The following is a 144,179-nucleotide window of genomic DNA, read 5'->3' on the forward strand; positions in this document are numbered from 1 at the left end:
GCTCCATCTTATCTATCAGGGATGAATTATAGTTAGTGGAGGCCCCATCTTATCTATCCAGGATGAATTATAGTTAGTGGAGGCTCCATCTTATCTATCAGGACTGAATTATAATTAGTGGAGACTCCATCTTATCTATCAGGACTGAATTATAGTTAGTAGAGGCTCCATCTTATCTATCAGGGATGAATTATGGTTAGTGGAGACTCCATCTTATCTATCAGGACTGAATTATAGTTAGTGGAGGCTCCATCTTATCTATCAGGGATGAATTATAGTTAGTGGAGGCTCCATCTTATCTATCAGGACTGGATTATAGTTAGTGGAGGCTCCATCTTATCTATCAGGACTGAATTATAGTTAGTGGAGGCTCCATCTTATCTATCAGGGATGAATTATAATTAGTGAAGACTCCATCTTATCTATCAGGACTGAATTATAGTTAGTGGAGGCTCCATCTTATCTATCAGGACTGAATTATAGTTAGTGGAGGTTCCATCTTATCTATCAGGGAGGAATTATAGTTAGTGGAGGCTCCATCTTATCTATCAGGGAGGAATTATAGTTACTGGAGGCTCCATCTTATCTATCAGGACATGAATTATAGTTAGTGGAGGTTCCATCTTATCTATCAGGACATGAATTATAGTTAGTGGAGGCTCCATCTTATTTATCAGGGATGAATTATAGTTAGTGGATGCTCCATCTTATCTATCAGGGATGAATTATAGTTAGTGGAGGCTCCATCTTATCTATCAGGGATGAATTATAGTTAGTGGAGGCCCCATCTTATCTATCCAGGATGAATTATAGTTAGTGGAGGCTCCATCTTATCTATCAGGACTGAATTATAATTAGTGGAGACTCCATCTTATCTATCAGGACTGAATTATAATTAGTAGAGGCTCCATCTTATCTATCAGGGATGAATTATGGTTAGTGGAGACTCCATCTTATCTATCAGGACTGAATTATAGTTAGTGGAGGCTCCATCTTATCTATCAGGGATGAATTATAGTTAGTGGAGGCTCCATCTTATCTATCAGGACTGGATTATAGTTAGTGGAGGCTCCATCTTATCTATCAGGACTGAATTATGGTTAGTGGAGGCTCCATCTTATCTATCAGGACTGGATTATAGTTAGTTGAGGCTCCATCTTATCTATCAGGACTGGATTATAGTTAGTGGAGGCTCCATCTTATCTATCAGGACTGGATTATAGTTAGTGGAGGCTCCATCTTATCTATCAGGACTGGATTATAGTTAGTGTAGGCTCCATTTTATCTATCAGGACTGAATTATAGTTACTGGAGGCCCTATCTTATCTATCAGGGATGAATTATAGTTAGTGGAGGCTCCATTTTATCTATCAGGACTGAATTATAGTTAGTGGAGGCTCCATCTTATCTATCAGGACTGAATTATAGTTAGTGGAGGCTCCATCTTATCTATCTGGGATGAATTATAGTTAGTGGAGGCCCCATCTTATCTATCTGGGAAGAATTATAGTTAGTGGAGGCTCCATCTTATCTATCAGGGATGAATTATAGTTAGTGGAGGCTCCATCTTATCTATCAGGACTGGATTATAGTTAGTGGAGGCTCCATCTTATCTATCATGGATGAATTATAGTTAGTGGAGGCGCCATCTTATCTATCAGGACTGAATTATGGTTAGTGGAGGCTCCATTTTATCTATCTGGGATGAATTATAGTTAGTGGAGGCTCCATCTTATCTATCTGGGATGAATTATAGTTAGTGGAGGCTCCATCTTATCTATCAGGACTGAATTATAGTTAGTGGAGGCTCCATCTTATCTATCAGGGATGAATTATAGTTAGTGGATGCTCCATCTTATCTATCAGGGAGGAATTATAGTTAGTGAATGCTCCATCTTATCTATCAGGACTGGATTATAGTTAGTGGAGGCTCCATCTTATCTATCAGGGATGAATTATGGTTAGTGGAGGCGCCATCTTATCTATCAGGACTGGATTATGGTTAGTTGAGGCTCCATTTTATCTATCTGGGATGAATTATAATTAGTGGATGCTCCATCTTATCTATCAGGGATGAATTATAGTTAGTGGAGGCTCCATCTTATCTATCAGGGATGAATCATGGTTAGTGGAGGCTCCATCTTATCTATCAGGACTGAATTATAGTTAGTGGAGGCTCCATCTTATCTATCAGGACTGGATTATAGTTAGTGGAGGCTCCATCTTATCTATCAGGACTGAATTATGGTTAGTGGAGGGGCCATCTTATCTATCAGGACTGAATTATAGTTAGTGGAGGCTCCATCTTATCTATCAGGGATGAATTATAGTTAGTGGAGGCTCCATCTTATCTATCAGGACTGGATTATAGTTAGTGGAGGCTCCATCTTATCTATCAGGACTGAATTATGGTTAGTGGAGGCTCCATCTTATCTATCAGGACTGAATTATAGTTAGTAGAGGCTCCATCTTATCTATCAGGACTGAATTATAGTTAGTGGAGGCGCCATCTTATCTATCAGGGATGAATTATAGTTAGTGGAGGCTCCATCTTATCTATCAGGGATGAATTATAGTTAGTGGAGGCTCCATCTTATCTATCAGGGATGAATTATAGTTAGTGGAGGCTCCATCTTATCTATCAGGACTGAATTATAGTTAGTGGAGGCTCCATCTTATCTATCAGGACTGAATTATAGTTAGTGGAGGCTCCATCTTATCTATCAGGACTGAATTATAGTTAGTGGAGGCTCCATCTTATCTATCAGGGATGAATTATAGTTAGTGGAGGCTCCATCTTATCTATCAGGACTGAATTACAGTTAGTGGAGGCTCCATCTTATCTATCAGGACTGAATTATAGTTAGTGGAGGCTCCATCTTATCTATCAGGACTGAATTATAGTTAGTGGAGGTTCCATCTTATCTATCAGGACATGAATTATAGTTAGTGGAGGCTCCATCTTATCTATCAGGGATGAATTATAGTTAGTGGAGGCTCCATCTTATCTATGAGGACTGGATTATAGTTAGTGGAGGCTCCATCTTATCTATCAGGGATGAATTATAGTTAGTGGAGGCTCCATCTTATCTATCAGGGATGAATTATAGTTAGTGGAGGCTCCATCTTATCTATCAGGGATGAATTATAGTTAGTGGAGGCTCCATCTTATCTATCAGGGATGAATTATAGTTAGTGGAGGCTCCATCTTATCTATCAGGACTGAATTACAGTTAGTGGAGGCTCCATCTTATCTATCAGGACTGAATTATAGTTAGTGGAGGCTCCATCTTATCTATCAGGACTGAATTATAGTTAGTGGAGGTTCCATCTTATCTATCAGGACATGAATTATAGTTAGTGGAGGCTCCATCTTATCTATCAGGGATGAATTATAGTTAGTGGAGGCTCCATCTTATCTATCAGGACTGAATTATAGTTAGTGGAGGCTCCATCTTATCTATCAGGGATGAATTATAGTTAGTAGAGGCTACATCTTAGCTATCAGGGATGAATTATAGTTAGTAGAGGCTCCATCTTAGCTATCAGGACTGAATTATAGTTAGTGGAGGCGCCATCTTATCTATCAGGACTGAATTATAGTTAGTGGAGGCTCCATCTTATCTATCAGGGATGAATTATAGTTAGTGGAGGCGCCATCTTATCTATCAGGGATGAATTATAGTTAGTGGAGGCTCCATCTTATCTATCAGGGATGAATTATAGTTAGTGGAGGCGCCATCTTATCTATCAGGGATTAATTATAGTTAGTGGAGGCGCCATCTTATCTATCAGGGATGAATTATAATTAGTGGAGACTCCATCTTTTCTATCAGGACTGAATTATAGTTAGTGGAGGCTCCATCTTATCTATCAGGACTGAATTATAGTTAGTGGAGGCTCCATCTTATCTATCAGGACTGAATTATAGTTACTGGAGGCTCCATCTTATCTATCAGGACTGAATTATAGTTAGTGGAGGCTCCATCTTATCTATCAGGACTGAATTATAGTTAGTGGAGGCTCCATCTTATCTATCAGGGATTAATTATAGTTAGTGGAGGCGCCATCTTATCTATCAGGGATGAATTATAATTAGTGGAGACTCCATCTTTTCTATCAGGACTGAATTATAGTTAGTGGAGGCTCCATCTTATCTATCAGGACTGAATTATAGTTAGTGGAGGCTCCATCTTATCTATCAGGACTGAATTATAGTTACTGGAGGCTCCATCTTATCTATCAGGACTGAATTATAGTTAGTGGAGGCTCCATCTTATCTATCAGGACTGAATTATAGTTAGTGGAGGCTCCATCTTATCAATCAGGACTGAATTATAGTTAGTGGAGGCTCCATCTTATCTATCAGGACTGAATTATAGTTAGTGGAGGCTCCATCTTATCTATCAGGACTGAATTATAGTTAGTGGAGGCGCCATCTTATCTATCAGGGATGAATTATAGTTAGTGGAGGCTCCATCTTATCTATCAGGACTGAATTATAGTTAGTGGAGGCTCCATCTTATCTATCAGGACTGAATTATAGTTAGTGGAGGCTCCATCTTATCTATCAGGACTGAATTATAGTTAGTGGAGGCGCCATCTTATCTATCAGGGATGAATTACAGTTAGTGGAGGCTCCATCTTATCTATCAGGACTGAATTATAGTTAGTGGAGGCTCCATCTTATCTATCAGGACTGAATTATAGTTAGTGGAGGTTCCATCTTATCTATCAGGACATGAATTATAGTTAGTGGAGGTTCCATCTTATCTATCAGGGATGAATTATAATTAGTGGAGACTCCATCTTTTCTATCAGGACTGAATTACAGTTAGTGGAGGCGCCATCTTATCTATCAGGACTGAATTATAGTTAGTGGAGGCTCCATCTTTTCTATCAGGACTGAATTATAGTTAGTGGAGGCTCCATCTTATCTATCAGGACTGAATTATAGTTACTGGAGGCTCCATCTTATCTATCAGGACTGAATTATAGTTAGTGGAGGCTCCATCTTATCTATCAGGGATGAATTATAGTTAGTGGAGGCTCCATCTTATCTATCAGGGATGAATTATAGTTAGTGGAGGCTCCATCTTATCTATCAGGAATGAATTATAGTTAGTGGAGGCTCCATCTTATCTATCAGGACTGGATTATAGTTAGTGTAGGCTCCATCTTATCTATCAGGACTGGATTATAGTTAGTGGAGGCTCCATTTTATCTATGAGGGATGAATTATAGTTACTGGAGGCCCCATCTTATCTATCAGGACTGAATTATAGTTACTGGAGGCTCCATCTTATCTATCAGGGATGAATTATAGTTAGTGGAGGCTCCATCTTATCTATCAGGACTGAATTATAGTTAGTGGACGCTCCATCTTATCTATCAGGACTGAATTATAGTTAGTGGAGGTTCCATCTTATCTATCAGGACATGAATTATAGTTAGTGGAGGCTCCATCTTATCTATCAGGGATGAATTATAATTAGTGGAGGCGCCATCTTATCTATCAGGACATGAATTATAGTTAGTGGAGGCTCCATCTTATCTATCAGGACTGAATTATAGTTAGTGGAGGCTCCATCTTATCTATCAGGACTGAATTACAGTTAGTGGAGGCTCCATCTTATCTATCAGGACTGAATTATAGTTAGTGGAGGCTCCATCTTATCTATCAGGGATGAATTATAGTTAGTGGAGGCTCCATCTTATCTATCAGGACTGAATTACAGTTAGTGGAGGCTCCATCTTATCTATCAGGACTGAATTATAGTTAGTGGAGGCTCCATCTTATCTATCAGGACTGAATTATAGTTAGTGGAGGTTCCATCTTATCTATCAGGACATGAATTATAGTTAGTGGAGGCTCCATCTTATCTATCAGGGATGAATTATAGTTAGTGGAGGCTCCATCTTAGCTATCAGGACTGAATTATAGTTAGTGGAGGCTCCATCTTAGCTATCAGGGATGAATTATAGTTAGTGGAGGCTCCATCTTATCTATCAGGACTGGATTATAGTTAGTGGAGGCTCGATCTTAGCTATCAGGACTGAATTATAGTTAGGGGAGGCGCCATCTTATCTATCAGGACTGAATTATAGTTAGTGGAGGCTCCATCTTATCTATCAGGGATGAATTATAATTAGTGGAGACTCCATCTTTTCTATCAGGACTGAATTATAGTTAGTGGAGGCTCCATCTTATCTATCAGGGATGAATTATAGTTAGTGGAGGCGCCATCTTATCTATCAGGACTGAATTATAGTTACTGGAGGCTCCATCTTATCTATCAGGACTGAATTATAGTTAGTGGAGGCTCCATCTTATCTATCAGGGATGAATTATAGTTAGTGGAGGCTCCATCTTATCTATCAGGGATGATTTATAGTTAGTGGAGGCTCCATCTTATCTATCAGGAATGAATTATAGTTAGTGGAGGCTCCATCTTATCTATCAGGACTGGATTATAGTTAGTGTAGGCTCCATCTTATCTATCAGGACTGGATTATAGTTAGTGGAGGCTCCATTTTATCTATCAGGGATGAATTATAGTTACTGGAGGCCCCATCTTATCTATCAGGACTGAATTATAGTTAGTGTAGGCTCCATCTTATCTATCAGGACTGGATTATAGTTAGTGGAGGCTCCATTTTATCTATCAGGGATGAATTATAGTTACTGGAGGCTCCATCTTATCTATCAGGGATGAATTATAGTTAGTGGAGGCTCCATCTTATCTATCAGGACTGAATTATAGTTAGTGGAGGCTCCATCTTATCTATCAGGACTGAATTACAGTTAGTGGAGGCTCCATCTTATCTATCAGGGATGAATTATAGTTAGTGGAGGCTCCATCTTATCTATCAGGACTGAATTATAGTTAGTGGAGGCTCCATCTTATCTATCAGGACTGAATTATAGTTAGTGGAGGCTCCATCTTATCTATCAGGACTGAATTATAGTTAGTGGAGGCTCCATCTTATCTATCAGGACATGAATTATAGTTAGTGGAGGCTCCATCTTATCTATCAGGACTGAATTATAGTTAGTAGAGGCTCGATCTTAGCTATCAGGACTGAATTATAGTTAGTGGAGGCTTCATCTTATCTATCAGGACTGAATTATAGTTAGTGGAGGCTCCATCTTATCTATCAGGGATGAATTATAATTAGTGAAGACTCCATCTTATCTATCAGGACTGAATTATAGTTAGTGGAGGCTCCATCTTATCTATCAGGACTGAATTATAGTTAGTGGAGGCTCCATCTTATTTATCAGGGATGAATTATAGTTAGTGGAGGCTCCATCTTATCTATCAGGACATGAATTATAGTTAGTGGATGCTCCATCTTATTTATCAGGGATGAATTATAGTTAGTGGAGGCGCCATCTTATCTATCAGGGATGAATTATAGTTAGTGGAGGCTCCATCTTATCTATCAGGGCTGAATTATAGTTAGTGGATGCTCCATCTTATTTATCAGGGATGAATTATAGTTAGTGGATGCTCCATCTTATCTATCAGGGATGAATTATAGTTAGTGGAGGCTCCATCTTATCTATCAGGGATGAATTATAGTTAGTGGAGGCCCCATCTTATCTATCCAGGATGAATTATAGTTAGTGGAGGCTCCATCTTATCTATCAGGACTGAATTATAATTAGTGGAGACTCCATCTTATCTATCAGGACTGAATTATAGTTAGTAGAGGCTCCATCTTATCTATCAGGGATGAATTATGGTTAGTGGAGACTCCATCTTATCTATCAGGACTGAATTATAGTTAGTGGAGGCTCCATCTTATCTATCAGGGATGAATTATAGTTAGTGGAGGCTCCATCTTATCTATCAGGACTGGATTATAGTTAGTGGAGGCTCCATCTTATCTATCAGGACTGAATTATAGTTAGTGGAGGCTCCATCTTATCTATCAGGGATGAATTATAATTAGTGAAGACTCCATCTTATCTATCAGGACTGAATTATAGTTAGTGGAGGCTCCATCTTATCTATCAGGACTGAATTATAGTTAGTGGAGGTTCCATCTTATCTATCAGGGAGGAATTATAGTTAGTGGAGGCTCCATCTTATCTATCAGGGAGGAATTATAGTTACTGGAGGCTCCATCTTATCTATCAGGACATGAATTATAGTTAGTGGAGGTTCCATCTTATCTATCAGGACATGAATTATAGTTAGTGGAGGCTCCATCTTATTTATCAGGGATGAATTATAGTTAGTGGATGCTCCATCTTATCTATCAGGGATGAATTATAGTTAGTGGAGGCTCCATCTTATCTATCAGGGATGAATTATAGTTAGTGGAGGCCCCATCTTATCTATCCAGGATGAATTATAGTTAGTGGAGGCTCCATCTTATCTATCAGGACTGAATTATAATTAGTGGAGACTCCATCTTATCTATCAGGACTGAATTATAATTAGTAGAGGCTCCATCTTATCTATCAGGGATGAATTATGGTTAGTGGAGACTCCATCTTATCTATCAGGACTGAATTATAGTTAGTGGAGGCTCCATCTTATCTATCAGGGATGAATTATAGTTAGTGGAGGCTCCATCTTATCTATCAGGACTGGATTATAGTTAGTGGAGGCTCCATCTTATCTATCAGGACTGAATTATGGTTAGTGGAGGCTCCATCTTATCTATCAGGACTGGATTATAGTTAGTTGAGGCTCCATCTTATCTATCAGGACTGGATTATAGTTAGTGGAGGCTCCATCTTATCTATCAGGACTGGATTATAGTTAGTGGAGGCTCCATCTTATCTATCAGGACTGGATTATAGTTAGTGTAGGCTCCATTTTATCTATCAGGACTGAATTATAGTTACTGGAGGCCCTATCTTATCTATCAGGGATGAATTATAGTTAGTGGAGGCTCCATTTTATCTATCAGGACTGAATTATAGTTAGTGGAGGCTCCATCTTATCTATCAGGACTGAATTATAGTTAGTGGAGGCTCCATCTTATCTATCTGGGATGAATTATAGTTAGTGGAGGCCCCATCTTATCTATCTGGGAAGAATTATAGTTAGTGGAGGCTCCATCTTATCTATCAGGGATGAATTATAGTTAGTGGAGGCTCCATCTTATCTATCAGGACTGGATTATAGTTAGTGGAGGCTCCATCTTATCTATCATGGATGAATTATAGTTAGTGGAGGCGCCATCTTATCTATCAGGACTGAATTATGGTTAGTGGAGGCTCCATTTTATCTATCTGGGATGAATTATAGTTAGTGGAGGCTCCATCTTATCTATCTGGGATGAATTATAGTTAGTGGAGGCTCCATCTTATCTATCAGGACTGAATTATAGTTAGTGGAGGCTCCATCTTATCTATCAGGGATGAATTATAGTTAGTGGATGCTCCATCTTATCTATCAGGGAGGAATTATAGTTAGTGAATGCTCCATCTTATCTATCAGGACTGGATTATAGTTAGTGGAGGCTCCATCTTATCTATCAGGGATGAATTATGGTTAGTGGAGGCGCCATCTTATCTATCAGGACTGGATTATGGTTAGTTGAGGCTCCATTTTATCTATCTGGGATGAATTATAATTAGTGGATGCTCCATCTTATCTATCAGGGATGAATTATAGTTAGTGGAGGCTCCATCTTATCTATCAGGGATGAATCATGGTTAGTGGAGGCTCCATCTTATCTATCAGGACTGAATTATAGTTAGTGGAGGCTCCATCTTATCTATCAGGACTGGATTATAGTTAGTGGAGGCTCCATCTTATCTATCAGGACTGAATTATGGTTAGTGGAGGGGCCATCTTATCTATCAGGACTGAATTATAGTTAGTGGAGGCTCCATCTTATCTATCAGGGATGAATTATAGTTAGTGGAGGCTCCATCTTATCTATCAGGACTGGATTATAGTTAGTGGAGGCTCCATCTTATCTATCAGGACTGAATTATGGTTAGTGGAGGCTCCATCTTATCTATCAGGACTGAATTATAGTTAGTAGAGGCTCCATCTTATCTATCAGGACTGAATTATAGTTAGTGGAGGCGCCATCTTATCTATCAGGGATGAATTATAGTTAGTGGAGGCTCCATCTTATCTATCAGGGATGAATTATAGTTAGTGGAGGCTCCATCTTATCTATCAGGGATGAATTATAGTTAGTGGAGGCTCCATCTTATCTATCAGGGAGGAATTATAGTTGGTGGAGGCTCCATCTTATCTATCAGGACTGGATTATAGTTAGTGGAGGCTCCATTTTATCTATCAGGGATGAATTATAGTTAGTGGAGGCGCCATCTTATCTAACAGGTCTGGATTATAGTTTGTGGAGGCTCCATCTTATCTATCAGGACTGAATTATAGTTACTGGAGGCTCCATCTTATCTATCAGGACTGAATTATAGTTAGTGGAGGCTCCCTCTTATCTATCAGGGATGAATTATAGTTAGTGGAGGCTCCATCTTATCTATCAGGGATGAACTATAGTTAGTGGAGGCGCCATCTTATCTATCAGGACTGAATTATATTTAGTGGAGGCTCCATCTTATCTATCAGGACTGGATTATAGTTAGTGGAGGCTCCATCTTATCTATCAGGGATGAATTATAGTTAGTGGAGGCTCCATCTTATCTATCAGGGATGAATTATAGTTAGTGGAGGCTCCATCTTATCTATCAGGACTGAATTATAGTTAGTGGAGGCGCCATCTTATCTATCAGGAATGAATTATAGTTAGTGGAGGCTCCATCTTATCTATCAGGACTGAATTATAGTTAGTGGAGGCTCCATCTTATCTATCAGGACTGAATTATAGTTAGTGGAGGCTCCATCTTATCTATCAGGACTGGATTATAGTTAGTGGAGGCTCCATCTTATCAGGACTGAATTATAGTTAGTGGAGGCTCCATCTTATCTATCAGGGATTAATTATAGTTAGTGGAGGCGCCATCTTATATATCAGGACTGAATTATAGTTAGTGGAGGCGCCATCTTATCTATCAGGGATGAATTATAGTTAGTGGAGGCTCCATCTTATCTATCAGGACTGAATTATAGTTAGTGGAGGTTCCATCTTATCTATCAGGACTGAATTATAGTTAGTGGAGGCTCCATCTTATCTATCAGGACTGAATTATAGTTAGTGGAGGCTCCATCTTATCTATCAGGACTGACTTATAGTTAGTGGAGGCGCCATCTTATCTATCAGGGATGAATTATAGTTAGTGGAGGCTCCATTTTATCTATCAGGGATGAACTATAGTTTGTGGAGGCGCCATCTTATTTATCAGGACTGAATTATATTTAGTGGAGGCTCCATCTTATCTATCAGGGATGAATTATAGTTAGTGGAGGCTCCATCTTATCTATCAGGACCGAATTATAGTTAGTGGAGGTTCCATCTTATCTATCAGGACTGAATTATAGTTAGTGGAGGCTCCATCTTAGCTAGCAGGACTGAATTATAGTTAGTGGAGGCTCCATCTTATCTATCAGGACTGACTTATAGTTTGTGGAGGCTCCATCTTATCTATCAGAGATGAATTATAGTTAGTGGAGGCTCCATTTTATCTATCAGGGATGAACTATAGTTTGTGGAGGCGCCATCTTATCTATCAGGGATGAATTATAGTTAGTGGAGGCTCCATCTTATCTATCAGGACTGAATTATAGTTAGTGGAGGCTCCATCTTATCTATCAGGAATGAATTATAGTTAGTGGAGGCTCCATCTTATCTATCAGGGATGAATTATAGTTAGTGGTGGCTCCATCTTATCCATCAGGACTGAATTATGGTTAGTGGAGGCTCCATCTTATCTATCAGGACTGAATTATGGTTAGAGGAGGCTCCATCCACCTCTGGAAGCAGTGAATTCCATCACTACTACATTACTGTGCACACACATATGGCCCTTTCCACTGAAGTCTCCACTAAAGTCTATTTGAGTTATGAAGAAAGCCAATGACCTTCTTACACCTGTTTAACCACCCAAAATTATCCAAAATGGTCCAATAACCATTTGGTCATCGGTTTTGTCTGGGGTGTTCGTAGCAGAGTCCTGCAGGGCTATAAGCATTGGGGCACCATCATCACAGTCAACGAAAACCCCACTACAAACACTCCAGAAATCCTTTTTTCCAGTAGATTGGCGCATATTCCTGTAAATATGACCCATAATCTCATGGCGACAGCAAAGAATATTGAATTATAAGACATTAGATCTTACCTTGGGTTGTTATTCCCGTTATTGGTCAGTGAGTCTCCAATGAGTATTTCGGCCCCGTTGATGTAATCGGCGCAGCAGTCCCCTCGGTTGGTGATGGTTATATGTGATATTTGATACGTTTCCAATAAATCTACTCTCCACCAGGGGGAAGTCTCAAAATCTTTGGTAGAAAAACATGACCCGTGGGCGAAGATGGGATCCGTATTTCCATCTATGGCATTGATGGCAGCGCTGAGCCCCTCATAATTTGTAGATTGCGTTGCACGTCCACGAAGTGCAACATTTTGTACTGTAAAGTAAAATACAACAAATAATAAACAAATAAATACAAGAATTCTATTATTAGGATATTGTGTCTGGGTGCCCACTAGTGAGTATTAAACTTTTTTCATACCAAACAGTTTCTTATCCTAGAACAGGTTTAGTGGACGGGCCTGGAGTGAGGAGGGAAGGCTGGATCCCCACCCCACATAGTCATCATGACTAAACCAATAGTGATGACATTAAAGGGGTACTCCGGTGGGAAAAAAAATTGTTTATTTTTTTCAAATCAACTGGTGGCAGAAAGTTAAACAGATTTGTAAACTACCTTTATAAAAATAAAAAAAAATCTTAATCCTTCCAGTACTTATCAGCTACTGTATGCTCCAGGGGAGATTCTTTTCTTTTTACATTTCTTTTCTGCCTGACCACAGTGCTCTCTGCTGATATCTGTCCAGAGCAGGATAGGTTTGCTCTGGACAGTTCCTGACATGGACAGAGGTGTCAGCAGAGAGCACTGTGGTCAGACTGGAAAGAACTAGACAACTTCCTGTGGAGGATACAGCAACTGATAAGTACTGGAAGGATTAAGATTTTTTTAATAGAAGTAATTTACAAATCTGTTTAACTTTCTGGCACCAGTTGATTTGAATTTTTTTTTTTAAAGGAGTTCCCCTTTAAACATACTGTATCAGAGTGATCTTCTGTCAGGAGCAGAGGGGGATTGTATATATCAGTGTGAATATGAATTAGAATAACTGTAAGGAAAATACTGTAGGATCCTGCTATAAGACATATTTTATGGAAACCCCATTGAATGTCCTGGTTGTTCTAATGTGAGAAATAAAGGGGTGAACTATCTTGTTCTGGGCTGTGAGGTGATATACAGATGGTGGCGCTGTACAAAAACAACTCTACATTCACACCTCTTCTATTATAATTGTTTAACCTATTATTTACTCACTCTGATTTGTGCTGCTTGACACGGAGATGCACAAGACGATGAAGATGAATAAGAACATTATTCAGTCAGACGGGAAAACAAGCAAATTAATCCTAAAAGATCAATAAAACAAGAAAAATGCGTATAAGTACTTCCATTCACATGTGGATTTAACCCCACGATCAGTCATCCTATATGAGAATTACGGAGCCTTCCCACCCCCTGCAGTCTGTGCTTTAGGTCGATCTTGGTCTTTGACCTCATGAGATCTTTTATTATTAATGTATATATTTTACAACCAGAAAAGGAACGTTAAAAAAAAAATAAAATAGAAAAGCCAAATAAAAGACCTTTGTGTACGGTAATTTGTGACATATTGTTATAAACCATCCAGAAAAAAAAGACAAAAGAAAGCACACAGAGGAGGAGTGATATACTATATTCATACTAACAGTGCGAGGGGCACTCCGCCAGAAAACATCTTATCTCCTATCTGAAGGATAGGGGATAAGATGTCTGATCACAAGATGTCTGATCTCCGGGCCGGCAGCGGTATTTGAGCGATATTTGGCTATGCTCACCAGGCAGAAATTCTGCTATTCCACTCAAATTCTGTTTCACAAAGCTCGCTGCAGAATTCGAGAGGAATTTCGGCAGAATTTGTTTGATGTCCCAGTATGGGATATGCATCTCACAGTCCTATCAGCTTAAGTCCCTGCAGGTCCCCAGGGCTCACCTGCACTGTACCCCTATAATCTGTATAATTGTATATTGAATGTAAAGGACCTTTGATATGGTCACATGGTTGTTAGTCACATGTTAAGGTCATATGTTTTGTTACCCAGAGAGCACCAGATGACCTGAGCTAGCCTATGGGCTCCTTGCTCAGCCCCCCTTTATAAGACAGGGAGGTACTACAATCTCGCTCTTTTGTCTTTCTGCTGAGGTCAAGTCCAGTCCAGACGTCTCAGAGCCGGTGTCCAGCACATCCGGAGGTCTCAAGCCTAATCTACAGCCAGTAAGTCAAGTCATCTCTGTCTGCTGTCACTATCTTCAGTGAAGGCAAGTCTATTCTAGTCAGCGTGGCTGTCCCAAAGTCTGTCAAGTCACTACAAGTCCCAGCAAGCTGCAAGGTCTCTTGTGTTACTGGTCATCTCTCTGGGATCCTGGCCTAGCTGTAAAGACTATTTCCATCTGTCTACTTCAGTAAACCTACCGTTAACCCTGACCTGGCCTTGGAATCTTATTAGCCCTGCCTAACTAGGACTAGCTGTGCTACTGTTCAGGTGGTTCTCGGTTAAAACCACGCCCTGGCATCACGAACATTTAGGGGTTAACACCATCTGCCCCTGGGCAACAACATCTGCCCCATACACCTCTCATCGCACCCCCCGTGGCACACCACAAACTTTGGCATCACGAACAGGATACGGATGTGTGGCGATGCGAAAAAGTTTGCGCCAGAAAAGTGTACGGGACTGTTTTAATTGCAAAGTGTTACAGGCAGGCGCTGGTAAAGTAGTGGGGGAGGTGAATGAAAAACTGTTAATTGCCGTTGCAAAGTGTGTAAAGTTAGTACCCGAAAGGGTTAAACATAGTCTAGATTTTCCTACGTGGGCGAGTGGTGGCAGCTCCGCCCCGTTAGTCCCCTGCGGTGACGCCTCTTCAGTCTGTGCAGAAGAACTAAAGATCCGCCCCGTGTTGCACAGGAGAAGACTTTACCAGCCGGACCAAACAGGCCGTCCCCTGGGTGCAGCCATATTGAAGGCTCCGGCGGCTGCGCCAGGCTCTGCAATCTACAGTTTAGCACCCACTGCAGCGCAAACTCTGCATAAACCAACGTTCTCCTGCAGTAAGTCTCCGGCACCGGTGGTGACTCTCATTAACCCCTTAGCACCCAACAGTGTCTCCGGGTACTTGCAGTATAGTGGGGGAACGCCACTAAGAGGGTTCCAGGTAATTAAGATTAAGTCGCTGTAGCATATTGCCAAGGATCTTAAAGGGCCAGCGCACCCAAATCATCTTAAAGAGACAGCGCACTCAAAGTATCTTAAAGCGACAGCACACTCAAATCATCTTAAAGTGATGGGGTACTCAAAAGGTCTACAAGATGTCAGCACCGGTATTCTTGGGGAATCCTGTCCTCCCTACCTACAATGGAGACCACTTCACCCTGAGGGATTTCAAAGAGAAGAACCAGAGTTTGTTTGTCTTTTACTCTCTCCCTCCTTATCAACAGATGCAGCTGCTCACAGGACATCTACAAGGACCAGCACTTGAGGAACTCCGCTCCTTCCCGGCTCTTAGAAGGCGACTATAGAGCAGATCTTTGAGGGGTGAACCAGGTATTTGAGTCGCATTCTCCATCAGAGGTACATTTCTGATTGTATGAGAGGCGACAGAAACCAGGTGAGACTCTAAGAGCTTATGCTGTCACCCTACAGAATGCTCTAGAGACTGTTCAAAAAATAGATGTTATCATGCCCGAGCAGGGCAATAAGGTGTTAATGGACAGGTTTATCGATGGGGCTCGCAATAAGTGGCATAAAGCCCAGTTGAGAATGTTAGCAGTTCAGAACCCCAGTCTGTCCTTCCCCTTATGGACCACGGGTTTTTCCATTTTTGCACTTTCGTTTTTTCCTCCTCACCTTTTAAAAATCATAACCCTTTCAATTTTGCACCTAAAAATCCATATTTGGCTTATTTTTTGCACCACCAATTCTACTTTGCAGTGACATCAGTCATTTTACCCAAAAATCTACAGCGAAACGGAAAAAAAAATCATTGTGCATCGAAATTGAAGAAAAAAACGCCATTTTGTAAATTTTGGGGGCTTCCATTTCTACGCAGTCCATTTTTCGGTAAAACTGACACCTTCTCTTTATTCTGTATATCCATACGATTAAAATGATACCCTACTTATATAGATTCTGTAAAAAATCCTAACTACATGCAGGAAAATTTATACGTTTAAAATTGTCATCTTCTGACCCCTATAACTTTTTTTATTTTAATGCTTATGGGGCAGCATGAGGGCTCATTTTTTGCGCCATCATCTGAAGTTTTTAGCGGTACTATTTTTGTATTGATCTGACTTTTTGATCGCTTTTAATTTATTTTTTCATCATATAAAAAGTTACCAAAAATACGTGGAATTTTTTTGCGCATACGCCATTGACCGTGCGGTTTAATTAATTATATATTTTTATATTTCGGACATTTACGCACGCGGCGATACCACATATGTTTATATTTATTTTTATTTACATGGGTTTTTTTTATGGGAAAAGGGGGGTGATTCAAACTTTTATTAGGGAAGGGGTTAAATAACATTTATTTACTTTTTTTTTTACCCTTTTTTTTTTTGCAGTGTTATAGCTCCCATAGGGACCTATAACACTGCATACACTGATCTCATATACTGATCATTGTTATCCCATAGGGACCTATAACACTGCACACACTGATCATATACCCTGTTCACTGCAAAGCCATAGTTTGCATTGATCAGGGTTATTGGTGGACGATTTCTCAAGCCTGAATCCAAGGCTTGGAGCAATCAATCGTCGAGGGGACATGCCGGAGGCAGGTAAGAGGACCTCCGCTCGTGTCCCAGCTGATCGGGACACTGCATTTTCACTACGGTGGTCCCGATCAGCCCCACTGAGCAGCCGGGCAGCTTTCACTTTCGGTTTAGACGCGGCGTTCAACTTTGAACGGCGCGTCTAAAGGGTTAATAGCGCGCGGCACCGCGATCGCTGCCGCGCGCTATTAGCCCTGGGTCCCAGCTTCAGATACATGCCGGAATCGACCCGATATGACGCGGGAGCCGGCCAAGGACGTAAATATACGTCATTGGTCGTTAAGGGGTTAAAAGACTGGCTATTCAAGTAATTGAGTCTGGGACTGAGTCTAAAGATGTTTGTACTCGCCCTGCACCTGCTCAGGAGTCCTCAGGGGTGACGGTCAAGTCTACACTGCCCCGGTCAACTGTCCGTCCGCAGTTCCAAGCAACCATATCAGTCACTATGAATACAGACTTACAAAGTATTAAAAAAAGACCTTTCACAATTGACTAAGGCTATGTAGGAGCTCATCCCCTGCCTGCTCCACTCTCCCGTGAGCAATCCTTGCCTAGAGAAACCCCCTCTACTCCTGCCCCATATAATCCCAGTCACTGTGCTCCTTCACCCGCTAGGTATTCTGGGAGTAATAGACCCTTCTGCACTCACTCTAACAAGTCTGGACAATGCACCGCTGGGGTTTAAACAGAATTCCCTCAGGGGTCAAGGACCAGTCCCCAGGAAAACAGCCAGCAGTCACAACTCCAGAACGCCCTAAATCAGGACTATCCCTTTATGTCGCCTCCTGCCCCTATGTAAAAATTGTTGTAGAAGGTGTGCAGTTGGAGGCGTTAATAGATACAGGATCACAAGTGTCCACTACAGTGGTCCCTCAACATACGATGGTAATTCGTTCTAAACGACCCATCGTTTGTCGAATCCATCGTATGTTGAGGGATCCGTGCAATGTAAAGTATAGGAAGCTGTACTCACCTGTCCCCGCCACTCCGGACCAGGTCCTCACCGCTTCCGATGCTGTCCCAGGGGCTCCCGATGCTGTCCCGCTGCTCCGGCGTCTTCTTCGGGATCCTCCGGCTTCTTCCGCATCTTCTCCAGGGTCCGGGCCTCGCTTTCTGGTGACGTTATTACGCTGCTGCGCCGGCACGGCGTGCGCAGCGACGTAATAACGACGACGGAAAGCGAGGCCCGGACCCTGGAGAAGATACAGAAGACGCCGGAGGATCGCGAAGTGGACCCGGAGCAGCAGGAATAGGTAAGTGAACCTGCCCGGGATGCTTAAACTGCTATCCGACAGCAGCTTAAGCATTTTGCGCTGTCGGATAGCAGTTAATGCGATGGCCCCGACATATAAAAGCATCGTATGTCGATTTGATCATATGTCGGGGTCATCGCATGTCGGGGGATTACTGTATATCTAAAGATGTTTTTTACAAGTACTGGAATGCTAATTTGTTGTATGAACCTGATTATGTAGATTTTAGGGTAGTGGCAGGTAAAGGGAAACCAATACCCAGACATGGATATTGGGAGCCCACCATCCAGTTGGGGGAGCATGTACTTAGAGAGCAGGGAGTGATTGTAACTATTGTGTCTGATAAGGGGTCTGCAGAGTTTATATTGGGGATGAATATTAGGAAACACTGTTTTGCTGAAATCGTAGATTCTTTGCATGCCTCTCTCCCCCACATGTCCCCTTCAGGCCAGCGGGCCGCACAGCAGCACTTAAAGGTTCTACAGGTGGGGCAGAAGTTTGCCAAGACATCAGGTCGGAGACCTTACAACCCAACACAGAAACAATCATCGGTGCCGTGCATGTCCTGGAGTAAGAAACAAGGACTATCAAGCCCTACTACAGCCTATGCAATTGGAAGATCATCCCTTAGTCCGAGCCACAAGAAGCCTAGTCACAGTTACCAATGGGAGAGTTCCAGTCCGGCTAGTCAATCTGTCCAGTGTGGCTACAGTCTGACCTAAACACACTCCAGTCGCCCAGCAATCTTCTAGAATCGTGGGACTTAAAGCGCAACTGTCACAAATTTGTACCCCCATAAACCTATCACAGGGTAACATAGAATTACTCTCCAGGTAAACCTTTTACTGCTTTCTAGCAGATTTTATCAGGCTAAAAAAGGCTTTAGAAGACAGTCAGCAACAGTCGGATAGGTGTGGCTATGGCCCGCAGCCGCCACGTCTATCTCCTGTATGTCAGCGCTAGGACCGCTGTGTGATTGGTCCCAGCACATTGGCCCCTTTATTATCCTTATCTGTGGCAGCAAACATATAATCCGAGAGCATTACACTGTGCACTGGGGCCGGAAGCGAGCGCTTGCTATGAAAACTAGCTGCCCGCAGCGCCAGTGATATGTTCACAGCATACTGGGGCCATCAGGAGAGAGCGCTTGCGGCCCCGCAGCACCCGGAAACAGTTTTCTTCACATCACCAGTGCTGGGGGCGGCAAGTTTTCATAGGAAGCGCTCGCTCCCGGCCCTAGTGCATAGCGTAATGCTCTGCCACTTGCTATGCAAACTAACCTGCTGTGTCGGCACTGTAACCTAGTAGGAGAACGGGCATTGTAAACTGATAGAAGAACGGGCATTGTAAACTGATAGAAGAACGGGCATTGTAAACTGATAGAAGAACGGGCATTGTAAACTGATAGAAGAACGGGCATTGTAAACTGATAGAAGAACGGGCATTGTAAACTGATAGAAGAACGGGCATTGTAAACTGATAGAAGAACGGGCATTGTAAACTGATAGAAGAACGGGCATTGTAAACTGATAGAAGAACGGGCATTGTAAACTGATAGAAGAACGGGCATTGTAAACTGATAGAAGAACGGGCATTGTAAACTGATAGAAGAACGGGCATTGTAAACTGATAGAAGAACGGGCATTGTAAACTGATAGAAGAACGGGCATTGTAAACTGATAGAAGAACGGACATTGTAAACTGATAGAAGAACGGGCATTGTAAACTGATAGAAGAACGGACATTGTAAACTGATAGAACGGGCACTTGTTTTACTTATACATTTGTATGCTCGTGCCACAGATAAGGATAATAAAGGGGCCTATGTGCTCGGACCAATCACACAGCGGTCCTAGCGCTGACATACAGGAGATAGACGTGGCAGCTGCGGGCCATAGCCACGCCTATCCGACTGTTGCTGACTGTCCTATAAAGCATTTTTTAGCCTGATAAAAGCTGCTAGAAAGAAGTAAAAGGTTTACCTGAAGAGTAAGGCTGGGTTCACACTACGTTTTTGCCATACTGTTTTCAATCCGTTTTTCTAAAGAAAACCGTATGGCAAAAAAACGGATGGAACAGTAGGGAAAAAAGTAAACCATATGCGTTTTTAAACAGTATACTGTTGTTAAAAGTGCATACAGTTCCGTCAGTTTTTATAGAAAAAAACCCCATAAATTTTTGAAAATTTTGTCCTGCAACCGCACACGTTTCTTTTTAACATGGACGTCAATGGGAAACGCACATGTATACGGTTCCATACGGGAAAAAAGTATATGTTTTTACTTTGCACATGCGCATTTGAATCCTAAAGTCCCCACCCAAGACCCCTCCCATTAAAAATGGACAAAATTTTCAAAAACGTATGGGTTTCTTTCTATAAAAACTGACGGAACTGTATGCACTTTTAAAAACAGTATACTGTTTAAAAATGCATACGGTTTACTTTTTCCCATACTGTTCCATCCGTTTTTTTCCCATACGGTTTTCTTTAGAAAAATGGATTGAAAACAGTATATGGCAAAAATGTAGTGTGAACCAGGGTTAATTCTAAAGAACTTTGTTACCCTGTGATTAGTTTATGGGGGTACAAATTTGTGACAGTTGCTCTTTAAGTATATAATATATTTTTATATGTTCATATGTAGTATATCTCATCTTAGATTTGGCCATTTAGCTGCAGATCTTATTCTCCTCATAAGAATGTTCTATTTCTTTCTATGTCTTTCTATTTGCTGTAGTTGTTCTCTATTCCAGGTACGTCAATCAGTAAGTTATTGCCTTTATTTTCCTCACCTACTCATCACGGCCCGGATCTTCATCCTTTCAAACATACAGAGGAACTTTCCGCCTGCTAGCGATGCGTCCTTAATAACAGATACGCCGCCCCGCTCTGTTTATATCAGAGCCGCGGCATGCCGCCCTTTGTTTATGTGCCGTGGAGCGCACGGCTAAGGCCGGGTTCACACCACGTTTTTGCAGTACAGTTCCTGTATCAGGTTTTTGATGAAAAACGGATTCCTCAAAACTGGACTAAACTGTATCAAAATGTGTGTAAAATCTTTAACCTATCTACAGTTAAAAAGTGTATACAGTGATCCCTCAACTTACAATGGCCTCAACATACAATAGTTTCATCATACAATGTTTTTTTCTGGACCATTGTAACTTGAAACCAGACTCAACATACAATGTACAGACAGTCCAGATCTGTGAGACGTGTCACAACTGGAGGAACTGACCAATCAGAATGGGCATTTTACTGGTAAATCACCTCTATTACTGAAGTGCATGCACTGACTGGTGTCTGGTAGCGCCCCCTACAGTACAGGGAGGTATTACATGTTCTGTACTCTTTACCTGTATTACTGAAGTGTATGCACTGACTGTTGTCTAGTAGCGCCCCCTACAGTACAGGGAGGTATTACATGTTCTGTACTCTTTACCTGTATTACTGAAGTGCATGCACTGACTGGTGTCTGGTAGCGCCCCCTACAGTACAGGGAGGTATTACATGTTCTGTACTCTTTACCTCTATTCCTGAAGTGTATGCACTGACTGGTGTCTGGTAGCGCCCCCTACAGTACAGGGAGGTATTACATGTTCTGTACTCTTTACCTGTATTATTGAAGTGTATGCACTGACTGGTGTCTGGTAGTGCCCCCCTACAGTACAGGGAGGTATTACATGTTCTGTACTCTTTACCTGTATTACTGAAGTGTATGCACTGACTGGTGTCTGGTAGCGCCCTCTACAGTACAGGGAGGTATTACATGTTCTGTACTCTTTACCTGTATTATTGAAGTGTATGCACTGACTGGTGTCTGGTAGTGCCCCCCTACAGTACAGGGATGTATTACATGTTCTGTACTCTTTACCTGTATTACTGAAGTGTATGCACTGACTGGTGTCTGGTAGCGCCCCCTACAGTACAGGGAGGTATTACATGTTCTGTACTCTATACCTGTATTACTGATGTACATGCACTGAATGGCTGTCTGGTAGCGCCCCCTACAGTACAGAGAGGAACTACAAGTTCTGTACTACTCCTTACCTGTGCTAGGGTTAGCTGCTCCTTTGGACACCAAGTAAGGGCGGCTCCATTTGGGACACTGTGTGTTCTGTACAGGACCCTGAAGAAGCTCCTGTCCTCTACATAAACCATTGTTTCCCAAGCAGGGTGCCTCCAGCTGCTGCAAAACTACAACTTCCAGCCGTTGGCTGTCCGGGCATGCTGGAAGTTGTAGTTTTGCAACAGCTGGAGGCACCCTGCTTGGGAAACACTGACATATACAGTAATTTACAGCTCCCAGAAGATCTTTCTTACTTTTATATGTAAGGATTTGCTTTATCTATATTAGATATCTACTTATTTATCTTTAATCCTCCCTTTTCCCTATTTTTGGTGACATTTTGGGGCTTCAGAACCAATTACCAGGTTTCCATAGAGTTCTGGTCTCAACATACAATGGTTTCAACATACAATGGTCGTCCTAGAACCAATTAATATTGTAACTTGAGGGACCACTGTACAGTTTGAAAAATGTTGTCCGGTTGCATAGATTTTTTACGAAAAAACATATCAATTTTTTTAACTTTTCACTCTATTATGAATATAGTTTCACTTCTTTGATTGAAAACCTTATGGTGAAAATCAAATGGAACCGTACGCACATACAGTTCTGTACGGTTCCCATTGACTTCCATGTAAAAAAAATAAAAAATGTATACGTTTTTTCACCCGGACCAAAAACCGTGGTAGGCTAAGGTTTTGGGTACAGGAAAAAAACGGACAAAACCGTACAAGATGCAAAACGGATGCAACCAAATGCATCTTCAATGGAGAGTCAATGCATGCGGTTGTCAATACGGTTCCGTGCGGTTTTCACATTGAAAATGTATATGGGAATTGTACCGCAAAAAACATGGTGGGAATGCAGCCTTACACCGACAGCTTGCGGACAAAGCCTCCTCTCTAACCTGAACCGGGCAGAGAATATATTGTCCTTTTTATGCAATTTATTTATGGTTCCCCTATTGATGTTTTTAAGATAATTTTATGGAATTCTACCTATGTTTGAGCCAGACTAACGTATACGAATCTGAAATGTCTGTTATTCTGATAATTCTTGTCATTCACTGGCGACTGTTCCTCTGACCTTTGATCCTGCCACCATTTTGTTTTTCATTAGGGTGCATATATAAAGCCAACATGTTTCCTAGACTTGCGCACAACCAAAAATGTTGTTTCATTTTGTATTTTTTTTCGGAAGAAATTTTTTTCGGTTCTGTTAACCCCTTAAGGACTCAGGGTTCAATTTTACACCTAAAAATCTGTATTATGGCTTATTTCTTGCGTCGCCAATTCTACTTTGCAGTGACATTAGTCATTTTACCCAAAAATGCACGGCGAAACGGAAAAAAATCATTGTGCGACAAAATCGAAGAAAAAACGCCATTTTGTAACTTTTGGGGGCTTCCGTTTCTACGCAGTGCATATTTCGGTAGAAATGACACCTTATCTTTATTCTGTAGGTCCATAAGATTAAAATGATCCCCTACTTATATAGGTGATTTTGTCGTACTTCTGGAAAAAATCATAACTACATGCAGAAAAATTTATATGTTTAAAAATGTCATCTTCTGACCCCTATAACTTTTTTTATTTTTCCACGTACAGGGCAGTATGAGGACATATTTTTTGCGCCGTGATCTGAAGTTTTTATTGGTATGATTTTTGTTTTGATCGGACTTTTTGATCACTTTTTATTCATTTTTTAATGGAATAAAAAGTGACCAAAAATGCGCTTTTTTTGACTTTGGAATTTTTTTGCGCGTACGTCATTGACCGTACGGTTTCATTAATGATATATTTTTATAGTTCGGACATTTACACACGCGGCGATACCACATATGTTTTTTTTTTTTTTACACTGTTTTATTTTTATTTATTGAAAAAGGGGGGTGATTCAAACTTTTATTAGGGAAGGGGTTAAATGACCTTTATTAACACTTTTTTTTTAACTTTTTTTTTGCAGTGTTATAGGTCCCATAAGGACCTATAACACTGCACACACTGATCTCTTATACTGATCATTGTTATCCTATAGGAGACTATAACACTGCACACACTGATCTCTTATACTGATCATTGTTATCCCATAGGGACCTATAACACTGCACACACTGATCTCTTATACTGATCATTGTTATCCCATAGGGACCTATAACACTGCACACACTGATCTCTTATACTGATCATTGTTATCCCATAGGGACCTATAACACTGCACACACTGATCTCTTATACTGATCATTGTTATCCCATAGGGACCTATAACACTGCACACACTGATCTCTTATACTGATCATTGTTATCCCATAGGGACCTACAACACTGCAAACACTGATCTCTCCCATAGGGACCTATAACACTGCACACACTGATCTCTCCCATAGGGACCTATAACACTGCACACACTGATCTCTTATACTGATCATTATTATCCCATAAGGACCTATAACACTGCACACACTGATCTCTTATACTGATCATTATTATCCCATAGGGACCTATAACACTGCACACACTGATCTCTTATACTGATCATTGTTATCCCATAGGGACCTATAACACTGCACACACTGATCTCTTATACTGATCATTATTATCCTATAGGGACCTATAACACTGCACACACTGATCTCTCCCATAGGGACCTATAACACTGCACACACTGATCTCTCATGGTGATCACTGTTATCCCATAGGAGACTATAACACTGCACACACTGATCTCATATACTGATCACTGTTATCCCATAGGAGACTATAACACCTCACACACTGATCTCTTATACTGATCATTGTTATCCCATAGGGACCTATAACACTGCACACACTGATCTCTTGTACTGATCATTGTTATCCCATAGGGACCTATAACACTGCACACACTGATCTCTCATGCTGATCACTGGTGTGTATTAACACGCTTGTGATCAGTGTTATCGGCGCTTGACTGCTCCTGCCTGGATCTCAGGCACGGAGCAGTCATTCGCCGATCGGACACCGAGGAGGCAGGTAAGTGCCCTCCCGGTGTCCTGTAAGCTGTTTGGAACGCCGCGGTCCCGAACAGCCCGACTGAGCAGCCGGGTCACTTTCACTTTCACTTTAGAAGCAGCGGTCAAAGGGTTAATACCTAATACAAAGGGTTAATACCGCTTCTAAAGGGTTAATACCGCACATCGCCGCGATCGGCGATGTGCGGTTTTAGCCGCAGGTCCCGGCCGTTGATGAGCGCCGGGACCGACGCGATATGATGCGGGATCGCGGCGCGATCCCGCTTCATATCGCGGGAGCCGGCGCAGGACGTAAATATACGTCCTGCGTCGTTAAGGGGGTTAAACCTTCGGGATAGAGTAATTCGTTTTATTCTGTTTTCAGGCGCATTCATATATCATTTTTTTTTGTTCTATTTGGAAACTGTTCGGCTTTTCGGATGCATTCGTTATTTCGGATCTATTCGTTATACTTGTTATTAGTTTTACTTTTGTTTTCGGATGATTTTTTTATTCATTTTTATGGTTATTGGAGATGGAGATACCTTTTTTAATAAAATTTCGCAGGGTACCATTAAAAAACTAAAATAAAAAAGATACAGTAGTGAAGGAAAAAATTGTATCTAACGAAATGTATCTTTTTTATAACAACATTTTTATTAATGTTTAAAACAGGGATCAATTTATGTGGGCGGGCGGGGAACTAAAAATGTAGCCGACAATAATAAAAATGTAGTGTGTTTTTCACTTTTTTTCTTTCTTTTTTGCATTTTTTTTAGGTAGTACTATTACACCCAGTACCTGTACTTATTGACAGATCGCCCGGGGTTCGTTGTGATCCTCCTGTATAATCTATAGAGGTGGCCGGCCGCTCTTCTATGTTCCCCTGCACTGCCGTATATATACACATATTCATATTTCCTGCAGAGAGCTGTGATTGGCCAGATAGTTCCAGCCAATCACAGCTCTCTGCGGGAAATATGAATAGGTATGTATATATATATACGGCAGTGCAGGGGAACATAGAAGAGCGGCCGCATTTATACATTATACAGGGGGATCACAGTGGGTGTCAGGAGTGACATTCACTGTGATCTTTCCTTAACTGCAGGTACTACTACTCCCAACATGGAGAACACTCTGCTCAATGCTAGGAGCTGTAGTACCTGCATTAATAGACAGATCGCAACAGGTGTGAAGTTAGTAACATAGTTCATAAGGTTGAAAAAAGACCAGAGTCCATCAAGTTCAACCTATAACCCTAATGAGTCCCTACTGAGTTGACCCAGAGGAGGCAAAAAACCCTCATACTAGAGGTAAAAATTCCTTCCCGACTCCAAATATCAGAATAAATCCCTGGATCAATGTTCTGTCCCTATAAATCTAGTATACATACCCAGCGATGTTATTACTCTCCAAAAATGCATCCAGACCCCTTTTGAATTCTTTTACAGAGTTCACCATGACCACCTCCTCTGGCAGAGAATTCCACAGTCTCACTGCTCTTACAGTAAAGAACCCCTGTCTGTGCTGGTGTAGAAACCTTCTTTCCTCTAGATGTAGAGGATGTCCCCTTGTTAAATATACAGTCCTGGGTATAAATGGATCATGGAGAGATCTCTGTACAGTCCCCTGATATATTTATACATAGTTATTAGGTCTCCCCTAAGCCTTCTTTTTTCTAAACTAAATAACCCTAATTCTAATAATTTTTCTGGGTACTGTATTCCTACCATTCCCCGTATTACCCTGGTTGCCCATCTTTGAACCCTCTCCAGCTCCACTATATCTTTCTTGTACACTGGTGCCCAGTACTGTACACAGTATTCTATGTGTAGTCTGACCAGTACTGTACACAGTATTCTATGTGGGGTCTGACCAGTACTGTACACAGTATTCTATGTGTGGTCTGACCAGTACTGTACACAGTATTCTATGTGTGATCTGACTAGTACTGTACACAGTATTCTATGTGTGGTCTGACCAGTACTGTACATAGTATTCCATGTGTGGTCTGACCAGTACTGTACACAGTATTCTATGTGTGGTCTGACCAGTACTGTACACAGTATTCCATGTGTGGTCTGAACAGTACTGTACACAGTATTCTATGTGGGGTCTGACCAGTACTGTACACAGTATTCTATGTGTGGTCTGACCAGTACTGTACACAGTATTCTATGTGTGATCTGACTAGTACTGTACACAGTATTCTATGTGTGGTCTGACCAGTACTGTACACAGTATTCTATGTGTGGTCTGACCAGTACTGTACACAGTATTCTATGTGTGGTCTGACCAGTACTGTACACAGTATTCTATGTGTGGTCTGACCAGTACTGTACACAGTATTCTATGTGTGGTCTGACTAGTACTGTGCACAGTATTCCGTGTGTGGTCTGACCAGTACTGTACACGGTATTCTCTGTGTGGTCTGACCAGTGCTGTACACAGTATTCTATGTGTGGTCTGACCAGTACTGTACACAGTATTCTATGTGTGATCTGACCAGTACTGTACACAGTATTCTATGTGTGATCTGACTAGTACTGTACACAGTATTCCGTGTGTGGTCTGACCAGTACTGTACACAGTATTCCATGTGTGATCTGACCAGTACTGTACACAGTATTCCATGAATGGTCTGACCAGTACTGTACACAGTATTCAATGTGTGGTCTGACCAGTACTGTACACAGTATTCTATGTGTGGTCTGACCAGTACTGTACACAGTATTCTATGTGTGGTCTGACTAGTGATTTGTACAGCGGTAGAAGTATTTCCTTGTCGTGGGCATCTATGCCCCTATTGATGCCCCCCATGATTTTATTTGCCTTGGCAGCAGCTGCCCGACACTGGTCACTACAGCTAAATTTACTATTAACTAAGACTCCCAAGTCCTTTTCCACATCAGTCATCCCAGGTGTTCTCCCATTTAATACATAATCCCAGCCCGGATTTTTCTTCCCCATGTGCATTACCTTACATTTATCAGTGTTACCTCATCTGCCACTTCTCAGCCCAAACCTCCAACCTATCCAGATCCATTTGTAAAAGTGCACTGTCATCTAAAGTGTTATCCACTACACACAGTGCACTGCCCTCTATAGTGTTATCTACTATACACAGTGCACTGTCCTCTATAGTGTTTACTGCTTTACAGAGTTTAGAATCATCTGCAAAGATTGCTACTTTACTATACAACCCCTCTACAAGGTCATTCATAAATATATTAAGTAGATCAGGACACAACTAGTAACAGTCACCCAATCAGAATAACTACCATTAATAACCACCCCGTTTCCTATCATTGAGCCAGTTACTTACCCACTTACACACATTCTCCCCCAGCCCAATCCTTCTAATTTTATCCACCAACCTTTTATGTGGCACCGTATCAAATGCTTTGGAAAAATCCAGATATAAGACATCCAGCAATTGCCCCTGGTCCAGCCTGGAGCTCACCTCCTCATAAAAGCTGACCAGGTTAGTTTTACAGGACCGATCCCTCATAAAGCCATCTTGATATGGAGTCATACATTTATTTTTATTAAGATACTCCAGAATAGCATCTCTTAGAAAACCCTCAAACAATTTACATACAACGGAGGTTAAACTAACAGGTCTATAATTCCCGGGGTCACCTTTTGATCCCTTTTTATATATCGGTACCACATTTGCCATGCGCCAGTCCGGGGAACAGTCCCTGTTAATATAGAGTCCCTTAACATTAAAATTAGGGGTCTGTCTATCACATTACTTACTTCCTTTAGAACACGGGGGTGAATGCCATCTGGACCTGGTGATTTGTCTATTTAGATTTTTTTTGTAGGCGGCACTGTACTTCTTCCTGGGTTAGACAGGTGACCTGTACTTCTTCCTGGGTTAGACAGGTGACCTGTACTTCTTCCTGGGTTAGACAGGTGACCTGTACTTCTTCCTGGGTTAGACAGGTGACCAGTACTGGGGAGTTTATCTTATCTCGCTGGCATTATCTGGCAAATCATTTTCCTTGTTGAACACAGTGGAGAAGAATTTTTTCATATATTTGCTTTTTCCTGATCCCCATTTATAATTTCTTCCTCATCATTTTTTAAAGGTCCCACACTTTCATTTTTGACCTTTTTGCTATTTATATAGTTATAGAACATTTTGTGGTTAGTTTTACTCTCTTTGGCAATGAGTCTTTCTGTCTCTATTTTTGCGGCCTTTATCTGTTTTTTACATATTTAACATTTTTCTCTATAGCTTTTTAATGCTTCTTCACTGTCGTCCTGTTTTAGCAGCTTAAATGCTTTATTTTTGTCCTTTATTGCCCCCTTAACATTTTTATTCATCAATATTGGTTTTCTTTTATTTCTGACCCTTTTATTCCCATAGGGTATATACATCTTACAGTGAGAATTTAAGATATTGTTAAAAGTCTCCCATTTAGTGGTAGTATTGTTCTTTTTGAGGACATTATCCCATTTTATATTGTTATTATCTCTGAGGTGATAGAACTTTGCCTTCCTAAAGTTCATTGTTTTTGTGGCCCCCGAGAGATTCCCTTATTGAAGAACAAGTTATAATGTATTATATTATGATCACTATTTTCTAGGTGTCCTTCTACTTGCACATTAATTACTCTGTCAGGTCTGTTGGTTAATATTAGTAGGGCGCCCTCTCTGGTCGGGCCCTGCACCATTTGGGGCAGATAATTGTCTTTAGTTGTAGTCACAAACCTGTTTCCTTTATGAGATTCACAGGACTCAGTCTCCCGGTTTATATCAGGATAAAGTCCCCCATTATTATCACCTCATTCTGATTTGCTGTTTATTTGCCTCAGTAATTGATCTTCTGCCTCTTCCATTATGTTTGGTGGCTTATAGCAAACCCCTATCAGAATTTTTTTTATTTTTAGCCCCATATATTTCTACCCATAGTGACTCCACATTATCATTTCACTCCCGTTTAAGTTACACGCGCTGCGATCTGTCTATTAATGCAGGTACTACAGCTTCCAGTATGGAGCAGAGTGTGCTCCATGTTGGGAGTAGTAGTACCTGTAGTTAATAACAGATCACAGTGGGTGCCACTCCTGACACTCGATGCGATCATCCTATCTATAGCAGAGATGCAGAGTGGCTCTATACAGCCCTCGCATCTCTGCACTATTCTCCGGCTAGTGATGTGAATAGAACATCACTCATTCATATTTTCCGCCCAGAGTGGGCGGATGGTTGCAGCCAATCACCGCTCTGAGGGAAATATGAATCAGCGATGTTCTATTCACATCACTAGCCGGAGTACAGAGCAAAGATGCGGGGGCTGTATAGAGCCGCTACCGCATCTCTGCTATAGATAGGACGATCGCATTGAGTGTCAGGAGTGACACCCACTGTGATCTGTTCTTAACTGCAGGTACTACTACTCCCAACATGGAGCACACTCTGCTCCATGCTGGGGGCTGTAGTACCTGCATTAATAGACAGATTGCAGCGAGTGTAATTTCTGTCACCTGTTGCGATCTGTCTATTAATGAAGGTACTACAGCTCCCAGCATGAAGCAGAGTGCTCTCCATGTTGGGAGCAGTAGTACCTGCAGTTAATAATAGATCACAGTGGATGTCACTACTGACACCTGCTGTGATCGTCCTATCTAATCTATAGCAGAGATGTGGAACGGCTGTTTACAGCTCTCGCATCTCTGCTCTGTACTATGGCCAGTGATGTGAATAGAACATCGCTCATTCATATTTCCCTCAGATCGGTGATTGGCTACAACCATCCGACCAATCACTCCGTAAAATATGAATGAGTGATGTTCTATTCACATCACTGGCCGGAGTATAGTGCAGAGATGCAAGCGCTGTATAGAGCCGCTCCACATCTCTGCTATATTATGGACGATCACAGCGAGTGTCAGTAGTGACAACCGGGGCGATATGTCTATTAGTACAGGTACTACTACTCCCATCATGGAACAATCTGTTCCATGCTGGGAGTAGTAGTACTACCTAAAAAAAAATAAAAAATAGAGAAAAAAAGTGAAACACGCACTTTATTAAATGGTCCCTTGCTTCTAAATGAAAATGAATTTTGTTTTAACAAAAATAAAATTCATTTTTCACAATTTCTTAGGCATGTACAATTCAGTTTGTTACGAATTCGGATTCATTCGGATGTAAATATTTCGTACATTCGGATTAATCCGAATGTACGAAATATGAACAATTCGGACAAAAACGAATTCCCTCGGAAACGAATTGCATATGTCTAATGTTTTCCTTACTGTATGAATATGCTAATCTGAAGAAGGAGTTTGTATACCCCGAAATGTGTCTTTCCTGCTGTATTTCAATAAACTTGAAGCTTTAAAGGGGTACTCCACTGCTCAGCGTTTGGGACAAACTGTTCCAAATGCTGGACTCGGTGATGTCATAACCCCGCCCCCTCAATGGGAGCCATCACGCCCCCTTCCATAGACTTGCATTTAGGGGGTGGGACGTGACATCATGAGGGGGTGGGGCTATGACATCACAAGCTTCGGGCACCAACTCTAGCCTTCGGAACAGTTTGTTCCAAACAATGAGCAGCGGAGAACCCCTTTAATTCCCCTCTATGATTTGGTCGTGACTTCCCTCTGGATACCTGGACGCATATATGAAGGTCACTTTTTCTCTTGCCATACCCATTTGACTACAGGATCTCCATTTTGGTTCTATCCTGAGACCTGCGGGCTTTCACAGGTTCCTCTTTTCTAGTACATCTCTGGTTGAGGTTATATGCACATTATACATATCCTCCAGGTGAGTGGCAAATCTATAGATTCTACATCTACCTCCACTGTTGGTGGGAAATCTACTGTTTTTTAGGGTAACGCACATGGCGCCTCTCCTGGGCCTTTCTCTTTTCTACTTCTACACAAGTAAAGTGACAGAGGTCAGATTTGCAAAAAATGCTCTGGTCCTTAACCACTTAAGGACGCAGGGCGTACGGGTACACCCCCGTTCCCAAGTCTAGAGTACCTATACGCCCTGAGTATTTCCGGTCCCACCTCTTGCCGGGCGGGGACCGAACCAGGGATGCCTGCTGAAATCATTCTGCAGGCATCCCATAAAACGTCTGGGGGGTCCTGAGACCCCCCCCCATGTCGGCGATCGCCGCAAATCGATGATCAATTCAGATCAGCAATTTGCTGCGATTCTGGGCTGATTAGATCTCTGATGACCCAATAGCCTGGAAAATAGGGATGATCGGAGCTGTCAGAGACAGCTCCGACCATCCTGAAGGATAGGAGTGAGGTGGCAGGGGTGCCACCTCCTCCTATCCCATGCCATTGGTCGGATACTACTGATCGACCAATGGCAGTTGGGGGCGGGGGGTGGTTAAAGTTGAAATCCCCACTCTGCTCATCCCTAAATGTCCAGGCAGAGCAGGCAGGAAGATGGCAGCGGGGATCAGAGTACGGAAGGACCGGCGGCACAAAGCAGGCGGCGGTGGAGGTAGCAGTGAAGATCAGTGGTAAGTGATCTTCATGGCTGCCTTCTAATAGTTGCCAAACTACAACTGTAGCCCTCCAGATGTTGCATAACTACAACTCCCAGAATGCCTGGGCAGTCTGGGCATGCTTGGATTTGTAGTTTTGCAACATCTGGAGGGCTACAGTTTGGACACCACTACACAGTAGTCTCCAAACTGTTCTCCTCCAGTTTTTCCATAACTACAACTCCCAACATGCCCTTCGGCTGTCAGTTCATGCTGAGAGCTGTAGTTTTGCAACAACTGGAGGCACACTGGTTGGGAAACATTGTCTGTTTCCTAACTCAGTGTTTCCCAACCCGTGTGCCTCCAGCTGTTGCAAAACTATAACTCCCAGCATGCATTGACAGACCATGTATGCTGGGAGTTGGAGTTTTGCAACAGCTTGCACACAGGTTGGGAAACACTGAATTAAGTAACAAACTCTCAGTGTTTTGCAACCAGTGTGCCTCCAGCTGTTGCATAACTACAAGTCCCAGCATGCCCTTCAGCTGTCACTGCATGCTGAGAGTTGTAGTTTTTGCAACAGCTGAAGGCACACTAGTTGCGAAACACAAAGCTTGTTACCTAACTCAGTGTTTTGCAACCAGTGTGCCTCCAGCTGTTACAAACTAAAACTCCCAGCATGCCCTTTGGCTGTCCGTACATGCTGGGAGTTATGCTTTTGCAACAAGCTGGTTGCAAAACTTTGAGTTAAGTAAAAAACTCTGTGTTTTACAACCAGTGTGCATCCAGCTGTTGTATAACTACAAACTCCAGCATGCACGGACAGCCAAAGGGCATGCTGGGAGCTGTAGTTTTGCAACTGCTGGTTTGCCCCCACATGTGAATGTACAGGGTACATTCACATGGTCAGGTTTACAGTGAGTTTCACGATGCAAGTTTGAGATACAGCAAATTTTTCGCTGCAGCTCAAACTCCCAGTGGTAAACTCGAAGTATACCCGACCGTGTGAATGTATCCTAAAAACACTACACAAAAAGCAATAAAAATGAGATACTGGTACGGCACGGTTTCTAAAACGGAGCCTCCAGCTGTTGCAAAACAACAACTCCCAGTGTTGCGGGACATCCATTTACTGTCCAGGCATGTTGGGAGTTTTGCAACAGCTGGAGGCACCCTATTTGGGAAACACTGCTATAGGGTAATTTTGTAGGGTAATGCTGTGAGCAATTACGCCCCACAGGTGTCTGACAGATTTTTTAAACAGTGGTCCATGAAAATTAAAAATTAAATTTTTCATTTGCACAGCCCACTGTTCCAAAGATCTGTCAAACACCAGTGGGGTATACATGCTCACTGCACCCCTTATTACATTCTGTGAGTGGTGTAGTTCCCGAAAAAAGGTCACGACTTCCATTCAAAACAAATTCTCTCTCCAAAAGCCCAATGGTGCTCCTTCTCTTCTGAGCATTGTTGTGCGCCCGCAGAGCACTTTACATCCACATATGGAGTATTTCCTTACTCAGAAGAAACGGGGTTAAACATTTTTGGAGGCTTTTTCTTCTATTACCTCTTGTGAAAATAAAAAAAATTGGGGTAACACCAGCATTTTAGTGAAAAAAAATCAAAATTTTCATTTTCATGTCTAACTTTAGTGGACATTTGTCAAACACCTGTGGGGTGTAAAGGCTCACTATACCCCTTGTTACGTTCCTTGAGGGGTGTTGTTTCCCAAATAGTATGCCATGTGGGGCTTTTTTGCTGTTCTGGCACCATAGGGACTTCCTAATTGCGACATGCCCCCCAAAAACCATTTCAGCAAAATTTGCTTTCTAAATGCCAAATGTGACTCCTTCTCTTCTGAGCATTGTAGTGCGCCCGCAGTGCACTTGACGTCCACACACGGGGTATTTACATACTCAGAAAAGATGGGGTTACAAATTTGGCCGCCATTTTCTCCTATTACCCCTTGTAAAAAAAATAATTTGGGGAAAAAAATGCATTTTAGTGAAAAAAAATTAAAAATCATTTACACCTCCAACTTTAACGAAATGTCGTCAAACATCTGTGAGGTGTTAAGGCTCACTGGACTACTTGTTACGTTTCTTGAGGGGTTTAGTTTCCAAAATGTTTTTTTGCTGTTCTGGCACCATAGGGGCTTCCTATATGTGACATGCCCCTCAAAAACCATTTCAGGAAAACTCACTCTTCAAAATCCCATTGTCGCTCCTTCCCTTCTGAGCCCTCTAGTGCACCCGCCGAACACTTGACATACACATATGAGGTATTTCCTTACTCAAGAGAAATTGGGTTACAAATTTTTGTGTGATTTCTCTCCTTTTACCCCTTGTAAAAATTCAAAAACTAGGTTTACAAGAACATGCGAGTGTAAAAAATGAAAAATAAAAAATTTCTCTTTCACTTTGCTGCTATTCCTGTGAAACAGCTAAAGGGTTAACACACTTACTGAATGTCATTCTGAACACTTTGAGGGGTGCAGTTTTTATAATGGGGTCATTTATGGGGTATTTCTAATATGAAGGTCCTTCAAATCCACTTCAAAACGGAACTGGTCCCTGAAAAATTCCGATTTTGAAAAATTTTGTAAAAAATTTGAAAATTGCTGCTATACTTTGAAGCCTCTGATGTCTTCCAAACGTAAAAACATCTCAACTTTATGATGCCAACATAACGTAGACATATTGTTTATGTGAATCAATATATAATTTATTTGGAATATCCATTTTCCTTACAAGCAGAGAGCTTCAAAGTTAGAAAAATTCTAAATTTTTTAATTTTTCATGAAATTTATGAATTTCAGGTTGAGATATGAGGACTTGAGATATGAGGAATTGAAAGAAGGATGGGATAGGAGGTCGGGATAGGAGGACAGGATAGGAGGACGGGATAGGAGGTCGAGATAGAAGGACAGGAAAGGAGGACGGGATAGGAGGACGGGATAGGAGGTCGGGATAGGAGGACGGGATAGGAGGACAGGATAGGAGGTCGGGATAGGAGGACAGGATAGGAGGACGGGATAGGAGGACGGGATAGGAGGACGGGATAGGAGGTCGAGATAGAAGGATGGGATAGGAGGACAGGATAGGAGGACAGGATAGGAGGTCGGGATAGGAGGACAGGATAGAAGGACGGGATAGGAGGACGGGATAGGAGGTTGAGATAGGAGGTCGAGATAGAAGGACAGGATAGGAGGACGGGATAGGAGGTAGAGATAGGAGGACGGGATAGGTGGACGGGATAGGAGGTCGAGATAGGAGGTCGAGATAGGAGGTTGAGATATGAGGACTTAAAAGGAGGACGGGATAGGAGGACGGATAGGAGGACGGGATAGGGAGTCGGGATAGGAGGACGGGATAGGAGATCAGGATAGGAGTTCGGGTTAGGAGGTCGGGACAGAAGGTCAGGATAGGAGGTCGGGATATGACAACAATATATAAAGGCGGGATATGAAGTCAAAAGTTTCCTCCTTTGTTGATTTTCCTCGACAACAAGGACTAGGAAGGAAAAACCGGGCAACGCCGGATACTCAGCTAATACATTATAAAGTGCGCAGTGCCCTCACCTGTGTATCCTGATCTCCTCGTCTGATTGGAATAAACTCCAGAAGAGAAGTCTCCCGCCTTTATATGTGGAGGTGCCGGATGATTTTTGTCACTGAAAATTCTTGATAATTAAGTTAAGGATTAATTATTATTTGTCTGTTGGCGTCATCTTCTGTGTACATAGGAGTCACCATTAACCCACCTATTATATCCACAAACTGACAAATTGTTCCTTATAATAGTGCACCAGATCTTTCTACACAAGTCAAGAGATGGAGAAAGAGAGAGTAATTGGTAGAGGTAAAAGGACAAAAGGGAAAAAATTATTGGACACAAAAAGAAAGGGAGGTGCATAAAGGCTTGGAAAACCAAGACAACAGCTGAAATCTATCAGCATTCTGATCTCTTATCAGAGCAAATTGATATCAGACGGTTCAGTCCCAACCGATGGCTCCAAAAAGGTCTCATTGCCGCGAGTCACACAAATCACATCTCATGGTGGGGAAAAGCAAAGAGCCGTGTCCAGACCTTCACCACCTAATTGTTGTAAAACATAACAATGGCGTTGGGTACAGGCGCATTTCTAAGACGATTATTTCACCATAAATTTACCTCCTCCCAAGATTTCTAACAGAGGAGAGAGAAGAATAATCAGAAGAGACGTCCAAGAGCCGAGGACAATAGTGGAGATCACAAAAAGACCTGAATCAGCAGATGTCTCTGAGAAAACAGTAAGTGCTGCCATGGCCTGTATGCACGCTCACCACACACCGCCATGACCTGTATGCACGCTCACCACACACCACCATAACCTGTATGCACGCTCACCACACACTGCCATGACCTGTATGCACACTCACCACACACCACCATAACCTGTATGCACGCTCACCACACACTGCCATGACCTGTATGCACACTCACCACACACCACCATAACCTGTATGCACGCTCACCACACACTGCCATGACCTGTATGCACGCTCACCACACACCACCATGACTGTATGCACGCTCACCACACACTGCCATGACCTGTATGCACTCTCACCACACACCACCATGACCTGTATGCACACTCACCACACACCACCATGACCTGTATGCACGCTCACCACACACCGCCATGACCTGTATGCACGCTCACCACACACCACCATAACCTGTATGCACGCTAACCACACACTGCCATGACCTGTATGCACACTCACCACACACCACCATAACCTGTATGCACGCTCACCACACACCACCATGACCTGTATGCACACTCACCACACACCACCATGACCTGTATGCACGCTCACCACACTCCGCCATGACCTGTATGCACGCTCACCACACACCACCATGGTCTGTATGCATGCTCACCACACACCACCATGACCTGTATGCACGCTCACCACACACCACCATGACCTGTATGCACGCTCACCACACACTGCCATGACCTGTATGCACGCTCACCACACACTGCCATGACCTGTATGCACACTCACCACACACCACCATAACCTGTATGCACGCTCACCACACACTGCCATGACCTGTATGCACGCTCACCACACACCACCATGACTGTATGCACGCTCACCACACACTGCCATGACCTGTATGCACGCTCACCACACACCACCATGACTGTATGCATGCTCACCACACACTGCCATGACCTGTATGCACGCTCACCACACACCACCATGGTCTGTATGCATGCTCACCACACACCACGATGACCTGTATGCACACTCACCACACACTCCCATGGCCTGTATGCACACTCCCCACACACCGCCATGACCTGTATGCACGCTCACCACACACCACCATAGCCTGTATGCACGCTCACCACACACCACCATGGCCTGTATGCACGCTCACCACACACCACCATGACCTGTATGCAAGCTCACCACACACCGCCATGACCTGTATGCACGCTCACCACACACTGCCATTGCCTGTATGCACGTTCTCCACACACCCCCATGTTCTGTATGCACGCTCACCACACAATGCCATGTTCTGTATGCATGCTCACCACACACCCCCATGGCCTGTATGCCGGCTCAACACACACCGCCATGGCCTGTATGCACGCTCATCACACACCGCCATGACCTGTATGCACGCTCACCACACACTGCCATGACCTGTATGCACGCTCACCACACACTGCCATGACCTGTCTCTGAGAAAACAGTAAGTGCTGCCATGGCCTGTATGCACGCTCACCACACACCACCATGGCCTGTATGCACGCTCACCACACACCACCATGACCTGTATGCACGCTCACCACACACCGCCATGGCCTGTATGCACGCTCACCACACACTGCCATGACCTGTATGCACACTCACCACACACTGCCATGACCTGTATGCATGCTCACTACACACCGCCATGGCCTGTATTCACACTCACCACACACTGCCATGGCCTGTATACACGCTCACCCCACACTGCCATGGCCTGTATGCACGCTCACCCCACACTGCCATGGCCTCTATGCACGCTTATCACACACCACCATGGCTTGTATGCACACTCACCACACACCACCATGGCCTGTATGCACGCTCGGCACACACTGCCATGACCTGTATGCACGCTCACCACACACCGCCATGGCCTGTATGCACGCTCATCACACACCGCCATGACCTGTATGCACGCTCACCACACACTGCCATGACCTGTATGCACGCTCACCACACACTGCCATGACCTGTCTCTGAGAAAACAGTAAGTGCTGCCATGGCCTGTATGCACGCTCACCACACACCACCATGGCCTGTATGCACGCTCACCACACACCACCATGACCTGTATGCACGCTCACCACACACCGCCATGGCCTGTATGCACGCTCACCACACACTGCCATGACCTGTATGCACACTCACCACACACTGCCATGACCTGTATGCATGCTCACTACACACCGCCATGGCCTGTATTCACACTCACCACACACTGCCATGGCCTGTATACACGCTCACCCCACACTGCCATGGCCTGTATGCACGCTCACCCCACACTGCCATGGCCTCTATGCACGCTTATCACACACCACCATGGCTTGTATGCACACTCACCACACACCACCATGGCCTGTATGCACGCTCGGCACACACTGCCATGACCTGTATGCACGCTCACCACACACCGCCATGGCCTGTATGCACGCTCATCACACACCGCCATGACCTGTATGCACGCTCACCACACACTGCCATGACCTGTATGCACGCTCACCACACACTGCCATGACCTGTCTCTGAGAAAACAGTAAGTGCTGCCATGGCCTGTATGCACGCTCACCACACACCACCATGGCCTGTATGCACGCTCACCACACACCACCATGACCTGTATGCACGCTCACCACACACCGCCATGGCCTGTATGCACGCTCACCACACACTGCCATGACCTGTATGCACACTCACCACACACTGCCATGACCTGTATGCATGCTCACTACACACCGCCATGGCCTGTATTCACACTCACCACACACTGCCATGGCCTGTATACACGCTCACCCCACACTGCCATGGCCTGTATGCACGCTCACCCCACACTGCCATGGCCTCTATGCACGCTTATCACACACCACCATGGCTTGTATGCACACTCACCACACACCACCATGGCCTGTATGCACGCTCGGCACACACTGCCATGACCTGTATGCACGCTCACCACACACCGCCATGGCTTGTATGCACGCTCACCACACACCGCCATGGCTTGTATGCACACTCACCACACACCGCCATGGCTATTTTCACCAAATGGTTCTGGCAAACTTCACATAATTGGAGTAAGGATGAATGGGCAAATTTACTGAGACATTAATCTGCTGCGATCTACCAGGATGATGAAGATTTTATAATGGGGTCATTTATGGGGTATTTCTAATATGAAGGCCCCTCAAATCCACTTCAAAACGGAACTGGTCCCTGAAAAATTCCAATTTTTAACCCCTTGGGGACGGAGCCCGTTATAACTCTAAGGACGGGAGCATTTTTTGCACATCTGACCTCTAATAATTTTTTCGTGACATATTCTACTTTATGTTAGTGGTAAATTTACATCGATACTTGCATCATTTCTTGGAGAAAAATTCAAAAATTTCATGAAAATTTTTAACATTTAGCATTTTTGAACCACTCTGCTTATAAAGAGAAGGGACATGTCAAATAAATTACATATTGATCCACATATACAATAGGTCTACTTTATGTTTGCATCATAAAGTTGACACTTTTTGAAGACATTAGAGGGCTTTAAAATATAGCAGCAATTTTCCAATTTCCCCCCGAAAATTTCAAAATCAGAATTTTTATGTTGGAAATCGCTTATAATGGACCCCATTATGAAGGCTGCACCCCTCAAAGTAATAAAAATGACATTAAAAAAGTTTGTTAACCCTTTAGGTGTTTCATAGGAATAGCAGCAAAATGGAGAAGAAAAATCTAAATCTCAATTTTTTACACTAAAATGTTATTGTAGCCCCATTTATGTTTTATTTTTAAAAGGGGTAAAATGTAAAAAAAAAAAAAAAAGGCTCCCCAAAACTTGTAATTCATTTTCTCTCGAGTAAGGAAATACCTCATATGTGGATGTAAAGTGCTTTGTGGGTGCACTAGAGGGCTCAGAAGAGAAGGAGCGAGAAAAAAACACATGGCATACAATTTTGGAAACTACAACCCTCAAGGAACGTAACAAGGGGGACAGTGAGCGTTAACACCCCACAGGTGATTGATGAACTTTCGTAAAATTGGGATGTAAAAATAAAAAAATAAAAAAAATTCAATAAAATGCTGGTGTTACTCCAAATTTTTCATTTTCACAAGGGGTAATAGGAGAAAAAGCCCCTAAACATTTTTAACCCCATTGCTTCTGAGTATGGAAATACCCCATGTGTGGATGTAACGTGCTCTGCGGGCGCACTACAATGCTCAGAAGAGAAGGAGCGCCATTGAGCTTTTGGAGAGAGAATTTGTTTGGAATGGTAGTCAGGGACCATGTGCATTTACAAAGCCCCCTGTGGTGTCAGAACAATGCCCCCCCCCCCCCACATGTGACCACCATTTTTGAAACTACACCCCTCACAGAATGTAATAAGGGGTGCAGTGAATATTCACACCCCACTGACGTTTGACAGATCTTTGGAACAGTGGGCTGAGCAAATGAAAAATAAAATTATTTTTAAAAAATCTGTCAGACCCCTGTGGGGTGTAAATGCTCACTGTACCCATTTTTACATTCCGTGAGGGTTGTAGTTTCCAAAATGGGGTCACATGTGGTGGGGGAGGGTCCACTGTTCTGGCACTATGGGGGCTTTGTAAACACACATGGCCTTCAATTCCAGCCTAATATTTTCTTATTCAGGAAAAATGGGGTTACAAATTTTGGGGGGCTTTTTTCCTATTACTCCTTGTGAAAATGAAAAATTTGGGGTAACACCAGCATTTCAGGAAAGAAAAAACAAATTTTAAATTATACCCCCTGTTACATTCCGTGAGGGGTGTAGTTTGCAAAATAGGGTCACATGTGGGTTTGTTAGTTTTTTTGCGTTCATGTCAGAACCGCTGTTACTACCATTCACCCCTGTGCAAATCACCAATTTGGGCCTCAAATGTATATGGCGCTCTCTCACTCCTGAGCCTTGTGCGACCACAGAGCATTTTACACCCACATATGGGGTATTTCCATACTCAGAAGAAATTGTGTTAGAAAATTTAGGGGTCTTTTTCTCCTTTTACCTCTTGTGAAAAAAACAAGTATGGGGCAACACCAGCATGTTAGTGTAAAAATTTTTTTTTTTACACTAACATGCTGGTGTAGCCCCCAACTTCTCCTTTTCATAAGGGGTAAAAGGAGAAAAATTGCCCCAAAATTTGTAACACAATTTCTCCTGAGTACGGAAATACCCCATATGTGGCCCTAAACTGTTGCCTTGAAATACGACAGGGCTCCGAAGTGAGAGAGCGCCGTGCACATTTGAGGACTAAATTAGGATTTTGCAATAGGGGCGGACCCGGATACAAGGATGGGGCTTGTCTCCACCAAAACACTACAGCAGTGTTTCCCCAACAGGGGGCCTCCAGCTGCTGGAAGACTCCCAGCCTGCCAGGACAGTCAATTGCTGTCCGGCGATACTGGGAGTTGTTGTTTTGCAACAGCTGGAGGCTCCGTTTAGGAAACACTGCTGTATGAGACGTTTTTCATTTTTTTTTGGGGGGGGGGCGGGCGACGTGTAAGGGGGTGTATATGTAGTGCTTTACTTTATTTTGTGTAGTGTAGTATACTGTAGTGTTTTTAGGGTACATTCACACAGTTGGGTTCACAGTGAGTTTTCCGCTGGGAGTTTGAGTTGCGGCGGAAAATTTGCTGCAGCTCAAACTTGTAGAAAAAACTCACTGTAATCCCGCCCATGTGCATGTACCTTGTAAATTCACATGGGGGGGCTCGCCTCAAAACTTCAGCTGTTGCAAAACTACAACTCCCAGAATGCACTGACAGACCGTACATGCTGGGAGTTGTAGTTTTGCAACAGCTGTGGGCACACTGGTGGGGAACCACTGAGTTATGGAACAGACTCTAGCTCAGTGATTCCAACCAATGTGGTAGTTCTGCAACATTTGAAGGGACAGATATTGCAGAACTACCCGCTCAGCATCCCTGACTGTCTGGGCTTGCTGGGAATTGTAGTTTTGCAGCATCTGGAGGGCTACAGTTTGGAGACCACTACTTAGCGGTCTCCACACTGTTCTTCTGCGCCACTTCAGATGTTGCAAAACTACAACTCCCAGCAAGCCCAGGCAGTCAGTGCATGCTGAAAGATGTAGTTTTGAAACATCTGGAGGACCACAGTTTAGAGACCACTACACAGTGGTCTCCAAACTGTGGCCCTTTAAATGTAGCAAAACTACAACTCCCAGCATGCCCAGACAGCTTTTTTAGAAGGCCACAGTGAAGATCACATACCGGTCTTCACTGCAGACTTCTCCAAGCCGCACTTTCTGGCCGCACTCCTCATGGTGCCGCCGATGCCACCTCTGCTCCACAATGCCGTCGCCGGTCCGGGTAAGCTGGCCATGATCCCCCCCCCTCGCCGCCCGTGTTCCCCCCCCCCCCCCCCCCTCCCCGCTCTGCCCGGACTTCGATCGGTGGGCAGAGCGGTGGAAATGAACTCTAACCCCCCGCCCCCAACTGCCATTGGTGGTCATACTGACCGACCAATGGCAGGGGATAGGAGGAGGTGGCAACACTGCCACCTCGCTCCTATCCTTTAGGACGGTCGGAGCTGCGGCGAGCGGCGGTGATCGGAAATGCGGAGGGCGTACAGGTCCATAAGTACCGGGACGCGAGGGCGTATCCATACGCCCTCCGTCCCCAACAGCTTAAAATTTTTAGAAAAATTTGAAAATTGCTGCTGAACTTTGAAGCCTCTGATGTCTCCAAAGGTAAAAACATTTCAACTTTATGATGGAAACATAAAATAGACATATTGTATATGTGAATCAATATATAATTTATTTGGAATATTCATTTTCCTTACAAGCAGAGAGCTTCAAATTAAAAAAAATGCTACATTTTCAAATTTGATGATGCAAGTATCAACCAAAATTTACCACTAACATAAAGTAGAATATGTCATAAAAAAAACAATCTCGGAATCAAATTCCTAAGTAAAAGCATCCCAGAGTTATTAATGCTTAAAGGCGTACTCCGCCCCTAGACATCTTATCCCCTATCCAAAGGATAGGGGATAAGATGTCAGATCGCCGCGGTCCCGCTGCTGGGGACCCCCGGGATCGCAGCTGCGGCACCGCGCTATCATTACTGTACAGAGCGAGTTCATCACAGCGTGACATCATGGCTCCGCCCCTCGTGACATCACGGCCTGTCCCCTTAATGCAAGTCCGCCACGCCCCCTCCCATAGACTGTATTGCCCATCATTACGCACAGACCGAACTCGCCCTGTGCAGTAATGATAGCGCGGTGCCGCACCGGCAATCCCGGGGGTCCCCAGCAGCGGGACCGCAGCAATCTGAGATCTTATCCCCTATCCTTTAGATAAGGGATAAGATGTCTTAGCGCCGGAGTACCCCTTTAAAATGAAAATGGGCTGCGTCCAGTGCCAGATAACAGTATCATGTAGTATCTAAATAATCCATCTGTGGCATGAAGTTACTTTCAGATGGGTGCGGAGCCCACAGTGGACTGTCCTTGGTGAGGACCGGATGGTGGGGGTAAGATATTGCCTGTTTTCTATGCTATACTGATCATCTTATTTATATAGCGGCAATGTATATTGCATGTGCAGCACTTTACCTTTCCTATATACAGACAATAATTAGACATTACAGAATTACAGAGGAATCATGGGGGCTCTGCCCAGAAGAGCTTACAGTCTATGAGGACGTTATGTATAGGAGCAGGACGCCATTACATAATACATTATAAAGTGCGCAGTGTCGCCCCCTTGACCTGTGTATCCTGATCTCCTTGTCTGATTGGAATAAACTCCACAAGAGAAGTCTCCGCCATTATTTGTGGAGGAGCCGGATGTTTTTTATCACTGGAAATTCTGGAGAATTTCTTTAGAGTTAAAGATTAATTATTATTTGTCTGTTGGCGTCATCTTCTGTGTACATAGGTGTCACCATTAACCCCACGGATTATATCTAGAGATGAGCAAACTTTTCAAAAAAAGTTTGTTCCGATCTGAATTTTTTCGCAACAGATCTATATTAAAAAAGGCTATTTCTAGCCTACATACAGCCTATATAGGGGTATAGAACACTTTGCTGTGTCCTAAAATGCATATGGAGTGTGCTGGGGTAGTGAAATAATACTGTTATTCAGAATAACATGCAGATTACCAGCATCGCTCTTAGAATCACTGCCGCACAGCAGCACAATGACAGAGCCTGGTGGTGGCATCAGTGTCAGGAGACCATATAGTGACTGAATGACATAACGTGAAGGTGTTGGTAGCATGAGGAGACCATATAGTGGCTGAATGACACAGCGTGGAGGTGTTGGCAGCACGAGGAGACCATATAGTGGCTGAATGGCACGGCGTGGAGGTGTTGGCAGCACGAGGAGACCATATAGTGGCTGAATGACACAGCGTGGAGGTGTTGGCAGCACGAGGAGACCATATAGTGGCTGAATGGCACAGCGTGGAGGTGTTGGCAGCACGAGGAGACCATATAGTGGCTGAATGGCACAGCGTGGATGTGTTGGTAGCATGATGAGACCATATAGTGGCTGAATGACACAGCGTGGAGGTGTTGGTAGCATGAGGAGACCATATAGTGGCTGAATGACACAGTGTGGAGGTGTTGGCAGCATGAGGAGACCATATAGTGGCTGAATGACACAGCGTGGAGGTGTTGGCAGCATAAGGACACCATATAGTGGCTGAATGACACAGCGTGGAGGTGTTGGTAGCATGAGGAGACCATATAGTGGCTGAATGACACAGCGTGGAGATGTTGGCAGCATGAGGAGACCATATAGTGGCTGAATGACACAGCGTGGAGGTGTTGGCAGCATGTGGACACCATATAGTGGCTGAATGACACAGTGTGGAGGTGTTGGCAGCACGAGGAGACCATATAGTGGCTGAATGACACAGCGTGGAGGTGTTGGCAGCATAAGGACACCATATAGTGGCTGAATGACACAGCGTGGAGGTGTTGGTAGCATGAGGAGACCATATAGTGGCTGAATGACACAGCGTGGAGGTGTTGGTAGCATGAGGAGACCATATAGTGGATGAATGGCACAGCGTGGAGGTGTTGGCAGCATGATGAGACCATATAGTGGATGAATGGCACAGGGTGGAGTTGCCAGCAGCATGAGTAGGCACTAGGCCTTCACAATCCCTAAGATTAAAAGATGAATTTAGAAATTTAAACCGAAGATTTTGGATAGCGAGTGCTACCTATGAGAAAAATTTTAATTCCCAGACCCAGGCCCAGCAGCGGCATCAGTAAACCATATATTGCCTGAATGACACAGTCTGGAGTTGGCTGATGCACGAGTACACACCAGGGCTTCACAATCCCTAAGAAAAAACACAAAAATTTTTGAAGAAAATTTTGGATAGCGGGTGCTACCTATGATAACATTTTAATTCCCAGACCCAGGCCCAGCAGTGGCATCAGTAAACCATATATTGCCTGAATGACACAGCCTGGAGTTGGGTGAAGCATGATGAGACCATTGAAATGTCTGATTTTTTTTATTTGAAATTTAAATCAAAGTTTGAGTGTCCCGGACCCCGTCGTGTGGGTACAAAGGACCAAATCGAACAAGCCCCCACAGGGCTCATGTGGCCGTGAGATGTAGGCGCAATGTCTCCATTGCCCTGACCGGCCATTGTTTCCAAGACTTTTTTCCAAGGCAAATCATGTGAAGAACAGCGTGACACCGCCGTGCCCTGCACACATGGTATGCTGAAGGGCCACTGAGACTTGTCCGGGCAGTGGAGGCTTAGGACACAGTAGAGGATGTGGAGGCGGAGTCACACACTGTCACAGGACCAACGGGCTGACAGAGTGGAGCAGAAAGCTGCATGAGTACACAAGAGGGGTTCACAACCCCTAAAATTAAAAGGTGAACTTTGAAATCTCTATTGAAGATGCATGTTAGGTAGTGCTACCATCCAAAAATTTAAGGCCCAAGCCCAGAAGCATCAGTAAGCCAAGTAATTCCTGAAAGACACAGGCGCAGGCATCAGCAGTACACCCGAGGGTTTCATAACCCCTTTACATTTAAAGATCAATGTTGACATTTGCATTAAGCATGTATTTAGCTACTGCTAAACTTCCAAAAATTAAAGGCACAAGGCCAGAAGCATCAGTGAGGCAAGTAGTTCCTGAAAGACACAGGATCAGTCAGGAGCAGGCATTCTCAGTTGCCAAGAGGGTTTCATAACCCTAATTGATAACCCAAGAGAGTTTCATAACCAACCATAATTGGGAAGTGTTGGTGTAGCAGCATGGTCAATCTACTCTGAGGCATCTGTCATTTGTGGCTGGAAATCCTGGCTGATCCATCCCTGATTCATCTTGACAAACATCAGTCTCTCCACATTTTTAGTGGACAGACGAGTTCGCCTTGGGGTGATTATGGCCCCAGCCGCACTAAACGCCTGCTCTGATGGCACACTACCGGCTGGGCAGGACAGCTTTTCCAGGACAAACTCTGCTAGTTGTGGCCATAAATCAAGTTTGGCTGCCCAGAAGTCCAGCGGATCTTCAATGTTTGTTGGCATGGCCATGTCAAGGTATGCCACCACCTGCTGGTTCAGGTCCTGCTCCATGTCTACCTGCTGCTGATGAGTTGCTTCACTATGCAGGTGAAGAAAGCTACTCATCAGAGACTGTAGACTCAGGCTGCTGCTGATGGAGCTGGTACTGCTCCTGCCATCACTCCCCTCCCCAGCAGCCATGGCAGTGGAAGGTGAGAGCAGAGGGCCCCCCCCCCCCCCCGAGTCAGACCTGCGAGTTGATGGACCATGTGGCCGATAAGCATTGGCCAACTGACTACGTAGGATGGCTCTGTAGTAGGTCAGTTTGTCCTCCCTTTCAGTGGGTGTAAAAAAGGCCCTCATTCTGGGACGGTATTGAGGGTCCAATAAAGTGGAGAGCCAGAAGTCATCCCGCTGACGAATTTTGACAATTCGGGGGTCACAATGCAAGCAACTGAGCATTCATCGTGCCATTTGCGCCCAGTGACTCGGAGGGACTACCTGCCTCCATCTCCACTGCATACTGCCACGGTGTGTCTGGGTCCTCTGTCTCGCCTTCCTCATAACCCGCTAGCTCCTCTGGCTGCTCCTGCTCCTCCTCTCCTGTCCGATGACTAGAAACACCGGCCATCTCATCCAACCTAAACTGTGCTCCGCTCTGCCCCTCATCATCCTCCTCCTCCAGTTCAGCAGCCACAGGGCTCATGTAGCCTTGAGATGTAGGTGCAACGTCTCCATTGCCATGACCAGCCATGGTTTCAATCATTTGTTGGAGGAAATGTAGGAGTGGAATTACGTTGTTCATGGCGTAATCCAGGCGACTCACAAATAATGTGGCTTCCTTAAAGGGCCTCAGCAAACGGCAGGTGTAACGTATGAGCTGCCACTTGTTCACATTGAAGTTACACAGGGGAGTACTCCTATCTGCTTAGATCATCAAGAAATCGGTGATGGCTTTTCTTTGTTCGTTTAGTCTGTCCAACATATGGAGGGTGGAATTCCAACGTGTGGCAATGTCACAAGTATAAAGCCTGATGGGCTGTGTTTGTGCGAGGGGCGGAAGTAATTATCGCTCCCTGCACTTCCAGGTGGGGCTCATTGGGAACAGGTGGGGGCGTGTGTATATAACTTCCCCCTCTCCTACAGGGGCGGAGCACATGTCGTTTGTGGAATCTCTGCTTCCTGTGGCAGGCTGGTGTTTGAATCTCCCACAAAAATCTTCAGAGCTGCTGCTCACGGTGCGGAGGCCTCGCTGATCATGGGTCTGGGGTGGTGCAGGTGCGGCATCCTGGCAGCTCCGCTGGCTGTCTTATCTGGGGATGCTGTCTCACTCTGATTATAAGGTAATATTGGGCAGGTATGGTTCTGGCTGGCTCTGCCCGCAGCGGTAGTGGGGGCCAGGAGCGGCAAGCAGGTGAGTTAAATCGGTGCTGGGGGTGGTGCGGCCTCAGCATTTCGCGCAGCCCGCTAGCTGCCTCATGGCGACATGTGGACCGCCCGCCACCCACACAGCTACAATTGTCTATGCCCTTGGGACAGGTTGTGGCAGCTGCCCAGTCCTCGTTAGGCGGTCCTGTCAGCTTGTCTGCTATCGTTAATCTAAAGTATAGTGTAATGCTCTGCGGAGGGTTGTTTCAATATAAAGTTTGCTGTATACAGTGTGGTGCAATGCTCTGCAAAGAGTCGTTTCAATATAACTTTTGCTGTGTGGTGCGGTGCTCTGCGGGGTATACGGTGCCCTTGCAGTATACGGTACAGTGTAATGCTCTGCAAAGGGTCTCGTTACAATATAACATGTACTGTATAACGGTATAGTGCAGTGCTCTGCAGATGGTCTCGTTACAATATAGTATACATGATATACAGTTATGGTGCAATAATCTGCAGATGGTCTCGTTACAATATAGTATACATGATATACAGTTAAGGTGCAATGCTCTGCAGATGGTCTCATTACAATATAGTATACATGATATATAGTTAAGGTGCAATGCTCTGCAGATGGTCTCATTACAATATAGTATTCATGATATACAGCTATGGTGCTATGCTCTGCAGATGGTCTTGTTACAATATAATATATACTATATACAGTATAGTGCTATACTCTGCAGATGGTCTCATTATAAACAAACTTTATACAGTTAGTGCAATGCTCTGCAGATGGGATGGTTTCAATACCACATATTATATAGGGCATAGTGCAATGCTCTGCAGAGGGTCGTTACAGTTAGCATGTCCAGTGTGGTGCAGTGCTCTGCGAAGGGTCTCGTTGCAACACAGGGTGGCATTTACTGTTTGGTGTGGTGCAATACTCTGCAGAGGATCACGTTGCAGAGTAACATATGCTGTGTGTGGTGATAAAGTGCTCTGTAGACTGTCTTGTTTCAATATAGTATATAGTAGGGTGCAATGCTCTGTAGAGATATAACATAGGCTACATCCAAATAAATCATAGTATACACAGTGTTATTTGCACGATCATGGTATCCATACGGTTCATACGCTTGGTTTATTATGGGCATACACGCATTACTGGTACAAGGTGCACACGAGTAGAGCATCTTCACGGTTTGATAACTCCATGAGTTTCTTATTTTCCGTACTCTCATGGTTAATTCATACGCTTATGGCACACTGCTCGTACGCGCTTAGTATGTATACAGTTTCATGTGCTAATATCATTATATACGGTACATATACTCACTGACGATACATTCACAGCATTTATACTGGGCAAACTCGTTTATGCTGTTCACCTCATGGTTATTCTCTCACTCACTGGTGTTTTACACGGTCCACAAACTTGGCATTAATGCTGTTCACATTCTTGGCATGTTCACGGTCTTACGTTCTTTCTACCATGTTACGTTCATGGATATCAAACACCTCGTAATTATCACTGGTTCATACGCTCAAAGTATCATTCGGTTCATGTTAATGGTATTTCATACTGGTTACGGCAGTATACTGCCTATAGCAATTATACGGTTCATACACTCATGGCAGTTATAGTGGTCACACTCTCACGGTTCTTAAGTTGTTCACATGTTCACCGCAGGGTTCATACGGTTCATACGGTCATGGCGGTTGTATTGGTTGCACGGTCATGGTTTTGTTGTTCACGCGTTCACCGCATTCATACACGCAGGGTTCATACCCTCATGGCAGTTATATGGGTTACACGGTCATGGTTTTGTTGTTCACGCGTTCACCGCATTCATACACGCAGGTTTTATACGCTCATGGCAGTTACATTGGTCACACGGTTATGGTTTTGTTGTTCACACGTTCATCGCATTCATACACGCAGGGTTCATACCCTCATGGCAGTTATATGGGTTACACGGTCATGGTTTTGTTGTTCACGCGTTCACCGCATTCATACACGCAGGTTTCATACGCTCATGGCAGTTACATCGGTCACACGGTTATGGTTTAGTTGTTCACACGTTCATCGCATTCATACACGCAGGGATCATACGCTCATGGCAGTTATATTGGTTACACGGTCATGGTTTTGTTGTTCACGCGTTCACCGCATTCATACACGCAGGGTTCATACACTCATGGCAGTTATATTGGTTACACGGTCATGGTTTTGTTGTTCACATGTTCACCGCATTCATACACGCAGGTTTCCTATGGTTCTCACACATAGTGACATGCTGTTTCGTGCAGTTGTGGCCACGCGCTCATAGCATGTTCACAGCATTATACTGCTCATAGTACTCATACCTCATAGCGTCATACCACATATTAATTCGTAGCACATATGCTCGACGCTTATACTGCACATGTACTTGTAGCATTTATACTGCACATACACATGGCCTACATCAGGCACATACACTCTTAGCATTGATACCGCAAGTATACTCATAGCATTATACTGCTCATAGTATCATATCACTATACGCTCATAGCATTTATACCACATACACGCTCGTTGTATTCATACCACAGACATGTTCACGTCATGTATATTGCACATAGAATTGTAGCAATACACTACACGGACATTCGTAGCATTCATTCTGTACATACGATGGTAGTAATTATTATGCTGATACGTTGTAGTACTTATTCTGCGTACATGTAGCATTCATTCTGTTATGTTATCTGCACTAACATCCATAGCGTTTACTGTACATGGGTAATGGTATTTATTCTGCATGTTCATCCATAGCGTCTACACTACACACATGCTCCTGTAGCTTTTACTGTACGTATGTTTATAGCATTCATTCTGTGTATTCGTTCATAGTCTTTTATACGGAAAGTTCACTCAGGTTTGTCAGGATGTAGCCCTATTGCCTGACTCCTCTTCAGGTTAAGGGGTCAATGTCGGTTGCTACTGACTTGTTCAGAGCAATCGCATTGTTGTTTATTGTCATGACCTGACAAGTTCTCAGGTCAGATACAACCTCCTCTGTTGTATTTCACGACTAAGTTATCAGTTAGTTATAGAACACATATTCAACTATCCGGCACAGGTACTCGTTCAAGGGTGGTCATCATTTTAGTGGCACTAATCGGCTGTTCAATACCCGGTCACCTGACTCGTTCCTTCAGGGGTTGAATCGCGGTTGTTACTGACTCACATTCAGAGCAACCAATTTCAGGAATAGTCACAATGTTAACCTGTTGCCTGACTCCTCTTCAGGTTAAGGGGTAATGTCGGTTGCTACTGACTCGTATTCAGAGCAATTTTGTCGTTTGTGTATTTGTTATGACCTGACACGTTTTCAGGTCAGATACAACCTCGTCTGTTGTATTTCTCGATTATGTTATTTCGTTATAGTACACAGATTCAACTATCTGGCATAGTTGCCCGTTACGCTCATAGTCTGGTTACGTTCATAGCTTTATTTTGTTGTACTGCACATGGGTAATAGTTTTTCTGCATTTCCATCCTTAGAGTCTACACTACACATATGCTCCCGTAGCTTTACTGTACTCATGCTCATAGCTTTCATACTGCATATTCGTGCATAATGTTTATACGGAAAGGTTATACAGCTTTGTTAGGATGTTGCCCTATTTGCCTGACTCCTTCAGCTTAAGGAGTTAATGTCGGTTGCTACCGACAAATTTTCAGAGCAATTACATTGTGGTTCATTGTCACGACCTGAGACGTTCTCAGGACAGATACAGCCTCCTCCGTGGTATTTCATGACCACGTTATCAGTTACTTATAGTAGACATATTCAACTATCCGGCATAGTTGCACGTTGTCTATCTTTTTAGATATATGTTTACACTTTATTTTCTAGGCATGTATGAGGTACTCATAATGATGTTAGAGCATAAATTCATAACGTTCCTTACGTTTTCACGGTACTTACGCTCCCAGCTTGTGTATGATACATGCACCAGTACACAGCATTTGTTGCATACTACCATAGTTGTATGCGGGTAGGTTATGTGCATTCGTTCCTAGTGTTGAATAGAAGTTGCACCTCTGGCTGTACATATATTTACAAGACACGATTACAGTATTCATATGGTGCTTACATTCATTGCAGATATATCGAGCACATATTCTTAAACCTCCTACGTCTGCAGGGGGGGATGCACCACATAGGTTATTGTTAGACATGTCTCAGAGCAATAACATATTGAGTAGCGACTTGTAGTTGGGTATACTGTTAGCAGGTTATGCCGCACATACGGTTAACATGTTTCATGTGGTGCACACAGGGGAGGTAGATCCTTTGCTTAGGGTATTGGACACAATTGGTCATTTTTGTTACTGACACGCCTTCAGAACAACACACCAGCTTCATACAGGTATCTTGTCATGAATACTCATGATGTTACCCTGTTGCCTGACTCCTCTTCAGGTTAAAAGGGGTAATGCCAGTTGCTACTGACTCGTTTTCAGAGCAATTTTGTCGTGTTATATTTGTTATGACCTGACACGTTTTCAGGTCAGATACAACCTCGTCTGTTGTATTTCTCGATGACGTTATAATTTCGTTATAGTACACAGATTCAACTATCTGGCATAATTGCACGTTCTCTTTTAAGGAGGGCCAGCATTTAGTTGCAGATATATTCTGCATTTAATACAGTTTCATGACTCATTTCTTTAGGATCGGGGATTGAATCATGGTTGCTGCTGTCTCATTTCAGAGCAATTGATTTGACATGGTTATGTAGGTAATCTGACACGTTTCAGATAGTATACAATTTCAATATGGCATTTCACACTTACGTATTTGAGAAAAAAAAAAAAGTGGTTTACAAAGACCTGTGACGTTTACAGGCACAATGATTTCACAAAGACCTGTCATGTCTACAGGCTCGATGGTTCCGCGGGGACCTGTGACGGGTTCAGGCACGACGGTGTCACAAAGACCTGTCAGGTCTACAGACATGATGGTTCATCTAAACACTGGTCACGTCTACAGATACGTTGCTCTCGCAGGGAGCTGTCATCTGCAATGGGTCATCACTTCCAAGTCCAGTTGGGTCAGTACAGTGGCTAGTTAGGTATGTCTGTTACAGTCTCAATCAGGTAAGGTGCCTTCGTGAACCTTGTCATGCGACATGACCCACACGATCTATCAGGTAGATAGGTATTTCTTGTCATTTACCTGTCAGTTTAGTTTTTGCCTCTTAAATAGCAGGGGATTGGTGCTTGTCAGACCTGCCATGAAGTTAGCCTTTCCGTGTCCATTTGAAGTAATGTCACAAGTAGGGATGGTGATAGGTATAGTTCAGTTAGTATTTGGCAGGGAAGGTTATTCTCAGGTTGATTCTTTACAGATGGATGTTACTACCACGGTTTCAAAGGTATGGTTACCACCTCTAGTAGTCACTAGTTGGTCAGGGCTACTCTTTCAGCACATTAGGTATAGTCTACTTCGGGTATGTGAAGATTGATGCTGAATGTAGGATGTTTTATTTCAGGAATTGTATTCATCCTAGCATGGTTGCTTTTTGCCCTCTATAGGCGTGCCCTCATTGCGCGGTTATGGCACAACTCAGACCGCTATGCTAGGGTAAGATCTTGTATAGGTATGTAGGCAATCTTTCCTGTCACTAGTACACGTATGGAGCCCCGATCACAAGTATAAAGCCTGATGGGCTGTGTTTGTGCGAGGGGCGGAAGTAATTATCGCTCCCTGCACTTCCAGGTGGGGCTCATTGGGAACAGGTGGGGGCGTGTGTATATAACTTCCCCCTCTCCTACAGGGGCGGAGCACGTGTCGTTTGTGGAACCCTCCCAACCCTCCCTTATCTTATTCCTTCACTATAGTGCATGCCCTCTATAGGCGTGCCCTCATTGCGCGGTTATGGCACAACTCAGACCGCTATGCTAGGGTAAGATCTTGTATAGGTATGTAGGCAATCTTTCCTGTCACTAGTACACGTATGGAGCCCCGATCACAAATAAGACTATGTTGTGGGATACCGTTCTGACGCTGCAGCTCAAGGAGGGTGGGCTTGGCGGTGTACAAGTGGCTGAAGTGCATGCACAGTTTACTTGCCATTGTCAGGATGTTTTGCAAATGGGGTGAAGACTTCAGGAAGTGCTTGAAAACCAGATTCAACATGTGTGCCATGCAGGGCGCATGTTTCACGGTCGGTCAACATGGTTCCCATTTCCAGATTCCGTGGAGTAAGCCATACTCGGATTTCTTTATGAATGAACTTTAGCAGTTCCTCCCCTGTGTGACTCCGTTCGCCAAGGCAAACCATGTAAAGAACAGCTTGACACCGCCATGCCCTGCGCACATGGTATGATGAAGGGCCACCAAGATTTGTACATGCAGTGGAGGCCGAAGACATGGTGGAGGATGAGGAGGCGGCGTTGCATACTGTCACAGGATCAACTGCCTGAGAGCGTGGAGGAGGAAGCGGTGTGACCTGTCCAAGTTGCTGTTGTGGCTGTGCAGGAACCACATTTACCCAGCGGGCCGTAAAAGACAAGTATTGTCCCTGCCCGTAGTTACAGCTCCACACGTCCGCGCTGCCGTGCACTTTTGAACACACCAACAGGCTCAAGGACTGGCCCACCTTCTCTTGTACAAATGTATGCAGGGCTGGTACTGCCTTCTTCGCAAAGAAATGACGGCTTGGGACTCTCCACCTCGGCTCGGCACAAGCCATCAATTCTCTGAAAGGTGCAGAGTCCACCACTTGAAAAGAGAGGGACTGCAAAACCAGCAACTTGGACAGGAGCACATTCAACTTCTGCGCCGTTGGATGAGTGGGCGCATACTGTTGTCTCTTGGACATGGCTTCACCGATGGATTGTTGGCGGAACGGCTGATTAAAAGTGAGAGAAGCAGGAGCATCTGGAGCGACAGGAGGGTTTGACACACAGCTCCCTTTGGCTGAGGTGGTGGAGCCTTGGCTGGATGACGGAGGGAGCGGATGGCCACTGGGTGATGCAGCAGGCTGGACCACTACATCGGAGCCATGGTTCTCCCAGGCCGCTTTATGGTGGCGAAGCAAGTGTTGACGCAGGGCTGTGGTGCAGACATTGGGACCCTGGCCACGCTTTACCTTCTGCCGACACATCTTGCATGTGGCTACGTGAACCTCCTGATTTTCCCACCTACAGTCTGCACTAATTGACTGCTACTGGCGCCATCTCCAGGAACCCCTGTTCCACTACCTCCCGGAAAGGTAGGCTGCCGCGAAGCAGGTGGTCTCCCCAGGGCACGTTTGGCTCAGGATTTTCCACTTCTGCCAACTGTGCTACCGCCTTGCTGGCTCAGCTGCTGCCTCAAGGGCAACCTGCAACTCTCTTCTCCTGATGATGATGAAGCCCCATCTGCACCCGGCTCCCAATTGCGATCGGCTTCATCATCATCAACAGGTGTGTGCATGTCACTGATGTCCTCCTCAGGTTCCCCAACGGTGTCTGCTTCAGGACCCTGAACACCGCCTCCCACGTCACTCTCCACATCACTACTTGGCCGCCTAGCGGAGCAAGCAACGCATGTCTCCTCACCTTCTTGGCTGTCCAGTAGCTGCTGACTGTCCTCTATTGGATCGTCCTCAGTAAATAGTGGAGCTGAACCCACAGCATAAGATACTTCTCTAGGAGAGGGAACAGAATAGGACAAAGGCAATGGGAGGACACGGACTGCTCCCGGGCCATGCCAACTGAGGGTTGTGTCTGAGGAACCCACCGACTGTTGACTGGGGGTGTCAGATGTCATTTGTGATGATGTGGATGAGCGTGTTAACCAATCGACGACGGCAGATGGGTTGCTGGTCGAGACACAACCGCTGGCTGATGGAGCTCACGCCTCTCACTGCGACTCCTGCTGCCACTCGCCCCTAGGCTGCTGCCAACTCTGCCTGAAGTATTTAGGCCTCTGCCACTCCTCTGTGCACGTCCTGACACTTCTCTGCCTGACATAGTTAGTACGTATATGAGGGTATTACAATACACTACTCTTTAAACAGTATTTGTCTAGAACAGCAGCAGGTGATTACTTTTGGCTGTCCTTTCACAGTATGTAGGCCCTTGACAGATTAACATGTACAAAATGGTACACTACTTACATGTACGTATGCGGTATGTACGATGAGGGCAGAAAAATGCGCAACAATACCCAGAAAAACTCTGTATTTTTGTAAAACACCAGCCGGTGAGTACTATTAGAGATGAGCGAATCGAAGTTAACGAACATGAATTCGTTACGAATTTCCTGAAAAATTCGATTTGCAACGAATACGAATATCGCCGCATTCAATCGCGCAAATCGCTTCATTAAACTCCATTTTACAGTGTTCCAGGCTATTGGAGACCTAAGATGGCGGATCCACTGTGAGTACATGGGGCAGGGGATTATGGGAGGTCAGGAAACAGCGGCGGGAATGAAGATAGGCGGGCTGACCCTGAATCACATGTGAGATGCAGCCTATCAGTGTTCACTGACCCCTGTGATATCACAGCCCCTATATAATCGGCGGCCATCTTGCCTCTCTTCATTTCATCTATGCAGTCAGATGGAGAGGACGGGACTGTGTGTGTGTGAATAGCTCATACCACAGCGTTACACTGCAACTGCTAGTCACATCAGCATTAGGGAAAGGCAGGAGTGCAGAGTGCTGTGCTGTTACTCTGAGAAGGATCATTGATTGCTAAACCTCCTATTCACGTTATTGAGCATTGCAGCAGAGAGGGGCAGATAGCTGTCAGCTGCCTCATACACATCTCCAAGCTGCCTGAACTTTATCTACCATCTTATCTCCTCATTTTTCAGCCCAATTAATTTTTTTCTTTTTTTTGCTCCACAAATCTTCTGCTGCTCAGAATTGTGTGACAGAGGGCAATTTAGGGTTTAATCCCTGGAATTTTGTTTTTGTGGTGCTGCACTGTTGGGTCCTGCTGCTGTTCAGAAATACGTGATTGTTCAGTGGACTGTAGTGCATTTGTACCTTAATCTGTCAAGGGGCTACAGACTGTGCAAGTATAAAAAAAATACTATTCACTGGTTATTTTTTTTTTTTTAATGGAGTTTTTTCTGCGTATAATTACGCATATTATTGCCCTCATCAGTGCATACTGCATACGCACATCCAAGTATTGTACCATTATTGTACCATTTTAGAGGGTGTGAAGAAGCGTGATACGCACACGCAACAGCTGTCACCCAGTTTTCCACTGATGAGCTAGTCCTACCTGCATGCGTCCGTGCTCCATGTCTCTGCACCGTTGAAATAAAGAATATTGCACTATATCCTGGTGAGTGACGTCCCTCTTTTTCTTCTTTGCACATGTTTGTGAATGCTGTAGTTCCAAGGGACTCGGAACCACTCAGAGTACAGTGCCTGCCAGCACTCTACGGAACTGTTTCAGATATTCCAGGAACTTGATTGTGCGTACCTTGCTGCCTAACACTGAAGGGAGAAGCTGTGTCTGGGGTTGAGGTGCCGACTATCCACTCTTGTTTGATTTATTGTACCATTTAGTACACCGGCTGGTGTTTTACAAAAATACTGAGTTTTTTCTGCATATAGTTAGGCATATTACTGCCCTCATCAGTGCATACCGCATAGGTACATCCAAGTATTGTACCATTTAGTACCTGTTAATCTGTAAAGGGCCTACATACTGTGAAAGGACAGCCGTAAATAATCACCTGCTGCTGTTCTAGACAAATACTGTTTAAAGTGTAATGTAGCGTATTGTAATACCCTCATAAACGCACTAAGTATGTCAGGCAGAGAAGTGCCAGGACATGCACAGAGGAGTGGCAGAGGCCTAAATACTTCAGGCAGAGTTGGCAGCAGACTAGGGGCGAGTGGCAGAAGGAGTCGCAGTGAGAGGCCTGAGCTCCCATCTGCCGTCGTCGATTGGTTAACACGCTCATCCACATCATCACAAGTGACATCTGATACCCCCAGTCAACAGTCGGTGGGTTCCTCAGACACAACCCTCAGTTGGCATGGCCCGGGAGCAGTCCCTGTCCTCCCATTGCCTTTGTCCTATGCTGTTCCCTCTCCTAGAGAAGTATCTTATGCTCTGGGTTCAGCTCCACTATTTACTGAGGACGATCTAATAGAGGACAGTCAGCAGCTACTGGACAGCCAAGAAGGGGAGGAGACATGTCCCGCTTGCTCCGCTAGGCGGCCAAAGTAGTGATGCGGAGAGTGACGTGGGAGGCAGTGTTGCAAGTGTTCAGGGTCCTGAAGCAGACACTGTTGGGGAACCTGAAGAGGACATCAGTGACGTGCACACACCTGTTGATGATGATGAAGCCGATCGCAATTGGGATGCCGGGTGCAGAAGGGGCTTCATCATCATCAGGAGAAGAGAGTTGCAGGTTGCCCTTGAGGCAGCAAGGCGGTAGCACGGTTGGCAGTCAGCGTGGTGGCAGGAGTGGAAATTCAGGAGCCAAACGTGCCCGGGGGAGACCACCTGCATCGCGGCAGCCTACCTTTCCGGGAGGTAGAGGAACAGGGGTTCCTGGAGATGGTGCCAGTAGTAGTCAATTAGTGCGGACTGCGGGTGGTAAAATCAGCTACTCGGCGGTGTGGAAGTTTTTCATAAGGCATCCGGAGGAGGTTCACGTAGCCACATGCAAGATCTGTCGGCAGAAGGTGAAGCGTGGCCAGGGTCCCAATGTCGTCACCACAGCCCTGCGTCAACACATTCTTCGCCACCATAAAGCGGCCTGGGAGAACCGTGGCTCCGATGTAGTGGTCCAGCCTGCTGCATTACCCAGTGGCCATCCGCTCCCTCCTTCATCCAGACAAGGCTCCACCACCTCAGCCGAAGGGAGCTGTGTGTCAAACCCTCCTTCTGTCGCTCCAGATACTACCGCTTTTAATCAGCCATTCCGCCAACAATCCATCGGCGAAGCCATGTCCAAGAGACAACAGTATGCGCCCACTCATCCAACGGCTCAGAAGTTGAATGTGCTCCTGTCCAAGTTGCTGGTGTTGCAGTCCCTCCCTTTCCAACTGGTGGACTCTGCAGCTTTCAGGGAATTGATGGCTTGTTCCGAGCCGAGGTGGAGAGTCCCAAGCCGTAATTTCTTTGCGAAGAAGGCAGTACCAGCCCTGCATACATTTGTACAAGAGAAGGTGGGCCAGTCCTTGAGCCTGTCGGTGTATTCAAAAGTGCACGGCAGCGCCGACGTGTGGAGCTGTAACTACGGGCAGGGACAATACTTGTCTTTTACTGCCCACTGGGTAAATGTGGTTCCTGCACAGCCACAACAGCAACTTGGACAGGTCACACCGCTTCCTCCTCCACGCTCTCGCTCCCAGGCAGTTGGTCCTGTTACAGTGTGCGACGCCGCCTCCCCATCCTCCACCGTGTCCTCGGCCTCCACTGCACGTCCAAATCTCGGTGGCCCTTCATCGTACCAGGTGTGTAGGGCACGGCGGTGTCAAGCTGTTCTTACATAGTTACATAGTAAGTATAGTTGAAAAAAGACATACGTCCATTAAGTTCAACCAGGGAATTGAAGGGTAGGGGTGTAAGGGGATAAGGGAAAGGGATGTAGTTTTATATTTCTTCATAAGCATTAATGTTATTTTGTTCCAGGAATGTATCTAACCCTGTTTTAAAGCTAGTAATTGTTCCTGCTGTGACCAGTTCCTGAGGTAGACTGTTCCATAAATTCACAGTCCTCACGGTAAAGAAGGCGTGTCGCCCCTTTAGACTAAACCTTTTCTTCTCCAGATGGAGGGAGTGCCCCCTCGTCCTTTGGGGGGGTTTAACCTGGAACAGTTTTTCTCCATATTTTTTGTATGGGCCAGTTATATACTTATATACATTTATCATATCCCCCCCTTAAACGTCTCTTCTCAAGACTAAACAATTGTAACTCCTTTAATCGTTCCTCATAAAATGTTCCATGCCCCATATTAGTTTAGTCGCGCGTCTCTGCACCCTTTCCAACTCCGCAGTGTCCCTTTTATGAACAGGCGACCAAAACTGAACAGCATATTCCAGGTGAGGCCGTACCAATGCTTTATAAAGGGGGAGTATTATGTCCCTGTCCCTGGAGTCCAGGCCTCTTTTGATACATGACAATATCCTGCCGGCTTTGGAAGCAGCAGCCTGACATTGTCCTATTCTGTAGTCTGTGATCTACAAGTCACCCAGATCCTTCTCTACCAGTGACTCTGCCAGTCTAATCCCCCCTAAGACATACGATGCATGCAGGTTATTAGTACCCAGATGCATAACTTTACATTTATCCACATTGAACCTCATTTGCCAAGTGGATGCCCAGACACTTAGTCTATCCAAGTCATCTTGTAACTTATACACATCCTCTATAGACTGTACCCCCCTCTATATACACAGCCCCCCCTCTATATACACAGCCCCCTCTATATACACATCCTCTATAGACTGTACCGTGCTACAAAGCTTGGTGTCATCTGCAAAGATAGAAACAGAGCTGTTAATGCCATCCTCTATATCATTGATAAATAAATTAAACAACAGCGGGCCCAGTACTGAACCTTGGGGTACACCACTAATAACCGGGGACCAATCAGAGTACGAATCATTGATCACCACTCTCTGGGTACGATCCATGAGCCAGTGTTCAATCCAGTTACAAACTAAAATTTCCAAACCCAAAGACCTTAACTTACCTGTCAGACGTCTATGAGGGACAGTATCAAACGCTTTAGCAAAATCCAGAAACACTATATCCACAGCCATTCCTCTATATACAGAGCCCCCCTCTATATCCACAGCCCCCCCTCTATATACACAGCCCCCTCTATATACACAGCCCCCCTCTATATACACAGCCATTCCTCTATATACAGAGCCCCCCTCTATATACAGAGCCCCCCTCTATATCCACAGCCATTCCTCTGTCAAGGCTTCTACTCACCTCTTCATAAAAGCAAATTAGATTGGTTTGACAACTTCTATCCTTAGTAAACCCATGCTGGCTATCACTTATAATACAATTATCCCCTATGTATTCCTGTATGTAATCCCTTATAAGTCCTTCAAACAATTTACCCACAATGCACGTTAAACTTTCCGGTCTATAGTTTCCTGGGGAAGACCTAGAGCCCTTCTTGAAGATTGGCACCACATTCGCCTTGCGCCAGTCTCTTGGCACAATACCAGACACCAGAGAATCTCTAAATATCATGAACAAGGGTACAGATATTACTGAACTTACCTCTCTAAGAACTCTTGGGTGTAGTCCATCTGGTCCTGGAGATTTGCTTACATTTAAATTACTTAACTTATCTTGTACCATCTCTACATTAAGCCAGTTCAGTACATGATGTGTTACCAGCACTGACCTGTACATGATGTGTTACCAGCACTGACCTGTACATGATGTGTTACCAGCACTGACCTGTCCAATGTCAGCTCCTTTTTCCATAGTGCATATAGAACTAAAGAACCCATTCAGTAGCTCCGCCTTCTCTTGATCGCCCGTGACAACCTCCCCATTATCATTATTAAGGGGTCCTACATGCTATGTCCTTGTTTTTTTTGCATGTATATATCTAAAAAAAATATTTAGGATTAGTTTTGCTTTCTTTGGCCACCTGTCTCTCATTTTGAATTTTTGCTGTTTTTATTATATTTTTACAGATTTTATTAAGCTCCTTGTACTGTTTAAATGTTATAGCTGACCCATCAGATTTGTATTTTTTGAATGCAATTTTTTTGTTGTTTATTGCTCTTTTAACCTCATTTGTCAGCCATGTAGGATTTAGTTTTAATCATTTATATTTGTTCCCCTTTGGTATATATTTAGCTGTATAGTTATTTATTTCTCAAAATAACCACAAAACATCCTGTAATAATTTAACCAATGCAGAAAGAAAAGCTCTCAAACAACTGGAACAGAACCCCAACATTATAGTTAGGGGAGCAGATAAGGGTGGAGCTACGGTCATATTGGATAGATCACTATACCATGACCAAGTGTTAAACATGCTTAGTGATGTGGTAACATACCGAAAAATCCCTAGTGATCCTACGGAAATAGTGAAAAAGGAGTTAAAAGCATTAATATCCTATGGTGTATCTCTGAACATTTTCAGTGAGCAACAGGGTGAGTTTCTCTGTCCTGATTGTCCGGTTATGCCAGTCTTTCATGCACTACCCAAGATCCACAAACAGGTATTCCCTCCACCGTTACGTCCCATAGTGGCAGGGATTGGATCAGTGCATGAAAGACTGGCATCGTGGGTGGATTCGCTGTTGCAGCCTTTGGTTGTACGCACTGCAGGCTATGTCCGCGATACTAAAGCCTTATTGTCAGCTATAAAGAAAATTGATTGGCTAGACGGTTATTCGTGGTTATCTTGTGATGTCATTAGCCTCTATTCTTGCATTCCGCACCATATGGCAATAGAGGCTGTCAAATACCATGTTAGAAAGTACAGTAACTATGATGTGACATTATCTAATTTTTTACTGGATGCATTGCTTTTTCTCCTGGAGAATAATTTTTTCCGCTTTGACACTGATCATTACATTCAAATTACAGGATGCCCCACGGGATCAAAATTTTCCCCCAGTTTAGCCAATTTATACATGGCATACTGGGAGGAGGTTCATCTATATTCGGCCGACAACCCTCATGCCTGTGCCGTGCACTGGTACGGCCGATATATAGATGACCTCCTCCTAATATGGTCCCACTCCCGTGACGAGGCCACGTTGTTCCTTAAATACATCAACAACAATTATTTAAATTTAAGGTTCACATTGGAGTGGGGGGGCCCTTCAATAAATTTTTTGGATGTACACCTGACGGGTGACACATCTATCAAATCGGTGCATTCAGAAATGTACAGAAAGCCTACTTCAGGCAACAGTATTCTTTTTGCGACAAGCTGCCATCCCAGTCATGTTACCCGCAATCTACCGGTGGGAGAATACATTAGGGCTAAACGTGCTTCATCCACAGAAACCTCCTTTGAGCATACATGCACCGATATTGATAAGAGATTACTGGCTAGGGGTTACTCTAGAGCCACACTACTCAGAGCAAAAAATATAGCCAAAAATAAGACCCGTGAGGCTCTTTTAGCAGAAACCAGCACCAAAGTTAATCCTGACAGTGTCAAGGCGAGGAACAAAATTACATTCTCAACACAATATAGTACCGATTTTCCAGCGATCAAAAGCATTGTATCCAAACATCTACCGGTTCTATTTGATGATGAAGTTTTGACTTCTATTTTGCATGAAGGGGTCGAGTTTGTGGCCAAAAGAGGCCGTACGCTGGGCAATCAATTATCACCAAGCGACATAGCTAGTAAAGAGCCTTCGAGTACCTGGCTCCATCTTAAGGGTTTCTTTAAGTTTGCCCGAAATAGATGCAATCTTTGCAAATATGCTGCCAGATCGACAGAATTTGTGTCAACTGTAAATGGAAATAAATATCCTATAAAAACGTTTATCAATTGTGACACCACACATGTCGTTTATCTGGCAACATGTAGATTATGCAAATTGCAATATGTAGGTTGCACCACCAGAAAATTGAAGAGACGCATATATGAACGTTTTCACGGTTCACACACTGCGGTTTTTAACATGCGGTCTCTATCTGGTTTATCAAAACATATCCATGAAACTCACCAAGGTGATGCGTCCTCCATAGAAATATGTGGCATCGAAAGGGTGCATCCACCGTCCAGAGGAGGGGACTGGTCACGCGTCCTCCTCAAACGAGAAGCCTTTTGGATTCTTATGTTGGATACTAGGTATCCTAAAGGCATGAATTACAAAACTGACTTAGCGTACATCTATTAGCTTCTTTTATATGGTTATTTCCATTTGTTTTAGTTCTATTTGCACTTCTTTGTATATGCCTCACTCCCATTATCGGTGATTATACATCAGCTGTGGCTTAATCTGTGATGTAATTTGTCATGTGATCATGATACTTAGTTCAGTATAAAAGCAGCAGCCGTCCAGATAGGATGTAGCACCATGACTAAGGACCCTTAGCTGGTCCGAAACGCGTCGGTTGACGTGGGTTTTAACTCACTGAGCACTTTTGTCTTTTTCTATGTTTATTTGGACCATGGACATTTTTTTAACCATGTATCATTAAAGGTTAAATTTTACTTACCGCCTTGTGGAGCTGGAGCCCCCTTCCCTTCTTCCCTTCATTGGATCAGCTTGCTTCACCGAGGATATGGCTCGGCTTTCCTGCTCTCGTGCTCCCTGCAGAGGTATCTCCTTGACCCAATGAATCACGGTGAGCTGGAGTCCTTTTTGTCTTTACTTATTTTTGCTATAGTTATTTAGAGTTGATTTAAAGATGTCCCATTTACCTTCTGTATCAGTATTTGAGAACCCCTCCCCCCAGTCTATGTCTTGTAGTGCAGCCCTCAGCCCAGGGAAGTTTGCCTTTTTAAAGTTATATGTTTTTGCCTTCCCCGCCTGTCTTTGTTTTCTACATTTTAAGTCAAAAGTAACTATATTGTGGTCGCTATTCCCAAGGTTTTCCCGCACAGTTACATTACCAACCAGCTCTGCGTTGTTGGAAATGATCAGATCCAACAAGGCATCACTTCTTGTTGGGTCCTCCACAAACTGGCCCATAAAATTATCCTGCAATAAATTTAGGAATTTTCTCCCCTTTGTAGTTTTAGCCAACCCCGGACCCCAATCTATATCTGGATAGTTAAAATCTCCCATTATTACCACTGTACCTGCCCGGGCGGCCCTCTCTATTTGTTTATACAGCCGACCTTCTATCTCTTCAGTGATATTAGGGGGTCTGTAGATTACACCAAATATAATTTTTTCAGTATTTCCCTCCTTTTGTAATTCTACCCACAGTGATTCCACCTCCTCAGAATCATCACACACTATGGCATCGTTCACACTGACTTTCATACCACTTCTTACATACAGACAGACTCCACCACCTTTTCTGTTCATTCTATCCTTGCGAAACAATGTAAATCCCTGCAGATTAACGGCCCAGTCATGCGAGGAGTCCAGCCATGTCTCAGTGACCCCAACTATATCACCAGCCATGTCTCAGTGACCCCAACTATATCACCAGCCATGTCTCAGTGACCCCAACTATATCACCAGCCATGTCTCAGTGACCCCAACTATATCACCAGCCATGTCTCAGTGACCCCAACTATATCACCAGCCATGTCTCAGTGACCCCAACTATATCAATATGTTCCTCCAGTATCAAGGCCTCAAGCTCCCCCATTTTATTTGCTAGGCTTCTGGCATTTGTGAACATACACTTTACATTTCCATTAAGTTTTACACATATAGTCTCACTATATGTGTAAAACTTAATGGAAATGTAAAGTGTATGTTCACAAATGCCAGAAGCCTAGCAAATAAAATGGGGGAGCTTGAGGCTCTGATAAACATAATCCGAGTATGGCTTACTCCACGAAATCTGGAAATGGGAACCATGGTGACCGACAATGGGAAGAACATCGTGTCTGCCCTGCGACAAGGAAGTGTGAAACATGCGCCCTGCATGGCACACGTGTTGAATCTGGTTGTCAAGCACTTTCTCAAGTCTTCACCCAATTGCAAAACATCCTGACAATGGCAAGGAAACTGTGCATGCACTTCAGCCACTCGTACACCGCCAAGCACACCTTCCTTGAGCTGCAGCATCAGAACGGTATCCCACAACATAGTCTTATTTGTGATGTTGCCACACGTTGGAATTCCACCCTCCATATGTTGGACAGACTATACGAACAAAGAAAAGCCATCACCAATTTCTTGATGATCCAAGCAGATAGGACTACTCCCCTGTGTAACTTCAATGTGAACAAGTGGCAGCTCATATGTGACACCTGCCGTTTGCTGAGGCCCTTTGAGGAAACCACATTATTTGTGAGTCGCCTGGATTACCCCATGAACGATGTAATTCCACTCCTACATTTCCTACAACAAATGATTGAAACCATGGCTGGTCACGGCAATGGAGATGTTGTGCCTACATCTCAAGGCTACATGAGCCCTGTGGGGGCTGAACTGGAGGAGGAGGATGATGAGGGGCAGAGCGGAGCACAGTTTAGGTTGGATGAGATGGCCGGTGTTTCTAGTCATCTGACAGGAGAGGAGGAGCAGGAGCAGCCAGAGGAGCTGGAGGGTTATGAGGAAGTTGAGACAGAGGACCCAGACACACCGTGGCAGTATGCAGTGGAGATGGAGGCAGGTAGATCCTTGCTACAGTCCCAAAATGGTGGCCTTTTTTACACCCACTGAGAGGGAGGACAAACTGACATACTACAGAGAGATTCTACGTAGTCAGTTGGCTGATGCCTATCGGCCACATGGTCCATCCACTCGCAGGTCTGACTCGGGGGGCCCTCTGCGCTCACCTTCCACTGCCATGGCTGCTGGGGAGGGGTGGGGTGGCAGGAGCAGTACCAGCTCAATCAGCAGCAGCCTGAGTCTACAGTCTCTGATGAGTAGCTTTCTTCACCTGCATAGTGAAGCAACTCATCAGCAGCAGGTAGACATGGAGCAGGACCTGAACCAGCAGGTGGTGGCATACCTTGACATGGCCATGCCAACAAACATTGAAGATCCGCTGGACTTCTGGGCAGCCAAACTTGATTTATGGCCGCAACTAGCAGAGTTTGCCCTGGAAAAGCTGTCCTCCCCAGCCAGTAGTGTGCCATCAGAGTGGGTGTTTAGTGCGGCCGGGGCCATAGTCACCCCAAAGCGAACTCGTCTGTCCACTAAAAATGTGAAGAGACTGACGTTTGTGAAGATGAATCAGGGATGGATCAGCCAGGATTTCCAGCCACCAATGCCAGATGCCTCAGAGTAGATTGACCATGCTTCTACACCAACATTTCCCCATTATGGTTGGTTATGAAACCCTCTTGGGTTATCAATTTAGGGTTATGAAACCCTCTTTGGTACTGCAATTGCCTGCTCCTGGCTCATCCTGTGTCTTTCAGGAACTACTTGCCTCACTGATGGTTCTGGCCTTGGGCCTTTAATTTTTGGATGTTTAGCAGTAGCTAAATATATGCTTAATGCAAATGTCAGCATTGATCTTTAAATGTAAGGGGTTATAAAACCCTCTTGGGTACTGAGAATGCCTACTCCTGACTCAATCTGTGTCTTTCAGGAACTACTTGCCTCCCTGATGCCTCAGGCCTTGGGCCTTAAATTTTTTGGATGTTTAGCAGTAGCTAAATACATGCTTAATGCAAATTTCAACATTGATCTTTAAATGTAAGGGGTTGGTTATGAAACCCTCCTTGGGTACTGCTCCTGACTGCTCCTGACTCATTCTGTGTCTTTCAGGAAATAATTGCCTCCCTGATGCCTCAGGCCAATTTTTGGAAGTTTAGCAGTAGCTAATACATGCTTAATGCTAATTTCAACAATGATCTTTAAATTCTCAGCGCTCTGCCAGGGCCTTCTCCTACCCCGCCGGGGCCGATCCGAGGACCTCACTAAACATTCCAATCAGTAGTAGAGACTTGCGGTGTGTACAAAGGGCAGGGACCTAATGAACCCGAGCTTATGACCTGCGCTTAGTTGTGATTCTTCTTTCCTGGCAAATAATTGCAATCCCTGTTCCCTATCGTGAAGGGGGTTCAGCGTGTTACCCGCACCTGTCGGTGAAAGATAGACACACGCTGGTCTGTTCAGTGTAGCGCGCGTGCAGCCCTGGACATCGGAGGGCATAACACACCTGTTATTGCTCGATCTCGCGAGTGATCGTGCAATGTAAGGGGTTATTAAAGCCTCTTGGGTACGGCTGATGCCTACTCCTGACTGCTCCTGTGTCTTTCAGAAACTACTTGACTTCATGATGCTTCTGGGCTTGGGCCTTTAATTTTAGGATTTTTGAAATACATACATACATGCTTAATTTAAATTTCAACATTTATGGTGCAGTGTATGGGGTTATTAAACACTTGGGTAGTGTTTTTTTTTATTTTCTGATAATTATCACAGTAATAAACTTGAATTTTCCACAATAATAACCATTACACCATTGAACGATTGTTGCGTTTGATTTTTTAAGTTAAATTTTCAAAAGAAATACGCAGAGGGATGAACTCTAATTCTTTATTTCATAAAAAATTATTTTATAGAAGAATGTCTTTTGGTGGTCCACTGTCCTGCATTATAGAGTCTTCTGGACTCTTGGATATGCGCTTGTTCTTAAACAAAGGTACAAAAACCAAAAATGGCCAGTCAGGGCTATGGAGACGTTGCGCCTACATCTTACGGCCACATGAGCCCTGTGGGTGCTTTTGAGATTAGGTCCTTTGTACCCACACGGCGGGGTCCGGGACACAAATTTTGATTTACATTTCAAATAAAAAAAATCACACATTTCAATGGTCTCCTCATGCTGCAGCCAACTCCAGGCTGCGTCATTCTAGTAATATATAGAGAGCACTCTATATATCGTAAAAAATGTTTGTCTTTTTTATTAGGGATTGTGAAGCTTTGGTGCGTACTCATGCATCAGCCAACTCCAGGCTGCGTCATTCAGGCAATATATGGTTTACTGATGGCGCTGCTGGGCCTGGGTCTGGGAATTTCAAATTTTCTCATAGGTAGCACCCGCTATCCAAAATCTTTTTCAAAAATTTCTAAAATTGTGGTGTTTTTTGGGGGGAATTGTGAAGCCCTGCTGTGTACTCGTGCATCAACCAACTCCAGGCTGTGTCATTCAGGCAATATATGGGTTACTGATGGCTCTGTCATTGTGCTGCTGTGCGGCAGTGATTCTAAAAGTGATGCCGGTAATCTGCATGTTATTCTGAATAACAGTATTATTTCACTACCCCAGCAAACTCCATATGCGTTTTAGGACACAGCAAAGTGTTCTATACCCCTATAGAGGCTGTATGTAGGCTAGAAATAGCCTTTTTTAATATAGATTTGATGCGAAAAAATTTGGATCAAAACAAACTTTTTCGAAAAATTCAGCGAATCGGCCAAATCGAATTTTTGAAAAGTTCGCTCATCTCTATTCGTGACATATCGCTCTGAAGACGTGTCAGTGACTATAACCTGCGTGGTGTCTCCCCCTGCGGATGTGGCAGGCATACTGGGTAAACCACCATCTATGTGTCATAACGTTACCGACCTGTGAACAGCGCCTATGATCGTATAAACTCTATGAGAGTATGTGCAAGGTAAGCTGTGAACGTACTTGCAGTATGCACGTTATGAGTGTACGTGTGGAGCATACGTGCAGTTAAAACGTTGTGAGCGTGGGTGTAGTGATATAGTTATGAGCCTAAAGCTATGAGTGTGCATGCTGTACACTTACTGTGAAACGTGCGTGAAGTGTAAAATGCTAAGAGTATGCGCGCATTTTTTTTTTAAATATATTTTCTATATATATTTTTTTATATACGTGTAGTATGTAGCAGGTAGAATTACAAGTGTATGGCCGTATGGGCTACTATCGAATGACCATGAAACGTGATGAGCGTATATGCAGAAACCATAACATTAAGTACGGTACACTTGTTTTGCAGATGCCCACCACCACCAAGAACAGTATCTTAGATGTCGCTATCACTTATCAGTAACGTTTTGAGGAGTACTTTTCAGCTTGACTACCCCAACAGTTTTCCCACCTAACCAAGGACGTACTGATCCACCGTAAACAAGAGAAGGGCATACATCAGTTTACTACCATCTCCATAACATGACAATGGTCTCTACTGCCGCATACTGGCAGCTGACCGTGAAGCTCCGACGTGACATTGCATCTGTGCTAACCAGATAGAAAACGTGTGCCAGCTATATAGATATAGATACCCGTGGTCGGTATATGCTGGAATCACCCAGCAGTGTCAGTAACTACGGACGCGTCACTATGTAGTGTAGTGTAGTCACGTGAGGCTTCACAGCCAATCACATTAGGGGGGCGTGTGTACTGGCCCGGCGATGCTCATCCTGCAGGTAAGGGAACAGCAAAACAAGAAGCTTACCCGCAAACCGATGGCCCCCTAGTTCTAGTACCACCCTAGCACAACCCGCCCGGCTCCCGGATCCTGGAGTGTAACAGGCCAAGCAGGCGGGCGGCAAAATCCGACCTTACTTCTTAAGCTGTTTACCGACAGCGAGACCGGAACCGGCTGTGAGCAGCTACCCGAGCACCGCAGGATTTTCGGCAGGAAATCCACAACGCACATTCTCACCACGTCACATCTGCAAAATGTCACGTCCGCCCCTCCCGTAGCAGCAGGGGCCTTATATACCCCCGCCCCTAACCACAACTACTGGATGCCCCACCTCAACATGTGGGGGGGTGGAAGCCAATAGGCTTCCCACATGTGGCCCTAAACTGTTACCTTGAAATACGACAGGGCTCCTATGTGAGAGAACTCCATGCGCATTTGAGGACTAAATTAGGGATTGCATAGGGGTGGACATAGGGATATTCTACACCAGTGATTCCCAAACAGGGTGCCTCCAGCTGTTGCTAAACTCCAGCATGCCTGGACAGTCAGTGGCTGTCCGGAAATGCTGGGAGTTGTTGTTTTGCAACAGCTGGAGGCTCTGTTTTGGAAACACTGGCGTACAATAAGTTTTTCATTTTTATTGAGGGGACAGTGTAAGGGGGTGTATATGTAGTGTTTTACCCTTTATTATGTGTTAGTGTAGTGTAGTGTTTTTAGGGTACATTCGCACTGGCGGGCGTTTACAGTGAGTTTCCCGCTAGGAGTTTGCGCTGCGGCGAAGAATTTGCCGCAGCTCAAACTTCAAGCAGGAAACTTACTATAAACCTGCCCGTGTGAATATACCCTGTACATTCACATAGGGGGGCAAACCTCCAGCTGTTTCAAAACTACAACTCCCAGCATGCACTGCGTGTGCATGCTGGGAGTTGTACTTTTGCAACAGCTGGAGGCACACTGGTTGGAAAACCTTCAGTTAGGTTCTGTTACCTAACTCAGTATTTTCCAACCAGTGTGCCTCCAGCTGTTGCAAAACTACAACTCCCAGCATGTACTGATCACCGAAGGGCATGCTGGGAGATGTAGTTATGCAACAGCTGGAGGTACGCAACTACAACTCCCAGCATGCCGAGACAGCTGTTTGCTGTTTGGGCATGCTGGGATTTGCAGTTTTGCAACAGCTGGAGGGCTACGGTTTGGAGACCACTGTATAGTGGTCCCAAACTGTAGCCCTCCAGATGTTGCTAGGCAACTCACCGGCTTCCGTAGGATCCAGGGAGCCACATCGCCGTCCTCTTCTGCCACCGATCACTGCCCCCTATCGCCGCCCGCTGCCGCCACCCATGGGTAAGTGACCTTTGGCGCCGGTCCCCATCGGTTTCCCCGTTCTGCCCAGCCTACTGTGGGTGGGCAGAACGGGGAAACCGAAAGTTAACCGCCCCCAGATCTTCTATTGGTCGTCGCTTCTAGATGACCAATAGATGCCATCTCACTCCTATCCGTTCAGGGGGATCATGGGTGTCTTGGACAACCCCGATCCCCCTTATTTTCCGGGTCACCGGCGATTTGTGGCGATTGCCGACATGGGGGATCTGATGACCCCCCCCCATTTGCGCAGGGTGCCTGCTGATCGATATCAGCAATTCCCACGGGAGTACAGGTACGTCCTGGGTCCTTAACTGGCTAAGAGTCCATACTTGATCTTTGCTTGGGGAAGGGAGTGCTTGCATGGACTGGTGTTTCCTGCGTGGTCTTTTTCGTGGACACTATTATGTGCGCCCTCTTCTCTTACCTCCTGATATAATACGATTGTTCCGAAATGTATTGAAAACTGTCAGACTCTGAATTTTCTGATGAATTAATTTTATTTTGTATTGTACACATTTAAAAATTAAAAAAATTAAAAGATTGCTCTGCTGGGATATCCTTTCTTCTACTTCAGCTACAATAGAAACAATTCTGCAAACACATCAGAGGATTTAGGCTGTAAATATATTCAGGTAATTCAGTTGCGCTTTATTTTTATGACGTGAATAAAATGCATTAAAGTGGTACTCCGCTCCTATAATCTTATCCCCTATCCAAAGGTTAGGTGATAAGATGTCTGATCGCAGGGGTCCCACCGCTGGGGACCCCTGCAATCTCGGCTGCTGCCCCCCAGACATCCGGTGCACGGAGCGAACTTCCCTCCGTGCCTGATGACTGGCAATGCAGGGCGGAGGCTCGTGAAGTCACGGTCACGCTCCCTCAATGCAAGTCTATGGGAGGGGGCGTGACGGACGTCACGCCCCCTCCCATAGACTTGCATTGAGGGGGTGTGGCCGTGACATCACGAGCGGGGCTGTGACATCACGAGCCTTGGTGCTGCAACGACGCTCTAAATGAATGCCGGGTGCAGCAGGGAGATTGTGGGGGTCCCCAGCGGTAAAACCCCCGCAATCAGACATCTTATACCCTATCCTTTGGATAGGGGAGAAAATGTCTAGGGGCGGAGTACCCCTTTAAAAACTTTCAATAAATCCAGGACATTTCCTGTAGGCTGCCCCCGTCATAGCTAAAAGCATAGCTGGTGATCAGTAGATTCAGGCTCCCCATAGACCTGGACCTCGCACAGTTGGAGGTAGGTGTTCTTTCCTGGTACGATGATGTTGACGTATTGGCCGACCATGTTGTTGCACTGGAAGGTCTTGGTTTCGCCGTTGGTTATAGACGTGATTTCTGCACAGCTGTGTAAAATACAGAAACAATTGTTATAACATTATAAAGGGGGTGTCTGGGGGGCTACACCAGTATTATCAATAGCCCTTAATAGATGGGGGTCCTGTTACAGATTTTGCATTGGGGCTCGGGTTCTACCAGGATATCATGAATTGGTCACATCTGGGGTAGGGAACAGTGCAGTCCTGGTGCTAACCCCAAATCACTGTCCCTACCTACTTGGACAATCTGCCCTAAACTGCATCCCCCAACTGTGAGACGGTCCGTACGCTGGAATAATCAGGCGGTCCAGGTAAACAACAAACAGGCAAGAAAGTACAAAATCAGCAACAAAGTTAAAGGGGTACTCCAGTGGAATTTTTTTTTAAAATCAACTGGTGCCAGAAAGTTAAACAGATTTGTAAATTACTTCTATTAAAAAATCTTAATCCTTCCAGTACTTATCAGCTGCTGTATGCTCCACAGGAAGTTGTATAGTTCTTTTCAGGCTGACCACAACTCAGCCCAGGAACTTTCCAGAGTAGGAGAGGTTAGCTATGGGGATTTGCCCCTGCTCTGGACAGTTCCTGAGACAAACAGAGGTGTCAGCAGAGAACAACTCAACTTCCTGTGGAGCATGCAGCAGCTGATAAGTACTGGAAGGGTTAAGATGTTTTAATAGAATTAATTTACAAATCGGTTTCACTTTCTGGAACCAGTTGCCTTGAAAAAACAATTGTTTTCCACCAGGGTACCTCTTTATCCAGGGAAAAAGCCAAAGGGCCAGAACCAAGAGCGCAGCGAAGTACTAAATCAGAGGCAAAACATTGGTCAATCCTAGACAGAGGCAAAGTACAAAATCAGCAAATGGATAAATGGTCAGGAAACAAGCAAAGGTCAGGTCAAAGGAGGTCAAAAAGCACAATATGAACACAGGGAATACGAACGTGAGGGGCACAGGGGGATTCAGAGCAGAGAGGTATTAGTGCCGGAGCTGCAGCTGATTGGCCCTGGTGCTACCACCTCCTGATTGACCGGTCGGTGCTTCACTCACTGACAAACGGGCCTGTGACGTGCAGGTCTCTTTTCAGGATGACCGTGGTAGAAGATAGACACAACACTAGAACTGGGCAAGATAGGCAAATCAACATTGGTATTGATGTTGGACTCCTACCAAAACATGGCCGTATTGTAATCACTATGGTAAATTGAGGGTCCATTCATGGGTATTAAAAAAGTTTTTACGTCAGGTGTTTTATGTGCCTTTTTCCATTAATACTGATTTATAGTGGGATAACCATAGCCGTAAAGTGGGGGATGTCCGGTGTAATGAAGAAAACTGTGTCCCTGTAGCAGAATGTGACCCTCCCTCAGCACAGGGACACTTTTCTGCTTTACAGCTGGCTCCCTCTCACTCCCCATCCCTAATCCAAATCCTTAACCTCTAATCCTAACCCCTATCCCTAACCCTAACCCCTAATCCTGACCCAAAAAACAAAAACTAACCCCTAATCCTAACCCTAAACCTAACCGCTAATTTTAACCCCTAATCCTAATCCAAACCCTAACCCCTAATCCTAACCTCTAATCTTACCCCTATCCCTAATCCTAACACTTACAACAAACCCTAACCCCTAATCATAACCCCTAACCATAACCTCTAATCCTTAACCCTATCCCTAATCCTAACCCTTATCCCTAATCCTAACCTCTAATCCTAACCCTTACAACAATTCCTAACCCCTAATCCTAACCCTTGTCCCATAGAACAATTCCTAACCCCTAATCCTAACCTCTAATTCTAACCCAGAATCCTAAACCCCTAATTCCAAACCCTAACTATAATCCTAACCGCTAACCTTAACCGCTAATCCTAACCGCTAACCTCTAGCCCTAATCCTAATCCATAGCTAAAATATTTTTGAGGGAAGGTGTTCTGCGGAAGGTGAGAAGTGTTTTTTTTTTTTGAATGGAATCTTGTAAAAAATTATCATTTGTTTAAATAAGCCAGTGATTCTTTAAAATCTTCCTTATGGAGGATGCCGAGGAACTAAAAGTGGTAATAAAATTTATGTCAATTTCTCTTTGGGTTTCAGACATTGCAGTTGGGTGAGGGTCTTGTTTTTTTTATTTTTTTTAAAGCATCTGAGAGGAGATTTCTGGAATATCTTTTTGCTAAAAAAAAAAAAAAAAAGGTTTCTGTAAAATTTTAGCCTGTGCTTTGAAGTCATGATCGCTGGTACAATTTTTACGGATTCTTTTGTATTGTGAGTACGGTACATTATCTAACCATTTCCTGTAATGCCCGCTGGAATATTCCCTGTAGCTGTTTGTGTCAACACTCTTAAAATATGTAGAGGTGACAAATTTTAGTTTTTTATGTGAAATTATTAGGTCAAGAAATTCGATACTGGATTGACTGCTGTTGATGGTAAATTAAATGCCCCAGTGGTTATTGTTGAGGGTGGTGAGAAGATGGTCAACTGAATGGGGCTGGCCTCTCCAAATTAAAAATAAATCATCAATATATCGTCTATAGAATTTGATGTCTTTCATAAGGGCCTCAGAGAGGCCGGGGAAAACTCTGTTCTGTGTCTGATGACTGGCGAACACAGCCGCCATGCCTCCGCCATTCATGTTTATGGGAGGACGCGTGACTGCTACGTACTAGCCGTCACGCCCCCTCCCATAGACATGAGTGGTCGGGGCATTGCATGACGTCATGAACGCGGAAGCTCGACGCTTCCATGTTATGGATGCTGCCGCAGCCGGCCCAGAGATCATGGGGGTCCCCGGGGCGGAACCCCAGCAATTAGACATCTGGAGAGGAGATCACATGTTTTCAGTGGAGTACCCCTTTAAGATCTGCACCTTGCAGCTAGGAATTGTGGTACAAAAGTCTGTGCATTCAAAAACAGGGAATTTTTCTACTGAAAGAACCAATTGAAGAAAGTAAATGGTGACCCTAACAGTAAGATTCCTGCAGCTCCAAAACAGCTGACGTCTAGAAGGCTAGAGAGAAGGAACTAAGTAAAAGTACAGACTAGATTAACTGGGAACCCTGTTCCAGCCAAAATAAAGCCTCTCTGTAACCTCTGCTAAAGACGGTGCCTCCATCTTGAAGGCAGAATAATGTTGTGTTTGCTGTGTATAGAGAACTGTTACTCTCATGTTACCATCAAGGGCACTAGGGCACTCCAACCTACATAAGCCTAAAGACCTACCACTACCATCTAAGTCTGTGTCACTGTACTGGCCCGATGGGTGTTGAAGGTCTGGAGGAAGATTTCCAGTCACCTTGACCATCTGTGACTACAACATCACAACTGTTGAGGACAAAAACCCTCATCATTCATCCACGTAATCATCCCACCAGCAAATCTATCTCCATTGTGCTCCCCCTGGGTAGTAGTGCATACGCAATGGTCAGTCTTTGTGGGGAAAAAGAACAAATGTGGACTATACTTATTGTTACCATGAACACAGACAATCAGATATGATGGTGGTCTCCTGTGGTTTCGTCAATCCAATAGTTGATGCTAAAAGAGTCATCTATAGGACTATCATCGATGTTAAATATGCAAGACATGAGATTGCCCGCTAAGTCAACTGGTGGGCCCCTTGGGGAAGAAGAAACTATGTTTATCATTAGAGTGGACTCACACAAGAAGATTCAGTGGGTGGTTAGTGGTTTGGTCCATCCAAAGGTTTACACTAGAAGAGTCATCTATAAGACTTTCATTGATATTTATCATTAGAGTGAACTCCCTTTGTAGTTTGGTTCATCCAATGATTGACACTTGTAGAGTCATCCATCGGACCTTCATCCATATGGTTTCCAAACAAATATTATTTCTCCTGATTCACATAAACATTTGGCTCGGCCATCACGCCCTCTCCCATAGACATGAATGGAGGGGGTGTGGCATGATGTCACGAGCACAACTGCCCAAAGTCGGCCTTTTGAACGCCAGGGTACCGGTCTGGAGATTGCAGCGGGTCCCAGTGGCCAGATCACCCACATTCAGACATGTCTAGGGATAGAGTACCCCTTTAAATGTACTTATTTATTATTTGATGCTACATTTTAGACCTTCTTAGTATTGGCGAGTTGCTAAATATATATAGAGAGAAGATGCCCTCATTACCACATGTAGCTTAAGGTTTCTGTCTCCCATCCCCCCATCAGTCACCAGTCTAGGATAAGAGGGTGGATTCAGTCTGCACCCACTAGTTCCATACAATCTCCTAATCATGTGACCTCTTCCATTGACTGATACCTTCGAAGACAAGCCTGGTGTAAGGATTTTTGCCACCTTAGCCGAAAGCTAATTTTTCCTCCCCTTGACACTACCCATTGGCTCCTCCCGATGTATTGATGTTGGACGGACCTGGCCTTCGTGATCGCCCATCTGCCTCGGAGGTAGTTCTGCGCTATTCCAGCTGGCTGAAAATGCAGATTATTATAGTATGGGTGGGGGTAGCATGGCAGGGTTTTGCTTGATGGACAGGTGCTTCGGATGCTGGCTAACTTTATTTCAGCAGGCAGAGTGGGGACCCCACCAAGAAGGTGCTCTGGGCAGCTGCCTATTTTGCCTATAGGCAGAGCCGGCCCTGTTCTCAGATCCCCACCTGTTAGAAATACCCCCACTCTAAAGCCCCACAGATCGATACTCACGTTGGGTTATTGTTGCCGTCGTTTTCCATGGAGTTCCCGACCAGGATTTTGGCTCCGATCAGCCTCTCTCCGCAGCAGTCCCCTCTGTTGGTCACGATGATGTGGGAGACTTTGTAGGGTCTTAGCAGGTCCACCCTCCACCAGGGAGACACTTGCCCATTGGTACAGGAGCAGGATCCATGGTTAAAATTAGAGTTCAGATTCCCATCGATGGCATTTATGGCCGCGGTGGTCCCGCTGTATATGGTGGATTGTGTCGCACGACCCTGCAGGGCGATATTTCTGTCTATAAGAAAGGCGAGATGTTGTCAATACAATGATAGCGTTCAGCTGATACAGCTGCAGGGTTTGTTACAATGTATCAGATCTCTAATCACATGACAGGATAAATATACATTAGCTGAATGAATGAATGAATATATATATATATATATATATATATATATATATGTTATATAATGTTTATGTCTTACTGGAAATTAAGCCCTGAGCTGCTGCAATAGACAGAATACACAGGAGGGCGGCGCTGTGGAGTAACGTCATTCCTCTGATGTCGCTGATCAATCTAGACAGAAGAAGAATGAAACAATTTATATTCATATAAGAAATAGATTCCATATTGTGTATATGCCGGGGTGGGGGGCACTGTGGACCCTCCTTAAAAGGGCACTCTGCCCCTAGACATCTTATCTCCTATCCAAAGGATAGGGGATAAGATGTCTGATCGCTGGGGTCCCGCTGCTGGGGACCCTCGCCATCTTGGCTGCGGCACCCCAGACATCAGGTGCACGAGGCCAACTTCGCTTCGTGCCGGATGGCTGGTGATGTGGGGCGGAGGCTTGTGATGTCACAGCCACACCCCAATCGTGATGTCATGGCCACACCCCTTAAATGCAAGTATATAGTCTAGCATTGAGAGGGCGCGGCCGTGACATCATGAGTCTCTGGCGCTGAACCCGGCACTCTAAATGAACGCAGGGTGCAACATGGAGATCGCAGGGGTCCCACCGCTGGTTAGGGTATAAAATGTCCAGGGAGTGGAGTACCCCTTTAAAGCTGCTGCCATTTACAAATAATATGTCAGTAACTATACGACAAACCCCCATCATCTATACATTATGTACAGGTGTCCAAAAAGAGTGTCCATATATGGTTTACATGGGACTGCAGGTGTCACACGGCACAACTACAACCTTAAAGAGTCTGAACAACATAGAAACATAGAATGTGTCGGCAGATAAGAACCATTTGGCCCATCTAGTCTGCCCAATAATCTGAATCCTATCAATAGTCCCTGGCACTATCTTCTATGAAGGATAGCCTTATGCTTAAACTCCTTCACTGTATTTGCAGCTACCACTTCTGCAGGAAGGCTATTCCATGCATCCACTACTCTCTCAGTAAAGTAATACTTCCTGATGTTACTGCAGAAACCTTCCCCCTCTAATTTATAACTATATCCTCTTGTGGTAGTTTTTCTTCTCTTATATATCTTCTCTTCCTTTACCGTGTTGATTCCCTTTATGTATATAAAGTCTCTATCATATCCCCTCTGTCTCTTCTTTCTTCTATACATGTTCAGGTCCTTTAACCTTTCCTGGTAAGTTTTATCCTGCAATCCATGTACTAGTTTAGTATCTTCTCTGAACTCTCTCTAGAGCAGGGGTCCTCAAACTACGGCCCGCGGGCCACATGCGGCCCGCCGAGGACATTTATCCGGCCCGCCGCTGCATGGGACATCCCTGTGTCCCGAAAGATGTTTTCGGGACACAGGGATGTGCTCTCGGAGATCCCGCATTTACTTTAAAAACGCAGGGGCTGCCGGGAAGGTGGCGCACGCAGGGACGTACTGCTATACTGCACCTAATGTGGGGGAACATGCTGCACCTAATGTGGGGGAACTATACTGCACCTAATGTGGGGAAACTATACTGCTCACCTAATGGGGAGAACTATACTGCACCTAATTTGGGGGATCTATACTGCACCTAATGTGTGAGATCTATACTGCACCTAATGTGGGGGAACATGCTGCACCTAATGTGGGGAGCTATACTGCACCTAATTTGGGGGATCTATACTGCACCTAATGTGGGGGAACATGCTGCACCTAATGTGGGGAGCTATACTGCACCTAATGTGGGGGAACATGCTGCACCTAATGTGGGGGAACATTATACTGCACCTAATGTGGGGGGAGCATTATACTGCACCTAATGTGGGGGAACATTATAATGCACCTAATGTGGGGGAACATTATACTGCTCCTAATGTGGGGAACATTATACTGCACCTAATGTGGGGGAACATTATACTGCACCTAATGTGGGGGAACATTATACTGCACCTAATATGGGGGAACTGTACTGCACCTAATGTGGGGGAATTGTACTGCACCTAATGTGGGGGGACTATACTGCACCTAATGTGGGGGGACTATACTGCACCTAATGTGGGGGGGACTATACTGCACCTAATGTGGGGAGAACTATACTGCACCTAATGTGGGGGAACTATACTGCACCTAATGAGGGGGAACTATACTGCATCTAATGTGGGGGAACTGTACTGCACCTAATGTGGGGGAACTGTACTGTAACTAATGTGGCGGAAATGTACTGCTCCTAATGTGGCGGAACTGTACTGCACCTAATGTGGGGGGAACTATACTGCACCTAATGTGGGGGAACTATACTGCACCTAATGAGGGGGAACTATACTGCACCTAATGTGGGGGAACTGTACTGCACCTAATGTGGGGGAACTATACTGCACCTAATGTGGGGAACTATAATGCACCTAATGTGGGGAACTATACTGCACCTAATGTGGGGAGAACTATACTGCACCTAATGTGGGGGAACTATACTGCACCTAATGTGGGGGAACTGTACTGTAACTAATGTGGCAGAAATGTACTGCTCCTAATGTGGCGGAACTGTACTGCACCTAATGTGGGGGACTATACTGCACCTAATGTGGGGGAACTATACTGCACCTAATGAGGGGGAACTATACTGCACCTAATGTGGGGGAACTGTACTGCACCTAATGTGGGGGAACTGTACTGTAACTAATGTGGCAGAAATGTACTGCTCCTAATGTGGCGGAACTGTACTGCACCTAATGTGGGGAACTATACTGCACCTAATGTGGGGGGACTGTACTGCACCTAATGCGGGGGAACTGTACTGCACCTAATGTGGGGGAACTATACTGCACCTAATGTGGGGGGGACTATACTGCACCTAATGTGGGGGAACTGTACTGCACCTAATGTGGGGGAACTATACTGCACCTAATGTGGGGGAATTGTACTGCACCTAATGTGGGGGAATTGTACTGCACCTAATGTTGGGGAATTGTACTGCACCTAATGTGGGGGAATTGTTCTGCACCTAACGTTGGGGAACTGTACTGCACCTAATGTGGGGGGAACTGTACTGCCAACCCTAATGTGGGGGAACTGTACTGCCAACCCTAATGTGTGGGAACTACAACCTAATGTGGGGGGATCTTTACTGCCAACCTAATGTGGGGAGAACTGTGCTGCGTACTTAAAGTGGTAGTCCACTAATAAGATGCATAGGAATATATATAATATATAATATATAAGTATGCATAGGAATTTGTTCATGTTTTGTTATCTATAGTCCGGCCCTCCAATGGTCTGAGGGACCGTGAACTGGCCCCCCGTTTAAAAAGTTTGAGGACCCCTGCTCTAGAGTATCTATATCCTTCTGTAGTAAATTTCAGTAGCCGTATTAGTCCAGTGATGCAAATCAAAAAATGTTGCAGTATCTTGTAATTACCTTTTTTATTGGACTAACATAATTTTGTAGAGAAGCTTTCGGGATTCCTCCCTTTTGTCTAGTCCAAAGCAAACACTTGGACTTGATAAAGGGAGGAATCCCGAAAGCTTCTCTACAAAATTCTGTTAGTCCAATAAAAAAGGTTATTACAAGATACTGCAACATTTTTTGATTTGCATCTATATCTTTCTGGAGATACGGCCTCCAGTACTGTGCACAATATTCCAAGTGAGGTCTCACCAGTGTTCTGTACAGCAGCATGAGCACTTCCCTCTACTGCTTATACCTCTCCCTATACACCCAGGAGCACTTCTCTCTACTGCTAGTACCTCTCCCTATACATCCATGAGCACTTCCCTCTACTGCTTATACCTCTTCCTATACACCCATGAGCACTTCCCTCTACTGCTTATACCTCTCCCTATACATCCAGGAGCACTTCTCTCTACTGCTAGTACCTCTCCCTATACATCCATGAACACTCCTCTCTCTCTCTACTGCTAGTACCTCTCCTTACACATCCATGAACACTCCTCTCTTTCAACTGCTTATACCTCTCCCTATACACTCATGAGCACTCCTCTCTTTCTACTGCTTATACCTCTCCCTATACACCCATGAGCACTCCTCTTTTTCTACTGCTTATACCTCTCCCTATACACCCATGAGCACTTCTCTCTTTCTACTGCTTATAACTCTCCCTATACACCCATGAGCACTCCTCTTTTTCTACTGCTTATAACTCTCCCTATACATCCTTGAGTACTTCTCTCTTTCTACTGCTTATAACTCTCCCTATACAACCATGAGCACTTCTCTCTTTCTACTGCTTATACCTCTCCCTATACATCATTGAGCACTTCTCTCTTTCTACTGCTTATACCTCTCCCTATACACCCATGAGTACTTCTCTCTTTCTACTGCTTATACCTCTCCCTATACATCCTTGAGCACTTCTCTCTTTCTACTGCTTATACCTCTCTCTATACATCCATGAGCACTTCTCTCTCTCTACTGTGTATACCTCTCCCTATGCATCCATGAGCACTTCTCTCTCTCTCTACTGCTTATACCTCTCCCTATACATCCAAGCATTCTGCTATTGTTTCCCGCTGCTCTATTACATTGTCTTCCTACCTTTTAAGTCTTATGAAATAATTTCTCCTAAATCCTTCTCCTCAGATACTGTGGACTGTGTCAAATATTCTATATTATGCCTGAGGGTTTTTACGCCCCAGGTGCATTATCTTGCACTTATCCACATGAAATTTCAGTTGCCAGAGTTCTGACCATTCTTCTAGTTTCCCTAAATCCTTTTCCATTTGGCAGATCCCTCCAGGAACATCAACCCTGTTACATATCTTTGTGTCATCAGCAAAAAGACATACCAATGACTCCAGATTATCCGCGCTGTCTACCGCAGAGTTTCCAAACCAGGGTGCCTCCACCTGTTGCAAAACTACAACTCCCAGCATGCCTGGACAGCCAACGGCTGTCCAGGCATGCTGGGAGTTGTAGTTGTGCAACAGCTGGAGGTACCCTGGTAAACAGTTAAACTGATTTGTAAATTACATTGATAAAAAAATCTTAATCCTTCCAATAATTATCAACTGCTGAAGTTGAGTTGTTCTTTTCTGTCTGACAACAGTGCTCTCTGCTGACACCTCTGTCTGTCTCGGGAACTGCACAGAGTAGAAGAAGTTTGCTATGGGGATTTGCTTCTGCTCTGGACAGTTCCCGAGACACATGTCATCAGAGAGCACTTAGACAGAAAAGAACAGCTCAACTTCAGCAGCTCATACGTACTGAAAGGATTAAGATTTTGTAATAGAAGTAATTTACAAATCTGTTTAACTTTCTGTCCTCATGTACCAGACCCCCTATGACCCGTTCAGCTCTGCTATACACAGGGAAGTGCACAGACATTTTGGAGGGCAGGGTCTGAAGTGACAAAAGGGCACTTCTCATAATTATTCATTTAAATGCCCCACTGCCCAGGGCCAAAAGGGCAGAGGCTCAAGCCCCCTTTCTTGTCAATGTGTGCACGTCCCTGGCTTTACCTAAACATTAGCGTGAAATAAGAATTTCTCTCACCTGTGGGATGGAAGGTTCTAGTGTTCCTGGAATCAGTGTAAATACAGATCTAGAAGGTAAAGGTGCTTATATATAGGGACACGCCTGCAGCCACCCGATCCCCCGGGGCCCAGGATACAATGGCCGTCATACATTCATGTTATAAATGGAAACAGAACTAATATTGACTTATCTGTACAGGAATCCATATATAGACCCATAAAGAAAAGTCTATGAACCCTGTTATACTGGATTCCACCGATGTTTGATCAGCCGGGAGGTGGAATCATAAAAACTGTGCTGGAGGTTATCGCCGACTTACCAGAGCGACCCTCCGGGTGTATGTCATATGTTATATATGTGCTTTATGACTACTCCCCCCACGTGCTGCTATTCACAGTTCTCTCTGCAGTATAAAGGTAAATGCTGCGGGCCCCTGATCAGTGGTACCTGGTGGCTTGGATGAGGTCTGGGGGCTTGACTACCGATTCGACCCCTTCATTGTGATAATCAAGACCTGATTTGCAGAGTCTGGTCTAGGGTCTGTGTTAGTTTAGGGGTCTGGTCTGGGATCTGTATTAGTTTAGGGGTCTGGTCTGGGATCTGTATTAGTTTAGAGTATCTGAAATGGGGTCTGTATTAGTTTAGAGAATCTGAAATTGGGTCTGTATTGGCATAGGGGTCTGGTCTGGGGTCTGTATTAGTTTAGGGGTCTGGGGGTCTGTATTAGTTTAGGGGTCTGTATTAGTTTAGGCTTAAGCCTTGGGTCTGTATTAATTTAGGGGTCTGGTGTCTGTATTAGTTTAGTGGTCTGATCTGGGGTCTGTATTAGTTTAAGGGTCTGGTCTGGGGTCTGTATTATTTTAGGGGTCTGTATTAGTTTAGGCTTAAGCCTGGGGTCTGTATTAGTTTAGGGGTCTGGTCTGGGGTCTGTATTAGTTTAGTGGTTTGATCTGGGGTCTGTATTAGTTTAGGGGTCTGGTCTGGGGTCTGTATTTGTTTAGGGGTTTGGTCTGAGGTCTCTATTAGTTAAGGGGTCTGGTCTGAGTTCTGTATTAGTTTAGGAGTCTAGTCTGAGGTCTGTAGTAGTTTTGGGGTCTGGTCTGGGGTCTGTACTAGTTTAGGGGTCTGATCTGGGGTCTGTATTCATTTAGGGGTCTGGTCTGAGGTCTGTATTAGTTTAGGGGTCTGGTCTGGGTTCTGTATTAGTTTAGGAGTTTGGTCTGAGGTCTGTACTAGTTTACGGGTCTAGTCTGGGGTCTGTATTAGTTTAGGAGTCTAGTCTGAGGTCTGTAGTAGTTTGGGGGTCTGGTCTGTGGTCTGTACTAGTTTAGGGGTCTGGTCTGGGTTCTGAATCCGTTTAGGGGTCTGGTCTGGGGTCTGTATTAGTTTAGGGGTCTGGTCTGGGGTCTGTATTAGTTTAGGAGTCTGGTTTGTCGTCTGTATTATTTTAGGGGTCTGAATTAGTTTAGGCCTTGGGTCTGTATTAGTTTAGTTGTCTGATCTGGGGTCTGTATTAGTTTAGGGGTCTGGTCTGGGGTCTGTGTTACTTTAGGCGTCTGGTCAGAGGTCTGTATTAGTTTAGGGGTTTGGTCTGGGTTCCCAATTAGTTTAGGAGTCTGGTCTGAAGTCTGTACTAGTTTAGGGGTCTGGTCTGGGGTCTGTACTAGTTTATTGGTCTTGTCTGGGGTCTGTATCAGTTTAGGAGTCTGGTCTGGGGTCTGTATTAGTTTAAAAGTCTGGTCTGGGGTCTGTATTAGGGTAAAGGAAATCTGCAGTAAAGAAAAACGTATCCCCTATCCACAGGATAGGGGATAAGTGTCTGATCGCGGGGGTGTCCAAACGCTAGGACCCCCGCGATCTCCTGCACGGGGCCTCGACATTGCCACAGCCCTCCCGTGCAGGAAGCGTGTTGGCCGCAGCACGACGTTGTGGCCAACCTGCCCCCTCCATGTATCTCTATGGGAGAGTCGGGGCTGCAGCGTTTGTGCCTCTCCCATAGAGCTGTATGGAGGGGGCGTGTACTTCGAGCTTAGTGAGATTGACACTACGCGCTTTAATCGGTTATTAGTGTTCTGGCCCAGCACTGGATCCTCTGTCACTTATATCCACTCAATGTTTCCTATATGATAACCAATATTTGTCCTGCTGAGGTTTTCAGCTTCGAGTGTTTTCTTTATGGTGATCACAGTGCAAAGTAAGGGGGGGCTGATAACGGCGGCTGAGCATAGATTCTATCCAGTTACTGATAGAGATATTATCTACGAGCATAAATCTGATACCTGTTTTTTGCCTTCTGTAAGCCAGGACGTTGCTTGGTGGGATCTTGAGATTTTTTTGCATTCTAGTTTATATATATTTTTTAACATAATTATTCTACTAAATGCAAAAAAAAAAAATTTAAATCAGCCCTTACATTGTTTCTTTACACGTCTTTCTCTGAACACTCAAAATTTTGACTTATATTCCAATCTGTAACCTGATACCTATGTTAAAATTGATTAGAATGATTCTGATTGTTGATCAATATATTAATACTTATATGCCATTTCTAATGCTGCAGAAAGATATTTGTTACCCTTAACCTATATATCATCTTGCTATTTGCTTGTAACTAAGATGAAGACCTTGTGAGGAGGCCAAAAGAAGCAAGATAAAGAAGAAGTTGGAAGTTAGAGACAAAACATCTGAAGAAATATAGACTGTGCAGAAGAACAGATACATCCGGAATTTCTGGTAGAATAAGGAAATGGCAACATAAGTGACCTATGGTTAAGAAACAAATGAATGCTTAAAGCGAACCTGTCATAGTGCAAAAAAAAAGAAAAAAGTGATATGCTACTCAGGACCCAATCCTGATCATGTGCATATCATTTTTATGTGTCTCGGACCTATATATCCAGAGATATAAGCATTTATCTGCTGGTGAGTTACTTGTTCATTGTGCAGGCTGGAGGGGGCGTGTCAGTCTGTCTCCCTCACAGGAGCAAGCCTGGGCAGTCAGCCAATCAGTGCTCTCTACTCTGTAACCCTTTCCTCTCTGGTTTTAAGCTGTGTCATGTGTCAGAGGAAGATACTTGGAGCTTGCCTGCAGTATTCAGAAGACATTGTGGTGAATTCATAACAGGATAACATTTATAAATATAAGAATAGATCTTTATAAAAATTAGTGCAAGGATTTTTTAGATAAAAGTACAGCATTCTTATGACTACATGTTCTATCTGTTTTATCTTCTCCTAGTAAAGCTGGATGCTAATCAGCATAGCTGTCACTATGTGTGTCATTCATCTTTCACAGACTTCTGAATGTCTGATCAACTTCTTTGTCATTCAGGAGTCTGAGAAAGCTTTGACTATTTCAGCATGCTGGGAGTTGTAGTTTAGTAACAACTGAAGCTGCAATGTTTGTAAATAGCTGTGTTAGAGCGGTGTTGCCTCCAGCTGTTGTAAAACTACAGCTCCCAGCATGTCCACACATCCTTTATCTGTAGTTTTGCATACACAATAGAAATCTCCTATACTGGATACCGGTTTACTTTACGGCCAGTATCCAGTATGCTGTAAAATCTAGACTAGTCTGTCTGGCTAAAAGACAGGCGACCACTAGTGGTGGCTATTTTGAGCTTGAATTTCAGGTGAAAATAAAAGAAAAAAATTTACAGGTGTATATTGTGAAATGTCATATTATAATAAGTCCTGCAATATATGAAAAGTTTCTAACAATCACAGTGCCTCTTTAAAATGCTTATATATACAGACGCAATACTCAAATAACCAATCAAAATATAACATAATGATTTTGGCGTGATAACGAACCTCCCCTTTTTGTCAACTGTAAAAAACAATGTACTTCCGTGTAATAAACAGAACTCCTTGGGACAGCTCCTTAGCCAGTATGCTGAGAAGGAGATATATACCAACATTTTGTCAGGTGTTTATTTCTTGTGTCGACACTCAGCGGTATACAGCAGCAGTCACTCGCATTTTAAGGCCTATCCAGCAGACAACCTTAACATTTGGTTTCAGAAGTGGGATCTGATTCCTGGACCACACTCGAGGGAAGAGCCAGGTCTGGCGGACCGACACCCTCGGCCACCTAGGGCGACCCAGAGCTGTCCAAAACTAGGAGCCTGATTAGCTCCACAAGAACACGCCAAGTCTTTATGAATCTGTAGCTTATCTGTGTGCTTTGGACAGTTTTGTGGAGCCTGGGAGATGGCTTTTGTCTACCCTCTAGGACTAGCCTTTAGCGACAGCGAATCTCCCACTGTGTGGTCTCAATTTCATGGAGGAGTTTTAGTTGCAGGTGACTGACTGCTGCTGCCTAAACCTAAGTCCACAGTTTAGCAAATTGGGAGAAGTTGTGAGAGAACCAGTAAAATTTTCTTTTTGTCTTGATTTTTTTTTTTTTGGTTTTTGATTTTTCGAACTACTCAGTGGATACGGTCAAGGGAGTTAAAAGTGCCGTAAATTTTGTGTTTTGTATCTCTGGTATCTTTTGTGTGTTTTGTATCCCTGATATCTTTTTTGTTTCTGTACTTCTGATATCTTTTGTGCTGTATCAGAGTTAAAGCTAACTGATATCTTTTGTATTGTATCAGTAAAGTATCTTTTGTGTTTATCGTACTTCTGGTAGCTTTTGTGCTGTATCAGAGTTATCTGATATCTTTTGTATTGTACCAGTCCTGTATCCCTTTTTGTATCCCTGATATATTTTGTTATTGTACTGCTGATATATTTTGTGTTGTACCTGAGCTAAAATTGACTCTGGTATCTTTTGTGGTGTATCAGTCAGTATCGTTTTGTACCAGAAGATAACTTTGAGTAGTAGCAGGAGACAAATTTTGGTTGTCACTATATGCACCCTTTTTGTTTGGTGCTGAGTACCAATTTTTGTACGGCCGATCCTCTGAGAGATCTTGTTAATATGGTAAATACATGGTCCTCACTACTCCCCAAAAAATGTTTAAACTTTGAAATTGTTAAACTCTGATAGATGTGAACAGTCTGCAATCATTATTTAAAAGCCAGACTTAGATGAAAAGGTAGAACTGCATTTAAATGTGTCAGTTAATTGAACCCTAATGTTTTATCTCCGAAGAAATGGGTGACTGAGTTGTGCCAAGGGAAGGATGTATGAGAGTGCAAAGATGGGAAGTGTATAGAATTTTCAAAACTGTGTCTGTGTTGTAAACTAAGTTGTTGAGTAGGATTGATTGTCTCATTATCTCCTAAAGAATGTTCCTTGTTGGTTTTGGATATGGTAGTTTTAGTGGACAAATGGCTGTGTGCATTGTGTTGAGGAAGTTGGTGGGTTTGGTCCAGGAGTTGATGGTGTGTGCAAGTGGTGAGACAGGTGAGGTAGTAGCGGATTGTTGTAAGTAGCTAGATAGGATTAGAAAGAGAAACAAAATAGAGACTCAACGTTTTGATGGAAAAGCATGTGGATATCAAGGTAGTTGAAAGTTTGGAATATATTGATGGTTGATGGACAAAGGTATTCATATACAGTATTCATATACACTTAAAAGCTAACAGGCAAAGGGAAATGTAAAGATGACTGCATGTTTAAGAGGATGGAAAACAGTATGTTACAGAAGGCGCAGAGGAAGTTAGGATTAGAAAAGGTGATTTGGTTTATGTAAGTGATACTATGGTACAAGAATGTAGAAGAGTCCAAAAAGTTTGTTGGAACTGTAAAAAGTGTTCATACTTTGTTCAGGAATGTACTAAAGGTGCAAGGGTGGGGGGGAGGCCAGGGGTCCCCTGGATCAATAAATGGAGATGAATGAATGGAGTGGTTTTTCCCAATGGTAGGGGTAAAAGTGAAGATGATAATGATGATGAGAGGGAGTGTTTAGTGCTATGGAATGCAGAGGGTGTGGTAGGTCTCTAGGAAAGCTGTGTGTATATAGTTATATGATGAGGTTCTTAGGATGGTTCTTATGATATAAAGTATGTTGTATATGTGTCATGTGTATTAATGAATACTGTTGCTCGCGAATATTCGCAATTCGAATTTTAATCGCGAATATCGCATATTCGCGAATTAGCGAATATTGCGAATATAGCACTATATATTCGTAATTACGAATATTCGTTTTTTTTCGCATATGCAAAATGTTATGCGTATATGCGAAAATGTATGCGCATATTCGCGAATATTGAGTCCTCCCTTATTTAATGGTATGGAGAACTATGACTAGTGCATTAACTCTGTGGTTTTTTGCCCAATGAAACCAAAAGGCCCATTGTGGTCTATGGGGATCTCACGGCATGTAAAACAGTAAGATAAGCAGGACTGTCTTGGCAGCATAGTGGAATAGGAGACCACCACGGGTTTGAGTCCCGGGGTGGGACAGAGTGTTACAGTGTTGTGGTTAAACTTTACTTTCCTGGAAAAGCTGCTGAGTTGCCTATAGCAACCAATGAAATTGCTTCTTTAATTTTTCACAAGGCCTCTGCAAAATGAAAGAAGCAATCTGATTGGTTGCTATGGGCAGCTCAGAAACTTTTCCTGGAAAAGTTTCTGAGTTGCCCATAGCAATCAGATTGCTTCCTTCATTTTGCAGAGGCCTTGTGAAAAATGAAAGAAACGATCTGATTGGTTGCTATGGGCAACTCAACTGCTTTTCCAGGAAAGTAAAGTTAAACCACAACACTGTAACACTCTGTCCCACCTGGGTACTTGAACCCATGGTGGTCTCCCATCCACTGTGCTGCTGAGAAGGTCCTGCTTTGCCTACTGTTTCACATGTTGTGAGATCCTCATAGACCACAATGGGCCTATTAGTTTCAATGGGCAAAAAAATCACAGAGTTAATGCACTAGTCATAAGTCCCTATACCATTAAAGAAGGGAGGGCTCAATATTCGCGAATATGCGCATATGCGGAAAACCAGTGGAGAGGAAGAGTTGTGCAGTTGCCCATAGCAACCAATCCGATCGCTTCTTTCATTTTTGAAAAGGCCTATGAAAAATGAAGGAAGCAATCTGATTGGTTGCTATGGGCAACTCAGAAACTTTCCCTCTGGACAGGTTTTGATAAATCTCTCTCTATGGGGGAGATTCATCAAAACCAGTGTAGAGGAAGAGTTGTGCAGTTGCCCATAGCAACCAATCAGATTGCTTCCTTCATTTTTTAAAAGGCCTCTGAAAAATGAAGGAAGCAATCTGGTTGCTATGGGCAACTCAGAAACTTTTCCAGGAAAAGCAGCTGAGTTGCCCATAGCAACCAATCAGATCGCTTCTTTCATTTTGCAGAGGCCTTGTGAAAAATGAAAGCAAACTGTTTGGTTGCTATGGGCAACACAGCAGCATTTCCAGGAATGTAAAGTTAAACCACAACACTCAAACCTGTGGTGGTCTCCCATCCACTGTGCTGCCGAGAAGGTCCTGCTTAGCTTGGGCCTATTGGTTTCAATGGGCAAAAAATCACAGAGTTAATGCACTAGTCAAAGTTCCCTATACCAATAAAGAAGGGAGGGCTCAATATTCGCGAATATGCGCATATATTTTCGCATATGCGCAAAAAACGAATACAACGAATATGCGAATTTCGTGAATATATGACGAATATTCGTCCATATATTCGCGAAATATTGCGAATTCGAATATGGCCTATGCCACTCATCACTATTAATGAATCAGGAATGTATGAAATATGACCAGTGAATGTTTTCTCTGTGAAGCTGTTTAAGTTGTAATGGATTCTTTTTTAGATTGGTGTAGAACAAAAGAAAATCCACGTGGTATTAATTGAATCTATTTGATGATATTTCATGAATTTCCTAATAATTTTTCTTTTCACAGCTGCACAGGATGGATGCCAAAAAATGAAATGTATCAGGAAATGCGATTAATTGTCTGATTATATTACAGGAGTAACAAGAGAAGAAGTTTGGCCAAAAAAATGAAATAAGATATAAAAAAGTGATCATTATTTAATTGATAAATATTACCTAAGTAGTTAAAATCAGCTAATGGTTTATTTAATCATAAACAATGCACATTGAAGGTGATTTTTTTATTCCCCAATTTTTTTTTAAGAGCTCTGTTTATTTTTTATTCTTTTACATTTTTTGTGAGAATGTGGGCCCTGTGTGTTGTATGTTGAGTTTTTGTAATTGTCGGTATTGTTACATGTTACATGTGTCTTGTATGTATCTTGATGTAAAGTAACACAGAAATCCAGTCAGATACTAGACATTCAAGAGTTGTTGAAGACTGACCAAACCGGGGGGGAAACAAAAAGCCAGACTCAAAGGGGCAGTGACCAGAGACATAGAGGAGTGGGAGGAGAAAGGCGGGGCCTATAGGGAGAATGACAGCCTCCTCTTCTGAAACACAAAAATCCCATTAGACTTGAAAAAAACAAAACATATATATATATTTTTACTGTTTAACCCCTTAAGGACTCAGCCCATTTTGGCCTTAAGGACTCAGACAATTAAATTTTTACGTTTTCATTTTTTCCTCCTCGCCTTCTAAAAATCATAACTCTTTTATATTTCCATCCACAGACTAGTATGAGGGCTTGTTTTTTGCGCGACCAGTTGTCCTTTGTAATGACATCACTCATTATATCATAAAATGTATGGCGCAACCAAAAAACACTATTTTTGTGGGGAAATTAAAACGAAAAACGCAATTTTGCTAATTTTGGAAGGTTTTGTTTTCACGCTGTACAATTTCTGGTAAAAATGACATGTGTTCTTTATTCTGAGGGTCAATACGATTAAAATGATACCCATTATTATATACTTTTATATTATTGTTGCGCTTAAAAAAAATCACAAACTTTTTAACCAAATTAGTACGTTTATAATCCCTTTATTTTGATGACCTATAACTTTTTTATTTTTCCGTATAAGCGGCGGTATGGGGGCTCATTTTTTGCGCCATGATCTGTACTTTTTTTTGATACCACATTTGCATATAAAAAACTTTTAATACATTTTTTATAATTTTTTTTTTAATAAAATGTATTAAAAAAGTAGGAATTTTGGACTTTTTAAATTTTTTTTCGTTCACGCCGTTCACCGTACGGGATCATTAACATTTTATTTTAATAGTTCGGACATTTACGCACGCGGCGATACCAAATATGTCTATAAAAAATGTTTTTTACGCTTTTTGGGGGTAAAATAGGAAAAAACGGACGTTTTACTTTTTTATTGGGGGAGGGGATTTTTCACTTTTTTTTTACTTTTACTTTTACATTTTTTTACATTTTTTTTTACACTTGAATAGTCCCCATAGGGGACTATTCATAGCAATACCATGATTGCTAATACTGATCTGTTCTATGTATAGGACATAGAACAGATCAGTATTATCGGTCATCTCCTGCTCTGGTCTGCTCGATCACAGACCAGAGCAGGAGACGCCGGGAGCCGCACGGAGGAAGGTGAGGGGACCTCCGTGCGGCGTTATGAATGATCGGATCCCCGCAGCAGCGCTGCGGGCGATCCGATCGTTCATTTTAATCGCGAACTGCCGCAGATGCCGGGATCTGTATTGATCCCGGCACCTGAGGGGTTAATGGCGGACGCCCGCGAGATCGCGGGCGTCGGCCATTGCCGGCGGGTCCCTGGCTGCGATCAGCAGCCGGGATCAGCCGCGCATGACACGGGCATCGCTCCGATGCCCGCGGTTATGCTTAGGACGTAAATGTACGTCCTGGTGCGGTAAGTACCACCTCATCAGGACGTACATTTACGTCCTGCGTCCTTAAGGGGTTAAAGTTGAGTATGTTTATAGTACCTGCATACACAATGTGATATACCTATACATTCTACATTGCATTTATTTGAATAATATGGATAACTTTATAATGATAATTTAGTGTAATCTAAAGATGCTGAAAAATACAGTTTTTTTCTCTCTCTCTCTTTGGTAGCTTTGCTGCTCTCAGATTATGATTAAATTGTTTTGAACTTATGAGGTTAAGAATTCAAGAGCCATGATAAAATATCAGAGAATCCATGGTTAATGCTGAGTTATAAATGTAAGCTTGTTCCAAGTGACGCAAAGATGTAATACATAAAATGGGATATATGGTGACCACACGCAGAATGACGTTCTACTGCAATGAGATGTGTAAGATGGCAGCAGGGTATATGTATGTAGAAGCCCTGGGGGGGCAGATGACCCTATATGTCTGCCCCCCACAGCTCTTCTATATACACATGCCCCTGCCGCCGTATGAATGAAAAGTATTTCTATTAGCAGCGCACGGAGCCGACACTATAAGCTGCTAATAGAAATATTTTTCATTCATACGGCGGCAGGGGCATGTGTATATAGAAGAGCTGCGAGGGTATATATTTAATGCGCCAGCGGGGGGTATATATTTAATGCGCCAGCGGGTATATAATTAATGCGCAGGCAGGGGTCATATCTAATGCGCTGCTGGGGGGCTAGATATATAGGCTATATGTCTGCCCCCCCCCCCCCTCTGCAGCGCTATATATTTTGCCCCCCACAGTGCTCTTTGGCACCTGCTACTCTCAAAGTTCATTTTTCAATCTCTCGCTGAGAGTCCTGATCGGCCATTCAGGGTTCCCCGCGGGGGATTCAAAAATGAAAGTTAAAACACACTGATACATTGCAGGGTTGCGGAGCATGCCGCCCGCTCCCCTGCTTAATAACTTTTGATCGCATTGGGTCTCAGAAGTGAAACCCTGTGCAATCAATCCCTCAGCCCCTGTACTACAACCCCCATCATGGAACAGACTCTGTTCCATGATGGGGGTTGTAGTACAAACACTAATCTGGCCTCCCAAGCTGTCTGCAGACTCCCGCAGCCGGGGAATTACTACTCCCATCACGGAAACAAGTCTGTTCCATGATGGGAGTACTAGTCCTCTCTCATCACTGCAGGAGTCTGCTGATGTCACCTCTTCTGAGCTCAGAAGTAATAACGGATATAATAAACTGTGTGCAAACGGATGACGTAAAGGCTCATCCGTCAGCCATAGACTTCAATGTTAAAAATAACGGCCATTATCACGGGGGTCCCCCCGCTGGCCCCCCTGGGCTGTCCGCGGCGGTGGTCAGAACACGGAAGTTCCAAGTCCTGCCACGCCCCCTCCATTCATGTCTATGGGAGGGGGTGTAATGGCTAGTACTAGCCGTCACGCCTCCTTCTATAGACATGAATGGAGGGGGCGTGGCAGCTGTGGTCAAAAGTCATCCAGCATGGTGCGGAGTTCGCTCCGTGCACCTGGGGTGCCGCAGCGGAGATTGCAGGGGTCCCCCAGAGGTGGGCCCCCCGCGATTAGACATCTCATCCCCTATCCTTTGAATACGGGAGAAGATGTTTTCCGGCAGAGTACTCCTTTAAGAGTCCATACTTGATCTTTGCTTGGGGAAGGGAGTGCTTGCATGGACTGATGTTTCCTGCGTGGTGTTTTTCGTGGACACTATTATGTGCGCCCTCTTCTCTTACCTCCTGATATAATACGATTGTTCCAAAATGTATTGAAAACAGTCGGACTCTGTTTTTTGAATTTTCTGATGATTCAATTATATTCTGTGTACACATTTAAAAATTGCAAAAGTAAAAAAAAATAAAAAGATTGCTCTGCTGGGATATCCTTTCTTCTACTTCAGCTACAATAGAAACAATTCTGTAAAGACATCAGAGGATTTAGGCTGTAAATATATTCAGGTAATTCAGTTGCGCTTTATTTTTATGACGTGAATAAAATGCATTAAAGGGGTACTCCGCTCCTATAATCTTATCCCCTATCCAAAGGTTAGGTGATAAGATGTCTGATCATGGGGTCCCGCCGCGGGGACCCCTGCAATCTCGGCTGCTGCCCCCCAGACATCCGGTGCACGGAGCGAACTTCCCTCCGTGCCTGATGACTGGCAATGCAGGGCGGAGGCTCGTGAAGTCACGGTCACGCTCCCTCAATGCAAGTCTATGGGAGGGGGCGTGACGGACGTCACGCCCCCTCCCATAGACTTGCATTGAGGGGGCGTGGTTGTGACATCACGAGCGGGGCTGTGACATCACGAGCCCTGGTGCTGCACCGACGAGCTAAATGAATGCCGGGTGCAGCAGGGAGATTGTGGGGGTCCCCAGCGGTAAAACCCCCGCAATCAGACATCTTATCCCCTATCCTTTGGATAGGAGATAAAATGTCTAGGGGCGGAGTACCCCTTTAAAAACTTTCAATAAATCCAGGACATTTCCTGCAGGCTGCCCCCGTCATAGCTAAAAGCATAGCTGGTGATCAGTAGATTCAGGCTCCCCATAGACCTGGACCTCGCACAGTTGGAGGTAGGTGTTCTTTCCTGGTACGATGATGTTGACGTATTGGCCGACCATGTTGTTGCACTGGAAGGTCTTGGTTTCGCCGTTGGTTATAGACATGATTTCTGCACAGCTGTGTAAAATACAGAAACAATTGTTATAACATTATAAAGGGGGTGTCTGGGGGGCTACACCAGTATTATCAATAGCCCGTAATAGATGGGGTCCTGTTACAGATTTTGCATTGGGGCTCGGGTTCTACCAGGATATCATGTATCGGTCACGTCTGGAGTAGGGAACAGTGCAGTCCTGGTGCTAACCCCAAACCACTGTCCCTACCTACTTGGACAATGTTCCCTAAACTGCATCCCCCAACTGTGAGACGGTCCGTACGCTGAAATAATCAGGCGGTCCGGGTAGACAACTAACAGGCAAGAAAGTACAAAGGAGTTAAAGGGGTACTCCAGTGGAATTTTTTTTTTTTTAAATCATAGTACCATAGTAAAAAACCTATAACCCTAATCAAGTTCAACCTATAACCCTAATAAGTCCCTACTGAGTTGATCCAGAGGAAGGAAAAAACCCTGATACTAGAGGTAAAAATTCCTTCCCGACTCCAAATATGGCATCAGAATAAATCCCTGGATCAACGTTCTGTCCCTATAAATCTAGAATCCATAACCTGTAATGTTATTATTCTCCAAAAACGCATCCAGACCCCTTTTGAATTCTTTTACAGAGTTCACCATGACACCTCCTCCGGGAGAGAATTCCACAGTCTCACTGCTCTTACAGTAAAGAACCCCCGTCTGTGCTGGTGTAGAAACCTTCTTTCCTCTAGACGTAGAGGATGCCCCCTTGTTATATATACAGTCCTGGGTATAAATAGATCATGGGAGAGATCTCTGTACTGTCCTGATATATTATATATATTATTAGGTCACCTCCTTGTTATATATACAGTCCTGGGTATAAATAGATCATGGAGAGATCTCTGTACTGTCCTGATATATTATATATATTATTAGGTCACCTCCTTGTTATATATACAGTCCTGGGTATAAATAGATCATGGAGAGATCTCTGTACTGTCCTGATATATTATATATATTATTAGGTCACCTCCTTGTTATATATACAGTCCTGGGTATAAATAGATCATGGAGAGATCTCTGTACTGTCCTGATATATTATATATATTATTAGGTCACCTCCTTGTTATATATACAGTCCTGGGTATAAATAGATCATGGAGAGATCTCTGTACTGTCCTGATATATTATATATATTATTAGGTCACCTCCTTGTTATATATATACAGTCCTGGGTATAAATAGATCATGGAGAGATCTCTGTACTGTCCTGATATATTATATATATTATTAGGTCACCTCCTTGTTATATATACAGTCCTGGGTATAAATAGATCATGGAGAGATCTCTGTACTGTCCTGATATATTATATATATTATTAGGTCACCTCCTTGTTATATATACAGTCCTGGGTATAAATAGATCATGGAGAGATCTCTGTACTGCCCCCTGATATATTTATATATAGTTATTAGGTCGCCCCTAAGCCTTCTTTTTTCTAAACTAAATAACCCTAATTCTGATAATCTTTCTGGGTCCTGTAGTCCTCCCATTCCCTGTATTACTCTGGTCGCCTGTCTCTGAACCCTCTCCAGCTCCACTATATCTTTGTTGTACACTGGTGCCCAGTACTGTACACAGTATTCTATGTGTGGTCTGACCAGTACTGTACACAGTATTCCATGTGTGGTCTGACCAGTACTGTACACAGTATTCTATGTGTGGTCTGACCAGTACTGTACACAGTATTCTATGTGTGGTCTGACCAGTACTGTACACAGTATTCTATGTGTGGTCTGACCAGTACTGTACACAGTATTCTATGTGTGGTTTGACCAGTACTGTGCACAGTATTCCATGTGTGGTCTGACCAGTACTGTACACAGTATTCTATGTGTGGTCTGACCAGTACTGTACACAGTATTCTATGTGTGGTCTGACCAGTACTGTACACAGTATTCTATGTGTGGTCTGACCAGTACTGTACACAGTATTCTATGTGTGGTTTGACCAGTACTGTGCACAGTATTCCATGTGTGGTCTGACCAGTACTGTACACAGTATTCTATGTGTGGTCTGACCAGTACTGTACACAGTATTCTATGTGTGGTCTGACCAGTACTGTACACAGTATTCTATGTGTGGTTTGACCAGTACTGTGCACAGTATTCCATGTGTGGTCTGACCAGTACTGTACACAGTATTCTATGTGTGGTCTGACCAGTACTGTACACAGTATTCTATGTGTGGTCTGACCAGTACTGTACACAGTATTCTATGTGTGGTCTGACCAGTACTGTACACAGTATTCTATGTGTGGTTTGACCAGTACTGTACACAGTATTCTATGTGTGGTCTGACCAGTACTGTACACAGTATTCTATGTGTGATCTGACCAGTACTGTACACAGTATTCTATGTGTGGTCTGACCAGTACTGTACACAGTATTCTATGTGTGGTCTGACCAGTACTGTACACAGTATTCTATGTGTGGTCTGACCAGTACTGTACACAGTATTCTATGTGTGATCTGACCAGTACTGTACACAGTATTCTATGTGTGGTCTGACCAGTACTGTACACAGTATTCTATGTGTCGTCTGACTAGTACTGTACACAGTATTCTATGTGTGGTCTGACCAGTACTGTACACAGTATTCTATGTGTGGTCTGGCTAGTGATTTGAAAAGCGGTAGAATTATGTCCTTGCTGTGGGCATCTATGCCCCTATTGATGCCCCCCATGATTTTATATGCCTTGGCAGCAGCTGCCCGACACTGGTCACTACAGCTAAATTTATTGTTAGCTAAGACTCCTAAGTCCTTTTCCATGTCAGTTGTCCCAAGTGTTCTCCCATTTAATACATAAACCCAGTGCGGATTTTTCTTCCCCATGTGCATTACCTTACATTTATCAGTGTTGAACCTCATCTGCCACTTCCCAGCCCAAACCTCCAACCTATCCAGATCCATGTGTAACAGTGCACTGTCCTCTATTCTGTTATCTACTATACACAGTGCACTGACCTCTAAAGTGTTATCTACTATACACAGTGCACTGTCCTCTAAAGTGTTATCTACTTTACACAGTGCACTGTCCTCTATTGTGTTATCTACTATAGACAGTGCACTGTCCTCTATTGTGTTTACCGCTTCATAGAGTTTAGTGTGATCTGCAAAGATTGCTACTTTACTATTCAACCCCTCTACAAGATCTTTAATGAATATATTAAATAGAATAGGACCCAAGACTGACCCCACTGGTCCCCACTAGTAACAGTCACCCAATCAGAATGAGTACCATTAATAACCACCCTCTGTTTCCTATCACTGAGCCAGTTACTTACCCACTTGCACACATTCTTCCCCCAGCCCGATCCTTCTCATTTTATGCACCAATATTTTATGTGGCACCGTATCAAATGCTTTGGAAAAATCCAGATATGCGACATCCAGCGATTGCCCCTGGTCCAGTCTGGAGCTCACCTCCTCATAAAAGCGGATCAGGTTAGATTGACAGGACCGATCCCTCATAAATCCATGCTGATATGGAATCATGCATTTATTGTTATCAAGATACTCCAAAATAGCATCTCTTAGGAAACCCTCAAACAATTTACATACAACCGAGGTTAAACTAACAGGTCTATAATTCCCGGGGTCACCTTTTGTTCCCTTTTTAAATATTGGCACCCAATTTGCCATGTGCCAGTCCTGGGGAACAGTCCCTGTCACTATAGAGTCCCTGAATATTAAAAATAGGGGTCTGTCTATTACATTACCAGTCCAGATAGTGGTCATAGAAAAACATTATGGAGAGAGCAACATTGGGAGAATAATGTAATATATATGAAAATAATCTACCGGATAATAACAGCAAAAAAAAAAAAAAAAATGGAAGTGATGATGATATGTCAAACAGGTTGCCATTATAGAGGAATTACAACAGCAGAGAAGAAGGATGACAATGATATGCCAGTCAGGTTATCAGTGTAGACGAGTAATTCAGAATGATGTTGTAATGGGACTAATGATAATGCATATGAAGAATGATGAGTATTAAATGTAACTGTGATACAATAATACATTACATAGAGAGGTCCTTATAAAAATTATATGAACATAAATGATGCATTATACTTTAAAGTGCAATATAAAGGGTACAAAGACATTAAACTTTATGTGATATTGTTATGCGCGGTGCGCCGTGAGCGCACCTCCTCCTCCTTGTCCGCCGCCGGCGGGCTGGGATTCGCATTGCGGCACGCGCCCACATGCGAGTCCCAGTCCGTCACTCACCTCCATCCCCGGTCTCTGTGCCTCAGCTCCGGCGCGCGTGCCCCTGCCTCCTAGCACACGCACGCCGGAGCTTTGAAATTTAAAGGGCCAGTGTGCCCGTAATTAGTCTCACACCTGTACCTCTCTTATAAGTTACAGCCCCTTCCTATTGCCCTTGCCGGATCTTTGTTTGCCCTAGCGCCTTAGAGAAAGCAGTTTTACAGTGTTTCTTACCGTGTACCAGACCTTGCATTCCGTGACTTGATCGTGTTCCTAGCCGCCTGCCTACTGACCTTCTGCTTCCCTACTGACTACGCTGTTGTGCCGCCTGCCCTGACCTCTTGCCTGCCTGACTACGTCCTGCCTGTTACTTTTGTACCACGCTTCAACTCAGCCGCCTGTGTGGTCGAGTCGTGCCAGGGGTAGCGACCTGGGTGCCACCTGCCGCAGCAAGTCCCTTCCGCTTTGCGGCGGGCTCTGGTGAAAACCAGCTGCACCTTAGACTCCGCTCCCTGGCACGGCCCCCGTCATCCGCCCCACAGGATCAGTGGATCTAGCACATCTCCTGCTCCCGACCACCGTGGAATTACGGATCTACTACCTCCTGGGTACCTGCCGTCTGGGGTGAGTCTTACAGATATTTATGGTTTATATAATTGCGACTCAATTGTATCACATATAGTATAAATACTTATGATGATATAATAATAAATAAATAATTAAATAGAAGTAAATAACTAGCAAATAAATACCTAAAAGAAAACGTGACAGGCACAGCGATACACGACAAAGTTCCTATAGTGCATCTATGCATGTGGATGCAAATATTGATAGATACTGTAGATTCCATACCTACACTAAAATGGTCTCCGAAATTTCATTAAGACCTAATGGATGGAGAGAATTAATCTAAAATAATGTAAATCCAGGAAACCTCCAGCCGTTTTAGAACTTCGAATCTATTAGATCTACTGGAAGGGACATGATCAATGGGGGTGACAGAAAATTCATCAGGAGAGTCACAATGTTCAATGGCCGTGTGTCAAGATAAACTGTGAAGTAAAAAATTTTTTTTTACATTGAACCTATGTTTATTAAAGGAGATGTCCGGTGCGGACTTTTCCTATTCCATCCTGCCCGGGCTGCAAAAAAATTGAAAACAAAAAAATTGAAAACAAACTTTCACTTACCTTCCTACGTTCCCACGGAGCTCTGCAACAGCTGATCGGTCGGCCGGGCTGTCTACTACCTACTTCCCTTAGCCCGGTACGTCATATGGCGCTTCAGCCTATCACCGGCCGCAGCGATGTCCTGCCTCAGCCGGTGATAGGCTGAAGCGCCATGTGACGTACCGGGCTAAGGGAAGTCATCCAAAGGACCTTCATCCATATGGTTTCCAAACAAATATTATTTCTCCTGATTCACATAAACATTTGGCTCGGCCAGCACTCCCCCTCCCATAGACATGAATGGAGGGGGTGTGGCATGATGTCACAAGCACAGGTGCCCAAAGTCGGCCTTTTGAACACCAAGGTACCAGTCTGGAGATTGCAGGGGGTCCCAGCGGCCAGATCGCCCACGTTCAGACATGTCTAGGGATAGAGTACCCCTTTAAATATACTTATTTATTATTTGATGCTACTTGTGGACCTTCTTAGTATTGAGGAGTTGCTAAAAACATATAGCGAGAAGATGCCCTCATTACCACATGTAGCTTAAAGTTTCTGTCCCCCATCCCCCCATCAGTCACCAGTCTAGGATAAGAGGGTGGATTCAGTCTGCACCCACTAGTTCCATACAATCCCCTAATCATGTGACCTCTTCCATTGACTGATACCTTCGAAGACAAGCCTGGTGCAAGGATTTTTGCCACCCTAGGCTAATTTTTCTGTCCCTTGACCCCACCCATATGCTCCTCCCGATGTATTGATGTTGGACGGACCTGGCCTTCGTGATCGCCCATCTGCCTCGGAGGCAGTTCTGCGCTATTCCAGCTGGCTGAAAATGCAGATTATTATAGTATGGGTGGGGGTAGCATGGCAGGATTTTGCTTGATGGACAGGTGCTTCGGATTCTGGCTAACTTTATTTCAGCAGGCAGAGCGGTGACCCCACCAAGAAGGTGCTCTGGGCAGCTGCCTATTCTGCCTATAGAAGTACCTACCTGTACTTCCTACCTGTTAGAAGTACCCCCCACTCTAAAGCCCCACAGATCGATACTCACGTTGGGTTATTGTTGCCGTCATTTTCCATGGAGTTCCCGACCAGGATTTTGGCTCCGATCAGCCTCTCTCCGCAGCAGTCCCCTCTGTTGGTCACGATGATGTGGGAGACTTTGTAGGGTCTTAGCAGGTCCACCCTCCACCAGGGAGACACTTGCCCATTGGTGCAGGAGCAGGATCCATGGTTAAAATTAGAGTTCAGATTCCCATCAATGGCATTTATGGCCGCGGTGATCCCGCTGTATATGGTGGATTGTGTCGCACGACCCTGCAGGGCGATATTTCTGTCTACAAGAAAGGCGAGATGTTGTCAATACAATGATAATGTTCAGCTGATACAGCTGCAGGGTTTGTTACAATGTATCAGATCTCTCATCACATGGCAGGATAAATATACATTAGCTAAATATATATATATATATATATATATATATATAATGTATATGTCTTACTGGAAATGAAGCCCTGAGCTGCTGCAATAGACAGAATGCACAGGAGAGCGGCGCTGTGGAGTAACGTCATTCCTCTGATGTCACCGATCAATCTAGACAGAAGAAGAATGAAACAATTTATATTCATATAAGAAATAGATTCCATATTGTGAATATGCCAGGGTGGGATGGGGGGGGGGCACTGGGGACCCACTATTAAAATATGTTAATCCTTCCAGTACTTATTAGGTGCTGAATACTACAAACGACTTTCTTTTCTTTTTGGAACACAGAGCTCTCTGCTGACATCACGAGCACAGTGCTCTCTGCTGACATCTCTGTCCATTTTAGGAACTGTCCAGAGTAGGAGAAAATCCCCATAGAAAACATATGCTGCTCTGGACAGTTCCTAAGACGGACAGAGATGTCAGCAGAGAGCACTGTGCTCGTGATGTCAGCAGAGAGCTCTGTGTTCCAAAAAGAAAATAATTTCCTCTGTAGTATTCAGCAGCTAATAAATACTGGAAGGATTGAGATTTTTAATAGAAGTAATTTACAAATCTGTTTAACTTTCTGGCACCAGTTGATTTAAATAAAAAAAAAATTTCACTGTAGGACCAGGCCATTTTTTGCACATCTGACCACTGTCACTTTAAACATTAATAACTCTGATGCTTTTACTTTTCATTCTGATTCCGAGATAGTTTTTTCGTGACATATTCTACTTTATGTTAGTGGTAAAATTTTGTCGATACTTGTATCATTTCTTGGTGAACAATTCCAAAATGTAATGAAAAAATTTTAAATGTTGCATTTTTTTTTACTTTGAAGCTCTCTGCTTATAAGGAAAATGAATATTTCAAATGAATTATATATTGATTCACATATACAATATGTCTACTTTATATTTGCATCATAAAGTTGAGATGTTTTTACTTTTGGAAGCGATCAGAGGCTTCAAAGTTTAGCAGCAATTTTCCAATTTTTCACAAAATTTTCAAAATCGAAATTTTTCAGGGACCAGTTCTGTTTTGAAGTGGATTTGAAGGTCCTTTATATTAGAAATACCCCACAAATGACCCCAATTTTAAAAACTGCACCCCTCAAAGTATTCAAAATGACATTCAAAAGGTTTGTTAACCCTTTAGGTGTTTCACAGGAATAGCAGCAAATTGAAGGAGAAAATTCAAAATCTTCATTTTTTACACTTGCATGTTCTCGTAGACCCAGTTTTTGAATTTTTACAAGGGGTAAAAGGAGAGAAATATTCCTAAAATGTGTAACCCAATTTCTCTCGAGTAAGGAAATACCTCATATGTGGATGTCAAGTCTTTGGTGGGCGCAGTAGAGGGCTCAGAAGGAGCGACAGTGGGATTTTGGAGAATGAGTTTTTCTGAAATGGTTTTTGGAGGGCTTGTCACATTTAGGAAGCCCCTATGGTGCCAGAACAGCAAAAAAAAACAAAAAACCACATGGCATATTATTTTGGAAACTACACCCCTCAAGGCACTAACAAGGGGTCCAGTGAGCCTTAACCCCCCACAGGTGTTTCACGACTTTTTGTTAAAGTTGGATGTGTAAACGATTTTTTTTCCACTAAAATGCTAGTTTTCCCCCAAATGTTTAATTTTTACAAGGGATAATGGGACAAAATGCCCCCAAAATGTGTAACCCCATCTCTTCTGAGAATGGAAATACCCCATTTGTGGACGTCAAGTGCTCTGCTGGCGCACTACAATGCTCAGAAGAGAAGGAGTCACATTTGGCTTTTGAAAAGCAAATTTTGCTGAAATGGTTTTTGGAGGGCATGTCACATTTAGGAAGCCTCTATGGTGCCAGGACAGCAAAAAAAAAAAAAAAAAACACATGGCATACTATTTTGGAAACTACACCCGTCAAGGAAGGTAACAAGGGGTACAGTGAGCCTTAACACCTCAAAGGTGTTTGACAACTTTTTGTTAAAGTCGGATGTGTAAATGAAAAAAAAAAAAGTTTTCACTAAAATGCTAGTTTTCCCCCAAATTTTACATTTTTACAAGGGGTAATAGGAGAAAATGACCCCCATAATTTGTAACCCCATTTCTTCTGAGTATGGAAATACCCAATGTGTGGATGTCAAGTGCACTGCAGGCGCACTACAATGCTCAGAAGAGGAGGAGCGCCATTGAGCTTTTGGAGACAGAATTTGGTTGGAATAGAAGTTGGGGCCCATGTGTGTTTACAAAGCCCCCCGTGTTGCCAGAACAGTGGAACCCCCTCCCACATGTGACCCTATTTTGGAAACTGCTACCCTCACAGATTTTAATAAGGGGTGCAGTGAGTATTTACACCCCACTGGAATTTGACAGATCTTTGGAACAATGGGCTGTGCAAATGAAAAATTACATTTTTCATTTTCACGGACCACTGTTCCAAAAATCTGTCAGAAACCTGTGGGGCGTAAATGCTCACTGTACCCCTTATTACATTTTGTGAGGGGTGTAGTTTCCAAAATGGGGTCACATGTGGGGGGGGTCCATTGTTCTGGCACTATGGGGGCTTTGTAAACACACGTGGCCTTCAATTCCGGACAAATTTTCTCTTCAAAATCCCAATGACGCTCCCTCTCTTCTGAGCATTGTAGTTTGCCCGCAGAGCACTTTACATCCACATATTGGGTATGTTCTTACTCAGAAGAAATGGGGTTACAAATTTTGGGGTGCTTTTTTCCTATTTTTCCTTGTGAGAATGAAAAATTTAGGGTAACACCAACATTTTAGTGAAATTTTTTTTTTTTTTCATTTTTCCATCCAACTGTCTCCAAAAGCTCCAATAATTTTCATTAAACACCTGTTGGGTGTTCAGGCTCACTATACCCCTTGTTACTTTCCATGAGGGGTGTAGTTTCCAAAATGGGGTCACATGTGGGTATTTATTTTTTTGCGTTTATGTCAGAACCGATGTAAAATCAGCCACCCCTGTGCAAATCACCAATTTAGGCTTCAAATGTACATAGTGCGTTCTCACTCCTGAGCCTTGTTGTGTGCCTGCAGAGCATTTTGCACCCACATATGGGGTATTTCCGTACTCAGGAGAAATTGCGTTACAAATTTTGGGGGTCTTTTTTTCATTTTAACACTTGTGAAAATAAAAAGTATGGGGCAACACCAGCATGTTAGTGTAATTTTTTTTATTTTTTTACACTAACAGGCTGGTGTAGCCCCCAACTTTTCCTTTTCATAAGGGGTAAAAGGAGAAAAAGCCCCACAAAATTTGTAGTGCAATTTCTCCAGAGTACGGAAATACTCCATACGTGGCCCTAAACTGTTTCCTTGAAATACGACAGGGCTCCGAAGTGAGAGAGCGCCATGCGCATTTCAGGACTAAATTAGGGGTTGCATGGGGGTGGACATAGGGGTATTCTACGCCAGTGATTCCCAAACAGGGTGCCTCCAGCTGTTGCTAAACTCCCAGCATGCCTGGACAGTCAGTGGCTGTCCGGAAATGCTGGGAGTTGTTGTTTTGCAACAGCTGGAGGCTCAGTTTTGGAAACACTGCTTTACAATAAGTTTTTCATTTTTATTGGGGGGGACAGTGTGAGGGGATGTATATGAAGTGTTTGTGTTATTGTAGCGTAGTGTTTTTAGGGTACGTTCGCACTGGCGGAGGTTTACAGTGAGCTTCCCGCTAGAAATTTGCTTTGCAGCGAAAAATTTGCCGCAGCTCATACTTGAATCAGGAAACTTACTGTAAACCTGTCCGTGTGAATGTACCCTGTACATTCACATGGGGGGGCAAACCTCCAGCTGTTTCAAAACTACAACTCCCAGCATGTACTGACAGACCGTGCATGCTGGGAGTTGTAGTTTTGCAACAGCTGGAGGCACACTGGTTGGAAAACCTTCAGTTAGGTTCTGTTACCTAACTCAGTATTTTCCAACCAGTGTGCCTATAGCTGTTGCAAAACTACAACTCCCAGCATGTACTGATCGCCGAAGGGCATGCTGGGAGATGTAGTTATGCAACAGCTGGAGGTACACAACTACAACTCCCAGCATGCTGAGACAACTGTTTGGGCATGCTGGGATTTGTAGTTTTGCAACATCTGGAGGGCTACAGTTAGAAACCACTGCACAGTGATCTCCAAACTGCGGACCTCCAGATGTTGCAAAACTACAAATCCCAGCATGCACAGACAGCAAACTGCTGTGTGGGCATGCTAGGAGTTGTAGTTTTGCAAGATCTAAAGGGCAGTATAGAGATCACTGTGCAGTGGTCTCTAAACTGTAGACCTCCAGCTGTTGCAAAACTGCAAATCCCAGCATGCCCAAACAGCTGAGATTTGTATAGTGGTCTGAGACTGTAACCCTCCAGATGTTACTAGGCAACTTACCGGCTTCCGTCGGATCCAGAGAGATGTCCTCTTCTTCTTCCAGCCGATCGCGTCCCACAGCCTCCACCGACGGGTAAGTGGATCTTCGGCGCCGGTCCCTGTCGGGTTTCCCCTTTCTGCCCCGCCTATTGTGGGTGGGCAGAACGGGGAAAACGAAAGTTAAACCCCCCGCCCCCGATCTGCTATTGATCGTCGCTTCTGACGACCAATAGCAGGGATAGGAGGGGTGGCACCCCTGCCACCTCACTCCTATTCCTTCTGGGGGATCGTGAGTGTCATGGACAACCGCGATCCCCCTTATATTCCAGGTCACTGGGTCACCATAGACCCGTATGACCCGGAATAGCCGCAAATCACAAGTGTGAATTCACTTGCGATTTGCAACGATCGCCGACATGGGGGGGGGGGGGTCTGATGACCCCCCTGGGCATTTGCGCGGGGTGCCTCTTCAGGACCCATGACGTATGCATACGTCATCACACCCTGGGTCTTAAGGACCCATGACGTATGCATACGTCATGTCTTTTCCTGGTCTCCGCCGCTCACCCGGCGGAGATTGGAAGCGGATCCCTGCTGAAATCCTTCAGCAGGGATCCAGGGCAAACGCCGAGGGGGGCCATGTAGGCCCCCCATGTCGGCGATCGCCGCAAATCGCAAGGGAAATCGCCTTTGCGATCTGCGGCGATACCGGGCTGATCGGGTCTCTGGGACCCGACCGCCCGGTAATTTCGCATGATCCCGGTTGTCACAGACAGCCAGGACCTTGCTGGAGTATAGGAGCGAGGTGGCAAGCCTGCCACCTCCTTCCATATCCTGCAATCTGTCGGTTAGTTAACCGACCAATCGCAGGAGGGGGGGCGGTTACTTCCTCCCGTCCTGCCCGACCCCTGAAAGTCCGGAGAGGACGGGAGGAAGACCGGAGGACGCGGCGGGGGACGGGGGAGTGCTGGGGCCCGGCCCCGGTACTTATCTAGTCCCTGAAGACCCGGATCCCGGCGAGGAAGATGGCGACGGCGGCGACAGGTGAGTAGATCTTCAGCCGCGGTCGGGCCCTTTACAGCAATGCACGTCGCCGTAAAGCGACATGCATTGCTGTATTGGGACCCTATATACTACAACTCCCAGCATGCCCAGACAGCCCTTGGCATCTGGGCGTGCTGGGAGTTGCAGTTTTGCAACATCTGGAGGTCCACAGTTTGGAGACCACTGTGCCCTTCCAGATGTTGCAAAACTACACATTCTCAGCATGCCCTTACTGTCCAGGCATGCTGGGAGTTGTAATTCTGTAACATCTGGCCCTTCAGATGTTGCAGAACTACAACTCCCAGCATGCCTGGACAGTTTTGACATACTGGGAGTTGTAGTTTTGCAACATCTGGAAGGGCACAGATTGGGAACCACTGTATTAGTGGTCTGCAAACTGTAGTCCTCCAGATGTTGCAAACTACAACTCCAAGCATGCTGGGAGTTGTAGTTCGGCAACATCTGGCTCTAAAGATGTTGCCGAACTACTACTCCCAGCATGCCGGAGAATGTTTGGGAGTTGTGGTTTTGCAACAACAGGAGGCACACTGGTTGGGAAACATTGTTTCCTAACTCAGTGTTTCCCAACCCGTATGCCTCCAGCTGTTGTGAAAACTATAACTACCAGCATGCACTGATAGACTGTGCATGCTGGGAGTTGTAGTTTTGCAACAGCTGGAGGTCCCCCCCTGTGAATGTACAGGGTACATTCACATGGGCAGGGGGCTTACAGTGAGTATCCGGCTGCAAGTTTGCGATGCAGCAAATTTTGCGCGGCAGCTCAAACTCGTAGCGGGAAAATCGCTGTAACCCCCCCTGCCCGTGTGACTGTACCCTAAGAACACTACACTACACTAACACAAAATAAAATGAAAAGTAAAAAACACTACATATACACATACCCCTACACAGCCCCCCTCCCCATCCCAATAAAAATGAAAAACGTCTGGTACACCACTGTTTTCAAAATGGAGCCTCCAGCTGTTGCAAAACAATAACTCCCAGTATTGCCGGACAGCCGTTGACTGTCCAAGCATGCTGGGAGTTTTGAAACAGCTGGAGGCACCCTGTTTGGGAATCACTGGCGTAGAATACCCCTATATCCACCCCTATGCAAATCCCTAATTCAGGCCTCAAATGCGCATGGCGCTCTCACTTCGGAGCCCTGTCGTATTTCAAGGCAACAGTTTAGGGTCACATATGGGGTATCGCCGTACTCGGGAGAAATTGCCTTACAAATCTTGGGGGGCTTTTTCTCCTTTCACCCCTTATGAAAAGGTGAAGTAGGGGTCTACACCAGCATGTTAGTGTAAAAAAATAAATTTTTTACACTAACATGCTGGTGTTGCCCTATACTTTTCATTTTGACAAGACGTAAAAGGGAAAAAAGCCCCCCAAAATTTGTAATGCAACTTCTCCCGACTACGGAGATACCCCATATGTGGGCGCAATGTGCTCTGGGGGCGCACAACAAGGCCCAGAAGGGAGAGTGCACCATGTACATTTGAGGTGATTTGCACAGCGGTGGCTGATTGTTACAGCGGTTTTGACAAACGCAAAAAAAAAAAACCCACATGTGACCCCATTTTGGAAACTACACCCCTCACGGAATGTAATGAGGGGTCCAGTGAGAATTTACCCCCCCCCCCCCCCCCCCACTGCTGTCTGACAGATCTTTGGAACAGTGGGCTGCGCAAATTAAAAATTTTCTACAGCCCACTGTTCCAAAGATCTGACAGACACCAGTGGGGGGTAAATGCTCACTGTACCCCTTGTTACGTTCCTCAAGGGGTCTAGTTTCCAAAATGGTATGCCATGTGGGGGTTATTTTGTTTTTCTGGCACCATTGGGGCTTCCTAAATGCGACAAGCCCCCCGAGCAAAATTTGCTCTCAAAAAGCCAAATATGACTCCTTCTCTTCTGAGCATTGTAGTTCGCCCGTAGTGCGCTTCAGGTCAACTTATGGGGTACCTCCATACTCGGAAGAGATGGGTTTACAAATGTTGGGGGGTATTTTCTGCTATTAACCCTTGCAAAAATGTGAAATTTGGGGGGGAAACACACATTTTAGTGAAAAAAAATTTTTTTTTTTACGTATGCAAAAGTCGTGAAACCCCTGTGGGGTATTAAGGCTCACTTTATTACTTGTTACCTTCCTCAAGGGGTCTAGTTTCCAAAATGGTATGGCATGTGGGTATTTTTTGCTGTCCTGGCACCATAGGGGCTTCCTAAATGCGACATGCCCCCGAGCAAAATTTGCTCTCAAAAAGCCAAATATGACTCCTTCTCTTCTGAGCATTGTAGTTCGCCCATAGTGCACTTCATGTCAACTTATGGGGTACCTCCATACTCAGAAGAGATGGGGTTACAAATTTTGGGGGGTATTTTCTGCTATTAACCCTTGCAAAAATGTGAAATTTGGGGGGAAACACACATTTTATTGAAATTTTTTTAAATTTTTTTTACATATGCAAAAGTCATGAAACACCTGTGGGGTATTAAGGCTCACTTTATTTCTTGTTACGTTCCTCAAGGGGTATAGTTTCCAAAATGGTATGCCATGTGTTTTTTTTTTTCCTGTTCTGGCACCATAGGGGCTCCCTAAATGCAACATGCCCCCCAAAAACCATTTCAGAAAAACGTACGCTCCAAAATCCCCTTGTCGCTCCTTCCCTTCTGAGCCCTGTACTGCGCCCGCCGAACACTTTACATAGACATATGAGGTATGTGCTTACTCGAGAGAAATTGGGCTACAAATATAAGTATACATTTTCTCCTTTTACCCCTTGTAAAAATTAAAAAATTGGGTCTACAAGAACATGCGAGTGTAAAAAATGAAGATTGTGAATTTTCTCCTTCACTTTGCTGCTATTCCTGTGAAACACCTAAAGGGTTAAAATGCTGACTGAATGTCATTTTGAATACTTTGGGGGGTGCAGTTTTTATAATGGGGTCATTTGTGGGGTATTTCTAAGATGAAGACCCTTCAAATCCACTTCAAACCTGAACTGGTCCCTGAAAAATTGTGATTTTGGAAATTTTGTGAAAAATTGGAAAATTGCTGCTGAACTTTGAAGCCCTCTGGTGTCTTCCAAAAGTAAAAACTCATCAATTTTATGATGCAAATATAAAGTAGACATATTGTATATGTGAATAAAATAAAATAATATTTGGAATATCCATTTTCATTACAAGCAGAGAGCTTCAAGGTTAGAAAAATGCTAAATTTTCTAATTTTTCATCAAATTTTGGGATTTTTCACCAAGAAAGGATGCAAGTTACCAAAAATTTTTACCACTAAGTTAAAGTAGAATATGTCACGAAAAAACAATCTCGGAATCAGAATGATAACTAAAAGCATTCCAGAGTTATTAATGTTTAAAGTGACAGTGGTCAGATGTGCAAAAAATGGCCGGGTCCTAAGGTGTAAAATGGCTGGGTCCTTAAGGGGTTAAGACCCAGGTACAGAAGGCGTATCCATATGCCCTGGGTCCTGTACGGGTTAAAGGGGTACTCTGCCCCTAGACATCTTATCCCCTATAAAATGTCCAGGGGCGGAGTACCCCTTTAAAGCTGCTGCCATTTACAAATAATATGTCATTAACTACACGACAACCCCCCATCATCTATACATTATGTACAGGTGTCCAAAAAGAGTGTCCATGTATGTTTTACATGGGACTGCAAGTGTTACACGGCACAACTAGAGTCTGAACAATGACTCCAGATTAACCGCGCTGTCTACCGTAGAGTTTCCAAACCAGGGTGCCTCCAGCTGTTGTAAAACTACAACTCCCAGCAATGCCTGGACAGCCATTGGCTCTCCAGGCATGCTGAGAGTTGTAGTTTTTCAACAGCTGGAGGCACCCTGGTTGGAAAACACTGGTCTACTGGTACTAAAGGGAGTCAAAAACCAAATTGTAAAGGGGTATTCCAGGAAAAAAAACTTTTTTTTTTTTTTTTTTATCAGCTGGCTCCAGAAAGTTAAACAGATTTGTAAATTACTTCAATTAAAAAAATCTTAATCCTTCCAATAATTATCAGCTGCTGAAGTTGAGTTGTTCTTTTCTGTCTGGCAACAGTGCTCTCTGCTGACATCTCTGTCTGTTTCAGGAACTGCACAGAGTAGAAGAGGTTTGCTATGGGGATTTGCTTCTACTCTGGACAGTTCCCAAGACAGGTGTCATCAGAGAGCACTTAGACAGAAGAGAACAACTCAACTTCAGCAGCTCATAAGTACTGAAAGGATTAAGATTTTTTTAATAGAAGTAATTTACAAATCTGTTTAACTTTCTGGAGGCAGTTGATTAAAAAAAAAAAAGTTTTCCATGGGAGTACCCCTTTAAATGCCCACATAAAGATGCCCCACTGCCCAGTGTCAAAAGGGCAGAGGCTCAAGCCCCCTTTCTTGTCAATGTGTGCACGTCCCTGGCTTTACCTAAACATTAGCATGAAATAAGAATTTCTCTCACCTGTGGGATGGAAGGTTCTAGTGTTCCTGGAATCAGTGTAAATACAGATGTAGAAGGTAAAGGTGCTTATATATAGGGACACGCCTGCAGCCACCCGATCCCCCGGGGCCCAGGATACAATGGCCGTCATACATTCATGTAATGAATGGAGACAGAACTGATATGAACTCATCTGTGCAGGAATCCTGCTTTACCTGATTCTATAGATGTTGTTTGTCCAGCCGGGAGGTGGAATCATAAAAATTGTGCTGGAGGTTATCGCCGACTTACCAGAGCGACCCTCCGGGTGTATGTTATACAGTGGGGTAAGAAAGTATTTAGGCAGCTTGTGCAGGTTCTCCCACTTATAAAGATAAGAGAGGCTGTAATTATCATCATAGGTTATAACCTCAACTATGAGAGACAGAATGAAAAAAAAATCCATAAAATCACATTGTCTGATTTTTAAAGAATTTATTTGCAAATAATGGTGGAAAATAAGTATTTGGTCACCTACAAACAAGTAAGATTTCTGTCTCTCACAGACCTGTAACTTCTTCTTTAAGAGTCTCCTCTGTCCTCCACTCGTTACCTGTATTAATGGCTTCTGTATGAACTTGTTATCAGTATAAAAGACACCTGTCCACAACCTCAAACAGTCACACTCCAAACTCCACTATGGCCAAGATCAAAGAGCTGTCAAAGGACACCAGAAACAAAAGTGTAGACCTGCACAAGGCTGGGAAGACTGAATCTGCAATAGGCAAGCAGCTTGGTGTGAAGAAATCAACTGTGGGAGCAATTAATAGAAAATGGAAGACATACAAGACCACTAATAATCTCCCTCGATCTGGGGCTCCACGCAAGATCTCACCCTTTGGCGTCAAAATGATCACACAGGGGGGCTAGTGAATGACCTGCAGAGAGCTGGGACCAAAGTAACAAAGTCTACCATCAGTAACACAGTACACCGCCAGGGACTCAAATCATGCAGTACCAGATGTGTCCTCCTGCTTAAGCCAGTACATGTCCGGGCCCGTCTGAAGTTTGCTAGAGAGCATTTGGATGATCCAGATGAGTATTGGGAGAATGTCATTCGTTCAGATGAAACCAAAGTAGAACTTTTTGGTAAAAACTCAACTCGTTGTGTTTGGAGGAGAAAGAAGGCTGAGTTGCATCCAAAGAACATCATACCTACTGTGAAGCATGGAGGTGGAAACATCATGCTTTTGTTTTTTTTTCTGCCAAGGGACCAGGATGACTGATCCGTGTAAAGGAGAGAATGAATGGAACCATGTATCATGGGATTTTGAGTGAAAACCTCCTTCCATCAGCAAGGGCATTGAAGATGAAACGTGGCTGGGTCTTTCATCATGAAAATTATATTTTTCATGAAAAAAAATGAAGGAGTGGCTTCATAAGAAGCATTTCAAGGTCCTGGAGTGGCGTAGCAAGTCTCCAGATCTCAACCCCATAGAAAACCTTAGGAGGGAGTTGAAAATCCGTGTTGCCCAGCGACAGCCCCAAAACATCACTGCTCTAGAGGAGATCTGCATGGAGGTATGGGCCAAAATACCAGCAACAGTGTGTGAAAACCTTGTGAAGACAGAAAACATGTGACCTCTGTCAATTGGTGGCTGACTAAATACTTTTTTGCCCCACTGTATATTATATGTTATATTTGTGCTTTACGACTACTACTCCCACGTGCTGCTATTCACAGGTCTCTCTGCAGTATAAAGGTAAATGCTGCGGGCCCCTGATCAGTGGTACCTGGTGGCTTGGATGAGGTCTGGGGCCTTGACTACCGATTTGACCCCTTGACTACCGATTTGACCCCTTCATTGTGATGATCAAGATCTGCAGAGTCTGGTCTGGGGTCTGTATTAGTTTAGGCGTCTTGTCTGGGGTTTGTATTAGTTTAGGGGTCTGGTTTGGTCTTGTCTTAGGGGTCTGGTCTTGTATTAGTTTAGGGGTCTGCCTCTCCCACCGTATCTGTTTACACTCCCCGAATAAATCTACATTGGATGGTGAGTGCAGTCTCATTTCATTCTGTATTAGTTTAGAGGTCTGGTCTGGGGTGTGTATTTGTTTGGGGGTCTTGTCTATGGTTTGTATTAGTGTAGGAGGGTCTGGTCTGGGGTCTGTATTAGTTTAGGGGTCTGCTCTGGGATCTGTATTAGTTTTGGGTTCTGGTCTGGGGTCTATATTAGTTTAGAGGATCTGAAATGGGGTCTGTATTGGCATAAGCGTCTGGTCTGATGTCTTTATTAGTTTAGGGATCTGGTCTGGGGTCTGTATTAGTTTAGGGGTCTTGTCTGGGGTCTGTATTAGTTTAGGGGTCTGGTCTGGGGTCTGTATTAGTTTAGGGGTCTGGTCTGGGGTCTGTATTAGTTTAGGGGTCTGGTCTGGGGTCTGTATTAGTTTAGGGGTCTGGTCTGGGGTCTGTATTAGTTTAGGGGTCTTGTCTATGGTTTGTATTAGTGTAGGAGGGTCTGGTCTGGGGTCTGTATTAGTTTAGGGGTTGGTCCTGGTGTCTATATTAGTTTAGGGGTCTTGTCTGGGGTCTGTATTAGTTTAGAGGATCTGAAATGGGGTCTGTATTGGCATAGGGGTTTGGTCTGGGGGTCTGTATTAGTTTAGGGGTCTGCTCTGGGATCTGTATTAGTTTAGGGTTCTGGTCTGGGGCCTGTATTAATTTAGGGGTCTTGTCTGGGATCTGTATTAGTTTAGTGGTCTTGTCTGGGGTCTGTATTAGTTTAGAGGATCTGAAATGGGGTCTGTATTGGCATAGGGGTCTGGTCTGATGTCTGTATTGGCATAGGGGTCTGGTCTGATGTCTGTATTAGTTTAGGGGTCTGGTCTGGGGTCTGTATTAGTTTAGGGGTCTTGTCTGGGGTCTGTATTAGTTTAGTGGTCTTGTCTGGGGTCTGTATTAGTTTAGGGGTCTTGTCTGGGGTCTGTATTAGTTTAGGGGTCTTGTCTGGGGGTCTGTATTAGTTTAGTGGTCTTGTCTGGGGTCTGTATTAGTTTAGGGGTCTTGTCTGGGGGTCTGTATTAGTTTAGTGGTCTTGTCTGGGGTCTATTAGTTTAGGGGTCTTGTCTGGGGTCTGTATTAGTTTAGGGGTCTTGTCTGGGGTCTGTATTAGTTTAGAGGATCTGAAATGGGGACTGTATTGGCATAGGGGTCTGGTCTGATGTCTGATGTCTGTATTAGTTTAGGGGTCTGGTCTGGGGTCTGTATTAGTTTAGGGGTCTTGTCTGGGGTCTGTATTAGTTTAGGGGTCCAAAATCAGCAGTTTTGTGTATCCTGGAAAATTCTGGTGAAAGCATCTGATGTAATTTCCCATGATCACTAGTGCTCAGACAAGCGACAACTGTGTGGAGAAAACATGTCCATGGGTTAAATTTGAATGCAAGTGCAGTGACCGGGAAGAAAAAAAAAGGTTTTCTTTTAACATTTGCCAATAATTACTATTTATATTTCAAAAACTTTTTAAATGGCTCTTCCCCCCCCCCCCCCCACAAAAAAAAGTAACAATAAGAGTTTTTGACATCCGCAGCAAAAGACAACTTATCCCCTATCCTGTGGATAGGGGATAAGTTGTCTTTTGCTGCGGATGTCAAAAACTCTTATTGTTACTTTTTTTTTGGGGGGGGGGGGGAAGAGCCATTTAAAAAGTTTTTGAAATATAAATAGTAATTATTGGCAAATGTTAAAAGAAAACCTTTTTCCGACCGCTGGGACCCCTCGCAATTTCCTGTGAGTGGCTAATGCACGCCCCCTCTATGCCCCCTCCCTATACAGTTCTATGGGAGAGGCGGGGAGGCCCGAACGCTGCCTTCCCGCCTCTCCCACAGTGATACATGGAGAAGGCATGTCTGCCGTGACGTCACACTGCAGCCGGCACGCCTCCTGCACTGGAGAACCGGGGCCCCGTGCAGCAGATCTCGGGGTGTCCCAGCGGTCAGACCATTCGGTAGACATTCTGTAACTGGCTTCTTCTTTCTGAGGACCTGGCAGCCTGTAACTCACCAATGAGAAAGTGATGGTAAATCCTAGTAATCACCCATCGTCAGTACTACAGCCACAGGGCACAGACAATGTCCTCAGGGGCAGGTGCAGGTATGTGGAGTGGTGAGTATCTCCAGCATCTGCTCTGGGGTCTGTATTAGTTTAAGGGTCTTGTCTAGGGTCTGTATTAGTTTAGGAGTCTGCTCTGGTCTGGGGTCTGTACTAGTTTAGGGGTCTGGTCTGGGGTCTGTACTAGTTTAGGGGTCTGGTCTGGGGTCTGCACTAGTTTAGGGGTCTGGTCTTGGGTCTGTATTAGTTTAGGGGTCTTGTCTGTGGTCTGTATTAGTTTAGGGGTCTGGTCTGATGTCTGTATTAGTTTAGGGGTCTGGTCTGGGGTCTGTATTAGTTTAGGGGGCATGGTCTGGGGTCTGTACTAGTTTAGGGGTCTGGTCTGGGGTCTGTATGAGTTTAGGGGTCTGGTCTGGGGTCTGCACTAGTTTAGGGGTCTGGTCTTGGGTCTGTATTAGTTTAGGGGGTCTGGTCTGTGGTCTGTATTAGTTTAGGGGGCATGGTCTGGGGTCTGTATTAGTTTAGGGGTCTAGTCTGGGGTCTGTATTAGTTTAGGGGTCTGGTCTGGGGTCTGTATTAGTTTAGGGGGCATGGTCTGGGGTCTGTATTAGTTTAGGGGTCTGGTCTGGGGTCTGTATTAGTTTACGGGTCTGGTCTGGGGTCTGTATTAGTTTAGGGGTCTGGTCTGGCGTCTGTATTAGTTTATGAGTCTGCTCTGGGGTCTGTATTAGTGTAAAGGAAATCTGCAGCGAAAAGAATAAGTGTCTGCTCGCAAGGGGTCCGAATTCTGGGACCCCCCCCCACGATCTCCTGCACGGGGCCCCAATACACAGGAACCCAAGAACAGGACACCTCAAAATTGTTGTTGTGGACCTGAGGAAGGCGTGAGAACATGCCGAAACGCGTTGTCCAGTTGTACCTTTTACGTACTAATAAAATAAAAGAAGTCCTGTGTATCCATTGGCATCCTAAATCATTTTCACAGTAGCACTTGGGAGACAGAACCCCCGCATTTTCTGTGCTTCCATTTCCTTTATTGTCTTTTCCGTGACCCCTCCTTGAGGGCAACGGATAAGGGGGCACCAAGCAGCAAGCTGTAACAACCCACCACATACCGCGACAGAGGCGTGCCCTATCCATCGCACAACTCCTGGAGAGAGCGCCCCGCATCTTTTTCCCCTCCTTCTCCTGCACAGGGCCCCGGCATTGCCACGGCTCTCCCGTGCAGGAGGCGTGTTGGCCGCAGCATGACGTTGCGGCGGACATGCCCCCCTCCATGTATCTCTATGGGAGAGGCGGGGAGGCAGCGTTTGTGCCTCTCCGGTAGAGCTGCATGGAGGAGGCGTGTCCGTCGAGCTCAGTGACGTAGCTTGACGCTACGCGCTTTAGCCGGCGCATAGTGCAGCAATGCTAGTGCCCCTTTCGGGAGATCGCGGAGGGTCCCAGCGGTCGGACCCCCCATGATCAGACACTTATCCCTTGTCCTGTGGAGGGGGGGTATGTTTTTTCACTGCAGATGTCCTGTTCTGGCCCGGCGCTGGATCCTCTGTCACTTATATCCACTCACTGTTTCCTGTATCATAACCAATATTTGTCCTGCTGAGGGTTTCAGCTTCTAGGGCTTTCTTCATGGTGATTTGCTATCACATTGCACAGGGGGGGGGGGGGGGCTGATAATGGCGGCTGAGTATAGATTCTATCCAGTCCTGATAGAGATATTATCTACGAGCATAAATCTGATACATTTTTTGCCTTCTGTACGCCAGGACGTTGCTCGGTGGGATCTTGTGATTTTTTTGCATTCTAGTTTATTTTATATTTTTTTTTACAACATTTTTCTACTAAATGCAAAAAGAAATCAAAAAAAAAAAATCAGCCCTTACATTGTTTCTTTACACATCTCTCTCCGAACAATCTAAATTATAACTTATATTCCAATCTGTAACCTGATTCCTACATGAAGATATTTGTCGTTATTCTTTGTGTTCTTTTGTATGTTGCACATTACACACACACCTAATCATGTGGTTACATTTATACAATGTGGTTACAAATATTTGTAGGCGATAAGACATCATACATATTGTACAATGGAGCCTACTATCAATATTTGGAAAGTGACTGTTACGCCGAGCGCTCCGGGTCCCTGCTCCTCCCCGGAGCGCTCGCGGCGTCTCTCTCTCTGCAGCGCCCCGGTCAGACCCGCTGACCGGGAGCGCTGCACTGACATTGCCGGCGGGGATGCAATTCGCATAGCGGGACGCGCCCACTCGCGAATCGCATCCCAAGTCACTTACCCGTCCCGGTCCCCGGCTGTCATGTTCTGGCGCGCGCGGCTCCGCTCTCTAGGGCGCGCGCGCGCCAGCTCTCTGAGATTTAAAGGGCCAGTGCACCAATGATTGGTGCCTGGCCCAATCAGCCTAAAAAGCTTCCACCTGCTTCCTGGCTATATTACCTCACTTCCCCTGCACTTCCTTGCCGGATCTTGTTGCCTTGTGCCAGTGAAAGCGTTTAGTGTTGTCCAAAGCCTGTGTTCCAGACCTTCTGCTATTCCATTTGACAACGAACCTTGCCGCCTGCCCCGACCTTCTGCTACGTCTGACCTTGCCTCTGCCTAGTCCTTCTGTCCCACGCCTTCTCAGCAGTCAGCGAGGTTGAGCCGTTGCCGGTGGATACGACCTGGTTGCTACCGCCGCAGCAAGACCATCCCGCTTTGCGGCAGGCTCTGGTGAATACCAGTAGCATCTTAGAACCGGTCCACCGACACGGTCCACGCCAATCCCTCGCTGACACAGAGGATCCACATCCAGCTAGCCGAATCGTGACAGTAGATCCGGCCATGGATCCCGCTGAGGTCCCGCTGCCAAGTCTCGCTGACCTACCCACGGTGGTCGCCCAGCAATCGCAGCAAATTGCCCAACAAGGACAGCAGCTGTCGCAGTTGACCGCCACATTACAGCAACTTCTGCCACTGCTACAGCAGCAACCATCTCCTCCGCCAGCTCCTGCACCTTCTCCGCAGCAAGTGACCGCTCCTAGCCTCCGCCTGTCCCTGCCTGACAAGTTTGATGGGGACTCCCGACTCTGCCGTGGCTTCTTGTCTCAATGTTCCCTGCATATGGAGATGTTGTCGGACCTATTTCCTTCAGAACGGTCTAAGGTGGCGTTCGTAGTGAGTCTTCTATCTGGAAAGGCTTTGTCTTGGGCCACACCGCTCTGGGACCGCAATGATCCTGCCACAGCCACAGTCCAGTCCTTCTTCACTGAAGTCCGTAGTGTCTTCGAGGAACCAGCCCGAGCTTCTTCTGCCGAGACTGCCCTGCTGAACCTGGTCCAGGGTAGTTCTTCAGTAGGCGAGTACGCCATCCAATTTCATACTCTCGCTTCCGAATTATCTTGGAATAACGAGGTTCTCTGCGCGATCTTTAAAAAAAGCCTATCCAGAGATTCCTGCCAACCTGCAAGAACTTATCCATTTGGCCACCCGCATTGACATGCGTTTTTCTGAGAGACACCAGGAGCTCCGCCAGGAAAAAGACCTTGATCTCTGGGCACCTCTCCCACAGTATCCTTTGCAATCTACCCCTGTGCCTCCCGCCGAGGAGGCTATGCAAGTGGATCGGTCTCGCCTGACCCATGAAGAGAGGACTCGCCGTAGGGAAAAAAATCTTTGTCTGTACTGCGCTAGTACCGAACATTTCTTGGTGGATTGCCCTATTCGTCCTCCACGCCTGGGAAACGCAAGCACGCACCCAGCTCACGTGGGTGTGGTGTCTCTTGGTAAGAAGTCTGTTTCTCCACGTCTCACTGTGCCCGTGCGGATTTCTCCTTCTGCCAACTCTTCCCTCTCAGTCGTGGCCTTCTTGGACTCTGGTGCTTCTGGAAATTTTATTCTGGACTCATTGGTGAATAAGTTCTGCATCCCGGTGACCCGTCTTGTCAAGCCGCTCTACATTTCTTTGGTCAACGGAGTGAAGTTGGACTGTACTGTGCATTACCGCACAGAACCCCTCTTAATGTGCATTGGGCCCCATCACGAAAAGATTGAATTTTTCGTCCTTCCCAGCTGCACCTCTGAAGTCCTCCTCGGTCTGCCATGGCTCCAGCATCATTCTCCCACCCTTGACTGGACCACCGGGGAGATCAAGAGTTGGGGTTTTGCTTGCCGTAAGAAATGCCTCACCTCTGCTCCCAGTCCCGTCTGTCGGGCCTCAGTGTCTCCTCCTGTGCCTAGTCTCCCCAAGGCCTATCAGGACTGTGCCGTGCCTCCTCATAGCCCCCGTCCTGGTGACACTCTGCCCCGTGACAAGCTTCACCCTCTGCCCCCCCTCCCCATTCCCACTTCTTCTGAACTACCTGCCGCTGGTATAGCTACCCAGGACTTCTTTTTTCAGAAGGAGACTCAAGAGGCGTCCCCTATGTTCTCATCTCTTTTGAAGGGACAAGGAGACAAAAAGAGGGGGAGACCTAAGGGGGGGTACTGTTACGCCGAGCGCTCCGGGTCCCTGCTCCTCCCCGGAGCGCTCGTGGCGTCTCTCTCTCTGCAGCGCCCCGGTCAGACCCACTGACCGGGAGCGCTGCACTGACATTGCCGGCGGGGATGCGATTCGCATAGCGGGACGCGCCCGCTCGCGAATCGCATCCCAAGTCACTTACCCGTCCCGGTCCCCGGCTGTCATGTTCTGGCGCGCGCGGCTCCGCTCTCTAGGGCGTGCGCGCGCCAGCTCTCTGAGATTTAAAGGGCCAGTGCACCAGTGATTGGTGCCTGGCCCAATCAGCCTAATTAGCTTCCACCTGCTCCCTGGCTATATTACCTCACTTCCCCTGCACTTCTTTGCCGGATCTTGTTGCCTTGTGCCAGTGAAAGCGTTTAGTGTTGTCCAAAGCCTGTGTTCCAGACCTTCTGCTATTCCATTTGACAACGAACCTTGCCGCCTGCCCCGACCTTCTGCTACGTCTGACCTTGCCTCTGCCTAGTCCTTCTGTCCCACGCCTTCTCAGCAGTCAGAGAGGTTGAGCCGTTGCCGGTGGATACGACCTGGTTGCTACCGCCGCAGCAAGACCATCCCGCTTTGCGGCGGGCTCTGGTGAATACCAGTAGCATCTTAGAACCGGTCCACCGACACGGTCCACGCCAATCCCTCGCTGACACAGAGGATCCACATCCAGCTAGCCGAATCGTGACAGTGACTCATTTACATAGTTACCATGGAATGGCCACAGTGTAGAAAGCGGGAAATAAAAATAATAATAAAAGTTAAAGGTAACACACAGTGGCGCCATCTATCTGTATTCACCCGCCACCACAATGCGATAGTCACGTCTCTACATTCTGTATGTTTAGAAAGGAAAATCTCTATGAATCGTAGTGCACAATCTTGGGGGTCCATAGCTCATTAAAGGGGAACGCCACCAGATGTGTTTATACATGACCACTTCATACTGTGTAATCACGTTCAACTTCCACATATATAAAGTTAAGGTGGTTAGTTATACCAACATACTGCAGTGGACTTTTGTAACAAAAAGTATTTTTTCCCTTATATAGTGCAGCATAGGTTATTACTAGAGAACAATGTAAAGATTCTTGTGTATGCCTTGTGCTTACCTGTTTTAACTGATGTGGCAGTCATGAGTTTTCAGCCATACTGATTTCATCACTGAAATAATTTCCTAATGCTGCCTACATTTCCCATGAATCCCCTGGCTTTGCACAGAGAGAGGATGGAGTCTAATGACTGCACCTGGTCACCTAATTAGGCTGCCGATGCTGGAGGCGAACTGATTAGGCAAATAAGCGGGTTGGGGTCAGTTCACATTGTGTGCAGTTTTCATTCATTTTCTTACTCAAAGTGTCTGTTATTTATTTATTTTTAATTATTGCCATGAGGCGAAAGCGATTTGACCTGTAAAAAAAAAAAAAAACGATTTGAAGTCTTAAAACCCTTAACTAGAACCCCCCCTCCCCCCCTAAAATCACAACTTTATTAGATACTGTAAATAATAAAATAATTGTATTACTAATATGCACCCCTAGGTGTCAGTGTAGTGCTAGCCTGGTCAGGGTTTACATGAGATGCAGGATCTTTTCATCCTGTGGACCAACATATATAGTTTACACCTGGCACATTGCTGGGCACAAGGGTCACAGATGAAGCTGACTTAAAGGAGTACTCCAGAATAGGAAAATTGTACTCCATACTGCCAGCAGTAAAAAAAATAAAGATTTACATACCTTCCTTCCCTCCCCCGATGCCTCTGGTAACCCACTCCGGTCTCCGCCGCAATCCTCTTCCTGGTTGCCAGTGGTCGGCGAGTCATACCGCACTCAGCCAATCACTGGCCGCAACGAAGTCCGACTCGGCCGGCGATAGGCTGAGAGGCAGTGTGAAGTTTTTGGCCCCAGCCAGAAATACAACCTCTGCATGGAAACGAACCTGTTTGTTTAATCGTCAGATATTTTTGGTGGTCAGCCGGTTTCAAGGACAGGTCGGTTTTTACCAGCCTGCCCCTCAAACTGGGTGATTTACGATATGACCTTAAAGGTGCTACCTGAAACTCTGGGACATAATGTCCATAATGATAGACCAGTGCCTACGGATCACATTAGCAATTTTCCCTGAGCAAGAATTATATGTAGAGATGAAAGATACTTTAGAAGGCCTAGCCTCCTTTTGTGTTTGATGTATAAGTTTCTTTCTATCCATTTCAATTGCTTTCGTTTTACTTATGTTCAAAAGGTCTAGAGGATAACCCCTATTAGAAAAATTTGAGATCATTTTATCTAAGGTCGGTTCCAGTTTCTCGTCTACCCCCACCACACGGCGGACCCTCATCATCTGACTTGATGGGAGGGACCGAACCATGGGGCAGGGGTGATGGCTATCATACCTTAGAATTGAATTGCTGTCGGTTGGTTTCACATACAAGTCAGTAGTTAGGTGATCACCCTCAATTGTAACTAATGTATCTAAAAATTGTACCGACACTGAAGATAAAGTCAGAGTAAAATTGATATGGTCCTTGGCCTGATCTAAAAAAACTAAAACATTCTTGAAGTTGTGTTTCAGTACCTAACCAGATAAGGAAGATGTCGTTGATGTAGCGCCACCACCCCAGCACATGGCTGAAGTGGTGGCACCCATAGACGAAATCCTCCTCCAGGGCCGCCATGAACATGTTTGCATACGTGGGTGCCACTTTGGTGCCCATGGCGGTCCCTGCCAACTGTAAATAAAAAGTGTCATTAAACATAAAGTAGTTGTTTTTAAGTACCATCTCTAATAGTGACAATAAAATTAGCATTTTTCCTCTGAATAATCTGATGCAATAGCGTTTTTTATGGCTGACAGTCCTGCCTCGTGTGGAATGGATGTATACAGAGATGTAACGTCCAAAGAGGCCAGGATTGTTTTAGGAGGAATTTTAATTCGCTCAATCTGTCAAAGAAAATCCGAGGTATCAAAAATAAAAGATTTTGAACCCACTGCATATGGTCGCAGTACACGATCTGAGAAAACTGAGATGGAACTTGTGATAGAGCCCCTCCCGGAGACGATAGGTCGACCGGGAGGGTCCACGAGAGATTTGTGGATTTTCAGTAAAATATACAAAAAAGGAGTGGTGGGATGTACAATATACAAAAAATCTAATAAATCTTTATCAATCAGACCATCTTGTAGTGCATGTGACAGATATTCAAAGATCTTCTTATCGATATTAGTTCTGGGATCTGTGCTCAGTGTCTGATAGATCGAGGTATCAGAGAGCTGTCTGTACACTTCACCCAGATATTTAGATTGGTCCATGACCACAACCCAACCATCTTCATCAGCAGGCTTTATGAAGAGGTTGTGGTCATGGACCAATTGATTGAGTGCTATATACTGTGCTTTAGTTATATTAGATCGGGTCCATTCACTTTTGTCTAGGTGAAGTCTATCTAGATCTCGCCTGACCAAAGTGCAAAAGGTCTCAATAGAGTTAGAGCCAATCTGGGGGTTAAAGTTGCTGGAGACCTTCAAATCATAGTCAACAGCTCTGAAACCCACAGGTTGGTTGTCAATAGAGACAATCCCAGCCTGGTTTGTGGGTTTATCCACAAACCAGGCTTTCAGTTTCAATTTCCCAAAAAATTGTATACAATAGAGTTCTATTTGAAACCAGTCAGGTCCATTGGTGGGGCAAAAACTCAGTCTCTTTGCAAGTAACTGAAGCTGTGCATTTGTAAGTTCAACAGAAGAAATATTTACCACTTCTTTCTGGAGTTGGGTTTGCTCCGGGATCCCTTCATGGTGCGATGTCTGGTCTTGCTGTTGCCGCCGATGGCACTGGCCTCCTCTTCAGGTGAGGTGTCGCTTACGTGCTGGTGGAGCTCCAAAAAATCTTGTGAATTGGGGCTTAATGATGTAGATGGTTGTGATGTATTCATTTTTCCATTGTGGACATCCGGTTTCCAAACCCAAGTTCTCTTTGGTGATCTTCTAGCAGTAGATGTCTGTGTACCCCAAAGGTATACACGACCATTGGAGTAGTCAGACAGTTTAGACTGTAGCTTGTCAAATTCAAGGATTTTAAAGAGGTACTCCGGCGCTAAGACATCTTATCCCCTATCCAAAGGATAGGGGATAAGATGCCTGATCGTGGGGGTCGGTTGGTTCGGCCTCACCTCCTTGGGTGGAGTTGGCCGCGGCACATCAGTTGGTGCCTGCTGACTAGGCCACACCTCCGGCTCCAGAGTAGGCCTAGTTGCATACGTTGGTGCCTGTTGGTCAGGCCTCATCTCCTCTGGCGAAGTACATTAAATTTTTCTATGATGCCTTCTATTTCGTCCTCTCTGCGGGCCCTTTCTGCCTCTGCTGTGGGGACCGGTGGATGGGACTTCCCTGGCAGGGGAAGGACATGGTACCACATATACTGGATCAACGCAGGTTCATCCCCGAACACCCATTTGAGAAGAGGGGGTGACCTCGGGCGTGCGCTGGATGAAGTTACTTGGAACAAGGGGGCCTCTCTCTTTGGGCTAGATGAAGACAAAAAAGCGGCTTCAGCCGGGGTACTCACATCCGATTCTTCAGTCGGAATCTCGGCCCAGGATCCCCAAGTCCGGTGTAGAGGGGACAGTCTTACCGGTGATGCCGTTCCTGATGTCCCGGGTGATACCACTTTCGGGGTAGCCGGCCACTCGTCGTCTTCTGGTAGCGGGGGCAGGTTGAAGGCCTCCTCGGCCCCAAGGGACAACTGCTGCAAGTGATCGGCAAGGTCTTTTTGATTGAAAGAGCTTTATTTTCCGTTCAGTCATTACAAGTCATACAATAAATTACAGTCACACAAAGCATGATAGTACAATACACAGCAAAGGTTCCCTAAGCTATACATCGCACACCATGCTACTCTAACACTCAGCTCAATCCTGTAGTAGAAAGGCACAAGAGATCGAACAACAAAACAATACAATCTGTGATCGGGGTAGGGGTGTGGGTGACTATGTGGGGGTGGGGAGGGGGCGGATCACAGGGCCAAAATGCTGGGCTGTATCTTCAGGGAGACATGGGAGAAGGAGAGGGGTCTTCACTTCTCTTCTTCCTCATCAACAGCCGGGCTGTCCAAGATGGAATAGTCTCTAAGCAGGTTCTTGCTGGACCTGCGGCAGTCCCGGACGGACATGTTTTCCCTGTTGATCACAAGGCGATTCCTGGCAAGCCACACTGCGTCCTTAAAACAGTTTATAAGGCGCCAGGCCTCCTGGATGGCCTCCACGTCGTGGGTCCCAGGGATCGGCAAGGTCTTAGAAAAATTGCACTGCAGCCGCGGCAACTTTCCTCTGCTCCGGTGCCATACGTGTTGCGGTGGGCTCCGCCATCTCTGTATACCTTGCTGCAATCTCAAGACTGTAGAGATCTGGCCGCCTGGCTTCTTTAATAATAGGCTCCCACAAGATGGCCACCAGACGGAAGGACGTCATTGGTGCAGCTCTGACTTCCTGTCCTCCGGCAAACACAAGCAAAAGATAACAGTTCCACTTCGGCATAGGAACAGCTACACACTGTCCACGTCCATGGGTGGGATGCAGACCAGCACGGGACATTTTGGCGTGCTTTTCGGGTTCTGTCTTAACTCTTTCAGGTATAGTCTACAGCGGAGCCCATAGCATGGCTTCGTTCCTAATTTTACACATGGCCTCAATAGTTTCTTTCACCTCCCCCCTTATTTTTTCTTGTGCCCCAGCTAAGCACAATTTCAGCAATAAAGTCCTGTACACTTTTGGGCGCAGTTTCAATCGCTACTTGCGATACTTCTGGACAGTTCATAAAACACATTCTTGCATAGGGGGAGGACTATGGCTCTTGCAATAACAGTATACACCCGTTTTTTGTTGCGGGTGGTCAGGGTGGCAAAGTTATTAAAGGCACACACCCGTATCCTGTTCGTGACGCCAAAAGAGTTGTGTTGACTGGGGTGTTGCAATGATATTACAGGGTCTGGTGGTATTAACCCTAACTTGTCATGATGCCAGGGTGAAGTTTGCTTTGTATTGAAGGTCCTGCTGCCAACCGGCCCACAAACGGCAGGGATAATAAACGGAATGTCCACAGCAGAACTTAAAGGAACTGGAAACTTTTACTTGAACTTTTAGATAACAGTCTTTACAATTATACAGTTTCTCCTGAGATAACCGGGATGCAGGTTCCTCAGAGGCTTTGCTGGGATGGGTAGTAATGAGCTTTATGCAGGCCACTGTGCTACAAATTATAAGATTTGAGAGGAATAGTAGTCACACAGGATTTGTAGGTTGAGCTTTATAACTCACGGTTTAAGTGGCTGCTGGTCCTTTAGGCTTTGGCCTAGATGCGTGGAATTTAGATGTGCTGAATGTGCTTGGTTGATAGTCCGGAACTAAGAGCAGGAACCAAGAGAGAGAATTTACAGACTACATCCCTTTATATAATAGGGGGCTGGACTAAGCTCATTGGCCAGCAAACCTATAGGTCCTGAACCCAGTGAACTCTGGGTACATCACATGACCCAGGAAGGTCCTTAATCATATGTACATTCACAACTGTAGATCACATGACCTGGGAAGGTCCTATACATTTACTTCACCTATACATTAAATAATAGACATGTAAATACATAGCTCTAACTGAGGGGACTTAACACAAGGGGCAGGACGAGGTCTGTACCAGGACACCACAGATGCATATCATGCAACAAGCTGCCAGCCAGAGAAAATAGGGTAGTGGCCATGGATTGCACACAAAATTCATATCCGTACTGCACAAAAGGTAGTACTGGGATATCGCCCAATGTTATGGAGGGGCCATAATGGAAGGTAAGGTCACCACCTCCTGGTAGCTAGGCAACCACCAAAATGTGTTCAACAAATTAATTAATTAAGATAAATCAAAATAAATAATGAATAATAACAACAAAATAAAATAAAATAAAAAGAACACAGAATATAATAAAGATGAGAAAGATAAAAAGAGAAAGAAGTGAAATAACCACATCAAATAATCATATACAGTAAAGAGCACAAGATAGGGAGACACCTTCAAAATCTCTAGTCTATAATGTAGGTGTATGGAAATCACGGGGAGAAGTATCGCCGCCTGCCCAACTGCACCCGACAAAAGAAAAAAGAAAAACGGGAAGAAAAACATTGTACGACAGAATTGAAGAAAAAAAAACAATTTATAAATTTTGTAGGCTTCCGTTTCTACGTAGTACATTTTTCGGTAAAAATGACACCTTATCATTATTCTGTAGGTCCATGCGGTTAAAATGATCCCCTACTTATATAGATATGATTTTGTCGGACTTCTGGAAAAAATTATAACTACATGCACGAAAATTAATACATTTAAAATTGTCATCTTCTGACCCCTATAACTTTTTAATTTTTTCACGTATGGGGCTGTATGAGGGCTCATTGTTTGCACCATGAGCTGAAGGTTTTATTGGCACCATTTTTGTTTTGATTGGACTTTTCGATTGCTTTTTATACATTTTTTAATGGTATAAAAAGTGACCAAAAATACGCTATTTTGGACTTTGGAATTTTTTCCCGCATACGCTATTGACCGTGCAGTTAATTTAACAATATATTTTTATAGTTCTGACATTTATGCACGCGGCGATACCACATATGTTTATTTTTGTTATGTTAACATATTTTTTATATGGAATTTGGAAAAAGGGGGGTGATTTATACTTTTAATAAGGAAGGGGTTAATGTGTGTGTGTGTGTGTATTTAAACTTTTTTTTTTACTTTTTTTTAACTTTTTTTTTTATACTTGTAGTCCTCTTAGGGGACTTTTAGGAGGAATCATTTGATTCCTCATACAGATCAATGGGGTTCCATAGAACCACATTGATCTGTGTGATCTGTGCTCGATTGGTAAAGCCTGGCCCTGCCAGGCTTTATCATTCTCAGCGCAGGAGCCAGCAGGAATCTGGAAGGAGAGGTAAGCCCTCAGGCTACCTCAGCAGTGGGCCACCAGGGACAGGATAAAAGCACCTTTAGCATTGACAGTGGCGATCTAAAGGGTTAATAGCCGGCCTCAGCGATCACCGGATGTCGGCTATTAACGTCAGTCCCCAGCTACAGGAATCCGCAGGGGGCCGGCGGGGTCGGCTGGTATGAAGCGGGCTCGAGTTTGGAGCCTGCTCCATATCTGGACCTTCCGAAAGGGATATTCATGCAAAAACATTTTATCCACTATCCAAAGGATAGGGAATAAGATGTCTGATTGTGAGGGGGCCCACTGCTGAGACCCCCGCGATCTCCCTGCTGAATCTCCAGTTTCGTAATCCTCCGGGTTTCCGGGACGTGACGTCACGCCACGCCCCCTCCATTCATGTCTATGGGAGGGGGCGTCAAGCCCCCTCCCATAGACATGAATGGAGGGGGCGTGGCGTGACGTCACGTCCCCAGTCCCGAAAACCCGAAGGTTTCCGAAACTAGAGACGCAGTGCTGCAGGGAGATCGGGGGGGGGGGGCTCAGCAGCGGGCCCCCTCACGATCAGACATCTTATTCCCTATCCTTTGGATAGTGGATAAAATGTTTTTGCCCGGAATACCCCTTTTAAGGGAGCGTAAATCAAAAATCCATTTCAATTCCCTATGTTTGAGGATTGCTAACCCTATCACCACTTCTTTTCAGTGGTGGTATGTGGTCTATAAGTACAAATTTTTAATCTTTTTCAGTAGATTGTGCCTCGAAAAAATGTTTTGATACAGGTGGGTCCATGCGGCACTTCTGTATTGTCGACGTGGTTAAACCTAGTCTTGAAATCCCATATGGTCTTCCCTACATAAATGGGACCACATGGGCAGATCAAGACGTAAACTCCGAAGTCAGAGGTAAGATAGTGCTGTAGTTTATAGATTCCACCAGTCTGTAAATGTACAACCCATCACCATATAACTACAGTGGACGCACTGACAACAAGGGAAGGAACCTTTATTAGGCACAGTCAAGTATTTTTGGGAGCCGGATCTCAAAGAGACATCAGGTTTGACCAGATTATCTCTAAGCTTTGCCAGTCTACGAAAAGACAATAAAGGTGGAAGGTCAAATTCCGGAATTTCTGGAAAACTCGTTTTCAAAATGTTCCAGTGTCTATTTAAAATTGAAGCAAGCTGTCCAGTATGGTCACCAAAAGTGGAGATAAAGGGAGTGTGGGAGGGCTTGGCCGCAGAGCCAGAAGTGTTCATGAGAGTGCCCCTATCCATACTCATCACCTCATCTTTACATTGGTCCAGAGATCTACGTGGGTATCCACATTGATGAAAGTTGTATGACATTCGTTCAAGAGCTGGTCCTACCTGGTCATCCAGGCAGGGCCGCTTTTAGGCTTAGCGTGGCCCTAGGCAAAATCAAAAGTGGGGCCCCAAAAGTAGTAGTAGTGCACTAACCAGATTTGCACATTTTTGGTCACTTCAAATACCATTAAAAAATATCTAAAAAGCTATTGAAAAGTCCCATCAAAACAAAAATGGCACCGAGAAAAACTACAAATCACAGCGCAAAAAATGACCTCATACATCCCCATATACAGAAAAATAAAAGAGTTATAGGGATCAGAATAGTACAATTTTATATTTTTGTACAGTTCCCCCACATTAGGTTGGCAGTATAGTTCCCCCACATTAGGTTGGCAGCATAGTTCCCCCACATTAGGTTGGCAGCATAGTTCCCCCACATTAGGTTGGCTGTATAGTTCCCTCACATTAGGTTGGCTGTATAGTTCCCCCACATTAGGTTGGCTGTATAGTCCCCTCACATTAGGTTGGCTGTATAGTTCCCCCCACATTAGGTTGGTTGTATAGTCCCCCCACATTAGGTTGGCTGTATAGTCCCCCCACATTAGGTTGGCTGTATAGTTCCCCACATTAGGTTGGCTGTATAGTTCCCCCCACATTAGGTTGTAGTTCCCTCACATTAGGTTGGCAGTATAGTTCCCCCACATTAGGTAGGCAGTATAGTTCCTCCACATTAGGTAGGCAGTATAGTTCCCCCACATTAGGTAGACAGTATAGTTCCCCCACATTAGGTAGGCAGTATAGTTCCCCCACATTAGGTAGGCAGTATATTCCCCCACATTAGATGCAGTATAGTTCCCCCACATTAGGATGGAAGTATAGTTCCCCCACAATAGGTTGGCAGTACAGTTCCCCCCACATTAGGTGCAGTACAGTTCCCCCACATTAGATGCAGTATAGTTCCCCCACATTAGGTGCAGTACAGTTCCCCCACATTAGGTGCAGTATAGTTCCCCCACATTAGGTGCAGTATAGTTCTCCCACATTAGGTGCAGTATTGTTCCCCCACATTAGGTGCAGTATAGTTCCCCCACATTAGGTGCAGTATACTTCTCCCACATTAGGTGCAGTATAGTTTCCCACATTGCGACTAAGGCGAGAGAGTTCACCGAAACGCATCACCTGTGATCCACGTTATGTGTCCGTGTGTTCTTATGCAATAAACAGCTTCCTTGAGTTGGACCTGCAGTGCTGGATTCTTCTTCTTGTTCAAGCTTGTATTTACATGTGTAGTCCACGCGTTTCCGTGCACTGGAACTAGGAGCGGTGAGCTGGACGCTGGTGGAGTGTAGTTTTCCACATTAGTTGCACTATAGTTCCCCCACATTAGGTGCAGTATAGTTCTCCACATTAGGTGCAGTATAGCTCCCCACATTAGGTGCAGTACAGTTCCCCCACATTAGTGGCAGTATAGTTCCCCCACATTAGGTGCAGTACAGTTCCCCCACATTAGGTGCAGTATAGTTCCCCCACATTAGGTGCAGTATAGTTCCCCCACATTAGGTGCAGTATAGCTCCCCACATTAGGTGCAGTACAGTTCCCCCACATTAGGTGCAGTATAGTTCTCCACATTAGGTGCAGTATAGCTCCCCACATTAGGTGCAGTATAGTTCCCCACATTAGGTGCAGTATAGTTCTCCACATTAGGTGCAGTATAGTTCCCCACATTAGGTGCAGTATAGTTCCCCACATTAGGTGCAGTATAGTTCCCCCACATTAGGTGCAATATAGTTCTGCACATTAGGTGCAGTATAGCTCCCCACATTAGGTGCAGTGCAGTTTCCCCACATTGGGTGCAGTATAGTTCCCCCACATTAGGTGCAGTATAGTCCTCCACATTAGGTGCAGTATAGCTCCCCACATTAGGTGCAGTACAGTTCCCCCACATTAGGTGCAGTACAGTTCCCCCACATTAGGTGCAATATAGTTCCCCCACATTAGGTGCAGTATAGTTCTCCCACATTAGGTGCAGTATAGTTCCCCCACATTAGGTGCAGTATAGTTCCCCACATTAGGTGCAGTATAGTTCCCCCACATTAGGTGCAGTATAGTCCCCCACATTAGGTGCAGTATAGTTCTCCACATTAGGTGCAGTATAGTTCGCCCTACATTAGGTGCAGTATAGTTTCCCCACATTAGGTGCAGTATAGTTTCCTCACATTAGGTGCAGTATAGTTCCACACATTAGGTGCAGTATAGTCCCCCACATTAGGTGCAGTATAGTTCCCCCACATTAGGTGCAGTATAGTTCCACACATTAGGTGCAGTATAGTTCCCCCACATTAGGTGCAGTATAGTTCTCCACATTAGGTGCAGTATAGTTCCCCCACATTAGGTGTAGTATAGTTCTCCACATTAGGTGCAGTATAGTTCCCAACCTTAGGTGCAGTATAGTTCCCCGCACATTAGGTGCAGTATAGCTCCCCACATTAAGTACAGTATAGCTCCCCACATTAGGTGCAGTATAGCTCCCCCACATTAGGTGCAGTATAGCTCCCCACATTAGGTGCAGTATAGTTCCCCACATTAGGTGCAGTATAGCTCCCCCACATTAGGTGCAGTATAGTTCCCCACATTAGGTGCAGTATAGTTCCCCCACATTAGGTGCAGTATAGTCCCCCAACATTAGGTGCAGTATAGTTCCCCACATTAGGTGCAGTATAGTTCCCCCACATTAGGTGCACTATAGTTCCCCCACATTAGGTGCAGTATAGCTCCCCACATAAGGTGCAGTATAGCTCCCCCACATTAGGTGCAGTATAGTTCCCCACATTAGGTGCAGTATAGTTCCCATCATTAGGTGCAGTATAGTCCCCCAACATTAGGTGCAGTATAGTTCCCCACATTAGGTGCAGTATAGTCCCCCAACATTAGGTGCAGTATAGTTCCCCACATTAGGTGCAGTATAGTTCCCCCACATTAGGTGCACTATAGTTCCCCCACATTAGGTGCACTATAGTTCCCCCACATTAGGTGCAGTACAGTTCCCCCACAGACATACAGCCTTCAGTCATATACAGTGTTTGGCTGGAGGCTGTATGTCTGTGTACTGCCCCACTTCAGTGTTCCGACCACCCCTCCTCCGGTCCGGAATCATGATCTACTGCTATGGCCTATATCCCATAGCAGTAAGTCCAGGAACCGGAGGAGCGGTGCATCCAGGCCAATGATGCATCTCACCCGGATCATCTGGCTCACCGGTAGCGAACGCACCATTGGCTGTGGGTGACAACTACTGAAGTGCAGTACCGAATTACAATCGGAAGGTTTCACATATAAACTAGTCACAAGTTTGTTTTCCATAATTGATATATTCGTATCTAAAAAATGGACTGTAGAGTGTGAGGATGTTGAGGTAAATTGTATATTCGGGTCCACTGAATTCAAATAGCGATGAAAAGTCAAGAAATCAGCCTCTGACCCCGTCCAAATTAGAAACACGTCATCAATATAGCGCCATGGCTGGAGTGGTGGGACGCTTAACCCCTTAAGGACGCAGGACGTAAATGTACGTCCTGGTGAGGTGGTACTTAACGCACCAGGACGTACATTTACGTCCTGTGCATAACCGCGGGCATCGGAGCGATGCCCGTGTCATGCGCGGCTGATCCCGGCTGCTGATCGCAGCCAGGGACCCGCCGGCAATGGCCGACGCCCGCGATCTCGCGGGCGTCCGCCATTAACCCCTCAGGTGCCGGGATCAATACAGATCCCGGCATCTGCGGCAGTGCGCGATTTAAATGAACGATCAGATCGCCCGCAGCGCTGCTGCGGGGATCCGATCATTCAGAACGCCGGATGGAGGTCCCCTCTCCTTCCTCCGTTCGGCTCCCGGCGTCTCCTGCTCTGGTCTGTGATCGAGCAGACCAGAGCAGGAGATGACCGATAATACTGATCTGTTCTATGTCCCATACATAGAACAGATCAGTATTAGCAATCATGGAATTGCTATGAATAGTCCTATGGGGACTATTCAAGTGTAAAAAAAAATTAAAAAAAGTGTAAAAGTAAAAGTAAAAAAAAAGGGAAAAATCCCCTCCCCTAATAAAAAAGTAAAACGTCCGTTTTTTCCTATTTTACCCCCAAAAAGCGTAAAAAACATTTTTTATAGACATATTTGGTATTGCCGCGTGCGTAAATGTCCGAACTATTAAAATAAAATGTTAATGATCCCATACGGTGAACGGCGTGAACGAAAAAAATTTTTTTTCAAAATTCCTACTTTTTTAATACAATTTATTTAAAAAAATTATAAAAAATGTATTAAAAGTTTTTTATATGCAAATGTGGTATCAAAAAAAATTACAGATCATGGCGCAAAAAATGAGCCCCCATACCGCCGCTTATACGGAAAAATAAAAAAGTTAGAGGTCATCAAAATAAAGGGATTATAAATGTACTAATTTGGTTAAAAAGTTTGTGATTTTTTTTTAAGCGCAACAATAATATAAAAGTATATAATAATGGGTATCATTTTAATCGTATTGACCCTCAGAATAAAGAACACATGTCATTTTTACCATAAATTGTACGTCGTGAAAATGAAACCTTCCAAAATTAGCAAAATTGCGTTTTTCGTTTTAATTTCCCCACAAAAATAGTGTTTTTTGGTTGCGTCATACATTTTATGATATAATGAGTGATGTCATTACAAAGGACAACTGGTCGCGCAAAAAACAAGCCCTCATACTAGTCTGTGGATGAAAATATAAAAGAGTTATGATTTTTAGAAGGCGAGGAGGAAAAAATGAAAACGTAAAAATTAAATTGTCTGAGTCCTTAAGGCCAAAATGGTCTGAGTCCTTAAGGGGTTAAACATGGGGTCCAAGGGTAACTCCACCAGATGTGTTTATACATGACCTCTTCATACTATGTAATCACTTTCAACTTCCACATATATAAAGTGTAACACTCACGTTTCTGAAGACAGGAACTTGGGTGTATGTGGATCCGTTGGACCTGTGTGGCAGATGACTCGGACCGTACCAGGGAGCGGAGTATAAGGTGCCGCTGGTCTTCACCAGAGCCCGCTGCAAAGCAGGATGGACTTGCAGCTGCAGGCGACACCCAGGTCGCTACCCCTGGCACGGCTCGACCACACAGGCGGCTGAGGAGATGCGAGGCACAGGAGGGATGAGGCAACCCGTAGTCTGGATAGCAGTAGGTCAGGGCAGGCAGCACAGTAGCGTAGTCTGGACATAGCAGGAGTTCAGTAGGCAGGCGGCAGAGGAGCAAGGTCAAGACACAAGAACAGGAGATCTGGTACACGGCAGGGCAATACTAAGGAAAGCTTTCACTTGGGCACAAGGCAACACAAAGATCTGGCAGAGAACTGAGGGGGGTGGAGGAATTAAAAAACAAGCCAGGTGCCAGGTGATTACACTAATGAGCGTACTGGCCCTTTAAATATTAAAGCTCCGGCGTGCGCATGCCCTAAGGGACGGGGACACGCGCGCCGGAGCAGAGAGGTTGAGGCGGAGGCAGGAGAAACACCTGGAGGGTGACGGACTGGGGCTCACATGCGGGCGCGTCCCGCGATGCGAGTCCCAGCCCCATCGGCAGCAGAAGGTAAGGGGACCATGCACTCACGGCCAGCGTGTGAGGCCGGAGCGCATAGCGTAACATAACGTTAAGGTGGTTATTTATACCAACATACTGCAGTGAACTTTCATACCAAAAAGTATTTTTTTATTTATATAGTGCAGCAGAGGTTATTACTAGAGAACAATGTAAAGATTCTTGTGTATGCCTTGTGCTTACCTGTTTTAACTGATGTGGCGGTCATGAGTTTTCAGCCATACTGATTTCATCACTGAAATAATTTCCTAATGCTGCCTACATTTCCCATGAATCCCCTGGATTTGCACAGAGAGAGGGTGGAGTCCAATCACTGCACCTGGTCACCTAATTAGGCTGCTGATGCTGGAGGCGAACTGATTAGGCCAATAAGTAGTTTGGAGTCAATTCACATTGAGGGGCATTTACTAATCTTTTACTATGTAGTCTGGTTTTTACCCTGTTTTTTTCTACTTCATTTTTGACTATGTGCGACAAACTTACTAAATTGTTGCACGGCGTTAATAAATTTGGCACACATAGGCAAAAGTGGGAAATTGACTTCATGTAGTAGAAAAAATAGTCTGTTCCTGCTGTCTGAATAGGTTTGGCTGCTAGGTTTCCTTTTGGATCTTTTGTTTTTGAGTTTTTTTTAGCTTTTTCACCACATCTAAATAATTCAATAACTAAATTGTAGTCATGGCTCAGAATAGTGGTAAACGGCATTTACTGTGTGTGTGTGTTTGTTAAATTTTTTTAACACTGTTTTTTCTCCCTAAATGTACTTACTCTTTTTTTTTTTTGTTTCTTCTTCTACAGATCCGTGTATCCTGGGGACTCCTTCGGATTCGGTGGACTACTTCGACGACCAGCGTTTTTCTTTGCTTGATGTTAATAAAATGGTTAACGAGGGCTTGTGGGGAAGTTTTTTTTTGCAATAATTTTTTTTTAAACCTGTTGTGTTTTTTTTTTTTTACTTTACTAGACAGGCTTAGTAGTGGAAGCTGTCTTATAGACGGAGTCCATTACTAAGCTGGGCTTAGCGTTAGCCACAAAAACAGCTAGCGCTAACCCCCAATTATTACCCCAGTACCCAACACCACAGGGGTGCCGGGAAGAGCCGGTACCAACAGGCCTGGAGCGTCAAAAATGGCGCTCCTGGGCCTAGGTGGTAACAGGCTGGCGTTATTTAGGCTGGGGAGGGCCAGTAACGATGGTCCTCGTCTACCCTGGTAACGTCAGGCTGTTACTGTTTGGTTGGTATTTGGCTGAGAATAAAAATAGGGGGGACCCTATGTGTTTTAATTATTTATTTTAAAAAAAAACGCATAGGGTCTCCCTTATATTCATTCTCAGCCAAATACCAACCAAACAGTAACAGCCTGACGTTACCAGGGTGGGCGAGGACCATTGTTACTGGCCCTCCCCAGCCTAAATAACACCAGCCTGTTACCGCCTAGGCCCAGGAGCGCCATTTTTGACACTCCAGACCTGTTGGTACCGGCTCTTCCAGGCACCCCTGTGGCGTTGGGTACCGGGGTAATAATAGGGGGTTAGCGCTAGCTGTTTTTGTGGCTAACGCTAAGCCCAGCTTAGTAATGGACTCCGTCTATAAGACAGCTTCCACTACTAAGCCTGTCTAGTAAAGTAAGGAAAAAACACAACAGGTTTAAAAAAAATTTATTACAAAAAACACTCCCCCACAAACCCTCGTTAACCATTTTATTAAAATCAAACAAAGAAAAACACTGGTCATCGAAGTAGTCCACCGAATCCGAAGGAGTCCCCAGGATACACGGATCTAAAATGAGAAGAAAAAAAAAATGGGTCAGTACATTTATTATCACCTGCTCACACATCTCCCGCCCCGCACGACTACAACTGCCAGCATGCAATTACAGTAAGGACATGCTGGGAGTTGTAACTGTGTGGTGCAGGAGATGTGTGGGCAATTGACAAGCTTGTCCCCTGCCCCCAGCTCCAGGACTACAACTCCCAGCATGCCCTTACAGTAAGGTGGGGCGGAGGCCGGGCACAATGTTTCCCAACCTGGGACTTGTAGTTTGGCAACATCAGGAGGCACCCTGGTTGGGAAACAATGTTTTAGGCCAGTGTTTCCCAACCAGGGTGCCTCCAGATGTTGCAAAACTACAACTCCCAGCATGCCTGGACAGCCAAAGGCTGTCCAGGCATGCTGGGAGTTGTAGTCTTGCAACATCTGGAGGCACCCTGGTTGGGAAACACTGTTTTAGGCCAGTGTTTCCCAACCAGGGTGCCTCCAGATGTTGCAAAACTACAACTCCCAGCATGCCTTGACAGCCAAAGGCTGTCTAGGCATGCTGGGAGTTGTAGTCTTGCAACATCTGGAGGCACCCTGGTTGGGAAACAGTTTTAGGGCTTGGGCAACTTACCGGCTTCCGTAGGATCCAGCGCTGCAAGAAACTGCCGCGCGACAGTGCCGCCCGACGATCTCTGTCAGCGATCATCGCTGGAGCCTCGGAAGGGTAAGTTAACGTCTTCACCGGTCCCCTTCAGCTGTCTAGTTTTGCAACAGCTGGAGGACTACAGTTTACAGACCACAAACCAGTGGTCTGCAAACTGTGGCCCTCCAGCTGTTGCAAAACTACAACACCCAGGATGCCCTGACAGCCAAAGCCTTTGGCTGTCAGGGCAGGAGCCCGGGCTGACATTACAGTGCAGCCGCCCGGGCTCCTCATACGTCCTCCCCGCTATCCCCCCCCCCTTGTCTCCCGCCCGGGCTCCTCCGGAGGCCCTCCCTCCAAAAAAAGAAAACCCCCACTTTATTAGATACTGTAAATAATAAAATAATTGTATTACTAATATGCACCCCTAGGTGTCAGTGTAGTGCTAGCCTGGTCAGGGTTTACATGAGATGCAGGATCTTTTCATCCTGCGGACCAACATATATGATTTACACTTTGTACATTGCTGGGCACAAGGGTCACAGATGAAGCCGACTTAACATGTAACCTTCAGAGATGAGAACACGAGGGAGGCGGCACTCACCGATGCTGGAGTCATCTGTACGTCTTCAATACGTTAGAAAAAGTTGCTGGGAGCCCATACGAGGGCACAGCGGGGTGTATCATGTGACTAGTGAACCATACAATAGCTTTGTCTAATGTAACTTTGTCTAATATATTGAAGATGTACAGAAGACTATAGAATTGGTGAGTGCCTCCTCTCTTCTATGTTCTTTGCTGTCCATACCTATCTATCTATCTATCTATCTCATATCTATCTATCTATCTATCTCATATCTATCTATCTATCTCATATCTATCTATCTATCTATCTATCTAGACAAAGAATTACAGACAAAGAATAAGTCAGCCAGCACTTTAGTTGATACCAAACTATTATATGGACGTGGCCTGCAGGTGCACGCTACTAGGCTAGATATACAGCAACAGAAGAATACAGCAGCACACTGCCAGCACAAGGATATAGGTGAAACATGAGTATATAGATAAAACATGGAGACTATACAGCTATGGTGTAATAGATGCAAATGTGAATCTATGAAATAGTGAGGCACTTAGCTCGCAAATTTGTCTCTGCCGGCGGTCAAATAGCTTGGACCGTCCCACCGCGATAAGGTAGCCTCCTGGGACGGACCCTACACTGTGAATATGCCTCTGTGTGAACAGTTCAGTAAGCATGGCAGGGTCTGGAACATCCAAGACACCTTATATACACACCTGATAGAGGTGGGTGGGGTGCAAGGCCAACATGGAGGTAGCCACTCCCCCGTATGTGCAATACAGACAAAGAATAAGTCAGCCAGCACTTTAGTTGATACCAAACTATTATATGGACCTGGCCTACAGGTGCACGCTACTAGGCTAGATATACAGCAACAGAAGAATACAGCAGCACACTGCCAGCACAAGGATATAGGTGAAACATGAGTATATAGATAAAACATGGAGACTATACAGCTATGGTGTAATAGATGCAAATGTGAAACTATGAAATAGTGAGGCACTTAGCTCGCAAATTTGTCTCCGCCGGCGGTCAAATAGCTTGGACCGTCCCACCGCGATAAGGTGGCCTCCTGGGACGGACCCTACACTGTGAATATGCCTCTGTGTGAACAGTTCAGTAAGCATGGCAGGATCTGGAACATCCAAGACACCTTATATACACCTGATAGAGGTGGGTGGGGTGCAAGGCCAACATGGAGGTAGCCACTCCCCCGTATGTGCAATACAGACAAAGAATAAGTCAGCCAGCACTTTAGTTGATATCAAACTATTACATAGACCTGTATCCTGTTGCACCTATATCCTTGTGCTGGCAGTGTGCTGCTGTATTCTTCTGTTGCTGTATATCTAGCCTAGTAGCGTGCACCTGTAGGCCAGGTCCATATAATAGTTTGGTATCAACTAAAGTGCTGGCTGACTTATTCTTTGTCTGTATTGCACATACGGTGGAGGGGCTACCTCCATGTTGGCCTTGCACCCCACCCACTTGGATGTTCCAGACCCTGCCATGCTTACTGAACTGTTCAAACAGAGGCATATTCACAGTGTAGGGTCCGTCCCAGGAGGCCACCTTATCGCGGTGGGACGGTCCAAGCTATTTGACCGCCGGCGGAGACAAATTTGCGAGCTAAGTGCCTCACTATCTATCTATCTATCTCATATATATCTATCTATCTATCTATCTCATATCTATCTATCTATCTATCTATCTATCTATCTATCTCATATATATCTATCTATCTAAAATAGAGAAGAAATTTTTGGCAGCACACGTAGAAGAGGGGGGTGCACGCTGGATAACCCGGTCCCAGGTCCAAAGTAGATATGCAAAGAAGCGGCGGCACACCAATTTCCAAGTGAAAAAAATGGATGGCTTTTATTTCAACCAAACATCTATTAGAGCGACGTTTCGCCTGTCTCACACAGGCATTGTCAAGCAGTGACTGATATACAATGTGAGGTTTAAATAGTGTACAAGTGACAGCTAGTGAATCACGTGATTATTTACAAAATACAAGGAAAACGGTATAATGTGAGGATGATCATACTATACAGGGCGATATACACACCATATCTAAACATAAGGCGCCTGGTGGTAATGAAGAATATGTGCAAACACAAAAAAGAAAAACATATCCGTATCCATAAATACACAAAAAAATTATCATAGATATAAATGTCCATGTGCCGTAAGTGTACCTTCCTTGTAGGAGGAGTTCCATTGCGCGCGCCACACACAGCCCAAACACACGAGGACGCCACATCATAAGATTGTCACTTCCGTCTTGGCTCCGATCTGAGCCGGAAATGACCTCCATGTAAACAAACGCACGTGTGTGAGTCCGCGCTTGCGTGCACTCACTGGTTGCCATATGCGCCATCTTGGATCCTGGCATCCCTGTTTCTGAGCCTCTCGCTACTATATAGTGCAACTTGCTGGATATACCAGCGCATCGTGGGGGTGGGGATGTCACTTAACTCTGGAGCGTTGTCTTAGAACGGAGAATCCGTTCCCGTTGACATACCAGTCCTCCGTCACCACGAGTGGATATCCATCCGGGTGTCGGTCTCCTGGTCCGCTCGCAGTAGTGTAGAAGACGTCCGGGCGTCCACGTCCCCATCTTTGCGAATGTGCACATTCCTCATGGGATTAGGGTGCTCAGGTGTCCAAGTGGTTAAAAATTGAAATAAAATAAAAGGAAAAAAAAGGGAATGACGTGGATGTCCTCTGTTTCAGGTGTGGTTGCGTGTGTATGGGACTCCTCTCACATCTATGGAAGGTAAAGAAACAAAATGATTAGTAAATAATATCACACATACACCAGGTTCAATTGAAAGCATTCTATGGCATAGATATCACTTATGGAGGTATTAAGGGTTACATATTTTGTGACTAATTTTGTATTCCATATTTAGACCTGCCGGTCTAAGAGTATTTAAAGTGTAAATCCACTTCAATTCGCACCGCTTTAGTTTGCTGGTCCGGTCCCCTCCTTTCTTCAGTGGGGGGACATTGTCTAACAGCATGAACCGTAATTCACGTTCAGTATGACCAAGTTCATCAAAGTGTTTAGCTACTGGGAGATCTTGCCGTTTTTTCCGGATTGTATATCTGTGATGGTTTATTCTAGTTTTAAAGTCCCATGTAGTTTCTCCTATATACAGGAGTTTACATGGGCACCATAGTACGTAGACCACGTAGGTGGAGTTGCATGTCAAGTAGTGTTTAATCTGGAATTCCTCACCCATAGTGGGGTGCGTGAACTTGTTACCCCTGTGCATAAGGGAACAGTTCACGCACGATCTACAGGGAAAGGACCCCAGATTGGCACTAGTAATGTAGCTTTGTTTGGAGCGTTTCCCACTAACATCTGCCCTAACGAGGCGGTCTCTAAGGTTACCTGTTCTCCGGTATGACATGAGTGGAGGGGATGAAAATTCCTCAACCATGTCATAACCATCTCTTAAGATATGCCAGTGTCGTCGCAATATTCCCGATACCCTCCCCGAAACATCGGAGAAAGTGGAAACAAATGCGACCCTGGGTGGGGACTTTTCTGGTTTGGTTATGCCTGTGGGGGATTGAGATGTCTGCACAATCTTTTGCCTACTTGATTCTATCAATTTTTGGGGATAGCCCCGTTCTGTAAAAGTTTCTTTACCTTCCATAGATGTGAGAGGAGTCCCATACACACGCAACCACACCTGAAACAGAGGACATCCACGTCATTCCCTTTTTTTTCCTTTTATTTTATTTCAATTTTTAACCACTTGGACACCTGAGCACCCTAATCCCATGAGGAATGTGCACATTCGCAAAGATGGGGACGTGGACGCCCGGACGTCTTCTACACTACTGCGAGCGGACCAGGAGACCGACACCCGGATGGATATCCACTCGTGGTGACGGAGGACCGGTATGTCAACGGGAACGGATTCTCCGTTCTAAGACAACGCTCCAGAGTTAAGTGACATCCCCACCCCCACGATGCGCTGGTATATCCAGCAAGTTGCACTATATAGTAGCGAGAGGCTCAGAAACAGGGATGCCAGGATCCAAGATGGCGCATATGGCAACCAGTGAGTGCACGCAAGCGCGGACTCACACACGTGCGTTTGTTTACATGGAGGTCATTTCCGGCTCAGATCGGAGCCAAGACGGAAGTGACAATCTTATGATGTGGCGTCCTCGTGTGTTTGGGCTGTGTGTGGCGCGCGCAATGGAACTCCTCCTACAAGGAAGGTACACTTACGGCACATGGACAT

At 44.6% G+C, this 144,179-nt stretch overlaps 1 protein-coding gene across 1 annotated transcript; it reads right to left on the reverse strand.

The window, feature by feature from the left end:
- Nucleotides 1-11,992: 11,992 nt before the first annotated feature.
- LOC130360477 (uncharacterized) lies at nt 11,993-103,697 on the reverse strand. The gene is made up of 9 exons (XM_056562966.1): nt 103,611-103,697; nt 103,161-103,446; nt 96,541-96,699; nt 78,890-78,981; nt 78,417-78,702; nt 73,609-73,767; nt 19,559-20,004; nt 12,239-12,527; nt 11,993-12,170 (listed from the first exon to the last, which is right to left on the reverse strand). The coding sequence occupies exons 1-9, from the start codon at nt 103,678-103,680 to the stop codon at nt 11,993-11,995; spliced, it is 1,965 nt and encodes a 654-aa protein (XP_056418941.1). The 5' UTR covers nt 103,681-103,697.
- Between the last annotated feature and the right edge of the window lie 40,482 nt (nt 103,698-144,179).

This window comes from Hyla sarda, chromosome 3 (genome assembly GCF_029499605.1).
Source record: "Hyla sarda isolate aHylSar1 chromosome 3, aHylSar1.hap1, whole genome shotgun sequence".
In the NCBI taxonomy this organism is placed as follows: Eukaryota; Metazoa; Chordata; class Amphibia; order Anura; family Hylidae; genus Hyla; species Hyla sarda.

Coding starts and splice junctions, on each gene's coding strand:
- LOC130360477 (XM_056562966.1), bottom strand. CDS start 103,680: ATGACGTTACTCCACAGCGCCGCTCTCCTGTGCATTCTGTCTATTGCA. Junction 78,982..96,540: donor CCTGAATCTACTGATCACCA/GCTATGCTTTTA, acceptor TCTTCTGTCTAG/ATTGATCAGCGACATCAGAG. Junction 12,171..12,238: donor AACGGGAATAACAACCCAAG/GTAAGATCTAAT, acceptor TCATATTTACAG/GAATATGCGCCAATCTACTG.